The sequence below is a fragment of the Mustelus asterias genome, unplaced genomic scaffold (assembly GCF_964213995.1).
Source record: "Mustelus asterias unplaced genomic scaffold, sMusAst1.hap1.1 HAP1_SCAFFOLD_214, whole genome shotgun sequence".
Taxonomy (NCBI): domain Eukaryota; kingdom Metazoa; phylum Chordata; class Chondrichthyes; order Carcharhiniformes; family Triakidae; genus Mustelus; species Mustelus asterias.
This window is the reverse complement of record NW_027590200.1, coordinates 27,130-171,308: the sequence shown is the minus strand read 5'-3', so window position 1 is coordinate 171,308 and position 144,179 is coordinate 27,130. Positions and strand designations below refer to the sequence as shown.

Below are 144,179 nucleotides of genomic sequence, written 5' to 3'. Positions count from 1 at the left end.
TTGGTTGCAAAATGGTGGCAGAGTCTGACATGTGATAGGTGAACAGTGAATGGGCTGTATCCCGGAAGTCAGTGCATTATCCATTCTTCTCTCTTTTATGTATTGATTTATACATGGGCATTGGAAGCACATCGTAAAGGTGCCTGTTCGGATACACTGAGGGGCAATGGAGTATGGACAATGCACCTAACCAGCACGTCTTTCAGACTGTGGGGGGAAACTGGAGCACCCGGAGAAAACCCATGCAGGCATGGGGAGAACGTGTAGACTCCACACAGACAGTGACCCAAGCCAGGAATCGATCCCGGGTCCCTGGCGCGATGAGGCAGCAGTGCCATCAAATGGGACATTGTTTCTTCTCCAGAAATGTATAATCGTTGGAAATTGGCAGAGACACGAAAACATTTGTGGTCAAGTAAGTATTTTTATGACAGCTGGACTTCTTTAAATATAGATGATACTTTCACGAAAGATTTTAACAGAATTAAAACCTCCCACTTTGGAAAAACGTGCATTTCCTGCTGTACACACACAGGCAGCACTTGCACCAAACCATTCAGAAGGAATAATTAACCTTGGCATGAGAGATAGCCAATGACAATGAACGTTGAGGGGAGATAGTTAGATCCTGGAGATTGTTGTCTGGAACTTGTTTGACAGGAATGTTGCTTGCTGCTTATCAGCCCTGAATTTGGTCCAAATGCTGGCACAGTCTGTGTCAGGATCTGAAGACTCACAAATTGCTGAACATTGTGCAGACCAACACAAAATCTTTACAGTGCAGAAGGCGGCCATTCAGCCCATCCAGTCTGCACTGGCTCACTGAAAGTGCATTCTACCCAGTCGCACTCCCCCTGCCTTATCCCTGGAACCTTGCACATTCTCACTTTTCAGACAGCAATCCATATTCCTTTTCAATACCTCGATTGAATCGGCCTCCATCACCCTCTCAGGAAGTTCATTTCCGGTTCCAACCAGCCTCTGGGTGAAAACGTTTTCCTCACATCACTTCTACTCCTTTTTCTATTCCACTTCTACTTATTTTGAAACTGTGCCCTCTAGTTCTTGCTGCTTTCTTGAGAAGGAAACAGTTTCTCACTATTTACTCTGTCCAGATCCCTCAGGAACTTTAACACCTCCATCAAGCCTCCTCTCAGCTTTTTCTCCAGGGAAACCAGTCCCAACCTCTCCAATCTATCCACAATATCAACAGCAATCTCTTCTCTCCTGACCTTAAGATAGAGGGAAACAGCTGAATATGGTTGGGCTACACCAAGGAACTCCTGCAGTGATGTCCTGGGACTGAGATGATTGGCCTCCAACAACCACAACCATCTTCCTTTGCAATAGGGATTAATGCCAACCAGTGGAGAATTTTCCCCGATTCCCACTCATTTCCGGTTTTATGAATATACATGCATGCAAACTTACAAATTAGGAGCAGGAGTTGGCCATTCGGTCCTACCTCATGAGGTAGGTTCTTTACTCAGAGAGTGGTTGGGGTGTGGAATGGACTGCCTGCTGTGATAGTGGAGTCGGACACTTAGGAACTTTCAAGCGGTTATTGGATAGGCACATGGAGCACACCAGGATGATAGGGAGTGGGATAGCTTGATCTTGGTTTCGGAAAAGGTTCGGCACAACATCGTGGGCCGAAGGGCCTGTGCTGTACTGTTCTATGTTCTATTAAGCTGCATTTTTCCAAATGGTCATAAATCCTACCCCTCAGGACCTTTTCCATTAACTTACCGACCACCGAAGTAAGACTAACCGGCCTATAATTGCCAGGGTCATTCCTATTTCCTTTCTTGAACAGAGGAACAACATTCGCCACTCTCCAGTCCTCTGGCACTATCCCCGTGGACAGTGAGGATGCAAAGATCAAAGCCAAAGGTTCTGCAATCTCATCCCTTGCCTCCCAAAGAATCCTAGGATATATCTCATCCGGCCCAAGGGACTTATCGACCTTCAGGTTTTTCAAAATTGTTAATACATCTTCCCTCAGAACATCTACCTCCTCCAGCCTATCAGCCTGTATCCCACTCTCATCCTCAAAAACATGGCCCCTCTCCTTGGTGAACACTGAAGAAAAGTATTCATTCATCGCCCCTCCTATCTCTTCTGACTCCATGCACAAGTTCCCACTACTATCCTTGACCGGACCTAACCTCACCCTGGTCATTCTTTTATTTCTCACATAAGAGTAAAAAGCCTTGGGGTTTTCCTTGATCCGACCCGCCAAGGACTTCTCATGCCCCCTCCGAGCTCTCCTAAGCCCTTTTTTCAGCTCATTCCTTGCTATCTTGTAACACTCAATGGACCCAACTGAACCTTGTTTTCTCATCCTTACATATGCTTCCTTTTTCCTCTTGACAAGACATTCAACCTCTTTTGTGAACCATGGTTCCCTCACTCGGCCATTTCCTCCCTGCCTGACAGGGACATACCTATCAAGGACACGCAGTATTTGTTCCTTGAACAAGCTCCACTTTTCATTTGTGCCTTTCCCTGACAGTTTCTGTTCCCATCTTATGCTCCCTAATTCTTGCCTAATCGCATCATAATTACCCCTCCCCCAATTCTAAACCTTGCCCTGCCGTAAGGCCCTATCCCTCTCCATTGCAATAATGAAAGACACCGAATTGTGGTCACTATCTCCAAAGTGCTCTCCCACAAACAAATCTAACACTTGGCCCGGTTCATTTCCCAGTACCAAATTCAATGTGGCCCCACCTCTTGTCGGCCTATCCACATATTGTGTCAGGAAACCCTCCTGCACACACTGTACAAAAACTGCCCCATCCGAACTATTCGACCTATAAAGGTTCCAATCGATATTTGGAAAGTTAAAGTTAGCCATGACAACTACCCTGTGACCTCCACACCTATCCATAATCTGCTTTGCAATTTCTTCCTCCACATCTCTATTCCTATTTGGGGGCCTGTAAAAAACTCCTAACAACGTGACCGCTCCTTTCCTATTTCTAACTTCAGCCCATATTACATCAGTAGGCAGATCACCCTCAAACTGTCTTTCTGCAGCCGTTAAACTATCCTTGATTAACAATGCTACTCCTCAACCTCTTTTACCAGCTTCCCTACACTTACTGAAACATCTATACCCCGTAACCTCCAACAACCATTCCTGTCCCTGTTCTAACCATGTCTCCGTAATGGCCACAACATTGTAGTCCCAAGTACCAATCCACGCTCCAAGTTCACCTACCTTGTTCCGGATGATCCTTGCATTGAAGTAGACTGGTGTCGTCTTTGTTGAGTTTGCCTTACTTGATTCATATCTACTTGTCTGTCTAGGCTCCAAGCATCCATTGAAGCAAGCAGGTCATGGAAGTACAGCACCTAATTAATTGGGGGGTGGCCAGCTTGAGGTGGGCAGTCGCTATCCAATGAGATTCAATGGCCTCTATCACCACCTGAAATAATCCCTGCTGCTCAAGCTCTATAACCAATCGAACGAGATCTTCTAACCAGTAACTGTTTCTACCAATCAGGACATCTGAAATCACACCACTGGCACCAGCTAGTTGTTGGAGCGGATGAGGGGCGGACCATGGAAAGGTCCATTGACCTCGGGCAGGATTTTACGGTTTCAGGACAAGCAAGGCCCTAAAGCCCACCCTCAGTCTGGAGTTTAATATCTTTTGTCCTGAAGTTAGCCATATTTCCCATCAGGCCATAGTTGTGTTCTTTACTTTGCTTGGCCATTTTTGTATTAGACAATAACTCACTGGCTACAATGTGCTTACTGCGGAAGAGACTGTCACCCACAAATGGATAGCCACAACAGATAATGTCCAGATAATGTCCACAACAGATAATGTCCAGATAATGTCCAGTGTAGAAATGACAAACACTCAACGTGTAGTCCATCCATAATGGACAGGTGTCAATAAAGAGTAGATTAATGGGACTGTAATTGGCCAAATTGGATCTGTTCTACTTTATGTAGTCAGGACATAGATGGGCAATTTTCCACAAGTGTTGTAGCTTTATTGGAACAGCTTGGCTGGTGGAATGGTGAGTTCTGGAGTGTAGATCTTCAGTACTATTGACCAGAATATTGTCAAGGTTCATAGTCTTTGCTGCATCCAGTGCCTTCAGTCGTTTCTTAATATCACGCCAAGTGAATCAGATTGGATTACCGGGGGTGGGGGGGGGGGGGGGGGGAGATTTCAATAGGTCAGGCACTGCATTAAGTTGGTACGCCCCTCCCCCCACCAATCTTGCCCACAATCAGTCCATGCATTAAAAGCTGCCCCATTGAATGCTGAATGTGATCTTTCCTGCCACTGGTTAAAACCCAGCAGTGGAAAGGTGAGGCCCCTACAGTGGCAATACATTGGTAAAATTGAGGCTGGAGCAGGCAGGTAGCAGGTACAATGTCCACGGCGGGTCAATCAATTTAATAGGCTCTCCAACCTGCCCCTCCCCAGTGGCACCATAAAATCTAGCCCCCAGGGAATGACTTCCAGGTTTCACTGGAATACCCTAGATACAGACATCAGCATTACACTGGGTGTCGAGAAAAAGAGACTGACAGCAAGTATAAAGGTGAGTCACAAGCAAGAGACAGGAGCATTACGTTAGAGGAGACAGTAGTGTAGTGGTATTGTCACTGGACTAGTAATCCAGAGACCCAGGGAAATTTCCTGGGGACCCGGGTTTGAATCCTGCCATCTGCTGCCATGGCAGTTGATGAAATTTGAATTCAGTAAAAATCTGGAATTAAAAGTCCAGTTTAACGGTTGTTGATTGTTGTAAAAACCCAATTGGTTCACTAATTTGATTTGATTTATTATTGTCACATGTATTAACATACAGTGAAAAGTATTGTTTCTTGCGCGCTATACAGACAAAACATACCATTATAGAGAAGGAAATGAGAGAGTGCAGAATGTAGTGTTACAGTCAGCTAGGGTGTAGAGAAAGATCAACTTAATGCAAGGTAGGTCCATTCAAAAGTCTGACAGCAGCAGGGAAGAAGCTGTTCTTGAATCGGTTGGTACGTGACCTCAGACTTTTGTATCTTTTTCCCGAAGGAAGAAGGTGGAAGAGAGAATGTCCGGGGTGCGTGGGGTCCTTAATTATGCTGCTGCTTTGCCGAGGCAGCGGGAAGTGTAGACAGAATCAATGGATGGGAGGCTGGTTTGTGTGATGGATTGGGCTACATTCATGACCTTTCGTAGTTCCTTGCGGTCTTGTGCAGAGCAGGAGCCATACCAAGCTGTGATACAACCAGAAAGAATGCTTTCTATGGTGCATTTGTAAAAATTGGTGAGAGTCGTAGCTGACAATTTGAATTCAATTAACAAGAAGAAACGTGGAATTAAGAATCTACTGATGACCATGAAACCATTGTAGATTGTCGGAAAAACCCATCTGGTTGACTAATGTCCTTTAGGGAAGGAAATCTGCCATTCTTATCTGGTCTGGTCTACATGTGACCATGATGTGGAGATGCCAGCGTTGGACTGGGGTAAACACAGTAAGAAGTCTCACAACACCAGGTTAAAGTCCAACAGGTTTATTTGGTAGCACAAGCCACTCACTTGTGCTACCACAAGGAGCAGCGCTCTGAAAGCTTGTGACTTGTGCTACCAAAAAAACCTGTTGGACTTTAACCTGGTGTTGTGAGACTTCTTACTGTGCCTACATGTGACACCATGTGGTTGACTCTCAACTGACCTCTAGCCGAGCCAGTCACTCAGTTCAAAGGCAACTAGGGATGGGCAACAAATGCTGGCTGAGCCAGTGAAGATCATGTCCCATGAATGAATTAAAAAAAATACCACACTTGGTCAAATGCTGCCTTAATGTTAAGGGCTGTCACTCTCACCTCACCTCTGGAATTCAGCTCTTTTGTCCATATTTTGTCCAGGTTAAGAGCCGAGTGACCCTGGTGAAACCCAAACAGAGCATCACTGAGCAGGTTATTGCTGAGCAGCTGCTGCTTGATAGCGCTGTCGATGACCCCTTCCATCACTTTACTGATGATCGACAGTGGACTGATTGGGTGATAGTTGGCTGGGTTGGATTTGTCCTGCTTTTTGTGGACAGGACATATCTGGGCAATTTTCCACATTGCTGGGTGGATGCCAGTGTTAAAGCTGTACTGGGACAGTTTGGCTACGGACGCGACAGATTGTGGAGCACAAGCTGGTACCACAGCTGGTATCTTTTCAGGCTCCAGGCCCAATTGCTGTATCACATAGAACAAATTGAATTGGCCAAAGACTGGCATTTCTGCAGGAGGCTGAAATTGACCAGCCAGTCAGCACTTCTGGCTGAAGATTGTTGTAAATGCTTCAAATTTGTCTCTTACTCTGGGCTCCATAATCACCAAGGATGAGAGGGTGAGAATGAGGAAGGAAGGGGTTATGTGGGGACAGATTTCTTTGTGAACCGAGTGCTAAGTTGGAAATTTGGGGCAGAGAGAAAATAAGCTAGTTTTCATACCTTTTTTGATTGTTCTTTTGTCTGAAAGAAAGGAGACTATAACTTACTGTAACTTTAGCTAACTCAATTAATAACTAATTGACTAATTAAATAAAGTTGGAGAGTCATAGTGGTGTGTCATAGAATCCCTACAGTGCAGAAGGAGGCCTTTTGGCCCATCAAGTCTGCACCAACTCTGCAGCAGAGCATCTTATCCAGGCCCTATCCCCGTAACCCCATATACTTACCCCACTAGTCTACACATCTTGGGACACTAAGGGGCAATTTAGCATGGCCAATCCATCTAACCTGCACTTCTATGCACGGGCATTCGGCCTCTGATATTCGGGTAAGCGTTCTCCAAGGCGGCCTTCACGACACACGACGGCGCAGAGTTGCTGAGCAGAAACTGATAGCCAAGTCCCGCACATGAGGACGGCCTCAACCGGGATATTGGGTTCATGTCACACTATTTGTAACCCCCACAGTTGCCTGGACCTACAGAGTTTCACTGGCTGTCCTGTCTGGAGAAAATACACATCTTTTTAGCCTGTCTTGATGCTCTGTCCACTCATGTTGTTTGTATCTTAAAGACTTGATTAGCTGTAAGTATTCACATTCCAACCATTATTCATGTAAATTGAGTTTGTGTCTTTATATGCCCTGTTTGTGAACAGAATTCCCACTCACCTGAAGAAGGGGCTTGGAGCTCCGAAAGCCTGTGTGGCTTTTGCTACCAAATAAACCTGTTGGACTTTAACCTGGTGTTGTTAAACTTCTTACTGTGTTTACCCCAGTCCAATGCCGGCATCTCCACATCATATCTCATAGAAGACAGAGGGAGGTGGTGGATGGAAAATTTTCAGACTGGAGACCAGTTACCAGTGGTGTACCACAGGGATCAGAGCTGGGTCCTCTGCTATTTGTGATTTTTATCAATGACTTGGAGGAGGGGGCTGAAGGGTGGGTCAGTAAATTTGAAGATGACACCAAGATTGGTGGAATAGTGGATGAGGTGGAGGGCTGTTGTAGGCTGCAAAGAGACATTGATAGGATGCAGAGCTGGGCCGAAAAATGGCAGATGGAGTTTAACCCTGATAAGTGCGAGGTGATTCATTTTGGGAGGACAAATTTAAATGCGGATTACAGGGTCAACGGCAGGGTTCTGAGGAATGTGGAGGAACAGAGAGATCTTGGGGTTCATATCCACAGATCTCTGAAGGTTGCCACTCAAGTGGATAGAGCCGTGAAGAAGGCCTGTAGTGTGTTACCGTTTATTAACGGGGTTTGAATTTAAGAGCCATGGGGTTATGCTGCAACTGTACAGGACCTTGGTGAGACCACATTTGGAATATTGTGTGCAGTTCTGGTCACCTCACTATAAGAAGGATGTGGAAGCATTGGAAAGAGCGCAAAGGAGAATTACCAGGGTGCTGCCTGGTTCGGAGGGTACGTCTTATGAGGAAAGGTTGAGGGAGCTAGGGCTTTTCTCTTTAGAGCGGAGGAGGATGAGAGGCGACTTAATAGAGGTTTATAAGATGATGAGGGGGATAGATAGAGTGGACGTTCAGAGACTATTTCCTCGGGTGAATGTAGCTGTTACTATGGAGCATAACTATAAGGTTCATGGTGGGAGATATCGGAGGGATGTCCGAGGTAGGTTCTTTACTCAGAGAGTGGTTGGGGTGTGGAATGGACTGCCTGCTGTGATAGTGGAGTCGGACACTTTAGGAACTTTCAAGCGGTTATTGGATAGGCACATGGAGCACACCAGAATGATAGGGAGTGGGATAGCTTGATCTTGGTTTCGGACAAAGCTCAGCACAACATCGAGGGCCGAAGGGCCTGTACTGTGCTGTACTGTTCTATGTTCAGTCTTTTGCATTGCAAGCTGGAACATAAGGAACATGCATACTGGCCTTACTGATCACCTTCTGCAGGTTGAGATGCACACAAGATTGCTATGATTGGCATAGAACTTACAAAGTGGACATCACTATGGAGATCGCTGTACTGTAAGTAACTAGGCTCATTCAAAATGGGTCCCTTGAAGAGAAACAATATATATTCTTCTGGAAAATGAAAACCCTAGAGCAACATGTCAACATGGAATTGGTTTCACAAGAACAAACCCTCTTCCCCTTCCATTGAAGCCCACAGAATGCTCAGAGAGACCTCTTACTCTCCCTTTACCAACAAGCAGAGGCCCAGTTAGCTTCAAGTGTGTCAATGGCCCAACACTCATCCCATCCCAGATGTCAATGATTATTCCATGAGGCACTTGACGTTGTCTTTTGCAGAATTCCCAGCACTGAGGGACTGCACCTACCAGGGATCTTTAACACCAGGTTGGGTACTGACCACAGCTTGGCCAAAGTGAATAAGGCACCAGGAAATCAGCAGAAAGCTCAAAAATTGATGGAGGTTGCTGCAGATATGCTGTTACCGTGGTGCTGTTATCACGGTACTTTTACCATGGTGTCATAGAGTCATAGAGGTTTACAGCATGGAAATAGGCCCTTCGGCCCAACTTGCCCATCATGCCCTCTGTTTTTAAACCCCTAAACTAGTCCTAATTGTCTGCATTTGGCCCATATCCCTCTATACCCATCTTATCCATGTAACTGTCTAAACGCTTGTTAAAAGATAAAATTGTACCCGCCTCTACAACTACCTCTGGCAGCTCGTTCCAGAGACTCACCACCCTCTGTGTGAAACAATTGCCCCTCTGGACACTTTTGTATCTCTCCCCTCTCACCTTAAACCTATGCCCTCTAGTTTTAGACTCCCCTACCTTTGGGAAAAGATATTGACTATCTCGCTGATCTATGCCCCTCATTATTTTATAAACCTCTTTAAGATAGGTCGAATAGGTCGAATAGTTCGGATGGGGCAGTTTTTGTGCAGTGTGTGCAGGAGGGGTTCCTGACACAATATGTGGATAAGCCGACAAGAGGTGGGGCCACATTGGATTTGGTAATGAGAAATGAACCGGGCCAAGTGTTAGATTTGGTTGTGGGAGAGCACTTTGGAGATAGTGACCACAATTCGGTGTCTTTTGTTATTGCAATGGAGAGGGAGAGGGCCATACGGCAGGGCATAGTTTACAATTGGGGGAGAGGTAATTATGATGCAATCAGGCGGGAATTAGGAAGCATAGGATGGGAACAAAAATTGTCAGGGAAAGGCACTAATGAAAAGTGGAACTTTTTCAAGGAACAAATACTGCGTGTCCTTGATAGGTATGTCCCTGTCAGGCAGAGAGGAAATGGCCGAGTGAGGGAACCATGGTTCACAAAAGAGGTGGAATGTCTTGTCAAGAGGAAGAAGGAAGCATATGTAAGGTTGAGAAAACAAGGTTCAGTTGGCTCGATGGAGGGTTACAAGTTAGCAAGAAATGAGCTGAAAAAGGGGCTTAGGAAAGCTAGGAGGGGGCATGAGAAGTCCTTGGCGGGTCGGATCAAGGAAAACCCCAAGGCTTTTTACTCTTATGTGAGGAATAAAAGAATGACCAGGGTGAGGTTGGGGCCGGTCAAGGACGGCAGTGGGAATTTGTGCATGGAGTCAGAAGAGATAGGAGAGGTGATGAATGAATACTTTTCTTCGGTGTTCACCAAGGAGACGGGCCATGTTTTTGAGGAAGAGAGGGTGTCACAGGCTGATAGGCTGGAGGAAGTAGATCTTCGGAGGGAAGATGTGCTAGCAATTTTGAATAAACTGAAAGTTGATAAGTCCCCTGGGCCTGATGAAATATATCCTAGGAGTCTTTGGGAGGCAAGGGATGAGATAGCAGAGCCTTTGGCATTGATCTTTGCGTCCTCACTGTCCACGGGGGTGGTGCCAGAGGACTGGAGAGTGGCGAATGTGGTTCCTCTGTTTAAGAAAGGGAATAGAAATGACCCTGGTAATTATAGGCCGGTTAGTCTTACTTCGGTGGTCGGTAAGTTGATGAAAAGGTCCTCAGGGATAGGATTTATGACCATTTAGAAAGATGCAGCTTAATCCGGGAGAGTCAGCATGGATTTGTGAAGGGCAAGTCTTGTCTCACAAATTTGATAGAATTTTTTGAGGAGGTAACTAAGTGTGTAGATGAAGGTAGTGCAGTTGATGTCATATACATGGATTTTAGTAAGGCGTTTGATAAAGTCCCCCATGGTCGGCTTATGAAGAAAGTAAGGATGTGTGGGATAGAAGGAAGTTTGGCCGATTGGATAGGTAACTGGCTATCTAACAGAAGACGGAGGGTGGTGGTGGATGGAAAATTTTCGGACTGGAAACCGGTTACCAGTGGAGTGCCACAGGGATCAGTGCTTGGTCCTCTGCTATTTGTCATTTTTATAAATGACTTGGAGGAGGGGGCTGAAGGGTGGATCAGTAAATTTGCTGATGACACCAAGATTGGTGGAGTAGTGGATTTTACGTTTTTAGTAGAGGAGGTTGAGAGGAGACTTGATAGAAGTTTATAAGATGATGAGGGGGATAGATAGAGTGAACGTTCAAAGACTATTTCCTCGGGTGAATGGAGTGGTAACTAGGGGGCATAACTATAGGGTTCATGGTGGGAGATATAGGAAGGATGTCCGAGGTAGGTTTTTTACTCAGAGAGTGGTTGGGGTGTGGAATGGACTGCCTGCAGTGATAGTGGAGTCAGAAACTTTAGGAACATTTAAGAAGCTATTGGATAGGCACATGGAGTACTTCGGGATGATAGGGAGGAAATAGCTTGATCTGGATTTCAGACAAAGCTCGGCACAACGTGGGCCGAAGGGCCTGTTCTGTGCTGTACTGTTCTATGTTCTATGTTCTAAGATCACCCCTCAGCCTTCTACGCTCCAGAGAAAAAAGTCCCAGTCTATCCAGCCTCTCCTTATAACTCAAACTATCAAGTCCCGGTAGCATCCTGGTAAATCTTTTCTGCACTCTTTCTGGTTTAAAAATATCCTTTCTATAATAGGGGTGACCAGAGCTGCACTCAGTATTCCAAGTGTGGCCGTACCAATGTCTTGTACAACTTCAACAAGACGTCCCAACTCCTGTTTTCAATGTTCTGACCAATGAAACCAAGCATGCTGAATGCCTTCTTCACCACTCTGTCCACCTGTGACTCCACTTTCAAGGAGCTATGAACATGTACCCCTAGATCTCTTTGTTCTGTAACTCTCCCCAACGTCCTACCATTAACTGAGTAAGTCCTGCCCTGGTTCGATCTACCAAAATGCATCACCTCGCATTTATCTAAATTAAACTCCATCTGCCATTCGTCAGCCCACTGGCCCAATTGATCAAGATCCCGTTGCAATTCGAGATAACCTTCTTCACTGTCCATTATGCCACCAATCTTGGTGTCATCTGCAAACTTACTAACCATGCCTCCTATATTCTCATCCAAATCATTAATATAAATGACAAATAACAGTGGACCCAGCACCAATCCCTGAGGCACACCACTGATCACAGGCCTCCAGCTTGCAAAACAACTCTCTACAACCACCCTCTGGCTTCTGTCAAGAAGTGGAGATGCCGGCGCTGGACAGGGGTAAACACAGTAAGAAGTTTAACAACACCAGGTTAAAGTCCAACAGGTTTATTTGGTAGCAAAAGCCACACAAGCTTTCGGAGCCTTAAGCTCCTTCTTCGGGTGAGTGGGAATTCTGTTCACAAACAGGGCATATAAAGACACAAACTCAATTTACAGAATAATGGTTGGAATGCGGATACTTACAACTAATCAAGTCTTTAAGATACAAACAATGTGAGTGGAGAGAGCATTAAGACAGGTTAAAGAGATGTGTATTGTCTCCAGACAGGACAGCCAGTGAGACTCTGCAGTGGGACCCTGTGCGAGAACCTCTCTGGCTATGTCGAGGGCATCCTGAAACCCATTGTACAAAGAACCCCCAGCTTTTGTCGCGACAGCTACGGACTTCCTACAGAAACTCGGCACTCATGGAGCAGTTGAACCAGGAGCGCTCCTCGTCACAATGGATGTCTCGACACTCTACACCAGCATCCCCCACGATGATGGTATTGCTGCAACGGCCTCAGTGCTCAGCGCCGACAACTGCCAGTTTCCAGATGCAATTTTACAACTCATCTGCTTCATCCTGGACCACGATGTCTTCACCTTCAACAACCAGTTCTTCATCCAGCCATGGGGACCAAATTCGCACCTCAATATGCCAACATCTTCATGCACAGGTTCGAACAAGACTTCTTCACCGCACAGGACCTTCAACCGATGCTATACACTAGATACATCGATGACATTTTCTTCCTTTGGACTCATGGTGAACAATCACTGAAACAACTATATGATGACATCAACAAGTTCCATCCCACCATCAGACTCACCATGGACTACTCTCCGGAATCAGTTGCATTCTTGGACACACGCACCTCCATTAAGGACAGTCACCTCAGCACCTCACTGTACCGCAAGCCCACGGATAACCTCATGATGCTCCACTTCTCCAGCTTCCACCCTAAACACGTTAAAGAAGCCATCCCCTACGGACAAGCCCTCCGTATACACAGGATCTGCTCAGATGAGGAGGATCGCAACAGACACCTCCAGACGCTGAAAGATGCCCTCATAAGAACAGGATATGGCGCTTGACTCATCGATCAACAGTTCCGACGCGCCACAGCGAAAAACCGCACCGACCTCCTCAGAAGACAAACACGGGACACGGTGGACAGAGTACCCTTCGTCGTCCAGTACTTCCCCGGAGTGGAGAAGCTACGGCATCTCCTCCGGAGCCTTCAACATGTCATTGATGAAGACGAACATCTCACCAAGGCCATCCCCACACCCCTACTTCTTGCCTTCAAACAACCGCACAACCTCAAACAGACCATTGTCCGCAGCAAACTACCCAGCCTTCAGGAGAACAGTGACCACGACACCACACAACCCTGCCACAGCAACCTCTGCAAGACGTGCCGGATCATCGACACAGATGCCATCATCTCACGTGAGAACACCATCCATCAGGTACACGGTACATACTCTTGCAACTCGGCCAATGTTGTCTACCTGATACGCTGCAGGAAAGGATGTCCTGAGGCATGGTACATTGGGGAAACCATGCAGACGCTGCGACAACAGATGAATGAACACCGCTCGACAATCACCAGGCAAGACTGTTCTCTTCCTGTTGGGGAGCACTTCAGCAGTCACGGGCATTCTGCCTCTGATCTTCGGGTAAGCGTTCGCCAAGGCGGCCTTCACGACACACGATGGCGCAGAGTCGCTGAGCAGAGACTGATAGCCAGGTTCTGCACACATGAGAACGGCCTCAACCGGGACATTGCGTTCATGTCACACTATCTGTAATCCCCACAGATTGCCTGGACCTGCAGCGTCTCACTGGCTGTCCTGTCTGGAGACAATACACATCTCTTTAACCTGTCTTAATGCTCTCTCCCCTCACATTGTTTGTATCTTAAAGACTTGATTAGCTGTAAGTATTCGCATTCCAACAATTATTCTGTAAATTGAGTTTGTGTCTTTATATGCCCTGTTTGTGAACAGAATTCCCACTCACCTGAAGAAGGAGCTTAAGGCTTCGAAAGCTTGTGTGGCTTTTGCTACCAAATAAACCTGTTGGACTTTAACCTGGTGTTGTTAAACTTCTTATTCTGTCAAGAAGCCAATTTTGCATCCATTTAGCTACCTCACACTGGATCCCGTGAGATTTAATCGTATGCAACAATCTACCACACGGTACCTTGTCAAAGGCCTTGCTAAAGTCCATGTAGACAACATCAACTACACTGCCCACATCTACCTTCTTGGTTACCCCTTCAAAAAACCCAATCAAATTTGTGAGACATGATTTTCCACTCACAAAGCCATGCTGACTGTCCCTAATCAGTCCTTGCGTCTCTAAATGCCTGTAGATCCTGTCTCTCAAAAAACCTTCCAACAACTTACTCACCACAGATGTGAGGCTCACTGGCCTGTTCCCAGGCTTTTCCCTGCAGCCCTTTTTAAATAAAGGCATAACATTTGCCACTCTCCAATCTTCAGGCACCTCACCTGTGACTATCGATGATTCAAATATCTCTGCTAGGGGACCCGCAATTTCCTCCCTCGCCTCCCATAATATCCTGGGATACACCTCATCAGGTCCTGGGGATTTATCTAACTTGGTGCGCTTTAAGACTTTCAGCACCTCCTTCCCTGTAGTATGTACATTCCTCAAGACATCACTATTCATTTCCCCAAGTTCCCTAACACCCATGCTTTTCTCAACAGTAAATACTGATGAGAAATATTAATTTAGGATCTCACCCATCTCTTGTGGATCCACACATAGATGACCTTGTTGATCCTTAAGAGGCCCTACTCTCTCCCTAGTTACTCTTTTGCCCTTTATGTATTTGTGGAAGCTCTTTGGATTCACCTTTGCCTTATCTGCCAAAACAATCTTGTGCCCCCTTTTTGCCCTCCTGATTTCTCTCTTAACTCTACTCCAACATCTATACTCTTCAAGGGATTCACCTGATCCCAGCTCCCTATGCATGTCATGTGCCTCCTTCTTCTTCTTGACCGGGGCCTCAATATCCCGAGTCATCCAGGGTTCCCTACTTCTACCAGCCTTCCCTTCACTCTAAAAGCAATGTGCTTATCCTGAATCCTGGTTAACACACTTTTGAAAGCTTCCCACTTACTAGACGTCCCTTTGCCTTCCCATAGATTCCCCCAATTAACTTTTGAAAGTTCCTGCCTGATCCCATCAAAATTGGCCTTGCCCCAATTTAGAATTTTAACTTTTAGGCTAGACCTATCATTCTCCATAGCTCTCTTAAAATTAAGATCGACTAAGTCCCAAAGTGATCCCTCACTAACACTTCTGTCACCTGCCCTTCCTTATTTCCCAAAAGGAGGTGAAGTTTTGCTCCCTCTCTAGTCGGGCCATCCACATACTGAATGAGAAATTCCTCCTGAATACACTCAACAAATTTCTCTCCATCCAACTCTCTAATACTATGGCTGTCCCAGTCAATGTTGGGAAAGTTAAAATCCCCAACTATCACCACCCTATTTTTCTTGGAGCTATCTTTAATCTCCTTACATATCTGCTCCTCAATTTCCCGCTGACTATTTGGGGGCCTATCGTACAACCCTACCAAAGTGATCTCCCCTTCTTATTTCTCAGTTCTACCCATATAGACTCAGTGGCCGAACCTTCGGATATATCCCTTCTCAGTCCTGCCGTGATGTTTTCCCTAATCAAAAGTGTAACTCCCCTCCTCTCTTACCTCCTGTTCTATCTTTCCTATAGCATCTGTACCCTAGAACATTGAGCTGCCAATCTTGTCCTCCCTTAGCCATGTTTCAGTAATTGCTATAATATCCCAATTCCACGTATCCATCCATGCCCTGAGTCCATCTGCCTTGCCCGTCAGGCCTCTTGCATTGAAATAAATGCAGTTTAATCTGGACATCCCTTGCTCTCTGCTCTGCTTTTACCTGATCTGTCTGGTATTAGGATTACTGACACTGCCTTTGCTACTTAATGTGCTCTCTTTGACTTCTGTGCTGTCCTCAATCTTCTCTTCTATCTCCCAAATGCTTTGGGTCCCACCCCCTTGCCAAACTAGTTTAAACCCTCCTGAGTGGCTCTAGCAAATCTCCCCACCAGGATATTAGTCCCCATCCAGTTCAGCTGTAACCTGTCCCACTTGAACAGGTCAGCCCTTCCCCAGAAGAGATCCCAATGATCCAAAAATTTAAATCCCTGCCCCAGCTCTCAAACCAGGCATTCATCTGCCTAATCTTCCTATTCTCACTAGCACATGGCACCAATCGTGAACCAGAAATTTCTACCTTCGGGGTCCTGCACTTTAGCCTTCTGCCTAACTCTCTATATTCACACTTCAGGACTTCAGCCCTTTTCCTACCGATGTCGTTGGTACCAATATGTACAACGACCTCTGGCTGCTCACCCTCCCCCTTAAGAATGTCCTGCAACCGCTCAGAGATGTCCTTGACCCTGGCACCAGGGAGGCAACACACCATCCTGGAGTCTCGATCGCGGCCACAAAAATGCCTGTCTGTGCCTCTAACTAGTGAGTGCCCTAATCCTACTGCTCACTTGCTCTTTGCCCGACCCTGTTCCACAGCAGAACCAGCTGTGGTGCCACAGGCCTGGCTGCTGCTGGTATCTCCCCCTGACAGGCTATCCCCGTCAACAGCATCCAAAACGGTATACCTGTTGGAAAGGGGAATAGCCACAGGAGACTCTGTTTGAACAGAGGGAAGTACGATAGGATGAGGGCTGAATTGGCTAAGGTGGACTGGGAGAGCAGACTGGTAGGTAGGACAGCTGAGGAACAGTGGAGGATTTTTAAGGAGATCCTTTTCAGTACTCAGCAACAATATATTCCGGTGATAAAGAAGGACTGTAAGAAAAGGGATAACCAGCTGTGGATAACGAAGGAAATTAAGGAGAGTATTAAATTAAAGACCGATGCGTACAGAGTGGCCAAAAATAGTGGAGAATTGGAAGATTGGGAAAACTTTAAGAAACAACAAAGAACGACTAAGAAAGCGATAAAGAAAGGAAAGATAGGTTATGAAGCTAGGCTAGCTCTAAATATAAAAAATGATAGCAAAAGCTTTTACAAATATATAAAAAGGAATAGAGTGGCAAGAGTGAATGTTGGACCCTTGGAGGACGAGAGGGGGGATTTAATAGTGGGAAATGAGGAAATGGCTGAAACTTTAAATAAGTTTTTTGTGTCGGTCTTCACGGTGGAAGACACAAATAGTTTACCGAATATTAACGATAGAGGGTTGGTAGGAGGAGAGGTACTCAATACAATTAATGTTACCAGGGAGGCAGTGCTTGGTAGACTAACGGGACTGAAGGTGGACAAGTCCCCGGGCCCGGATGGAATGCATCCCAGGGTACTGAAAGAAATGTCAGAGGTAATAGCGGATGCGTTAGTGGTTATTTATCAAAATTCGTTGGATTCTGGGGTAGTGCCGGCAGATTGGAAAACGGCTAATGTTACACCGCTATTTAAAAAAGGAAATAGACAAAAGGCGGGTAACTACAGGCCGGTTAGCTTAACGTCTGTAGTTGGGAAAATGCTGGAATCCATCATTAAAGAAGAAATAGCAGGCTATCTGGATAAGAATGGTTCCATTAAGCAGACACAGCATGGATCCATGAGGGGAAAGTCGTGTTTGACAAACTTGTTGGATTTTTATGAAGATGCGACTAGTGCGGTTGACGGAGGGGAACCGGTCGATGCGGTGTTTTTGGATTTCCAAAAGGCGTTTGATAAGGTGCCTCACAAAAGGTTGCTGAAGAAGATTGGGTCACATGGAGTTGGGGGTAGGGTGTTAGCGTGGATTGCGGATTGGCTATCCGACAGGAAGCAGAGAGTCGGAATAAATGGGTGCTTTTCTGGTTGGCAGATGGTAACTAGTGGCGTGCCGCAGGGATCGGTACTGGGGCCTCAACTATTTACCATTTATATAGACGATCTGGAGGAGGGGACTGAGTGTAGGGTAACAAAGTTTGCAGACGACACAAAGATAAGTGGAAAAGTGAATTGTGTGGAGGGCGTAGAAGGTCTGCAGAGAGATTTGGGCAGGCTGAGTGAGTGGGTGAGGATCTGGCAGATGGAGTATAACGTTGACAAATGCGAGGTTATTCACTTTGGAGGAAATAATAGCAAATTGGATTATCTAAATGGAAAAAAATTACAACATTCTACTGTGCAAAGGGACCTGGGGGTCCTTGTGCAAAAATCCAGTCTGCAGGTGCAACAGGTGATCAAGAAGGCAAATGGGATGTCGGCCTATATCGCAAGGGGGATAGAATATAAAAGCAGAGATGTCTTGCTGCATCTGTACAGGGCATTGGTGAGGCTGCAGCTGGAATACTGTGTGCAGTATTGGTCCCCTTATTTGCGGAAGGATATATTGGCCTTGGAGGGAGTGCAGAGAAGGTTCACCAGGTTGATACTGGAGATGTGGGGTGTTGATTATGAGGAGAGACTGAGCAGATTGGGTTTGTACTCGTTGGAATTTAGCAGGCTGAGGGGGGATCTTATAGAGACCTATAAGATAATGAAGGGGCTGGATAGGGTAGAGGTGGAGAGATTCTTTCCACTTAGAAAGGAAACTAGAACTAGAGGGCACAGCCTCAAAATAAAGGGGGGTCAGTTTCGGACAGAGTTGAGGAGGAACTTCTTCTCTCAGAGGGTGGTGAATCTCTGGAATTCTCTGCCCACTGAAGTGGTGGAGGCTACCTCGCTGAATATGTTTAAATCACGGATAGATGGATTCCTGATCGGTAAGGGAATTAGGGGTTATAGGGATCAGGTGGGTAAGTGGAACTGATCCACTTCAGATCAGCCAAGATCTTATTGAATGGCGGGGCAGGCTCGAGGGGCTAGATGGCCTACTCCTGCTCCTATTTCTTATGTTCTTATGTTCTTATGAGACTCCTGCACTATCTGCCTGCCTCCCCGGCGGTCACCCATCTACCTGACTGAACCTGTGGTGTGACAACCTCCCTATAACTAGTGTCTATTACACTCTCTGCTTCCTGTGCTTTTACCATGGTGTTTGTGTGACAGACAGTTACTTCCAAACTAAGCATACCCTCAACCATCTGCACGTGTCATCAACAGAGCTATCAGCGGCACTTACACAGAAACAGCCTGCTTGCTAGTACTCAGTTTGGGTTTTGCCAGGGCCACCCAGTTCCTGACCTGATTACAGTCATGTTCCAAACATAGATAAAAGAGCTGATCTGATGTAAGACATTAAGGCAGCGTTAACCTTGGCATCAAGAGGCCCTTGAAAAATCGAGATGAATTGGAATCAGGGCACAAACTCTCCACTGGTTGGAGTCACACCTGGCACAAAGGAAGATGGTTGTGGTGATTGGAGGTCAATCATCTCAGTCCCGGGACATTACTGCAGGAGTTCCTCAGGATAGTGTCCTAGGCCCAACACCTTCAGCTGCTTCATCAATGACATTCCTTCCATAAGGTCAAAATTAGGAATGGCATTACTATCACTGAATCCCCCATAATCAACATTCTGGGGATTGCATACGTTTGACCATAAACTGAGTTGGACTCGCCATATAAATAACATGGCTGCAAGTGCAGGTCAGGGGCTGGTATTTCTGTGGTGAGTAACTCACCTTCCCTCCCCAAGCCTGTCCACCATCCACTAGGCACAAGTCAGGAATGTGATGGAACACTGCACTTGCCTGGGTGAGTGCCACTCCAGCAACACTCAAGCAACTCAGCACCAATCAGGACAAAGCAGCCTGCTTGATTCATCCACCATCTTAAACATTCAATCTCTCCATCATTGACGCACATTGGCAGCGGGGTGTACCATCTGCAATGTGCACAGCAGCAACTAATCAAGGCTCCTTTGACAGTACCTTTTAACCCATGACTTTTGCCACCTAGGGCTGCAGGCCCATGATCGTTGTTCCTTCACTGTCACTGGATCAAAATCCTGGAACTCCCTAACAGCACCACGTATACCTACACTACATGGATTGCAGCAGGTTCAAGAAGGCAGATCCTCACTAACTTAGGGCAATGAGTAACAGCGACAAATGCTGGCCTAGCCATATCCCATGAAAGAATCAAACAAAAAAAATACAGCCCACATGCCAGCCCAGAGGGAGACTCCACTCCTCACACTACACCTCTCACAAGAGCTTTTCCTTCATGCTGTATCAGGTTTGCCGAGATTCTACATCCCCATGATGATGTTTCATTTAATGAGATTTTCATGTTGAATCTTCCCATAGCTTTTTGAAACTCAGAGTAGGCTGTATATTTGGAGTTTAACTAGTCTCAAGCAGTCGGTAGATCCACTCTGGCAGTTAGTGTATAGGAGTTCTGTACAGTAGGTTAATCATTCTAACTTGTCTTTACTGCTACCTGATGGCCTATAGCCACCTCACTCAGACAAGTCTCCCTCATTTAAATGCAAGTATTAAGTTCATTCACTTTTGATTTGTTAGAACATTACCTAATGACATCACTAACCTCCACACTGTGGCCCTGTTCTCCTTTGAATCCTGCTTGCTGTTCTACCCACAGATTGTTAGCTGGATCCAAAAAGAACTCTGTGCAGTCTGTCCTGATGCATCTGTGTCCCTCTAAAATAATTTAAATGTGTGTACTTACCTGTACTGTGCCGGGTGGAGCTTTATTCAGGTACTGAGTCAGACCAGGAAGTGGCAGCTTCCAGCTTTCCCAATTCTCAGAATGATTAAGTTCCAAAAAGGTTAACTGTTTCACTGCCTCACTGTGTGGAGGAGGAACTATTAAGTGTTTGAAACATGAAAACATAGAAGATAGGAGCAGGAGGAGGCTATTTGGCCCTTCGAGCCATTCATTACGATCATGGCTGATTATCCAACTCAATAGCCTAATCTTGTTTTTTCCCCATAACTTGATCTTTGAAAAGCATTTTCAGTCCATCGTTCACCTGCTGATCCCTCGCTCCCATTAACATGCCTCTTAAGGAAACTAGCAGCTTTGATTTTCCAGCAGATTCCTGCCATTCCAATGGCTCATTTACAATGTAGGGATCATCATTCCCTCCAAACTGTAATTGAAGCATTGACCACAAAGCAATTGGGAATGTGCCACACAGAGAGTAAAGAGGCACAAGGATAGTGTTCCATATTGGCTACAGAGGGCTACATTTTTTTATTCGTTCGTGGGACACAGCGTCGCTGGCTGTCCAACCCTGGTTGCCCGAGGGCAGTTGTGAGTTAACCAAATTGTTGTGGCTCTGGAGTCACATGAAGGCCAGACCAGGTAAGGACGGCAGATTTCCTTCCCTAAAGGACATTAGTGAACCAGATGGGTTTTTCCGACAATCGACAATGGTTTCATGGTCATCAGTAGATTCTTAATTCCAGATTTTTTTATTGAATTCAAATTGCAGCATCTGCCGTGGTGGGATTCGAACCCGGGTCCCCAGAACGTTAGCTGAGTATCTAGATTGATAATCTAGTGATAATACCACTAGGCCATTGCCTTCCATAAAATGACATCAGTGGTCAAGAGTATGACAAGTCACAGAGTACAAAGTCCAAGTGTCCTACTTTTCACAGACATTTATTAAAGTGGTGTGCCCCATCATTTCAGTTACTTGACATACTAACCAATAAAGAAAATAATCACACATGAACAAAAAAACTTTAGTTTTTTTCCAGTTTGTCCTGATTTTGTTTGTCCCGACATGCGCATTGCACAATCGTTGAAGTGTTTAGGTCTTTGAATGGTATGTGGGTGAGTTGTTGTTGGCTGTTCATCTGGTGCCTATTGGTTCCTGGAGTGATGCTGCCTCCCCAGGGAAAGACATTGTGTGGCGAGTGTTGTCTGGGACTGAAAGTCATTTGGTTCCTTGCTCACTTAGTGTAACCAGATCTACCTCCCCAGCTGCCTGGGATTAGTGGGTAAATATGTAGGGATATGGGGGTAGGGCCTGGGTGGGATTGTGGTCGGTGCAGACTCGATGGGCCGAATGGCCTCTTTCTGTGCTGTAGGATTTCTATGTTTCTATGAGGGAGCAGCTTCTCTGGTTGTGCCTATATGTTTAAGGTCTGCTCATTCCCGATCATAGAATCCCTACAGTGCAGAAGGAGGCCATTCGGCCCATCAAGTCTGCACCGACCACAATCCCACCCAGGCCCTACCCCCACATATTTTACCCGCTAATCCCTCTAACCTACGCATCTCAGGAGTCTAAGGGGCAATTTTTAACCTGGCCAATCAACCTAACCCGCACATCTTTGGACTTTGATCAAGATAACAACATCCCAAGTTGACTTTTGCTGCATGTGTTAAATGTTTGTACTCTAACCTGCTCTCCCACTCAGCTCTGGTAATGATTTGGCAGCTTTATCAAGTAATATTTGGGTTTCTGTCATTTCCCTTTGTTGCTTATTCCTGTCACAACTTTAGTAGCTTTTTTAGCTTTCATTTCAGAGCGCATTTGAGCGCATTGCTGTGGATCTGGAGTCACATGTAGGCCAGACCAGGTTAGGATGATAGATTTCCATCCCTAACAGACATTAGTGAACCAGATGGGTTTTTATAACAATCGACAATGGTTACATGGTCATCCTGGAATTTTAATTCCAGTTTTTTTTATTGAATTCAAATTTCACCATCTGCCATGGTGAGATTTGAACCAGCATCCCCAGATCTTGCCCTGGGTCTCTGGATTACTAGTCCAGTGACAATATCACTACACCACTGCCTCCCCTGTTCAAGTTAAATGGTGGAACTGGCTAGCTCAAGGGGCTGACTGGGCTACTCTTGCTCCTATGTTATTAAAAGTGAGTCTCAGTAATGGTGACCGTAAAACCATGACTGTTTGTTGTAAAATTGGAAGGCAGAAAATGTATTTAAGAAAGGAGGGAGAGAGAAAGCAGGGAACCTGTTAGCCTAACATCAGTAACAGGAAAAATGCTGGAATTTATTATAAACAATTTGATAACTGGACTCTTCGAAAATAGTGGTAGGATTATAGAATCATAGAATCCCTACAGTGCAGGAGGCGGCCATTTGGTCATCGAGCCTGCACCAACAACAATCCCACCCTAGCCCTATTCCCATAATCCCATGTATTTACCCTGCTAATCTCCGACACCAAGAGGCAATTTAGCATGGCCAATCCATCTAATCCTCAAATCTTTGGACTATGGGAGGAATCTGGAGCACCCGGAGAAAACCTACACAAACATGGGGAGAACATGGAAACTCCACACAGAGGTCTCTGGCGCTGTGAAGCAGCAGTGATAACCACTGTGCCACCGTGCTGCCAATTGAGCACAGTGAAGATGGATTTATGACAAGGAAATCATGTTTTACAAACCTGTTGGAGATTTTTGATGATCTTATTAACAGAATAGTTAATGGTGTGCCAGTGGATGTGATGTATTATTTTCAGAAGGCTTTCAATGAGGTCACATACAAGAGGTTAGTAAACAAAATTAGAACACATAGGGTTGAGGGTAATAAACCGGTATGGATTGAGAATGGATTAACAGACAGAAAAACGAGCTGGGATAAATGGGTCATTCTCATGGCAGGCTGTGATTAGTGGGGTCCCGCAAGGATAAGTACTTGGGCCCCAGATATTCACAATCCATGTCAATGATTTGGATGTGAGGACCAAATGTAATAATCCTAAGTTTGCTGATAACACAAAAGTAAAGTTTATTTATTAATCACAAGTAAGGGTTACATTAACACTGCAATGAAGTTGTGAAAATCCCCCAGTTGCCACACTCCAGTGCCTGTTCAGGTCAATGCATCTAACCAGCACGTCTTTCAGACTGTGGGAGGAAACCAGAGCACCCAGAGGAAACACACACAGACACGGAGAGAACATGCATACTCCACTCAGTGACCCGAGCCGGGATTTGAACCCTGGTCCCTGGCGCTGTGAGGCAGCAGCCCTGGCCATTGTGCCGCTGTGCCACCAAGGTAGAAACTAGGTGGAAATGTGGGTTGTGAGGAGGATGCAAAGAGACTTGAGGGGATTCAGACAGAGAAGGCAAGAGCATAGCTGATGGATTATAATGCATAAAAATATGAAGTTATCCATGTTGGTAGCAAGGAAAGGAATTTTTAAATGGTGAGGTTAGAAAGAGTTGCATGTTCTTCTTCACAAGTCACTGAAAGCTAACATGCAGCTGCAGTATGCAAGTAGGAATGTAAATAATATGTTGGCCTTTTATTGGAGGAGGATTTGAGTACAGGAGTGTACAAGATGTCTTATTGCAGCTATACAGGGCCTTGATGAGACCACACCTAGAGTATTGTGTACAGTTTTGATCTCCTTATCTAAGGAAAGATATACTTGACATAGAGGGAGACCCAACAAAGGTTCACCAGACTGATTCCTGGGAAGGCTGGATTGTTTTACGTGGAGAAGTTGAGGAGACTGGGCCAGTATCCTCTAGAGGTTAGAAGAATTAGAGATGTTCGCATTGAAGCATACACATTCTTAGATCTCTCGACAGGGTAGGTGCAGGAATGATGTTTCCCCAGGCAGGGGAGTCTACAGCCAAGGGACACAGTTTCAGAATAAAAGGTAAGCCATTTAGACATTCACGGGCGGCACGGTAGCACAGTGGTTAGCACTACTGCTTCACAGCTCCAGGGACCTGGGTTCGATTCTCGGCTTGGGTCACTGTCTGTGTGGAGTTTGCACATTCTCCTCATGTCTGTGTGGGTTTCCTCCGGGTGCTCCGGTTTCTTCCCACAGTCCAAAGATGTGCTGGTTAGGTTGATTGGCCATGCTAAAATTGCCCCTTAGTGTCCTGAGATGCGTAGGTTAGAGGGATTAGTGGGTAAAATATGTAGGGATATGGGGGTAGGGCCTGGGTGGGATTGTGGTCGGTGCAGACTCAATGGGCCAAATGGCCTCTTTCTGTACTGTAGGGTTTCTATGATTTAGGACGCAGATGAGGGCAAACTTCTTCACTCAGAGGGTGGCGAATCTTTGGAATTCTCTACCCCATAGGAAGTGGAGGCTCAGACATCATGTTCAAGACAGAGATTGGTAGATATTAACGATAGCAAGATAGAGCAGGCTTGAGGGGCCGAATAGCCTATTGTTGACTTCTATCTCCTATGTTTTCATCTGGTTCCAATAGCTATTTGTAGCATTAAGCTTGCTTCTGCCCCTGCTGGTGCTTGAAGATGATCTTTAGGATCCAGGTAAATTCTTAATTGTTTAGTTGGATCCTCTCTTACCACAATAGAATTTACCCAGTCTACAGACTTTGACAATCACTTTCTTTTCTTCCATCTCTGGGATCTTTCATAAGTTCATAAGATATAGGAGCAGAATTAGTCCATTCAGCCCATCGAGTCCACTCCTCCATTCGATCATGGCTGATATGCTCCTCATCCCCATTTTCCTGCCTTCTCCCCATAACCCTTCACCCCATTACCAATTAAAAATCTGTCTAACTCCTCCTTAAATTTACCCACTGTCCCAGCACCCACCGCACTTTGGGGTAGCGAATTCCACAGATCCACAACCCTTTGGTAGAAGTAGTTGCTCTACTGCTTTGAATTTGCTATCCCTTATCCTAAGACTATGACCTCTCACCCTAGAATGCCCCATCAGCGGTAGCATCTGCTCCACGTCAACTTTATCCATACCTTTTATCATCTTGTATACCTCAATTTGATCTCCCCTCATTCTTCTAAATTCCAGAGAGTATAGATCTAAACTGTTCAATCTCTCTTCATACGACAAACCCCTCATCTCTGGAATTGTGCTTTCCTTTTAGCTCTGTTGGTACTTTATTTGGGGACTGAATCACTGGTTTCATCACTGGATCAACAGTAATGTAATTCTCAAGTTTCAAAACATCCAACCATCTCAACAAACCACTCAGTACATGTGTACCAGATCTTTCTTTTTTTCTGGTCAGAGAGCTCTTTTCAATGGGCTATTTTTTATTCATTCTTTCATGGGCTGGTTGGCCAGCATTTATTGCCCATCCCAAATTCAACACTCAGGCACTTCCTTCAGCTTTACTGAGATAAACTGCAGTTCTTTCCAACTGTTCAACCCCAGGATAGCAAGACCATCTCTTTCAGTGACGTAGAAAACAGGTTAGTGCATTTTCCTTTGTGTCCCTCTGATTCGGATTGCTCCTAGCTGTTCCTCTGGGTACCCTTAGTGTGACTCAGTTTCAGAGCAGCTGCAGATGTGAATTCAGATGGCATGTTGCCGCCCTGGTGCCAGGGTCAAGGATGCCAGTGATTGGCTGCAGAGCACCGAGGGGGGCTGGGGAAGGATGAACAGCCAACAGCCCTGGTTGACATCAGCACCAGTGACAGTTAGAAAGAGGGATTTGGTCCGACAGACATAATATAGGGAGCTAGATAGAAAAATCAGCCAGTAGGACCTCAGAACCTCCACTTTACTCCCAACGTAATGTGTAAGTATATGTAGAAAAAAGATAAAAATCAATGAATGCATGGCTGGATAGTTGGTGCTGGAGGGCTTTAGATTCTTGCAATCCTGGGACTGGCTCTGGGGGAGATGGGACCTGTACAGACTGGACAGGTTGCACCTGAGCACAGCTGAACTGAGTTGCTTAGGGGACGTTTTGCTAGTGCCATTAGAGAGGATTTAAAGTAAATGGACAGGAGCATGGTAACCAGAAGATATCAGAGAGTAATACCAAGGTGCACAAAATACTGGGAAAGGTGGATAGCACGAAAGTAGGGAATAGTAAGTTAATTAAAAACAGAAAATGCTGGAAAAACTCAGGTGTCAAAAACTACAGTCAGGAACCAGGTTAAATATAGAAGGCTCAGAGGTACAAAGAACAATACAGCACAGGAACAGGCCCTTCGGCCCTCCAGGCCCGCGCCGCTCCCCGGTCCAGGATTGAATCCTGAATCCAGGATCCCCGCCCAATTTTCCAGCCTATCTACATACTAATATCCTATCCCCGAGCTGTCCCTCACAGCTATGATGCTTTGTTCATCACAACCTATTAACTCACCCCTACCCCCCCATTCCAGACCATGTGATCTCCAGAGAGAGGCGAAAACCCAGAGTGAAAAACCCCAAGGCCAATATGGGGAAAAAAAATCTGGGAAATTCCTCTCCGACCCCCTGAGGCGATCGAAACGAGTCCAGGAGATCACACTGGCCCTGATCGGAAAATGCTTCCCAACCCTATTCATTTCCACTTCCACGAACACCATATGAATTCCCTGCCCCCGAGACAGGTTCCCAACTATCCGCAGTCTCGCTCTGTACTGGCACCAGCAAGATGATCATAGAATGAAGCCTTGAGACGAGAAACAAAGAACAATTAGCCCGTGCCGCTCCCTGGTCCAAACTAGACCACTCTTTTGTATCCCTCCATTCCCACTCCGTTCATATAGCTGTCTAGATAATTCTTAAACGTTCCCAGTGTGTCCGCCTCCACCACCTTGCCCGGCAACCCATTCCAGGCCCCCACGACCCTCTGTGTAAAATATGTCCTTCTGATATCTGTGTTAAACCTCCCCCCCTTCACCTTGAACCTATGACCCCTCGTGAACGTCACCACCGACCCGGGGAAAAGCTTCCCACCGTTCACCCTATCTATGCCTTTCATAATTTTATACACCTCTATTAAGTCTCCCCTCATCCTCCGTCTTTCCAAGGAGAACAACCCCAGTTTCCCCAATCTCTCCTCATAACCAAGCCCCTCCATACCAGGCAACATCCTGGTAAACCTCCTCTGTACTCTCTCCAAAGCCTCCACGTCCTTCTGGTAGTGTGGCGACCAGAACTGGACGCAGTATTCCAAATGCGGCCGAACCAACGTTCTATACATCTGCAACATCAGACCCCAACTTTTATACTCTATGCCCCGTCCTATAAAGGCAAGCATGCCATATGCCTTCTTCACCACCTTCTCCACCTGTGACGTCACCTTCAAAGATCTGTGGACTTGCACACCCAGGTCCCTCTGCGTCTCCACACCCTTTATGGTTCTTCCATTTATCGTGTAGCTCCTCCCTACATTATTCCCACCAAAATGCATCACTTCGCATTTATCAGGATTGAACTCCATCTGCCATTTCTTTGCCCAAATTTCCAGCCTATCTATATCCTTCTGTAGCCTCTGACAATGTTCCTCACTATCTGCAAGTCCTGCCAGTAAGGTGAAGAAGCAAAGAGGGAGCATGAAAAGACAGGCAGCTAACATAAAAGGGAATCCCAGCGTCTTCTATAGGCACATAAATAGTGAATGGGTGATTAAAGGGGAAGTAGGGTCGAAAGGAAATTTACGTAGAGGCAGAGGCGAGATATTAAATGCATGTCTTTATCAAGGAAGAAGATTCGACCCAGGCAATGATAAAGGGGAAGTAATTCAGACCACTACAGCAATAACAGAAAGAGATTGTCAGATCATAACCCCATTTACCATTAAAACTGTCAAGAAGGGAAGCTATCTGTATTTAAAAGCACTGGGATCAGATAAAATACTGCAACAAGTGAGTGTGGAAATTGTGGAGGCATGGACCATAATTTTTCAGATTCCTTTCGACTCAGGGTGGTGCGAGAGGACAAGAGAACTGCAAATGTTACATCCTTGTTCAAAAAAAGGTGAAACATAAACACAGCAACTACAGGCCAATCAGTTCAACTTTGGTGGTGAGGAAACTTGTAGAAATAATTTGGGACGCTGAGTCACACGGACAAATGCAGGTTAAGGAAAGCCAGCATGGATTTCTTAAGGGAAATTCAGGTTTAACTAACTTGCTGGAGTTTTTTGGAACTGACATTACATAAACAGATTGCCTGGTTATAATCTCACTTAGTTTGTGACAGCATGCTGTGTATCCTATGTGACATTAATGACTACACGTCAACAAAAAACCTTCATTGACTGTAACTTGCTTAGGGACATCCTGGGGTCAAAGCAGGTTTTATAGAAATCCAAGTCCCCCCCCCCCCCCCCCCGATAAAAACCAAGTAGGCCCCAGATCATGAAGGAAAAACACAAGATTTATTAGGTGAGGCAGTTAAGAGGTCTCAAGAGGGCAGGAGCTTCGGTTTCTGCAATTGTTTAACAGGTTTGAGGTTCTTTCAGCTTGTTTGGGTGACGGGGGGGGAGAAGAGAGAGAGAGAGCTGCAGGGGTGGATGAGCTGACTGACCATGGCACTGTGATACAGGAAACCATTCAAGTGGGGGAAGAATACAAGAATGTAGTGGCAGTAGAGTACAATGTAATGAGGGAGATGGATACTGTTCTCTGTAAAGAGCAAGAGTCCTGAGGGCTGTGTTGCCTGTCAAGTGCCAGAGTTTGGGACATCTGCTCAGTGCTAGAGAAGGGGGGGGGGAGGCAAGGGATCAAATTTGGGAAGATGTGGTCAGAGTATGGGAAATGATAAACAGAGCGTGACAAGAGCGATGGGGTTTATAAATCCAAGAGTAAATCATCAGATAAAGCTAGAAATTTCAAAAATAATAAAATGACAAAAAAAGGCTGTGTCTGAATGCATGTCACATTTGAAAAGAAACAGGTGAAATGATAGCTCAGATAGAAATAAATAAGTATGAACTGATAGTTAAGAGATATATGGCTTCAGGAGGACATGGATTGGGACCTGAATTTTAAAGGGTACGGGATATGTAGGAAGAACAGAAAGTGAGGAATGCTGAAAGGGTGGCTCTGTTAATTAATAATGGTATTACCATAATGGAGAGGGATGACCAGTTATTTATTTTGAATAATTAGATCAGGTGAATTGGCAATGTTCAAATTTAACTGCTCCGATTCTGAAGTTGATAAACAATGACTTTACTGTGACAGAAACATACTCTGCTGAAATACTTACAAAGTTACTCGAGAGTAATCGCGATCCAATCAATCAGGATTCGGTCGAACCAATATGTAGGCATATTGAGTTTAAATAGGAATTTAAGTTAGGATAGTTGTCATCATACAGCAAAAAAATGAGGAGCACTGGTCCAGATCGGACAGGCCCCCTGGCATACAAACATCTTTTCTCAGCGCTTAGGTCTTCTAGACTTCTGGAACCCCTCAGGAGTGTTGGACTGGAGTCTTCCTTCAGAGTCTTTATCCACCGCAGACTGCAATGAACCCTCCAAAGTTTCTATAACTTTTTCAGAAGTGGATGCTGGATAAATTATTGACAATGCTTAGTCCTATAAAGATTTACTTAATTTTAAAGTACTCCATTAGACAGAAACGTTTGGTTAAACACCCTTCCATTAACCCCATAGGTCTTCACGCATGTTCTGATCACATCAATTATTCTCACCTAAAAGCTGTCTTTCCTAGATTTATTTGATCCTCCCATAACATTCCAACTCTGGAACCACCCCAACGCCCCAAAAGGTTTCATTCGCTCTGCTATCGGTTAGACAGAGATATTCAGAATGGTCAGTGCTGCTGCTCTGATCCTGATCAGCTTAGTGAACTGTGCTTTTGTTCACCGCAATCAGCTCTGGTGTTCTCACATACTGTTGGATATACGTACTCCAGCAAGCACAATGTGATCTAACAAGCCAACCTTAGCTAAGAATAAGAATTTCTCTAGTCTCGTTTCCATGACATTGAAACTTCAAACTAATTTTACCTGTACATTCTAACCTAATTCCTAATTTCTAACATATTATCTTGTTAGCTGGCAAAGTGTTAATGAAGCTGTACAGATCCCAGTGGGAGGTTGGTAAGTGTGATTCCTGGTATAATCTGAATTGGCTAATGTGAGTAAGAGTTCAACCTGCCAGATTTAGGCACCACGAGTCCTCAGAGGCTGGGTGGTAAATGCCAGAGATTCTTCATGACAAGTTCTGGATCTCTATTCAGCATTTGTTCCGTCAACTTGAAAATCACGTACCAAAAAATGCAGACACATTTGCAAAGAGCAGAGAATCTACTTTTTAAAGACTCACATTTTAATCTCATTAAAACGCCACTTGTATCTATAAGTTCAGTAACTTCAGGAAGTGCAGAAGAACTATAAAGTAGCTAATTCTTTTTTAAAGTAAAGCTATTTACATGGTCACCTGAAACAATGCAGCCTCCGATCCCTTCAAACCAAATGAATCCTGGAGACTATTGTAACACAAGGAATGTTTGAAGAATGTATAGGGACAATGATTCTGAAACAGACAGCAAACAACAATATTTTCCACCTAAACCATCTGCGTTCTTCCTAAATACTGTTTAAATAGCAATGGTTCAAACTGACAGTGGGGTGGGGGAGCACTGCAGGCCACAGACTGTTTCTAACTGTAACTACATTCCAAAGCTGGGGGCAGTGACATCACCAACAACATGCCAGAATCCACATCAGCTTTTCCGTAATGTCAATACAGAAGCTGGAATAGGATGCAGAATACTGGAAAGAGATCCCCACATCTGCCACGAGTGAAGCTGCAGCTCAAGTGGCCACATAGTCCCAATTAAACAGGACCATGCTTTCAGATATTCGCCAATTATAACCACAGCAACACAAGCTGCCCATCTCCCTGGGCGTGGGCGTCAATTGTTGTAATTTGACTGTACAGTAAAACTGGCATTAACAGTAGCATCTGGCATGGGTTAGACCACTGAGGAAAGAACATAAATCAGTCCAACTGCATCCCCTCTCATCCCATTCCCCTAGAATATCAATTTAACACTGGTAATAAAATGTATCTTGCTATCATTGGCAGATTCATTTTGGTCTGTACATCACAAAGAGCACTTCAGTTCAGCCTTATGGCTTTCAAAAGGGGAAAGCAAATTGCTAAAGTTACTGCCAAAATGTGGTCCCACCCCCACCACTGGACCAGGATGCCAGCCAATGCCACCTAACCTGACTGCCAGCAACATTTTCTGCTGAATAATGATCAGGGCCTGGCACCACTGTGGAAAATCAATCTGTTCAGGTATTCCTTGTTTGGAGAATCACCCCTGCAAAATCTCCCTTCAGTATCACACTGGTTTTGAAATGTTATAGCGTGAAGCTGGGCAGTATTTGAGCCTTTGCTGGCACAGGTTACAGACCTACACACAAATTCCAAATGGTTGCCCATAAAACAAGCTCTGCTTCTCAGCAGCACTGTTTAACCCCAGCTGAGTCTGAGGCAGACTGACCTTGGACAGTGCATGCTATCCCAGGTCCTGTTGATGGGAAGGGACATCCTGGCAATATAAGCTAGTTGTATTTTCACTGGGCTGGGAGAGTGGTTAATTCTGTAACTGTTTCAACACCACAGTCATCCTGGACAATCAAAGCAAAAAAAGCTGTGAGCAACTAGTAAGTTAGCACAAAACTAAAACTTTTCTTAATTTAAAACAAATTAAAATAAACTCTTTACTTTGTGAATTGAAGACAGTGCTAAATGATGAGATGGATGCTGTCTGAAGGCTGCTCAGGAACATTTTCTGAGGTCAGCACCAGTGCATTTCTGAAGACTTGTGATCACATTCAATTTGAAAATAGAGCTTCACATCTGTGAAGCAAATAAGTCATCCTTTTCTTCCAACTGACATCCAATACCCATGAATCACCTGCCATCACACAGTCAGGAAGTTATTAAAGCAATCTCCAAAAAGATGTTAAAAGTGGAAAGGACGCGTCACAAGTTGTTGGACAGCACAGCTCCCAGCGTCAGCGAGGGATTTCTCATTCTCTTTCTCCACTCCACAATGGTATACACAGTGTGTCCAGTCAGATCAGAAGGATCTTGGGCATGGGACAGCTACACGCATACAGCACAGTGGCAGTGCTGCTACATTGACTGCAGTATTGTAGGTTAAGGAAAAGGAAAAGTGAGAAGTGCATCTGTTAACATCAGTGCTGAGGGTTGGCTTAGATAGGGAGGCCCATGTAGTCAAAAACACTTGATGGGAAGGACTGGCTGGAGACTGGACAGCAGGAGATTCTGGTGAAGTAATCAAACTGGGTATTTAAACATGATTTGCACATTGGTCAACATATTTCAATATTCTGTTAGAATTAAAGGGGTGCGTTCCCACCCCTTCACCAACTGGACACAAAGTGCTTACTAAAAATTCACAAGGAACAACATTCAGGTCTGCCTGAGCTCAGCAACTGTTGAACTGGCCTGCTATGGATACTGATAAAGTGCAGTTAACACACAGGCGTTTACACACAGCGATGTCAATGGCTGGCTACATTTGTCCCATCCTCCTTCACTGTTGTCTGTGCACCACCCACACAAGAACATCTTCCAGAGTAATGATGATGTTGAATTTTAACCTCTAGGATTAGAGAAGTCCAAGTACTTTGTTCAAAAGGCTCTGAAAATCCATCAATTGCCTCCTTTCCTGGTTTTCCCTTCTGATTTGGAAGCAGTATTTGTGACACATTCCTCCTCGATCTGTTTTGGGGCGGGGGGGGGGGGGGGGGGGGGGGGGGGGTCGAAAGAGAATCCGTTTCCTTTCATTGCTTCTTTACAAATACAGTATTCTAAGGATTAAAGACAAATTCAAAACCTCGCTCTTTTTGTCCGTCATCAGCATCACAGCTTCACTCTGGTCTGAAGGGAACTTCAAAATGAATCATTCCACCTCACAGGGCTAATAACAATGGCTTTATCAGCAAAATTCTGGTACAATTTAATGCCCAGTGCTTAAGTTTATACAGTGATAGTCACAATAGGGACTGGCTCAGGATCTGATAGTGCAAGAGGCAAACTTGCTGGCACACACCAATCCTCAAATCATTTGACTGTTTTACAATCAAACACAAGAGATGACAGCTGTCAATCATTACCCATCAACTAAAAGTGCATTCCACCTCTCCGAGGGAATTTTACCATTTCGGTACTCAAGTCTGAAAATTGTGCATAAACTGAATTAATAGGACCTGCTTATTGTGCTTTTAAGCCCCTAATCCACTAAATTGCCAACTCCAGCAGCCAGCAAATTAAACATTACTCTGCTTGGTGAACAATGGAGGAATCCTTTCGACAGCATGGGCTCCCATCACTGTAAGCACCAACGTTCAAATACTAGTCACTATATTGTTTTGTAGGGACTCCCAATGGTCAAGTGTTGTGAGAAAACAATAATGATAAGGCGATGTCAATAATTTCATGCACATCAGCAAGTGAAAGCTTCCAATTAGGGAGGGTCTCACCGCATCTTGCCCCCCTCCCTCTCCCGTATTTCCACATTCCTCACCCTCCCCACCTCACATGACAAAATAGGAGCTCCAGTTATTGGTGAAGTCCTTTCAGACAGCATCAGTAAACCAGGCAGATACCATCAGTAATTATCTGGAATCCTCAGTTTTGTATTCTGATTTTTGACCATTTCTATCTAATCTAGTAAAGAGAAATCTGGTTTGGGCTTGTAGCATTACCACAGGAACTGTCACAACAAAGCGATAAGCTGGAGTCTACCCAAGATCTATTGACAAAGTCTAGTCTGCTGCTCATACAGTGATACAGAGGAAATGCCACCAGTAATGCTCCGTTAAACCTGACTGAGATACTAACTACATCCATGACTATAATATATCTGCTTTAACATAGATTTCCTGGATTGTATGCAAATTGTATTAAATTTCAAAAAAGCAAGAGTACCGTGAATGGAAAGCGGGAGCGAGCCACAGTCTTCCATATATACTACCTCACCACCAGAGAGGGATGAGAGGATCTGCATAGGCACACCTAGGTTTGACAACTGACTTTTGGGCTGCTCACAATCATCACGATCACCAAGATCCACACATGATAAACAGATTCAACCACAGGCAGAACACAGAGTGCAATCAGCAGGATGCTGCCCTACCAGGCCAGGGGATGTACACAGAGCGTCGCATGTGAAGCCATGACAGAAGGAACTGCAGCACACTGCACAGTGAGATCAAAGGGTCACAAAAAACAGGGGGATACTTCAATGCCAGGAGCTTCACCAAAACAGAAGATATGTGCGGAAAAACAACAAAAAAGGGGAACACAGGAAATGGGAACACTAGGATTCCAAACAATTACACCCAAAACAGGTTGGAAATTACTAAAATGGAGGGATTCCAATCAGAAGATTCTGACTTGCACATTTCCACTCCTGAGGTAATCATCATCAGACAGGTCCTAAAAGCTAAAAACCTCAGCTGCTTGAACTCTCCAGGCCTTCGGCAACACGACAGGGCTTGTCCAGAGGAAGTGTCCATCTGTAGGAAAAGCTCAGGACGTGCACACTCCACTTCAAGTCACTGAGAGTTTAGGCTTTTTTTTTTAAAGGCAGCATTCATCACAGGAGAAGACAACGAAAGAAGTTGCTCTTTTTCTGCTGGTCAGAGGTGATTCGCACGCCTTGGTTACTGCCTTGTGGACTATTGCCTTCCTGCACACAGGAAAAGGAGGGGTTAGCAAATTATAGTCACACTGTATTCCATCAAACCTCAGCCCAACAAATTCACACTATTACAGCAATCATTTCAACAACTTTCATTTGTGCAGGTCATATCCTAACCTGCACCCAGTCCTGTCCTTCCTCGGTCTCCATATCACTGAGCCACATAGGCCTCTCATCCGTCAAAACCCTGATTTTAAAATTCTCACTTGTGTTCAAATCAGCCATAGCTTCTCCCCTTGCTAACTCCTCCAACCCTACAATCCTCTGAGATCTCTGCACTCTCCAATTTTGCTCTTTTGTCCACCCCCCACCATTAGTTTTCAGAACAGAAAAGTTCAAGGGGAGATTTACTATTAATCAATAAGATTTTCACATGAGCAGTTGAGAGAGCGTACCTTGAGTGAGACACAGTAGTGAGCATATCGGGAATTTGGAACGAGTGGGAATTTAAGTAGCCTAGTTAAAGGGTAGCTCACTTAGCTGACTGATAGTTAACTGTCAATCATCCAAAGCCTGAATAGCGTCTCAACAGAAGTTAATTACAGTAAAAGCTAAACCAATGAGTGATTCATCTCAGCTCTAGTTAAGAAAGACTGTTTCAAGCACATGATCAGTAAGATTCATGTTTGAACAGTTGAGGGAGCACACCCTGAGTGAGACACAGTCACAGTGAGGACATCTGGGGCCAAGTGGGAATACACTGCAGAGGGGAAGAGGTCCTCTTTTGCTTTCTAACTTTTTCATCTTCAGAAAGTGGGCTTGCCCTGCTGCAGAAGGTTTCGAGGGAAAGAGCTGACTGGTAGGCAGTGGGTACATTGTTTGAGCCACTTTAAAGCTACATCAAGGAAAGGTAAGAGTTCTGGCTTTTTTAAAAAAAACAATCTACTTGGGCAAATTTAAGGGCAAGAGTCCTTTTAACCAAAAATCTGACTGGGGAGCTCAGGCCCATGTTCTGCATGTCCTGCAGTATGTGGGAATTCTTAGAACTACTGTGCAGCCTGGTTGACCAGGATGTGCCACCAGCTTGAGAGTCAGGTTTTGGAGGTTGAGAGCCAGCTGGAGGCACAGCAGAGCATCTGTGAGGCAGAGGTTTGTGAATGGCACCCTTTCAAGCTGTGGTCACCCCACACCTTAAGGAAATGCAGTCAGAGAGAGGGAACGGGTGACCACCAGTCAGAAGGGGGGGGGGGGGGGGGGTGGTGGAGGAAAGAGAGAGAGGAGAGAGAGAGGAACATCTCACTCAAGAACTGTTTTACTGCTTTCGAAATGGGGAGATGGCGCCTCTGGGGAGTGCAGCCAGAACCACATTCCCAGCGCTGTGGGTGGCTCAGCTTCACAATGGGAGAGGAGTAAGAGTGGAAGAGCAATGATGGTAGAAGACTAAATAGTGAGGGGTGCAGACCAAGTGTTTCTGCGGCCACACAATTTGTATTGCCTCCCTGGCACCAGGGTCAAGGATATCACTGAATGGCTGCAGGGGATTCTGAAGGGGGAGGGCGAACAGTCAGAGGCCGTGGTTCACATAGATACCAACGATATAGATTGAAAGAGGGATACAGTCCTGCAATAAGAATTTAGGGAGCTGACTGTAAAGCAGGACCTCAAAGCTTGTAATCTCTGGGTTACTCCCAGTCATGATGTAGAGATGCTGGCGTTGGACTGGGGTAAGCACAGTAAGAAGTTTAACAACACCAGGTTAAAGTCCAACAGGTTTATTTAGTAGCAAAAGCCACACAAGCCTTCTTGGAGCTCCGAAGGCTTGTGTGGCTTTTGTTACCAAATAAACCTGTTGGACTTTAACCTGGTGTTATTAAACTTCTTACTCCCAGTGCCATGTGTCAGTATAGGAATAGGGGAATAGAGCAGATGAATGCATGACTGAAGAGATGGTGCAGGAGGGAGAGCTTTCGATTCCTGGATCACGGGACCATTTCTGGGGAAGGTAGGACCTGTACACTTTGGATGGGTTGCACCTGAATTGAAAAGGGACCAACATTCTTGTTGAGAGATTTGCTACTGCTGTTGGGGATGGGGGTTTAAACTCATTTGGCAGGGGTTGGGATACAAAGTGGAGGTACAGTAGAGGGTGAACAAAGCCAACTATAGAAGAAAAATCGAGTCAGTCTGGAAAGCAGAGCAAAGATAGACATGTTAAGGTGCAATGGAATATGGCAAGACTGATGGCATTTATCTTAATGCAAGAAGTCTTACGGCTAAGGCAGATGAATTGAGTGCGCTGATTAACACATGGGAGTATATTATTGCTATCACAGAGACATGGTTGAGGGAGGGGCAGGATTGACAGCTCAATATCCCAGAGTATAGAATCTTCAGGCAAGTTGGTGGGGGTGAGAAGAGTAAAAGGAGGTGCTGTCACAATATCGATCAAGCAGTCAATTACTGCAATGAAGAGAGATGATATTTTAGCAGGCCATATGGCAGAACTTAAAAACAAAGGGCATAATGTTGTTGCTGGGAGTGTACTCCCAAACAGTCGGGTAGAGATAGAAGAATCTATCTCCACTTGGAGAGTCAAGGTTTCTGCAGGGATAGTCAGCATGGCTTTGTCAGGGAGAGACCATGTCTAACAGATTTGATTCAATTTTTCAAGGAGGTGACTAGGTGTGTAGATGAGGGCAGTGCAGTTGATGTAGTCTACATGGACTTCAAGTAAGGCTTCTGACAAGGTCCCGCATGAGAGACTGATCAAGAAAGTAAGAGCCCCTGGGATCCAGAGCAATTTGCTAAATTGGATCCAAAATTGGCTTAGTTGCAGGAGGCAGAGGGTAATGGTCGAAGGTTGTTTTTGTGACTGGAAGCCTGTGTTCAGTGGTGTTCCACAGGGACTGGTGCTGGGTCCCTTGCTGTTTGTAGTGTACATTAATGATCTAGGTGTGAATGTGGGAGATATGATCAGTAAGTTTGTAGATGACATGGAAATTGGTGGGGTGGTCAAAATAACGAGGAGTAAAGTCTTAGATTACAGGAGGATACAAATGGGCTAGTCAGATGAGCAGAACAGTGGCAAATGGAATTTAACCCTGGAAAGAGTGAGTGGTGCAGTTGGGGGGGGGGGCAGGACGGGGACAAAGGAAGGGAATACACAAGAAATGGCAGGATGCTAGGACATACGGCTCTAGGGGTGCCTGTCCAAAGATAGGACAGGTAGATAAGGTGGTTCAGCTGTATGGGATACTTGTCTTTATTAATGAAGCATAGAATATAAGAGCAGGGAGGTTTTGATGGGAGCTGTATAAAACACTTGTTAGGCCACAGCACTGTGCGCAGTTCTGATCATTACACTGTAGGTAGGATGTGATTTTACTAGAGGGGGGTGCAGAGGAGTTTCACCAGGATGTTGCCTGGGCTGGACTGTTTCAGCTATGAAACGAATCTGGTTGGAAACATAGAACTATAGAATCCCAGTGCAGAAAGAGGCCATTCAGCTCACTGAGTCTACACTGACTCTCCGAAAGAACATCACACCCAGGCCCCTCATCTTTGCCGTATCCCCATAACCCCATGCATTTATCATGGTTAATCCATCTTACCTATAAATCTTTCGACACTAAGGGGCAACTTAGCATGGTCAATCCACCTAACTGGGGTTGTTTTCCTTCGAGCAGAGAAGACTGAGCAGTGTACAAAATTATCAAACATTTCCTTTTAGTAAAGGGGTCAATAACCAGGGGGTAGAGATTTAAGGTCACGGGCAGCAGATTAGGAGGGGATTTGAGGAAAAGCTTTTTCACTCAGAGGGTGGTGAGAATCTGAAACTCACTGCCTGAAAGGGTGGTAGAGGTGGGAGCCCTCAACATTTAAATGAGCACTTAAAATGCCACAGCGTACAAGGCTACGGGCCAGATATTGGGAAATGGGATCAGAATAGATAGGTGTTCGATGGCTGGCACAGACATGATGGGCTAAAGGGCCTCTTTGTGTTGTAAAACTCAATGACTCTGTAAATATCTTCCAGTGTCTGGGCCCAAAGTTCTGGAGACACTTCCTTAAACCTCTCGACTCTTAAAATATTTTTCTTCTCAAATGCTGTGCTGTGGATCAAGCCTTTATTGTGTTCTTATAGCTCCTTCTTTAACTGGTCAACAATTTTTGTCTAGTTTGTTTCTGTGAAGTGTCAAGTTCTTAGAAGCACAATATAAATGGAGGCAGACTGATCAGTGTAACTGATAGGATTTCTTAGACTCCCAGCCAGCAGGGTTCACTGTTCTACCCACACAACCACAAGCAGCTGCCTGGCTTTGATTACACACTGCTCATATCATTCTCAATTGCTTTCCAAGAAGTGAAACACTGACAGACACAGGAAGCAAGACACACTCACCAGTTTCTTGTCCATTTTTGTTTTAATGTCTCTGGCGAGTGTGAAAAATGCCTGAAACAGTAAACATTGGAATTGTCAACACTCTACCCAGAAAAAAAAGCAAGTCAAGGAGACAATTACATGACAGTTAATAGTCTTCTGGTAGGCAAATCCTTCCAACTTGTATTGCATGCTCCAACAAATTGCCCCTCTACGGTTACCTGGACATCTCCCCACCCACTCCACAACACCCAACACCTCTCACCACACCGCTGGCTCCCCCCCACCCTGACATGTCCGCCCCCTAACCCGCACATGCTCTTCCCCCACAACCGCCCCTCCCCCCGGACCGGGCCACCCACACCGAGGGCACACCCCTCTCCACCCTGCCAACCCACACTCGCATGCACAACAGCCCCACCCCCACAGTCACACACCCAACGTACTTCCAACACCCCCACCCACATTCCCTCCATTCCAGTAACTATACCTGTCACTTCTGTGATATGGGATCCGAGGACTGGAAGCAAGACGTAGGCTGAAGTCCAGATCAGAGGAGAACCTCAGGGAATCACCAGTTCCACCTCAACAAGCTCCTCTGAGCTTTCTCCCTCAATTGTCATCTCTAACTTCAGGCGGAAAATTCATGCCTGCACCGTTCTACAACGGCTGGCAGCTCCTTCCCCAGTCCACTTCAGTCTTTTTTCTGGAAATTTCATTCCCCTCTCCTTGACCTTTTGCTGTGTAATGCGAAAATTGGTCCAATCGACCGAATGGGTTCGTGCAAAGTTTCACCAGAGGGTGCAAAGTACACTCACTCATCATTCTAACGCAGCAGTCACATCCAAACCAGAAAGCTTTCATTCAAATCAAAATTGGAAATTAATTATTAAAAGTCAACCCTCGGGACTTCAGAATGTCCTTTGTCCAATGCAACACAAATCTCTCTTTGGCAGGGGCATGGAGGAGACAGGAAGAGGAGGTCTCAGCAAATCTATTCAATCACAGAATCATGGAAAGAGTACAGGAGGTGGCCTTTGACCTATCACGTGTTTAACAAATCCTTGCTAGCTCACCTTGCCGAACCCATGACTTTCCAAAGGTTTATTTTGTCTCTGATAATGGTTTCCAAGAACTTGCCCAACACTGATGTTAGGCTAACTGCTCTGCAGTTTCCTGGTTTATCCCATTCCCCTTTCTTGACGTACTGTGTAACATTAGTAGCCCTCTAGTCCTCTGCTACTACCACTGTATCCAATAATGAATAAAGGATTGTGACTATTCCTACCTTTGCTTCTTTCAACAACCTATTCCATCTGGACCAGATTACTTACCAACTTTCGTGATCAGTGTGTCTCCAGACCAGGATCTGGTTCTGAGAAAGAGTTACTACCAAGTCCTCTCTATTACTGAAATATGAAACTTTCCCTTTGGCTCCTTAAGAGGCTGAAGGTTTTTCCTAACTAACTGCCTACATGTGTTTACATCGTCTCTACAGTAACACATTCCACTTGCCCTATTTTATCTCCCAGAAACAGATACAACACTGCTCCTTTGCTTCTGGACTGGAGACGTATAGATTGAAAGTTCTCCAGTACATATCAAAAATTCCTCTAACTCCCTATCCATATCACCATGTTTTTCCCTATCTATATTAAGGTAACTAAAATCTCTTCAGATCACAATTTCACTTTTTGATACACATCATGAAATTTTCCAAAATATCTGCTCATCTACCCGTTTGGTGATCTGTAGAAAAAACTCTCCAATGTAGCAATGCAACTCAAGCCAAATATGAAAGCACTGGAATTATCGAGTAAATCCTATATAGAACTGCACCATCCTTAATATCGTCACGTCCCCCCTTTCTTCTTCTCCTTCAGAGAACCAGGAATATCAATAATTATCCTTGGTTATTTTTGAGCTATGTCTTTATCAATGCAACAATGGCATAATCCCATACAGCAATTTATGCTTACAGCTCACACCTTATTGCAACACTGACATAAGATACACGGTTTGGGCAGATTGCTGAAAGTCAGTTGATGATATTAAACATTTTGCAGTGAACAACAACAGATACCGATTCCATCAGAGAACTGATCAGATTGGTCAGTAAGCCCGTGGCAAGTTGCCTTGCTGTGGAGGGTATCAGGCAAGGTCCCATACTGCTCTGGCTATGAGTCAGCAGTTCAGGTTCAGAGGCAAGAAAGAAAGAGTGATGAGGAGACTGGGGTCTGAAGGTCAGAGTGGCAGGCAGCACAAACCAGGTGTTGGGCAATCATTGTTTTTATCAATAGCAAACACCAAGCGCATTGGGTGATCAAGTGACTATTGATACTTACATTCTCCACGTTTATATTTGCTTTTGCGCTGGTCTCCATGAATTTGATTCCGTAGTCACTGGCTAACTGAAAGAGAAAACCAAAGGTCCAACAAAATGGGGAATAAAACAGAAAGGAGAATGAGGGGATGGACAAAGGAGTGGTTTTTGACAATGATTTTTGTTGTCACGGTAATTACTGATGACCCAGTCATTTGGGTTACGCTGTACTCCAAAGTTGGTTCAGAAATTGTTCCAGGAACTTCGCCTCCACTGTTCCATCCAGGATCAACTCAGAGTAGTGTGTGCACGAGGAAAAACTTCCTGCTCTAAAGTTTATCCTTTCTTAGTTTGAACCCGTTCCTCCACTCCACCCACCCCCAAACCAGTTCTGCTATTGCTAATTACTTTTAAACAGTATCTGATTGACCTTTTCCAAACCATCTTCATTTTGTGTGTCTTCCCTGATGGCAGGTCCTTGGCTCAGTTTGCTCATGCTGCATCCTGGCAGATTTTGGCAGTGGTGATTTTCCATTGCTTTCCACTGTCAGGGACAGGGATTGAACCTCTGCTGCTGGCATTATTCTGAGCCACGTTAGCCACCTAGCCAAAGGAGCTAACCACGACCGCCTCCAAATCATCGACGTCACTTCTCAGATGCTTCCTTGGGATACTGAAAGTGCATGATCAGCCATGATCATATTGAATGCTGGTGCAGGGTTGAAGGGCCAAATGGCCTACTCCTGCACCTATTTTCTATCCTTTTTACCATCTGAAAGCCCCAGTATCTCCCTTCATAGAATCATGCAATGCAGAAAATGCCCTTTGGCCCATCGAGTCTGCACTGACACGTGTGAAACACCAGACCTCATTTTCCAGCACTTGGCCAATAGCCTTGAATATTATGAAGTGGCAAATGCTCATCCAGGTACTTTTTAAAGTATGTGAGGCATCCCGTCTCTACCACCCTCCCAGGCAATGCATTCCAGACCGTCACCACCCTCTGGGTAAAAACATTTTTCCTCACACACCCCCCTCGCAAACCTCCTGCTCCTCACCTTGAACCTATGTCCCCTCGTGAGTGACAGCTGCTCCTTGCCACTCTGTCCATGCCCCTCACAATCTTGTACACCTCAATCAGGTCACCCCTCAGGCTTCTCTGCTCCAGTGAAAACAACCCAAGCCTACCTAACTTCTCTTCATAACTTAAATGCTCCATCCCAGGCAGCTTCCTAGTGAATTTCCTCTGCACCCCCTCCAGTGTAATCACATCCTTCCGATAACGTGGCGACCAGAACTGTACACAGTACTCTAACCTGGCATCACCAAAATTCTATACAAGTCTAACATATAGAACATAGAACAGTACAGCACAGTACAGGCCCTTCGGCCCTCGATGTTGTGCCGAGCTTTGTCCTAAACCAAGATCAAGCTATCCCACTCCCTATCATCCTGGTGTGCTCCATGTGCCTATCCAATAACCGCTTGAAAGTTCCTAAAGTGTCCGACTCCACTATCACAGCAGGCAGTCCATTCCACACCCCAACCACTCTCTGAGTAAAGAACCTACCTCGGACATCCCTCCGATATCTCCCACCATGAACCTTATAGTTATGCCCTCTAGAAACAGCTACATCCACCCGAGGAAATAGTCTCTGAACGTCCACTCCATCTATCCCCCTTATCTTATAAACCTCTATTAAGCCGCCCCTCATCCTCCTCCGCTCTAAAGAGAAAAGCCCTAGCTCCCTCAACCTTTCCTCATAAGACCTACCCTCCAAACCAGGCAGCACCCTGGTAAATCTCCTCTGCACTCTCTCCAATGCTTCCACATCCTTCTTATAGTGAGGTGACCAGAACTGCACACAATATTCCAAATGTGGTCTCACCAAGGTCCTGTACAGTTGCAGCATAACCCCACGGCTCTTAAACTCCAACCCCCTGTTAATAAAAGCTAACACACTATAGGCTTTCTTCACGGCTCTATCCACTTGAGTGGCAACCTTCAGAGATCTGTGGATATGAACTCCAAGATCTCTCTGTTCCTCCACATTCCTCAGAACCCTGCCGTTGACCCTGTAATTCGCATTTAAATTTGTCCTACCAAAATGAATCACCTCGCACTTATCAGGGTTAAACTCCATCTGCCATTTTTTGGCCCAGCTCTGCATCCTATCAATGTCTCTTTGCAGCCTACAACAGCCCTCCACCTCATCCACTACTCCACCAATCTTGGTGTCATCTTCAAATTTACTGACCCACCCTTCAGCCCCCTCCTCCAAGTCATTGATAAAAATCACAAATAGCAGAGGACCGAGCACTGATCCCTGTGGTACACCGCTGGTAACTGGTCTCCAGTCTGAAAATTTTCCATCCACCACCACCCTCTGTCTTCTATGAGATAGCCAGTTACTGATCCAATCGGCCAACAACATGACCTCCTTGTTTTTGTAATCTATGCCTTGACTGATAAAGACAAGTGCTCCATGTGCCTTTTTCACCATCCCACTAACATGCCCTTTTGCCTTCAGAGATCTGCGGACAAACACGCCGAGGTCCCTTTGTTCCAATGTGTCATACTGTTCATTGAATACTTCCTTGTAAAATTACTCCTTCCAAAGTGTATCACCTCACATTTTTAGGGGTTGAATTCCATCTGCCACTTATCTGCCCATTTGACCATTCCGTCTATGTTTTCTTGTAGCCCAGGACACTCACCCTCACTGTTAACCACCTGGCCAATCAGTGCCATCCGCAAATTTACAAATCCTACCCCCCACATAGTCATCTATGTTGTTTATATAAAAGAAGATCTCTGTGGTACGCCACTGGGCATTGACTTCCAGTCACTTAAGCAGCCTTCTGTCATCATCCTGTCTCGCACAACTGAGCTAATTTTGAATCCACTTTATCAAATTGCCCTATATCCCATGTGCATTTACAAGTCTTTACAAGTCTCCCATGTGGGGCCTCGTCAAAGGCTTTGCTGAAATCCACATAAACAACATCAACTACACTACCGTCACCTGGTCACCTCCTCAAATAATTCAATCACATTTTTTAGGCATGATCTCCCTCTGATGAAGCCATGCTGACTATCCCTGATCAAGCTTTGCCTCTCCAAGTAGAGATAGATTCTCTTCTTCCGAATTTTCTCCAATAGTTTCCCTATCACTGACATGAGACTCACTGGTCTGTAGTTTATTGGCTCATCTCCACAACCCTTCTGAAATAGCGGAACCACATTAGCTGTTCTCTTGTCCTCTGGCACCTCCCCTGTGGCCAGAGGGGAATTAAAAATTTGGGTCAGAGCTCCTGTAATTTCATCCCTTGCCTCCCAGTAGCAGCCTAGGGCACAATTCAGCTGAACCTGGAGATTTGTCCACTTTTAAGGCTGCCAACACCTCCAATACCATGTCCTTCCCATGTCAATTTGCTCAAGAACCTCACAGTCTCTCTACCCGAATTCCATACCTTCATCCTCATTCTCTTGGGTGAAGACGGATGTGAAGTTTTTCTTTGTCTTTCCTTTAAACTTTATAATTAAACAGCTGCAAAGCCTAAAAGAATTGGAGGCTCTTGGCTTAGATGATGAGGTCAAAGCCGTCAGCCAGTGATCCAGTAAATAGGAACAAGCAAATCCTTGTCAGAATTGTAGGGAGAAGTGCTGGAGTTGTGCTGTGGCAGTGTATCAGGACAGAACCAGATCTATATTGACAGCAGCGACTTCAGAGATTGCCGTTTCGATCAGATTTTCTCAATCCCTGGAATATTTGTTCTACAAAACTAAGGTTCCATCCGTGACACTGATTCACTTGTGCCACCAATTGGGAGAATACTCAATGTCTCCACGTCATGTAAACAAGAAGCTGTAGCTGTCAATGAATCCCCTCTCTCCCCAAACCCAGCCCTATCCCATGCCACCTCGCTCCTTGAGCGGCCGTCATCCATCAGGACCACAGCCTGACCTCCCTCCAAAACCTTCACCATTCCACTCTGCCTCTGCCTTATGCTCTTCACCTTATTCTAGTGGAGTTCAGTCATGCTGGGGTGTCACTTAGTCACAAATCTTTGAAAACTGGCAATTGTTTCCACAATGTTTGAGGGACTAGGGAAGGGAAGAGGTGGTGTAGCTGTAATGTTACCCAACTGTTAATATTCAGTTGCTACAAAGATACAGGAATGTCTTATTTTACCGCTAAGAATTGCCAACAGCCCCCAGTGACAGTTTGGCAAAGTGAAAGTGAAATGCCAAAAGCTGGGTCTGGCACTGTGATCACGTTTCTGGATGGAAAGGACTGGGGCAGATGGAGGAGTTTCTTTTTTAAGCTAAAAAGTGAAAAAAGTGAGAAGTAAACTTCAATGCTGTTTACCCATAGAAAATAAATATTCAGCCATTTATGAGCCTGTCTCAACAATCGATTCCCACTGTGTTGGGAAGTCACTGCTTCTTTCCACATATGAACAAAAGGATATTAAATGAAACAGAATTGACATGGACAGTCAGGTCCAACTACTCTGAAAAGTCAGCCAATAGAAGGAAGGTGGTTTGGAATTATTTTAAGTCTTGCAAGACAACCCACAATGTGGATAATTGCAAAACGTACATTATTTTAACATTTGGTGAAGACAAATTGCCCTGATTGAATCTGTTCATGATTGTTGTTCTGGAGTTACTTTCTCATTTTCACAGAAATAAAACAATTAATGATTTGCTTCTGCTCTCATCTTACCTCAGGACATTTTTGAAGGTTACACCGAGAGACGTGGAGACATTATCTAAATAACATTAATATTTGATGCAGCTCACAATATCGGGGACCTTCTCGATTACACCAGACTAGCGTAGTCAGATATTTCTCAACCTGGGTACAACCCTAAACGAGACACTCAAGCTTTGCTTGATTGAACTCTCGTCAGCTGCAGTTAAGTGTTCTGAAGCTCGTACCTTTTCTCCACGTTCTTTGCTGACTTGCCTTTTCTCATTTACATCACACTTGTTCCCAAGGATCATTTTCTCCACATCTGCTGAGGCATGCTAACATAGAAGACAGAAAAACAACTAAAGTGAAAAGGTAACAATTGAATTTGATGTAAACCTGGCCATCACACAGCCCCAATTACCCCATAGAAATATAGAAAATCGGAGAATGAGCAGGCCATTTGGCCCTTTGAGCTTGATCCGCCCGTTCAACAGCATTATGGCTGATCCTCTCTTTCAACACCATACTCCTATGCTCTCCTCAGACTCCTTGACACCTTCAGAGATTAGAGTCTATGACTCTCATCATTCCACAATTTACATGCTCAAATCCTCTGACTCACACAAGGTAACAATGGCAAAAATATTGGGTCCAAGTGAAGTATAAATTGATGCCCTGATGAGACTTTCAACAAGCCAAAATACTTAAAATGATTTGTCACAGGTACAGGTTGCGAGACGGTAGATTTAAAACTGAGATGAAGGAGAACTACTTCTCACAGATGGTGGTGAAACTGTGGAACTCACTGCTCCATAGAGCGGTGGAGTATGAATCATTGAATGGTTTCAAGGAGATAGACATATTTTAATTAAAAAAGAGATAAAGGGATATAGGGAACAGGTAGGGAGGTGGATCTGAAATCAGCGAGAGATCAGCCATGATCTGACTGAATGGCAGTGCAGGCTTGAAGGGCTGCTCCTGATTCTTATGTACCACATCTGGAGTATTGCTTGCAGTTTTGGTGTCCTCATCTGAGGAAGGATGTTCTTGCTGCAGAGGGAGTGCAGCGAAGATTTACCAGGTTGATTCCTGGGATGGCAGGACTGTCATATGAAAGATGGTTTGGATTATATTCATTGGAGTTTAGATGAGGAGGGATCTCATAGAAATTTATAAAATTCTAACATGATTAGACTCAGGGTAGATTCAGAAAGAATGTTTCCAATGGTGGGAGAGTCCTGGGGTCAAAGTTTGAGGCTATGGGGTAAACCTTTTAGGACCGAGGTGAGGAGAAATTTCTTCACCTGGAGAGTGGTGAATGTGTGGAATTCACTACCACAGAAAGTAGTTGAGGCCAAAATGTTGTGTGATTTCGAGAAGAAATTAGATATAGCTCTTGGGGTGAAAGGGATCAAGGGATATGGGGGAGTTTGAGATCAGGGTATTGAATTTGATGATCAACAATAATGAATCGTGGGAACAGGCTTGAAGGGCCGAATGACCTACTCCTGCTTCTATTTTCGATAAACTAGAGGATCTTGATGAATATTTTGTCACAAAAAAACCAACCCGATTCTGAGCATGTAATACTGGTCAGATCATTGTGGAAATGGACAAAAAACACAGCCAAACTCTTCACGCTAATCACTCCAATCTCCTTCCTCAGTGACAAGAATGTCTCAAAAGCCCTTTCATGCGCATGTTCCCATGGTAAACTGGTGCTCGAGCTCTTCAGTGAGGCCTCTATTTTCTGTAAGGAGCAGGACATTAAATCAACAGACATTTCAAAAGAATGATCTGTGGATCCTTCAAGTGGAAAGAGTTGGGGGGGATGGGGGTAGATCTTACAAAATCAATCATTTGCATGAACTCTCAATAAAAGTGACATCTTTTGCAAACCCCATTAGTCTTAGATTACTGTTACAGTACTGGAATCACCAAAAGCCTTGTTCTCATTTCTTAAAACTCAAAGAACAGAAAGAATGCAAGATTATACAGTGCCTTTCACATTGTCAGGCCGTCTGTCCCAGAGTGCTTTACAACCAATTAGGTACTTTTAAATTGCAGTGTCTGTTGTAATGTTAGTAATCACATCATCCAATTTGTATAAAACAAGGAAAATGTTTCTGCTCTTTTTCAAATCACAACACATGCATTTCTACATCCATTACTGGGCAGACCTCAGTTTAAATGTCTAATCTGAGAGGTGACTCCTCCAGTACAAAGAACAAAGAACAATACAGCACAGGAACAGGCCCTTCGGCCCTCCAAGCCCGCGCCGCTCCCCGGTCCAGGATTGAATCCTGAATCCAGGATCCCCGCCCAATTTTCCAGCCTATCTACATACCAATATCCTATCCACCGAGCTGTCCCTCACAGCTACGATGCTTTGTTCATTACAACCTATTAACTGACCCCCACCCCCCCATTCCAGACCATGTGATCTCCAGGGAGAGGCGAAAACCCAGAGTGAAAAACCCCAGGGCCAATATGGGGAAAAAAAAAATCTGGGAAATTCCTCTCCGACCCCCTGAGGCGATCGAAACCAGTACTAAGAGAACAGCGCTCCTGCAATACTGCACTTATATGCCAGCCTAGATCACATGCTCAAAATGGGGAGTTTGTCAGAGGTAAGTGTGCAACCAGACCTAAGTGTGACATAGCAGACTTGCAGGTCTTCCTGGAAAGCCCAATAGGTTTGTAAAACCTACCTCTTCGATATTCCGGATCCAATTCTTGATGTTATCAAAGGACTTCTCATTTGTGATATCGTACACCAACATGATTCCCTGCCAAAGCAGAAGTGTTAAACTCAGCTTTCATTAACTAAAACAGCTCTTCAGTAATGAGCAGCGTGTGACTGACACTTGCACAGCTCAAACAGCAATAATTTACAGAAAAGCATTATTGGCTGAGATCTAAAGACACAAATGTTTTCTCATACCTCATCCCTTATGCACAAAATTCCCAGCTTAAATTACTGACTATTTGGGACAAAATGTTAAATAAGTGAAGGCTTTATTATAATATTTTAAAATCCTTAGGTGCAGGAGGCTGCCATTTGGCCCATCGAGCCTGCACCGGCAACAATCACACCCACGCTCTAACCCCGTAACCCCATTGGTAACCCCCCTGAAACTAAGGGGCAATTTAGTATGGCCAGTCAACCTAACTTGCACATCTTTGGACTGTGGGAGGAAATAGGAGAACCCAGAGGAAACCCACGCAGACACAGAGAGAACGTGCAAACTCTATACAGTCGGTCACCCAAGGCCGTAATAGAACCCGGGTTCCTGGTGATCTGAGGCAACAGTGCTAACCCACTGTGCTACCGTGCCGCTTTAGACTTGGAAAAGTACCCTGTCCTTCACTGCAACTGGATAAACACATCATCCAGCCTTCCCATCATTTGTCACATTAATAACCCTGATTAGCAGGCACTGCATGAAGTTGATGTACCAGTGACACCTTACCATGGCCCCTCGATAGTACGCAGTGGTGATTGTTCGAAAGCGTTCCTGCCCAGCAGTATCCCTAGGAGATTTGAACAGATTTAGTTACATTAGAATCATAGAGGTTTACAGCATGGAAACAGGCCCTTCGGCCCACTTGTCCTTGCCGCCCTTTTTTTTTTAAAACCCCTAAGCTAATCTTGTGATGTTAAGTCAATTTTTCCATTAACTTATTTATTTCACCTTCCTTTGTCTTGTGCAAACCAACATCTCTAAAGCTCATAAAATATTGTCCTATGAGATTTTCAAACACCTCACTGATTAATCTGCCATTACTCCACAGTCACACAAGGGGATTAAGTAGTGTTGGAGTGCACTTGCACTGCCTTCTCACTCGAGTGGGGATTGAATTAAGACTGCTTAGCTGGATTTTTCCTCCTCTAGTTTGCTGAAAGGTAGTATGTCAGAGCAATGTCAAACACAGTTCCTACTTACTGCAACTACTTAGAATCAGCCAGTGAGATGATACGGGGTTGTCAAATGCCACCAATCTAGTCACATTAAATCTATCATCTCAGTTAGCAGTTAGTGGGATGACCTGCGCTCCATTAGACTCCTGGTCACTGAATAAGTCTCTTGCATCTAAACTGGCGGGTAGTGTTAATGGCTTTCTTCCCCTCGAGCCACTGGCTTCTTTCTCAAGGCACTGGCTCAGTCCCTTTCAAAACCCAGTCAACACCTCCTCTTCCAAGAAAAATGACCCTTGACCCATCAGGCTGTATTGATCCCTGCCCCATCTCCAGGATGTCATCCCTTTTGAATGGATTTCTTCCTCCGTGCTCATGATTCCCAAAGTCGAGTTTGACTAACTCATGCAGCATCCACACTGCTCACAGTTGAAACAGTCTAATTAAGTGTGAGGTGGACAATCTCCTTGCAGAATCATACACTGCAGAAGACCCTTCGAGTCTATGCTAGTTCTATCCAATCAGTCACTGCCCTTCTTTCCTCATTAGCCTGCAAGTATTTAACCGCTTCTCTTTTGAAAGTTCCCAGTGAACCTACTTCCAACAACCTTTCAGATAATGCATTTCAGTTCACAGCAACTTGGAGTAGAATTCCAATTGCATGCCTGTCCCACAGATGAAGCATTTCTAGCAATGGGTTATCTTCCCACATCCAACATATCTCAAGACTACTCATTTCCACATGACCTATCCCCACCTCAAACATCCAATCACATTTCTGCCCTCTTCACCTTCAATTCCACTAATATTCCCAAAACCATCTTCCCTCCCCTTTCACAAACTGCAACTAGCCCAAAGGCAGCCACCATATTATCCTACACCAGGCCCTGCTCACTGATCACACAGATTCCCAGTGGCTCCTACTCCCTGAAAACATTCTGTTTAAAGTTTTCATTCTTTGTCCCTCCATGGCCACATCCCAGCCAATCATCCAGCCTTATACTGCCAGCATACCCTTTGCAACTGCCCAGTCACTGGTCTTTTGGACAATTAGTTTGGTCACATACTCAAACTCCCTCCTTAAACCCTATCACTTCAGCCACAAAGAAAGACTTACATTTACAGCCCATTATAAAGCAGTGTGCTAGCAAGGGTTTTATTAGGCTTTATTACAATGTAAAGGGCAAGTGTATAAGGCCTCAATGAGGCCTGACCTGGGGTATCGTTTTGGTCCCAAGGACGGTTATAGTTGTCTTAGAGGGGAATACCTCTAAGAAACGGGAGGAGAGGGCCATACAGCCGTTCGAACCTGCTCCAATATTCAGTGAGATCATGGTTGTTCTATTTAACACTATTTTCTTGTACTATCTCTTGATGTTTTTCACATGCAGAAATTTATCAATCTCACTTTTGAGTATACTGAATGCCTGAGCCTCCACAACCCTTTGGGATGGAGAATTCCAAAGATTTAGCACCCTCAATGAAGAAATTCCTCCTTGTCTCAGTCCTGAATGGTCTACCCTTCATTTTGAGACCATGTTCCCTTGTTCTGGGACCCCACATTCGCAGCCACATCTATTCTACTAGTAACATCTTCAAAATACTCCCAACAGGCTTGTTACGTATGATTTCCCTTTTATAAATCCATGTTGACTCTGCCTAATACCACCATTATTTTCTAAGTGTGCTTTGTTATAGATATCATTTTCCCTACTACTGATGTCAAGCTAACAAGTCTATAGATCCCTGCTTTCTCCGTCCCTCCTTTCTTAAACAGTGGGGCTACATTTTCCATCCTCCAGTGTGCAGGGTCTATGAAATTTGGATTTTGACAGCCACCTTTCAACGCTCTGAGCTGAGGAGTTTAGAACTAGGGGTCACAGTCTCAGAACAAAGGGACAGTCACTTCAGCTGAAATGGGAAGATATCTATTTTCCCAAAGGCAATGTTGCCTCCAAACTGTGCAATAGCACAGTAACCTGGAAGTTCCCACACACAAGAAATTAAAGTGTTTTGGCACTTAAACAAATCGGCCACAGACCAAAATAAAATTAAAGGATACATTCCTCAAATGCCTGCAAATCTTTGGAATTCTCTGCCCAAGAGAGGTGTGGATGCCCAGTCATTGAGATATTTAAGACAAATAAACTTTTGGATTCTAAGGGAAATACAGGGGACTGGGGTAATGCAGGAAGACACAGCCAATGTAGATCAGCCACGGTCTCACTGAAGGCCAGAGTAAGCTTGAAGGGCCAATAAGCCCACCTCATTCTTATTTCTTTCACAACCTCAGGACATCCCAAAGCACTTAAAAATCAATGAAGCACTTCTGAATTATCCAAGGTCCTGTTGTAATGTAGGAAATAAGTCAAATGTTTTCTTTTACACCAAACCTTTGGTGATCCGCCCAAAATTCTTTGATGAAACAGCGCCAGTCCCTTATTTATTTATTTTTCCTTTTGCCACTATGAAGAATATTGGGAGATTTTTTGCATTAAAGCAGATATATAAATGTGAGCTGCTTTTAGAGAATTTACAGTGGGGCAATGGCTCAAGACCATCTCTTAAGCTGTAACACCTGCAGTTCCAAATTCGATTCTGCAGAACCATCAATTATAATATTCCTTTGGTAACAAACTGCTGTGACTCTGATTGATTAACTGACGGACAAACAGGCATTTCAACTGAGCTGTATGCAGCGATGTCACTAATAGAGCTAGAAGTCTTCATGATATGAGTCAGATTTCAAGACAGATGCACTCAGCGTGATAAAGGGAGAGCAGTTCTACAATCCTCACCATATTTGTAGTTTGATTTTCTTTCCATCCAATTCAATTGTTCGGATTTTAAAATCAATACCTGAAAAGCAGAGGAAACAAAAAGCTAAGAGATTCAGAGACTTTTACAGAACAGGAAGTCATTCAGTCCATCGTCTCAATGCTGGTCAATAAAGATCTGGCTACGCTAATCCCATTTTCCAGCACTTGGCCCACAGCCCAAGGTTACGGCAGAACAAGCAAATATCAAAATACTTCTTAAATGTTACGAGGGTTTCTGACTCAACCATCCTTTCAGGCAGCGAGTTCCAAACTCCCACCACCCTCTAGATGAGAATGTTTCTCAACTCCCCTCTTAGCCTTCTACTTCTTACTTAAATCTATGCCCCCTAGTTATTAACCACTCTGCTAATGTTAAAGGTACCTTCCTATCCAGCCTATCTATGTGTTGCCGGGCAAGGTGGTGGAGGCGGACACACTGGGAACGTTTAAGACTTATCTAGACAGCTATATGAACGGAGTGGGAATGGAGGGATACAAAAGAGTGGTCTAGTTTGGACCAGGGAGCGGAGCGGGCTAATTGTTCCTGGTTTCTCGTTTCAAGGCTTCATTCTACGATCATCTTGCTGGTGCCAGTACAGAGTGAGACTGCGGATAGTTGGGAACCTGTCTCGGGGGCAGGGAATTCATATGGTGTTCGTGGAAGTGGAAATGACTAGGGTTGGGAAGCATTTTCCGATCGGGGCCATTGTGATCTCCTGGACTCGTTTCGATCGCCTCAGGGGGTCGGAGAGGAATTTCCCAGATTTTTTTTTCCCCATATTGGCCCTGGGGTTTTTCACTCTGGGTTTTCGCCTCTCCCTGGAGATCACATGGTCTGGAATGGGGGGGTGGGGGTAAGTTAATAGGTTGTAATGAACAAAGCATCATAGCTGTGAGGGACAGCTCGGTGGATAGGATATTGGTATGTAGATAGGCTGGAAAATTGGGCGGGGATCCTGGATTCAGGATTCAATCCTGGACCGGGGAGCGGCGCGGGCTTGGAGGGCCGAAGGGCCTGTTCCTGTGTTGTATTGTTCTTTGTTCTTTGCTGCTCATGATCTTATACGCCTCTATCAGGTCCCCTCTCAGCCTTAACTGCTCCAAGGAAAATAGCCCCAGTCCATCCAGTCTCTCTTAGCTCAAACTTTCAGCTCGGCAGCATCCTGGTAAATCTCCTCTGCAACTTCTCCAGTGCAATCACATCTTTCCTATAAGGTGGTGAATAGAACTGCACACAGTACTCTAGCTGTGGCCTATCAGTGTTTTATATATATTATATATGTATATAGCTCCATCAAAACCTCCCTGCTCTTGTATTTTATGCCTCAGGCAATGAAAGCAAGTATCCCATATGTCTTCTTAGTCTCCTTATCTACCTGCCCTGCCATCTTCAGGGATCTGTGGAGTCACACTCCAAGGTCCTCTGATGTTCAGAATAATCCAAGGTCCTACCATTCATAGCCTTATTCATTAGCTTGTTAGCCCTCTCCAAGTGCATTACCTCACACTTTTCCAGGTTGAATTCCATTTAGCACTGCTCTGCCCACCTGACCAATCTATTGATATCGTCCTAGTGTGTGGCTATCCTCTCACTATTTATCACCCTAACAATTTTTATTATACAGGGCCCTGATGAGGCCACACCTGTAATATTGTGCGCCGTTTTGGTCTCCTTATCTGAGGAAGGGTGTTCTTGCTAGAGAGAGTGCAGAGAAGGTTTACCAGACTGGTTCTTGGGATGGTGGGACTTGAGTCGGTTTGGATTGTATTCGCTGGAGTTAAGAATGAGGGGAAATCTCATAGAAAACTATAAAATTCTAACAAGACTACACGGTAGATTCAGGAAGTGTGTTCCTGATGCGGGTGTGTCCAGAACCAGAGGTGATAGGAATATAGGAACAGAACTAGGCCATTCAACTCCTTGAGCCTGTTCTGCCATTCTATGAGATCATGGCTGATCTGTGGCCTAACTCCATATACCCGCCTTTCATACCTTTGCTTAACAAAACTTTATCTCAGATTTAAAATTAGCAACTGATCCAGCATCAACTGCCATTTGTGGCGGAGAGTTCCAAACCTCTACCACCCTGTGTGTGTAGAAGTGTTTCCTAACATCTCTCCTGAACAGTCTGGCCCTAATTTTTAGATCAGTGCTAGAATCTCCAACCAGTGGAAATAGTTTACCTTTATCTACCCTGTCTTTTCCTGTTAATACTTGAAGACTTTGATCAGATCTCCCCTCAACCTTTTAAATTCTGGAGAAAACAGGCCTAATTTGTATAATCTCTCCTCATAATTAAATCTCTGAAGTCCAGGTATCATTCTTGTGAACCTCCGCTGCATTCCCTCCAAGGCCAATATAATCTTCCTAAGGTGTAGTGCCCAGATCTGCTCACAGTTGTCCAAGTGGGGTTTAACCAGGGTTCTGTATAGCTGCAGAATAACTTCTGCATCCTTATTCTCCAGTCCTCTAGATCTAAAGGCCAGCATTCCATTAGCCTTCTTGATTATTTTCTGCACCGCCTTGTGACATTTTAAAGATCTATGCACCTGAACTCCCCCGCCCCCATCTCTTTGGACATCCACTGTATATAAACTTCATACCACCTAGAAAATACCCTGATCTATTCGTTTTCAGTCCAAAATGAAAGACCTCATACATTTAGATTGAAATCCACCTGCCAGTTTTGCCCATTCACCTAGTCTTATCAATATCCCTTCATAATTTTATGTTAACATCTACAGTGTCTACAATGCTGCCTAACTTAAGTGTCACCAGCAAATTTGGATCATAGAATTCCTACAGTACAGAAGAAGCCATTCAACCCATCAAGTCTGCACAGACTCTTTGACAAAGTACCTTTTCCAGGCCCTCTCTCCATGCTTTGATTCTGAACTCACGTGAAACAATTCTTATTTTGGCTGTGGTCTTTGCCCTGTACCTCTTTCTTTCCCTTATCCCCCTTTTATTGTGTAACTCCACTGTGGACCCCTTTCCCAAGTTCTGATTTCATGTAAAATAAACGAATCCTCTAATTTTACCCAATCGCAAGTTTGCTGTGGGGTTATTAATAGAGGGTTGGATCACTTCAAGACTGAAGGGTTGGGGAAAATGCTTCACCACTTAAAAAGGGGAAATCATTTTTTTTTAAAAACCACCACTTTGCTGTTTCTGGACAGGTGGCAAGAAGAGAAATCAGAGCTATTTTAAATTAAACACCCTCCTGTTCATAACATAATGAAAACATTGAACAGAAACTGAGTGGAGAATGCAGGAGCAAGGAACTCCTTCATAACAACAGGAAAATAATGCAGATACCGAAAATAGACTTCTTTGGACTCAAAATGTTAACACTATTTCTCTGCCAGGCCTGATTAGGGAACACCCCGCTTATCCCCGCTTCCCATGTTTTGCAATAATTCTCAATAGGATTTGTATCTACCCTGCCCACACAGGATCTCACAAAGACAATGTTCATAGAAACCCTACAGTGCAGAAGGAGGCCATTCGGCCCATCGAGTCTGCACCGACCACAATCCCACCCAGGCCCTACCCCCACATATTTACCCGCTAATCCCTCTAACCTACACATCCCAGGACTCTAAGGGGCAATTTTTAACCTGGCCAATCAACCTAACCCGCACATCTTTGGACTGTGGGAGGAAACCGGAGCACCCAGAGGAAACCCACGCAGACACGGGGAGAATGTGCAAACTCCACACAGACATTGACCCGAGCCGGGAATCGAACCCGGGACCCTGGAGCTGTGAAGCAGCAGTGCTAACCACTGTGCTACCGTGTTTCTGGGGAATTCAGTTCCTCTTTAACAAATGGAATATGTGAGAATGGCAGGAACCAGGCTTGCAGACACCACTAATAATTTCCATGTGCATTAACTACTAAAAGTAACAACGCTCAATGTGTTGGGAATCCAGGCTCAGTAAAAGTCTACATTTTGTTCTCTTATTAAAATAGACTCAGCACCCAAACTCCAGGGAGATCCCCGTGTTGTTTAGCTCCCAGGCTCCTGGCCCAGTGCAGCAAGACAACCGTGTGCGCGAACTGCTCAATGGCTCTTGGCCAGGAGCTGCACTCAGCGAATCCCCATCCGTATCAAGCGAGCGGGCAGAGACAAGACAAACAGCCGCCCAGAACCGCAGCCGGAGGCTGGGCTCGGGGCCTGGCAGATGAGAAAACCGCAGCCGGGAGAACTGGCGGCACCCTGGCTGTCCCTTTCTGGGAGAGCCCGCGGCCTCGGCCCAGCCCGGAAGAAGCAGCAGCCGTCGCCACCTAGCTCCGTACCGATGGTGGAGATGAAGGTGGTGTTGAAAGCATCCTCGGAGAAGCGGAACAACACGCAGGTCTTTCCCACACCGCTGTCGCCGATCAGCAGCAGCTTGAAGAGATAATCGTAGGTCTTCGCCATGGCCGCCTCCCGCGCCCAGCTCCGCCGGAAGTCCCGCCTCCCCGCCTCTCATTGGTCCGTACCGCGGAAACTCCCCCGCGGATTGGTCAGCGGACTGTACACCCGCCCCAGACTCGCAGCCGGTTGGTCAGTTCCCCTGTCAATTATTGACGTCACCGTGCCCCCTCTCGCACCCTTTCGATTTTGACAACTGTTTCCGCCGCGGGAAGTGTCGGTGCTGAGAGCGGCTGAAGCTGGACACCCGGGCCGGGACCCCGCAGGCTGCTCGCTGCTGCTCACAGTGACCGCTCCGCTCGCTGGAGAGGGCCTGGAGGACCAGGCCTCGACTCCCGGAGCGGAGCCTCTTGACTCCCAGAACGTTCTTTGTTATTCCGGAAGTGAGGTCACGGGGAGGTGAGGTTCCGGCTTGGAGCCCGGCGAGAGTTACCACAGGCCGGGGCTTGGGCCTGGAGCCCGGGGAGAGTCACCACAGGCCGGGGCTTGGGCCTGGAGCTCGGGGAGAGCCACCACAGGCCGGGGCTTGGGCCTGGAACTCGGGGAGAGTCACCACAGGCCGGGGCTTGGGCCTGGAGCCCGGGGAGAGTCACCACAGGCAGGGGCTTGGGCCTGGGGCCCGGGGAGAGTCACCACAGGCCGGGGCTTGGGCCTGGAACTCGGGGAGAGTCACCACAGGCCGGGGCTTGGGCCTGGGGCCCGGGGAGAGTCACCACAGGCCGGGGCTTGGGCCTGGGGCCCGGGGAGAGTCACCACAGGCTTGGGCCTGGGGCCATTTACTCGCAGTCTCAGTGCCAGAGGGGTCAGAGATCTCCCCTCCCCCCAGAGTGAGGGGTCAGTAGATTGAGTTACTGAGGACTGTCCAGAGTGAGTCCCCCCCTCCACAAGAGTGAGGGGTCAGTGATGATTGCCGTCCCCAGAGTGTTCCTTTGTAATTGTCCAGTATCATTGGGACTTCAGCAGACGGGGCTGACCAGTTAGTTTAACATCTATCATTGGGAAACTGTTAGAATCCATTGTTAACAAAATCATAACAGGTCATTTGGAAAATCAAAAAGCAGTCCATCAGAGTCAGCATGGTTTTATGAAGGGTAAATCGTGTTTGGCTAATTTGCTAGAGTTCTTTGAAGATGTAACAAACAAGGTGGATAATGGGGATCCTGTAGTATTTGATAAGGTCCTGCATAAAAGATTAATACACAAGGTAAGATCACATGGAGTTGGGGATAATTTATTAGCCTGGGTAGAGGATTGACTAACCAATGCAAAACAGAGTTGTGATAAATTTGTCTTTTTCTGGTTGACGAGATATAACTAGTCGGGTGTCACGGTCCTCAGGCCCCAACTATTTGTAATCTATCTGCAATGACTTGGCTGCAGGGATAGAATGTACTGTAGTCAAATTTACAGATGCCATAAAAAACAGTATAATGAGAAAATAAGAAATTTACTAACTGATATGGATAGGTTCGGTAAATGGGCCAAAATTTGGCAGCTGGAATTTAATGTGGATAAGTGTGAGATTATCCATTTTGGGAAAAAGAGAAAGGAAACATATTATCTAAATGGAGAGAAACTTCAGTGTGCTTAGGTGCAGAGGGATCTGGATATCCTTGTGCATGAAGTGCAAAAAACAAGTATGCAGGTACAGCAGGTAACGAGGAAGGCAGATGAAATTTTGGCAAAGGAATACAATATAAAAGTAGGAAAGTGTTGCTACAGCTGTACAGGGCATTACTGAGACCATTCCTGGAGCACTGTACAGTTTTGGCCCCCTTACATAAGGAGGGATGTAGCTGCATTGGAGTTGGTTCAGAGGAGGTTCACTAGATTGATTCCAGAGATGAGGGTTTGTCTTGTGAAGAGAGATTGAGCGATTTAGGCCTCTTGAGTTACAAGAATGAGAGGAGATCTAATTGAGGTATATTAGATGATGAGGGGGATTAACAAAGTAGATGGAGAGAGGATGTTGCCTCTTGAGGCAATCTAGAACAAGAACTCATTGTTTCAGGATAAGGGGTGGTAGCTTTAAAACAGAAATGAGGAGAAACTACTACTACTCATGGGGTGGGGAGTCTGTGGAATTCACTACTCCAGGTGGATGCTGGACATTGAGTAAATTTGAGGAGATAGACAGATTTTAAATTAGTAATGAGGTTGAAGGGTTATGGTGAATGGGCAGGAAAGTGGAGTTGAGGCCGAGATGAGATCAGCCATGATCGTGTTGAATGGCAGAGCAGGTTCGAGGGGCTGCATTGCCTCATCCTGCTTCTAGTTCTTATCATGGTATGTGAAATATTCCCATCATGAACACTTGAACATGGTTAAAAGACCCAGCAATGCAATTGTTTGAGATTCTGTTGCCCAGACATGCATTATGCCTGAAAAGTTCCAACAGTCCAGTCTTCAATTGTAACTGCCGATAATGATGGGAAATCATTCAAGTGAACTCCTCCTTTTGCCCCACTGTTGGCAAGCATTCTGTTAACCATTTCTTGTCCTCTAAGACCCTTTTTATATCCACTTTTCAAAAAGCCCTTTAGTCATCCTTCCTAATATCCCTTTCCTTGGCATCAGATGCATTTCCCGATGACACTTTTGAGATGTCAATGTTTTGTTTAAATTTAAAGGTGATGTGTAGATGCAAGTTAATTTTGTATAGATAACCTGGCTTATACGTAAGTGTTAAAGTTTGTACAACATATTCATATGTTTGTAAAGCTGACAATTAGAAACTCCAGGGCAGACAGTGCTGAACAAACCAAAAACAGAAACCATCACCGCTTCCTATTAAGGTTTGGCTATCTTGCGTTGCAGGGCCAAGTTAAATTTTTTGGTGCTCTGATGACAATGGAACCAGAAGCAGAATTACCAGAGATCCCAATTGTTTCCAGTGTAAAGCAAGAGCCCACAGGAAAGGCACCAGCGGCCAGCTTGGACAGTTCATGTCCCACAGCATTCAATGGCAATTTGCAGGAAAACAGCAGGGTGCCTTCGACTCCAGAGGTGAAAGGGCCTGAGGCTGCCCAGTGGACAGAGTGTCTGAATGCTGAACATTCCTGCTTTTCAGAGGAGCTCAAGCTGGCTTTGCAAAGTGACCGGAATCTCGTGCGGAGCTACACTTACACGAGTGATGACTCTTCAAGCGCCGGTGATTCATCTCCATCTTCCAGCACTAACCTTGCTGAATCTGATGAACTATCATCAGAGAAGAATGAAGGAAGGATGACACTGTGGACAGGAACCTACAGGTAGGAACTAGAGTTCAGTCGGCATGACAAAAGAGTTATTCTTTGTCTGTATCCCAAGGGGTGGGGGGGGGGGGGGGGGGTGAAATGCATCAGAGCTTTGAATTGTAGAAACATAAAATGTTTGTGGTACAGAAGGATGCTAGTTTTTAAAAATTCATTCAGGGGAACTGGGCATTGCTGGCTCGGCCAGCATTTACTGCCCATCCTTAGTTGCCCTTGAGAAGGTGGTGGTGAGCTTCCTCCTTGAATCGCTGCAGTCTGTGTGCTGTAGGTTGACCCACAATGCCATTAGGGAGCGAATTCCAGGATTTTGACCCAGCGACTGTGAAGGAACAGCGATATATTTTCAAGTCAGGATGGTGTGTGGCTTGGAGGGGAACTTGCAGGTGATGGTGGTGTCCCCATGTATCTGCTGCATTTGTCCTTCTAGATGGAAGTGGTCGTGGGTTTGGAAGGTGCTGTCTAAGGATCTTTGGTGAATTGCTGCAGTGCATCTTGTAGATAGTACACACTGCTGCTACTGAGCATCGGTGGTGGAGGGAGTGGATGTTTGTGGATGTGGTGCCAATCAGGAGGGCTGTTTTGTCCTGGATGGTGTCAAGCTTCTTGCACGTTGTTGGAGCTGCACCCATCCAGGCAAGTGGGGAGTATTCCATCGCACTCCTGACTTGTGCCTTGTAGATGATGGACAGGCTTTGGGGAGTCAGGAGGTGAGTTACTTGCTGCATTGTTCCTAGCCTCTGACCTGATCTTGGAGCCACTGTGTTTATGTGGTGAGTCCAGTTGAGTTTCTGGTCAATGGTAACCCCAAGGGTGTTGACAGTGGGGGATTCAGTGATGGTAAAGTGTCAAGGGTCGGTGGTTAGTGTCTCTCGTTGGTGATGGTCATTGCTTGGCAGTTGTGTCGTGCGAATGTTATTTGCCACTTGTCAGCCCAAGCCTGGATATTGTCCAGATCTTGCTGCATTTGAACATGGACTGCTTCAGTATCTGAGGAGTCGCGAATGGTGCTGAACATTGCAATCATTGGCCAACATCCCCACTTCTGACCTTGTGACGGAGGGAAGGTCATTGATGAAGCAGCTGAAGATGGTTGGGCCGAGGACACTCCCCTGAGGGACTCCTGCAGAGATGTCCTGGAGCTGGGATGGCTGACCCTCCATCACAACCATCTTCCTATGTACCAGGTATGACTCTAACCGGCGGAGTGTTTGCCTCCTGATACCCATTGATTCCAGGTTTGCTAGGGCTCCTTGATGCCACACTTGATGTCAAGGGCTGTCTCTCTCACCTCACCTCTGGAACTCAGCTCTTTTATCCATATTTGAACCAAGGCTGTAATGGGGTCAGGATCTGAGTGACCCTGGCGAAACCCAAACTGGGCGTCACTGAGCAGGTTATTGCTGAGCAGGTGCTGCTTGATAGCACTGTCGATGACCCCTTCCATCACTTTACTGATGATCAAGAGTAGACTGATTGGGCGGTAATTGGCTGGGTTGGATTTGTCCTGCTTTTTGTGAACAGGATATAGAAACATGGAAAAACTACAGCACAAACAGGCCCTTTGGCCCCACAAGTTGTGCCGAACACATCCCTACCTTCTAGACCTACCTATAACCGTCCATCCTATTAAGCTCCATGTACTCATCCAGGAGTCTCATAAAAGACCCTATTGAGTTCGCCTCCACCACCACTGACGGCAGCCGATTCCACTCACTCACCACCCTCTGTGTGAAAAACTTACCCCTAACATCTCCCCTGTACCTACCCCCCCAGCACCCTAAACCTGTGTCCTCTCGTAGCAGACATTTCCACCCTGGGAAAAAGCCTCTGAGAGTCCACCCGATCTATGCCTCTCAACATCTTATACACCTCTATTAGGTCTCCTCTCATCCTTCGTCTCTCCAAGGAGAAAAGACCGAGCTCCCTCAGCCTATCCTCATAAGGCATGCCACTCAATCCAGGCAACATCCTTGTAAATCTCCTCTGCACCCTTTCAATCTTTTCCACATACTTCCTATAGTGAGGCGACCAGAACTGAGCACAGTACTCCAAGTGGGGTCTGACGAGGGTATTATATAGCTGCATCATTATCCCCGGACTCCTAAACTCAATCCCTCGATTAGAACCATAGAAAATTACAGCTCAGAAACAGGCCTTTTGGCCCTTCTTGTCTGTGCCGAACCATTTTATGCCTAGTCCCACTGACCTGCACTTGGACCATATCCCTCCACACCCCTCTCATCCATGAACCCGTCCAAGTTTTTCTTAAATGTTAAAAGTGACCCCGCATTTACCACTTTATCCGGCAGCTCATTCCATACTCCCACCACTCTCTGCGTGAAGAAGCCCCCCCTAATATTCCCTTTAAACTTTTCTCCTTTCACCCTTAACCCATGCCCTCTGGTTTTTTTCTCCCCTAGCCTCAGCGGAAAAAGTCTGCTTGCATTCACTCTATACCCATCAAAATCTTGATAATCTTTATAAAGGCCAGCACACCATACGCCTTCTTAACCACCACCTCCACCTGCGGGGCCGATTTTAGAGTCCTATGGACCCGGACCCCAAGGTCCTTCTGATCCTCTACAGTACTAAGAGTCTTTCCCTTAATATTGTACTCCTTCATCCCATTTGACCTGCCAAAATGGACCACTATGCATTTATCTGGGCTGAAGTCCATCTGCCACTTGTCTGCCCAGTCTTGTATCCTATCTATGTCCCTCTGTAACTTCTGACATCCCTCCAGACTATCCACAACCCCACCAACTTTCGTGTCGTCGGCAAACTTACCAACCCATCCCTCCGCTTCCTCATCCAGGTCATTTATGAAAGTGACAAACAGGGCAATATACCTGGGCAATTTTCCACACTGTTGAGTAGATACCGGTGTTGTGACTGTACTGGAAGAGGTTGGCTAGGGGAGCGGCAAGTTTTGGAGCACAAGCCTTTAGTACTGTTGCCAGAATGTTATCAGGGCCCATTGCCTTTGCAGTATCCAGTGCCTCCAACTGTTACTTGATATCACATGGAGTGAATCGAATTGGCTGGAGACTGGCATCTGAGATGCTGGGGACCACTGGAGGAGGCTGAGATGGATCATTCACTCGGCACTTCTGGCTGAAGATTGCTGCGAATATTTCAGCCTTATCTTTTGCACTGATGTGCTGGGCTCCTCCATCATTGAGGATGGGGATATTTGTGGAGCCGCCTCCTCCAGTGAGTTGTTTAATTGTCCACCACCATTCTCGACTGGATGTGGAAGGACTGCAGAGCTTAGATCTGATCCGTTGGTTGTTGGTTCGCTTAGCTCTGTCTATCACTTGCTGTTTATGCCATTTGGCATGTAAGTAGTTCTGTGTTGTAGCTTCACCAGGTTGACACCTCATTGGTAGGTATGCCTGGTGCTGCCCCTGGCACGCCTTCCTGCATTCTCCATTGAACCAGGGTTGATCCCGAGGCTTGATGGTAATGGTTGAATGGGGGATATGCTGCGCCATAAGGTTGCAGATTGTGCTGGAGTACAGTCCCGCTGCTGTTGGCCCACAGTGCTTCATGGATGTCCAGTCTTGAGTTGCTAGATCGGTTCAAACTCTGTCCCATTTGGCACGGTAAACCACTTGCAGGTGGTTGTGTTCCCATGTGTTTGCTGCCCTTGTCCTTCTAGATGGTAGTGGTTGAGGGTTTGGAAGGTGCTGTCTAAGGAACCTTGATTGGAGTTCCTGCAGTGCATCTTGTAGATAGTACACACTGCTGCTTCTGAGCGTCGCTAGTGGAGGGAGTGAATGTTTGTGGATGTGGTGCCAATCAAGTGGGCTGCTTTGTCCTGGATGGTAGCAAGCTTGTTGAATGTTGTTGGAGCTGCACCCATCCAGGCAAGTGGAGAGCATTCCACCACACTTCTGACTTGTGCCTTATAAATGGTGGACAGACTTTGGGGAGTCAGGAGATGAGTTACTCACTGCAGTATTCCCAGCTCTGACCTGCTCTTGCACAGTATTTATATGGTTGGTTCACTTCCTTTCTGGTGAATGGAAACTCTCAGGATGTTGATAATGATACATATGAACTTGTGAAATAGGAGCAGGAATAGGCCATTTGGCCCCTTGAGCCTGCTTCACCATTCAATAAGATCATGATGCCTGATATTGTGTTGAGTTCCACATTCCCATTGACTCCCAGTAACTTTATATTCATGTTAGGCGCAAGAATCAATCTTCCTCTGCCTTAAAAATATTCAATGACCCTGTCCCTACCATCTGAGGCAGAGTTCCAAAATCACACAACCCTTAGAGAAAACATTTCTCTTTATCAAGCAGTGCTCCCCAGTCCTGGACTCACCTGTAAGAGAAACTTCCTTTCCATGTTCATCTTGTCGACATCTTTCAGGATCTTTTATACTTCAATCGAGTCACTCTCCTGAAATCCAGTGGAAACATGCCTAGTCTGTCGAATCTTTCCACACAAGAATGCCTGCTTATTCCAGGCGTGCGGCACGCTGGCACAGTGGTGAGCACTGCTGCCCGGGACCCGGGTTCAACTCCAGCCTTGGGTGACTGTCTGTGTGGAGTTTGCACATTCTCCCAGTGTCTGTGTAGGTCTCCTCCGGCGGGCCGAATGTAGGATTTTATGATTCCATCAATCTCGTAAACCACCTCTGAACAACCTTCAATGTATTTGCATCCAGTGAGATCAAAACTGCACACAATATTCGAAATGCGGTCTTACCAATGCCCTGTGGAACTGAAAAGTAATCTTAGAACATAAGAACTAGGAGCAGGAGTAGGCCATCTGGCCCCTCGAGCCTGCTCTGCCATTCAGTAAGATCATGGCTGATTTTTTTTTTGTGGACTCAGCTCCACTTACCCACCTGCTCACCAAAACCCTTAATTCCTTTACTGTTCAAAAATTTATCCATCCTTGCCTTAAAAACATTCAATGAGGTAGCCTCAACTGCTTCACTGGACAGGGAATTCCACAGATTCACAACCCTTTGTATGAAGAAGTCCCTCCTCAACTCAGTCCTAAATCTGCTCCCCCTTATTTTGAGGCCATGCCCCCAAGGTCTAGTTTCACCCGCCAGTGGAAACAACTTCCCTGCTTCTATTTTATCTATTCCCTTCATAATCTTTTATGTTTCTATAAGATCTCCCCTCATTCTTCTAAATTCCAATGAGTATAGCCCCAGTCTACTCAGTCTCTCCTCATAAGCCAACCCTCTCAACTCCGGAATCAACCTAGTGAATCTCCTCTGCATCCCTTCCAGCGCCAGTATATCCTTTCTCAAGTAAGGAGACCAAAACTGTACACAGTTATGTTCAATTCCTCTAGTAATAAATCATAGGATTCCATTAACCTTCTTGATTATATGCTGCACCATACTAACTTTTTGTGATTCATGCACAAGAGCAGCCAGATCCCTCTGCACCTCGGCATTCTGCACTTGTTCTCCATTTAAGTTGATCCCTGGTTTGGTGATAATAGTAGAGTGGGGGTATATGCCGGGCCACGAGGTTGCAGATTGTGGTTGAGTATAATTCTGCTGCTGCTGATGGCCCACAGCACCCTGCGGTTGCCTGATTTTAAGCTTGATCTGCTTTAAGTCTATTCCACCCCTCGCGCATTCACTCTCCAGTGAAGTGAACCAGCCATATAAATACTGTGGCTCTTGGAGAGAGATGGGGGATGGGCGGTGGGGGGGGGGGGGGGGGGGGGGTGGAGGAGAGGGATGGGGCGGGGAGGAGGAGGCATGGGGGCATGGAGGAGGGGGTTTGTAGGGGGGGGGTAGGGGAAGGGGGATGGGGGGGAGGGGAGATGGAGGAGGGGGTGGAGGATTAAGGAGGGGTAGGTGATGGGCGGGTGAAGGAGTGGGGCTGAGGGGAAGGATCGGGTAGGGGGGGGTGGTGAAGTGGGGGGAGATGGGGTAGAGGAGGACAATTGAGTATGGTATTGCTGGGGAAAATAGAGAAAACATGATTTTCTGCAATACCCAAAGGTATTTTCCATTGGGAAAGGACAAGCAGAAGAAACTTGAGGGCAATGTCAAGTTGAAAGAAATGCGTGCAATATTGTGAAGGTTAGGGATAGGGTGGAAGATTGGGAACTTCTTAGCAGAAAGGGATAACTTAAAATAGAGCGAGAAAATAAGTTACAAGAAAAAACAACCAAGACACACACAGATGGAAAGTAAGAGCTTCTACAAGTTTATTGAAAGATGAGAATAGCTGAGGTAAATATTGATTCCTTGGAGGATGAAGTTAGGGAATTAATAGTAGAAAAGCAGGAGATGGCAGTGACTTTGAGCGAATATTTTAGACCGTAAGACATAGGAGCAGAATTAGGCCACTCGGCCCATCGAGTCTGCTCCGCCATTCAATCATGGCTGATATTTTTCTCATTCCCATTCTCCTGCTTTTTTTCCCATAACCCCTGATCCCTTTATTAATCAAGAATCTATCTATCCCTGTGTTATGTTCGTTTTTCACAAGACTCTTCCGTCCTTGATACAAAGGCAAACACCAACCGTTGTCAGAATCAAAGTTCTTTATTTGTCCTACATATGTAGGCTGGCTAACCTTTGCTACTCAACTTCCACTCAGTGCTGGAAGCCAGTAAGCAAAAAGTGTCCGGAGTAACAAGGCTGACCCCTTTTATACAGTTTTACTATTGCATCAGGTAGATGTGATTTCAAACGAGACTTCAGCATACATCACCCGATTTAATCAAAAACGAGTAGTTATAGGAATTGCTGCATAAGAAACAACATTCTATTCAAATACACATTTACTGGTAACAACCCCCCACCCATCAGAACATCAGCATAATGTCTTTAAGATACACTATCTGTTAGCGCAAAAGAGAACATTGTCACGTACTGAGCTAAACTCGCACCCCAGCCGTGCCCAGCAAGCTGGAGCCTGTGGTTATCTTGTTTTCATGATGTGGAGATGCCGGCGTTGGACTGGGGTGAACACAGTAAGAGTTTTAACAACACCAGGTTAAAGTCCAACAGGTTTATTTGGTAGCAAATACCATTAGCTTTCGTCAGAAGGAGCAGCGCTCCGAAAGCTAATGGTATTTGCTACCAAATAAACCTTGTTGGACTTTAACCTGGTGTTGTTAAAACTCTTACTGTTATCTTGTTTTGTCAGTTCGCTCCCATGAGCTGTTTCTCTGCCATTCTTGCAAGCCCAATAGTTCACCCTGCCCTCTACAGTGGACATTAACTCTTTAATATCTCACCTGTCTTAAAGACACTCAATGACCCGGCCTCCACAGCCTTCTGTGGCAAAGAGTTCCACAGATTCACCACTCTCTGGCTGATGAAATTCCTCCTCATCTCTGTTTTAAAAGATCGTCCCTTTAGCCTGAGGTTGTGCCCTCTGGTTCTAGTTTTTCCTACTAGTGAGAACATCCTCTCCACGCCTACCCCTAAACTATCCAAGCCTCGCAGTATCTTGTAAGTTTCAATAAGATCCTCCCTCATCCTTCTAAACGAATGCAGACCCAGAGTCCTCAACCGTTCCTCATATGACAAGCTCTTCATTCCAGGGATCATTCTTGTGAACCTCCTCTAGACCCTTTCCAAGGCCAGCACATCCTTAGATATGGGACCCAAAACTGCTCACAATATTCCAAATGGGGTCTGTCCAGAGCCTCTGTTCAGAAGTCCATCCCTGCTCTTGTACTCTAACCCTCTCGACATGACTGCTAATTTTGTATCTGTTCATGGTGGAATACACAGAGCATCTCAATAATAGCAGAAAACCAAGGGAAAGGATGTCTACAATGTAAGCAATGGAACGGTAGATTAAAGAGAGTTTTTATCTTCAGCAGGGCTGCCCTCCTCTTGAGTTTGATTTGTAGATTGTGTTCCAGGGCTGAAGGATTTATTTTTGTGCTATTCTGGGAAGTTAAGCCTTGTTAAGGTGGCTATGTGTGATTTGACCTTTGTCCCCTTTGTCCCCAGGTCCCCTGATGTCAGTCCCTCAGCGAGAGATGGAGAGGAGCAGCAGCAATACACCAGGGCTGGACTTGCCTCATCCTCCAGGAGCCGGGTGGCTAAGACCATCCAGTCCAGCTCCAACGTCAAGTGGGTGAATTCATCCTCTCGAAAGCTGCCGAGGATGAAGAAGTGTCAGCGCACCCAGAAACAGAAGGAGCAGATTCAGAGGGTGCGCAGAGCGAGGGAGGCTGTGATTCGCAGGAAGTGCGCTCCACAGTGGATTGGCAGCTCCAGTGACGGGGGATCCAGCAGCAACTCTGAACTCGATGAGGTCATCACCTGTGACAATGGCCAGGCCAGCCACCAGGATCCTTTAGGTGCATTACCTTCATCTATCTTTAGTCAAATACACAGCGATTGTTTCATGACCTAATCATATAGGGAATTAAAGAGGGAAAGGTGGCATCAAACTCATAGGAACAGGGTAGGGTAGGATATAGTTCACAGCTCTGCATCTTTGTATTTATTGAATATAGATTTAATTTTATTTCAAAAGATGCAGCAGTCTCTTCCCCAAACACACTGTTTCGAAGGTTACTGAAACCAGCCTCTGCGCAAAGATATGTCACTTCTACAGTCACTGATAATTTAATTCTAATTTTATTAAAGCTCCACTGGAATCAAAACTCTCCTCGTATTGAGAAGTTCCCTTTCCTGACATCACCCTGGTGAATTTCCACTCCTGCTGTCCATTTGACTTTAACGTCCTTTCAATAATCGGCTGTTCAAACAGCGCCCGCTCCCCCCGCTGAGACTCGGCAGGCGCCCGCTCCCCCCGCTGAGACTCGGCAGGCGCCCGCTCCCCCCGCTGAGACTCGGCAGGCGCCCGCTCCCCCCGCTGAGACTCGGCAGGCGCCCGCTCCCCCCGCTGAGACTCGGCAGGCGCCCGCTCCCCCCGCTGAGACTCGGCAGGCGCCCGCTCCCCCCGCTGAGACTCGGCAGGCGCCCGCTCCCCCCGCTGAGACTCGGCAGGCGCCCGCTCCCCCCGCTGAGACTCGGCAGGTGCCCGCTCCCCCCGCTGAGACTCGGCAGGCGCCCGCTCCCCCCGCTGAGACTCGGCAGGCGCCCGCTCCCCCCGCTGAGACTCGGCAGGCGCCCGCTCCCCCCGCTGAGACTCGGCAGGCGCCCGCTCCCCCCGCTGAGACTCGGCAGGCGCCCGCCCCCCCCGCTGAGACTCGGCAGGCGCCCGCTCCCCCCGCTGAGACTCGGCAGGCGCCCGCTCCCCCCGCTGAGACTCGGCAGGCGCCCGCTCCCCCCGCTGAGACTCGGCAGGCGCCCGCTCCCCCCGCTGAGACTCGGCAGGCGCCCGCTCCCCCCGCTGAGACTCGGCAGGCGCCCGCTCCCCCCCGCTGAGACTCGGCAGGCGCCCGCTCCCCCCCGCTGAGACTCGGCAGGCGCCCGCTCCCCCCCGCTGAGACTCGGCAGGCGCCCGCTCCCCCCAGCTGAGACTCGGCAGGCGCCCGCTCCCCCCGCTGAGACTCGGCAGGCGCCCGCTCCCCCCGCTGAGACTCGGCAGGCGCCCGCTCCCCCAAATTAGGCTGATCAATTGAAACTGGGTTCATGAAGGGCAGGTCATGTTTGACTAATTTGGTGGAATTCTTTGAGAACATTACATGTGCAGTGGACAATGGGGAACCTGTGGATGTGGTGTATCTGGATTTCCAGAAGGCATTTGACAAGGTGCCGCACCAAAGACTGCTGCATAAGATAAAGGTGCAGTGTTACGGGTAATGTATTAGCATGGATAGAGGATTGGTTAACTAACAGAATGCAAAGAGTGGGGGTAAATGGGTGTTTTTCTGGTTGGCGATCAGTGACTAGTGGTGTGCCTCAGGGATCAGTGTTGGGGCCGCAATTGTTTACGATTTACATAGATGATTTGGAGTTGGGGACCAAGTGTAGTGTGTCAAAATTCGCAGATGACACTAAGATGGGTGAAAGAGCAAAGTGTGCAGAGGATGCTGAAAGTCTGCAAAGGGATATAGATAGTCTAAGTGAGTGGGCGAGGGTCTGGCAGATGGAGTACAATGTTGGTAAATGTGAGGTCATCCATTTTGGTAGGAATAACAGCAAAATGGACTATTATTTAAATGATAAAAAATTGCAGCATGCTGCTGTGCAGAGGGACCTGGGTGTCCTTGTGCAAGAATCACAAGGAGTTGGTTTACAGGTGCAGCAGGTAATTAAGAAGGCAAATGGAATTTTGTCCTTCATTGCTAGAGGGATGGAGTTTAAAAACAGCGAGGTTATGTTGCAGCTGTATAAGGTGCTGGTGAGGCCACACCTGGAGTACTGTGTACAGTTTTGGTCTCCTTACTTGGGAAAGGATATACTGGCACTGGAGGGGGTGGAGGGAAGATTCACTAGGTTGATTCTGGAGTTGAGAGGATTGGTTTATGAGGAGAGACTGAGTAGACTGGGGCTATACTCATTGGAATTTAGAAGAATGAGGGGAGATCGTATAGAAACATATAAGATTATGATGGGAATAGATAAGATAGAAGCAGGGAAGTTGTTTCCACTGGCAGGTGAAACTAGAACTAGGGGGGGGCATAGCCTCAAAATAAGGGGGAACAGATTTAGGACTGAGTTGAGGAGGAACTTCTTCACACAAAGGGTTGTGAATCTGTGGAATTCCCTGCCCAGTGAAGCAGTTGAGGCTAGCTCATTGAACGTTTTTAAGGCAAGAATAGATAAATTTTTGAACAGTAAAGGAATTAAGGGCCATGGTGAGTCTTAACCCTTAAGGTACGTGGAGCTGAGTCCACATAAAGATGAGCCATGACCTTATTGAATGGCGGAGCAGGCTCAAGGGGCCAGATGGCCTAGTCCTGCTCTCAGTTCTTATGATCCTTATGAACTGCTTAAATGATGTTTGACATGATTGTATTTTTTTTTCGTTTTGTTCTCTGTCCTGATTTATAAGTGAACTCTTTGGGTGAAGAAATTGCTTATTTCAGTCCTTTTTGGCAGACCTCAAATTCTAATACTGTGTCTCAGGTTCCCTTGGGGGGGGGGAAACATTTTCTCATCATCGATTGAGTTTCAGTTCAGCCGTTATGAATTTGATTGTTTAATTAGATTCCCTGTCATTCTTCTGAACTTTTGGGAAAATAGACTTGTCCTACTGAGCCTCTCCCCGGGACAATCCAGTCCTAGAACATAGAACAGTACAACACAGTACAGGCCCTTCGGCCCTCGATGTTGTGCCGAGCTTTGTCCGAAACCAAGATCAAGCTATCCCACTCCCTATCATTCTGGTGTGCTGCATGTGCCCATCTAATAACCGCTTGAAAGGTCCTAAAGTGTCCAATTCCACTATCACAGCAGGCAGTCCATTCCACACCCCAACCACTCTGAGTAAAGAACCTACCTCGGACATCCCTCCTATATCTCCCACCATGAACCTTATAGTTATGTCCCCTAATAACAGCTACATTCACCCGAGGAAATAGTCTCTGAGCGTTCACTCTATCTATCCCCCTCATCATCTTATAAACCTCTATTAAGTCGCCTCTCAACCTCCTCCGCTCTAAAGAGAAAAGCCCTAGCTCCCTCAACCTTTCCTCATAAGACCTACCCTCCAAACCAGGCAGCATCCTGGTAAATCTCCTCTGCACTCTCTCCAATACTTCCACATCCTCCTTATAGTGAGGTGACCAGAACTGCACACAATATTCCAAATGTGGTCTCACCAAGGTCCTGTACAGTTGCAGCATAACCCCACGGCTCTTAAACTCCAACCCCCTGTTAATAAAAGCTAACACACTGTAGGCCTCCTTCACGGCTCTATCCACTTGAGTGGCAACCTTCAGAGATCTCTGGATATGAACCCCAAGATCTCTCTTGCTCCACATTCCTCAGAACCCTGCCGTTGACCCTGTAATCCGCATTTAAATCTGTCCTCCCAAAATGAATCACCTCGCACTTATTAGGGTTAAACTCCATCTGCCATTTTCCGGCCCAGCTCTGCATCCTATCAATGTCTCTTTGCAGCCTACAATAGCCCTCCATCTCATCCACTACTCCACCAATCTTGGTGTCATCAGCAAATTTACTGATCCACCCTTCAGCCCCCCCCTCTAAGTCATTAATAAAAATCACAAATAACTGATCCCCGTGGTACACCACTGGCAACTGGTCTCCAGTCTGAAAATTTTCCATCCACCACCACCCTCTGTCTTCTATGAGATAGCCAGTTACTTATCCAATCGGCCAAATTTCCCTCTATCCCACACCTCCTTACTTTCTTCATGAGCCTACCATGGGGAACCTTATCAAACGCCTTACTAAAATCCATGTATACGACATCAACTGCTCTACCTTCATCCACACACTTAGTTACCTCCTCAAAGAATTCAATCAAATTTGAGGCAAGACTTCCCCTTCACGAATCCATGCTGACTATCCCGGATTAAGCTGCATTTTTCCAAATGGTCAAAATCCTATCCCTCAGGACCTTTTCCATTAACTTACCGACCACCGAAGTAAGACTAACCGGCCTATAATTACCAGGGTCATTCCTATTTCCTTTCTTGAACAGAGGAACAACATTCGCCACTCTCCAGTCCTCTGGCACTATCCCCGTGGAAAGTGAGGACCCAAAGATCAAAGCCAAAGGCTCTGCAATCTCATCCCTTGCCTCCCAAAGAATCCTAGGATATATCCCATCTGGCCCAGGGGACTTATCGACCCTCAGGTTTTTCAAAATTGCTAATACACCTTCCCTCAGAACATCTACCTCCTCCAGCCTATCAGCCTGTACACTCATCCTCAAAAGCATGGTCCCTCTCCTTGGTGAACACTGAAGAAAAGTATTCATTCATCGCCTGTCCTATCTCTTCTGACTCCATGAACAAGTTCCCACTACTATCCTTGACTGACTCTAACCTCACCCTGGTCATTCTTTTATTTCTCACATAAGAGTAAAAAGCCTTGGGGTTTTCCTTGATCTGACTCGCCAAGGACTTCTCATGCCCCCTCCTAGCTCTCCTAAGCCCTTTTTTCAGCTCATTCCTTGCTACCTTGTAACCCTCAAGCGACCCAACTGAACCTTGCTTTCTCATCCTTAGATATGCTTCCTTTTTCCTCTTGACAAGACATTCAACCTCTTTTGTGAACCATGGTTCCCTCACTCGGCCATTTCCTCCCTGCCTGCCAGGGACATACCTATCAAGGGCACGTCGTATTTGTTCCTTGAACAAGCTCCACTTTTCATTTGTGCCTTTCCCTGACAGTTTCTGTTCCCATCTTATGCTCCCTAATTCTTGCTTAATCGCATCATAATTACCCCTCCCCCAATTATAAACCTTGCCCTGCCGTATGGCCCTATCCCTCTCCATTGCAATAATGAAAGACACCGAATTGTGGTCGCTATCTCCAAAGTGCTCTCCCACAACCAAATCTAACACTTGGCCTGGTTCATTTCCCATTACCAAGTCCAATGTGGCCCCACCTCTTGTCGGCCTATCCACATATTGTGTCAGGAAACCCTCCTGCACACACTACAAAAACTGCCCCATCCGAACTATTCGACCTATAAAGGTTCCAATCAATGTTTGGAAAGTTAAAGTCACCCATGACAACTACCCTGTGACCTCCACACCTATCCATATTCTGCTTTGCAATTTCCTCCTCCACATCTCTATTACTATTTGGGGGCCTATAGAAAACCCCCAACAACATGACCGCTCCTTTCCTATTTCTAACTTCAGCCCACATTACCTCAGTGGGCAGATCCCTCTCGAACTGCCTTTCAGCAGCCGTTAAACTATCCTTGATTAACAATGCTACTCCTCCACCTCTTTTACCAGCTTCCCTACTCTTACTGAAACATCTATACCCCGCAATTTCCAACAACCATTCCTGTCCCTGTTCTAACCATGTCTCCGTAATGGCCCAAGTACCAATCTACGCTCCAAGTTCACCTACCTATTCCGGATGCTCCTTGCATTGAAGTAGACACACTTCTACCCACCTTCCTGTCTGCTGGTACACTCCTGCGACCTTGATACCCTCCTCAGTACCTCACTACACTCAACACTGGCTTCTGGACTACAGCTCGTTTTCCCATCCCCCTGACAAATTAGTTTAAACCCCCCCCTGAAGAGCCGCAGCAAATTTCCCTCCCAGGATATTGGTGCCCCTCTGGTTCAGGCGCAAACCGTCCTGTTTGTACAGGTCCCACCTCCCCCAGAATGTGCTCCATTTATCCATGAAACTGAAACCCTCCCTCCTACACCATCCCTGCAGCCACGTGTATATCTGCACTCTCTCCCTGTTCCTCAACTCGCTAGCACGTGGCACCGGCAAACCAGAGATGACAACATGGTTTGTCCTGGCTCTCAGCTTCCACCCTATCTCCCTAAATTCCTGTTTTAAATCTCCATCCCTTCTCTTACCTATGTCGTTGGTACCGATGTGTACCACGACTTGTGACTGTTTCCCCCCTCCCCCTTATGGATCCTGAAAACACGGTCCGAGACGCCACGGACCCTGGCACCCGGGAGGCAACATACCATCCGTGAGTCTCTTTCGCTGCCACAGAACCTCCTATCTGTCCCTCTAACTGTCGAGTCCCCAATAACTATTGCAAATATAACTAGTCCTCCCAGGAGCCTGCGCAATGAAGCTGTGTTGCATTCGGGAACTGGAGTGGACCAAGTGATATTCAGTCAACATGATGATGGCAGATTTTTGGTTTCAGTTCCACTTATCCAATCGGCCCATTCCCTGAAGTTGACAGACCAAAACATCTGTCTTATCTGCCTTAAATGTGATCGAGCGTCCACAATCTTCTGTGCTAGCAGAAGCTTTGATGAACCTTTATGCAACACTGGTTCAGCATCAGCATCAACTGGATTATTGTGCCTAGTTCTGGGCACCACACTTTAGGAAGTGTGTGTGGTTTTAAAAAGGGCGCAGAAAAGAGAGCTAGTTTCGGTTAGAAGGATAGATTTGCAAAGCTTTGTCTTAAGTGAAGAAAAGATCGAAAGAAGTTCGATGGCGGTGTTTGAAATCATCTGGGACATGGATGCAGTAGTTAGAACATAGAACAGTACAGCACAGTATAGGCCCTTCGGCCCTCGATGTTGTGCCGAGCTTTGTCTGAAACCAAGATCAAGCTATCCCACTCCCTATTATTCTGGTGTGCTCCATGTGCCTATCCAATAATCGCTTGAAAGTTCCTAAGGTGTCCGACTCCACTATCACAGCAGGCAGTCCATTCCACACCCCAATCACTCTGAGTAAGAAATCTACCTCGGACATCCCTCCTATATCTCCCACCATGAACCTTATAGTTATGCCCCCTTGTAACAGCTACATCCACCCGAGGTAATAGTCTCTGAACGTCCACTCCATCTATCCCCCTTATCTTATAAACCTCTATTAAGTCGCCTCTCAACCTCCTCCGCTCTAAAGAGAAAAGCCCAAGCTCCCTCAACCTTTCCTCATAAGACCTACCCTCCAAACCAGGCAGCACCCTGGTAAATCTCCTCTGCACTTTCTCCAGTGCTTCCACATCCTCCTTCTAGTGAGGTGACCAGAACTGCACACAATATTCCAAACGTGGTCTCTCCAAGGTCCTGTACAGTTGCAGCATAACCCTACGGCTCTTAAACTCAAACCCCCTGTTAATAACCGCTAACACACTATAGGCCGCCTTCACGGCTCTATCCACGTGAGTGGCAACCTTCAGAGATCTGTGGATATGAACCCCAAGACCTCTCTGTTCCTCCACATTCCTCAGAACCCTGCCCTTGACCCTGTAATCCGCATTTAAATTTGTCCTCCCAAAATGAATCACCTCGCACTTATTAGGGTTAAACTCCATCTGCCATTTTTCGGCCCAGCTCTGCATCCTATCAATGTCTCTTTGCAGCCTACAACAGCCCTCCACCTCATCCACTACTCCATCAACCTTGGTGTCATCAGCAAATTTACTGACCCATCCTTCAGTCCCCTCGTCCAAGTCATTGATAAAAATCACAAATAGCAGAGGACCCAGCACTGATCCCCGTGGTACGCCGCTGGTAACTGGTCTCCAGTCTGAAAATTTTCCATCCCTCTGTCTTCTCTGAGATAGTAAGAGTTTTAACAACACCAGGTTAAAGTCCAACAGGTTTATTTGGATTTGCTACCAAGTAAACCTGTTGGACTTTAACCTGATGTTGTTAAAACTCTTACTGTGTTTACCCCAGTCCAACGCCGGCATCTCCACATCATGACTACCGTTCTATGAGATAGCCAGTTACTTATCCAATCGGCCAAATTTTCCTCTATCCCACAACTCCTTACTTTCTTCATGAGCTGACCACGGGGAACCTTATCAAACGCCTTACTAAAATCCATCAACTGCTCTACCTTCATCTACACACTTAGTTACCTCCTCAAAGAATTCAATCAAATTTGAGGCAAGACTTCTCCTTCACGAATCCGTGTTGACTATCCCGGATTAAGCTGCATTTTTCCAAATGGTCATAAATCCTATCCCTCAGGACCTTTTCCATTCACTTACCGACCACCGAAGTAAGACTAACCGGCCTATAATTGCCAGGGCCATTCCTATTTCCTTTCTTGAACAGAGGAACAACATTTGCCACTCTCTACTCCTCTGGCACTATCATGTATATCAATCAATTATCATCAATAATAATCTCCACATCATGACTATCCCCATGGACAGTGACGACCCAAAGATCAAAGCCAAAGGCTCTGCAATCTCATCCCTTGCCTCCCAAAGAATCCTAGGATATATCCCATCTGGCCCAGGTGACTTATCGACCCTCAGGTTTTTCAAAATTGCTAATACACCTTCCCTCAGAACATCTACCTCCTCCAGCCTATCAGCCTGTACCTCACAATCATCCTTAAAATCATGGTCCCTCTCCTTGGTGAACACTGAAGAAAAATATTAATTCATCGCCTCTCCTATCTCTTCTGACTCCATGCACAACTACTGTCCTTAACCAGCCCTAACCTCACCCTGGGGGGAGGGTGCAGAGGTAAGAGGAATTACGAAATCAATGGTAGAGGAGAGGGAGCGAGTGCAAGTGAATGAGGGCATTCCAGTAGTTAAAGGAGTAGAGGGCGAGCTTGATAGCGTTTCATCAAATCGGGTCCAGATAAAAGCTGGAATAAAGACACTTTGCCTGAATGCACGAAGCATTCGGAACAAAGTTAATGAGTTGATGGTGCAAATCAGCACAAATGGGTATGATCTAGTGGCCATTACAGAAACGTGGCTGCAGGGAGACCAGGACTGGGAGATGAATATCCAGAGGTATCAGGCATTCAGGAAGGAAAAGGTGGTGGGGTAGCTCTGTTAATAAAAGATATCAGGGTAGTAGTGAGGGATGACATAGGCTCTAAGGAACAAAACGTGGAATCGTTATGGGTAGAGATAAGGAATAGTAGGGAGAGAAAGACACTAGTAGGCATGGTCTATAGGCCCCCAAATAATAATGTTGAGGTGGGGAGGGCTATAAACAAGCAAATAATGGAAGCGTGCAAAAACGGAACGGCAATAATCATGGGGGACTTCAACCTGCATATTGATTGGCTGACTCAAGTTGGAAGGGGTGGGATGGAGGAAGAGTTCTTAGAATGCTGTCGGGATAGTTACCTTGAACAGTATGTTACAGAACCGACGAGGGAACGAGTTATCTTAGATCTGGTAATGTGTAACGAGGTAGGTAGAATTAAGGATGTTCTTGTGAAGGACCCTCTTGGGTCAAGTGATCACAATATGGACGAATTTCTGGTACAAATGGAAGAGGAGAAAGTAGGGTCCCATACCACTGTCCTCTGCTTGAACAGAGGGAAGTACGATAGGATGAGGGCTGAATTGGCTAAGGTGGACTGGGAGAGCAGACTGGTAGGTAGGACAGCTGAGGAACAGTGGAGGATTTTTAAGGAGATCCTTTTCAGTACTCAGCAACAATATATTCCGGTGATAAAGAAGGACTGTAAGAAAAGGGATAACCAGCCGTGGATAACAAAGGAAATTAAGAAGAGTATTAAATTAAAGACCGATGCGTACAGAGTGGCCAAAAATAGTGGAGAATCGGAAGATTGGGAAAACCTTAAGAAACAACAAAGAACGACTAAGAAAGCGATAAAGAAAGGAAAGATAGGTTATGAAGCTAGGCTAGCTCTAAATATAAAAAATGATAGTAAAAGCTTTTGCAAATATATAAAAAGGAATAGAGTGGCAAGAGTGAATGTTGGACCCTTGGAGGACGAGAGGGGGGATTTAATAGTGGAAAATGAGGAAATGGCTGAAACTTTAAATAAGTTTTTTGTGTCGGTCTTCACGGTGGAAGACACAAATAGTTTACCGAATATTAACGATAGAGGGTTGGTAGGAGGAGAGGTACTCAATACAATTAATGTTACCAGGGAGGCAGTGCTTGGTAGACTAACGGGACTGAAGGTGGACAAGTCCCCGGGCCCGGATGGAATGCATCCCAGGGTACTGAAAGAAATGTCAGAGGTAATAGCGGATGCGTTAGTGGTTATTTATCAAAATTCATTGGATTCTGGGGTAGTGCCGGTGGATTGGAAAACAGCTAATGTTACGCCGCTGTTTATAAAAGGAAATAGACAAAAGGCGGGTAACTACAGGCCGGTTAGCTTAACGTCTGTAGCTGGGAAAATGCTGGAATCCATCATTAAAGAAGAAATAGCAGGCTATCTGGATAAAAATGGTTCAATTAAGCAGACACAGCATGGATTCATGAGGGGAAAGTCGTGCTTGACGAACTTGTTGGATTTTTATGAAGTTGCGACTAGTGCGGTTGACAGAAGGGAACCGGTGGATGCGGTGTTTTTGGATTTCCAAAAGTCGTTTGATAAGGTGCTTCACAAAAGGTTGCTGAAGAAGATTGGGTCACACGGAGTTGGGGGTAGGGTGTTAGCGTGGATTGCGGATTGGCTATCCGACAGGAAGCAGAGAGTCGGAATAAATGGGTGCTTTTCTGGTTGGCAGATGGTAACTAGTGGCGTGCCGCAGGGATCGGTACTGGGGCCTCAACTATTTACCATTTATACAGACGATCTGGAGGAGGGAACTGAGTGTAGGGTAACAAAGTTTGCAGACGACACAAAGATAAGTGGAAAAGTGAATTGTGTGGAGGGCGTAGAAGGTCTGCAGAGAGATTTGGGCAGGCTGAGTGAGTGGGCGAGGATCTGGCAGATGGAGTATAACGTTGACAAATGCGAGGTTATTCACTTTGGAGGAAATAATAGCAAATTGGATTATTATCTAAATGGAAAAAAATTACAACATGCTACTGTGCAAAGGGACCTGGGGGTCCTTGTGCATGAGACGCAAAAACCCAGTCTGCAGGTGCAGCAGGTGATCAAGAAGGCAAATGGGATGTTGGCCTATATCGCAAGGGGGATAGAATATAAAAGCAGAGATGTCTTGCTGCATTTGTACAGGGCATTGGTGAGGCCGCAGCTGGAATACTGTGTGCAGTATTGGTCCCCTTATTTGCGGAAGGATATATTGGCCTGGGAGGGAGTGCAGAGAAAGTTCACAAGGTTGATACCAGAGATGAGGGGTGTTGATTATGAGGAGAGACTGAGCAGATTGGGTTTGTACTCGTTGGAATTTAGCAGGCTGAGGGGGGATCTCATAGAGACCTATAAGATAATGAAGGGGCTGAATAGAGTAGAGGTGGAGAGATTCTTTCCACTTAGAAAGGAAGCTAGAACTAGAGGGCACAGCCTCAAAATAAAGGGGGGTCAGTTTAGGACAGAGTTGAAGAGGAACAACTTCTCTCAGAGGGTGGTGAATCTCTGGAATTCTCTGCCCACTGAAGTGGTGGAGGCTACCTCGTTGAATATGTTTAAATCACGGATAGATGGATTCCTGATCGGTAAGGGAATTAGGGGTTATAGGGGTCAGGCGGGTAAGTGGAACTGATCCACTTCAGATCAGCCAAGATCTTATTGAATGGCGGGGCAGGCTCGAGGGGCTAGATGGCCTATTTCTCCTATTTCTCCTGTTCTCACAAGAGTAAAAAGCCTTGGGTTTTCCTTGATCCGACCCTCCTAGCTCTCCTAAGCCCTTTTTTTAGCTCATTAAGGAGCTCATTAGGAGAAATCTTTGCCATTGGCGGAAGGGTCAAGACTCAGCAGATACTGATTTAAAGTGATTCACAAAAAAAAAGCAATGGTGACATGAGCAAAATGTTTTTCATGCTGAGAGTGTTTATGGAACGGATAGTCTGCCAGGGTTAAGGAATCATTCCGCTTTCAAAAGGGAATTGGTTAAGCAGCTGATGGGGAAGAGATTGCAGGGAGTGGGACTGGCTCCATGTAACCATTCTCTGATGTAACAGGCAGGTTCTGGATGGGAGACAGACACTGCTGGAGTAAAGGTTCTGTCACTGAGTCATAAATAAAACCATTACAGCCAAACTAGCATTGTGGAAACTCGTGTTCACAAGATCAATGATTAGAAATGCTCCTCTCCATAGATTATTGCCAATGAGCACAGCTGAGCTGTCAGAATTGCCAAATTGCTAAGTTTGTGGCTTCAGTTAAGAAGTAAAAAGAATTTCTAATTACTTCACAAAAAATGTTCTCACCCATACTTCCTCATGCAGTTGAATGTGCCCATTTTGAAGAGCTGAATTATTTTAAGTTCTGTCCCACTGGAATTTGTTCATTCTTTGTTACCGAGTTGATCTGCCTGAATGCAAGATGTCCTGTGTGGTGTCGATGTTCCATGGACTTCATTCAGCAGATCGAACTCTCAGGATGTCCACTGAAATTACTTGAGCTGCATATATCACTGTGAATTAAACTGCATCAGTAACTGGAAATAGACCCTTAATGTAACTGGTTTAGGAACCTCAGCTCCAGTGTGTTCCAGCTACGTAAGACTTCAATGCTAAGCAATCCCATTCACAGCCTAGAAAATATTGTTTACAGCGATACCGCTCTCCAACCAACAGTTTTGTCATTCATTCCATTTTCTAAGGTGTGCTTGGAGCCACTAAGGTAACCCAGCCATTACCTTTGCATCTCTTCTGCTGAAGTGCCAGTAAGATTATGCAGTTTGTATCAAAGATTTCATAAATGGAAACATCTTTCTATTCTCCAATTCCCTTTGATGTCTCTTGTGAAGTTAGATTGTTAATGGAATGTTTGAGATGAGAGGGGTTCTGGCTGTAAATGATCTTGAAGGAAAAATGTTCTCTAAGTTGAACTTAAAGAAAGAGATTCTTCCTGAGAGGTGTGAGGTGTAGTTTTTGGCATTTCTGTGTCGTTGCCTTGCCTTTGCCCCTTTCTCATTTCAGCAAGACCAAAGCTCAGCCAGAATAAAAACAAATCACAACGAATCACATACTGGACCTGGTATTGGGGAATGAGCCCGACCAGGTGGTCGATGTTTCAGTAGGGGAGCAGTTCGGGAACAGTGACCACAGTTCAGTAAGCTTTGAGGTACTGATGGATAAAGATAAGTGTAGTCCTCAAGTTAAGGTGCTAAATTGGGGGAAGACTAATTACAACAATATTAGGCAGGAACTGAAGAATGTAGATTGGGGGCAGATGTTTGAGGGCAAATCAACATCTGGCATGTGGGAGGCTTTCAAGTTTAAGTTGATGGGGATTCAGGACCGGCACATTCCTGTAAGGATGAAGGATAAGTATGGCAAGTTTTGGGAACCTTGGATAACGAGAGATATTGTGAGCCTAGTCAAAGAGAAAAAGGAAGCATTTGTCAAAGCTAGGAGGCTGGGAACACACAAAGCAAGTGTGGAATACAAGGAAAGTAGAAAGAAACTTAAGCAAGGAGTAAGAAGGGCTAAAAGGGGTCATGAAAAAGCATTGGCCAGCAGGATTAAGGAAAATCCCAAGGCTTTTTATACATATATAAAGAGCAAGAGGGTAGCCAGGGAGAGGGTTGGCCCACTCAAGGACAAAGGAGGGAATCTATCCGTGGAGCCAGAGGAAATGGGCGAGATATTAAATGAGTACTTTGCGTCAGTATTCACCAAAGAGAAGGACTTGGTGGATGATGAGTCTGGGAAAGGATGTGTAGATAGTTTGAGTCATGTTGAGATCAAAAAGGGGGGAGGTATTGGGGTTCTTGAGAAACATTAAGGTAGACAAGTCCCCAGGGCCTGATGGGATATACCCCAGAATACTGAGAGGGGCAAGGGAGGAAATTGCTGGGGCCTTGAGAGAAATCTTTGTATCCTCACTGGCTACAGGGAAGGTCCCAGAAGATTGGAGAATAGCCAATGTTGTTCCTTTGTTTAAGAAGGGTGGCAAGAATAATCCAGGTGAGTTTTTCGAGGAAGTGACAAAGATGATTGATGAGGGTAGGGCAGTAGATGTTCTCTACATGGACTTCAGTAAGGCCTTTGACAAGGTCCCTCATGGCAGACTGGTGCAGAAGGTGAAGTTGCATGGGATCAGAGGTGAGCTGGCAAGGTGGATACAAAACTGGCTCGGTCGAAGAAGACAGAGGGTAGCAGTGGAAGGGTGCGTTTCTGAATCGAGGGCGAATCAAGTGGTGTTCCTCAGGGATAAGTGCTGGGGCACCAGTCTGCCATGAGGGACCTTGTCAAAGGCCTTACTGAAGTCCATGTAGACAACATCTACTGCCCTACCCTCATCAATCATCATCGTCACTTCCTCGAAAAACTCGATCAAGTTCGTGAGACACGACCTCCCCTTCACAAAACCATGTTGCCTCTCACTAATACGTCCACTTATTTCCAAGTGGGAATGAATCCTGTCGTGAAGAATCCTGTCCGATAATTTCCTTACCACTGATGTAAAGCTCACCGGCCTGTAAATTACCTGGATTATTCTTGTTGCCCTTCTTAAACAAAGGAACAACATTGGCTTTGCTGTTTGTAATATATATAAATGATTTGGAGGAAAATGTAACTGGATTGATTAGTAAGTTTGCGGACAACACAAAGTTTGGTCGATTTGCGGAAAGCGATGAGGACCATCAGAGGATACAGCAAGATATAGATCAGTTGGAGACTTGGGCGGAGAGATGGCAGATGGAGTTTAATCCAGACAAATGTGAGGTAATGCATTTTGGAAGGTCTAATACAGAAAGGAATATACAGTAAATGGCAGAACCCTTAAGTGTATTGATAGGCAGAGGGATCTGGGTGTACAAGTACACAGGTCACTGAAAGTGGCAATGCAGGTGGAGAAGGTAGTCAAGAAGGCATACGGCATGCTTGCCTTCATCGGCTGGGGTATTGAGTTTAATAATTGGCAAGTCATGTTGCAGCTTTTCTTGAACCTTAGTTAGGCCACACTTGGAATATAGTGTTCAATTCTGGCCGCCACACTACCAGAAGGATGTGGTGGCTTTGGAGAGGGTACAGAAAAGATTGACCAGGATGTTGCCTGGTATGAAGGGCATTAGCTATGAGGAGAGGTTGGAGAAACTTGGTTTGTTCTCACTGGAGCGACGGAGGTTGAGGGGAGTCCTGATAGAAGTCTACAAGATTGAGAGACATGGACAGAGTGGATAGTCAGAAGCTTTTTCCCAGGGTGGAAGAGTCAATTACTAGGGGGCATAGGTTTAAGGTGCGAGGGGCAAGGTTTAAAGGAGATGTACGAGGCAGATTTTTTACACAGAGGGTGGTGGGTGCCTGGAACTCGTTGCCGGGGGAGGTAGTGGAAGCGGATACGGTAATGACTTTTAAGGGGCGTCTTGACAAGTACATGAATAGGATGGTAATGGAGGGATGTGGTCCCCGGAAGAGTCGGGGGTTTTAGTTCAGTCGGACAGCATGTTCGGTGCAGGCTTGGAGGGCCGAAGTGCCTGTTCCTGTGCTGTAATTTTCTTTGTTCTTTGTAAATCTAATAGTGAATTCAGAGGAAATGCTGTAGTGTGCAGAATTCCTAACAAAACTCCAGTTGCGGCTGAACTTGTGTTTTGTAGGAATTGCAGGATGTGCTGATGGGTCAAATGAGGTTTAAGTGGAGCATGAATAGTGGCGTGAACCTGTTGGGCTGTAAAGACTTTGTAATTACTATAATTACTTGTATATGATCAGCATTGCATAAGTGATGTCCCAGAGGCATACACATTGCAATGACTACTGTTAGGGTTAGTGTGGCGCAATGGTTCGCACTGCTGCCTCGCAGCACCAGGGACCCGGGTTCAATTCCGGCTTCAGTTCACTGTCTGTGTGGAGTTTGCACGTTCTCCCCTTGTCTGCGTGGATTTCCTCTGGGTGCTCCGGTTTCCTCCCACACTCCAAAGATGTGCAGGTTAGGCGGATTGGCCATGCTAGATTGCCACTGCTTGTCCACAGATGTGAGAGTTAGGTGGATTAGCCCTGATAAATGTTTGGGGGTAGGGCAGAGGGGCGAATGCTCTTTCGACAAGTTGGTGCAGACGCGATGGGCTGAACAGCCTCCTGCGGCACTGTGGGGATTTTATGTTTCTGTGATTATGGAGGGCAGTGTAGAAATTTGAAACCATCAGGAGATTGTAGATCTTTTGGAGTTCTCTGCCTGAAGGCAGAATCAGTTATTTGCTGAACCACGGCAAAGTGCCGTGATTGTTTTCACTCTAGGCAGGATCAGGAGCCAGGCCCGAGGCTGCCTCAGCCAGAACACAGATCGAACCCTGTGCTGTTGGCATGAATATGACCCACGAGCTAGCAAGCGAGGCTAACCAGCCCCAAAGTTGTAGTTAACCTTTGGAAATAATTAAACTGAAATGATCTCTCTCCGCAGACCCAATGGATGAAGATGATGTTTTAGTCGTTGAGCCACTGACCAGCTCCACTTTGCCAGTTAGTGAGGAAGTGAACATTACATCAAGTGACAGCGAAGTGGAGATCATCAATGTTGTAGATGATGAAAGGTAAGAGAATCGCCCAAATCCCTTCCTATTTAGAATACTGCAGGTTAAATGCAGACAATCCCTACCACCAGTTGTTTAAGCGAATTGGATTGGAGATAGTGTTGTGTTGTGGCAGTAGTTGGGGTAGAGTGCAGTTATTAGCACCTTGCACTCTGTCACGTTGTCGATTGGTTGTACGTTAGAGACAGTACCACAGCTTTTTTCGTTTCAGCATGTGATTCATTGTTAAAATGAGTGAGATGTGCAAGAAGAACTGTAAGATTCTCATTCCTGCATCATTGCTCTAATTCTATTGCATCTGTATAGGCCCTCGGTATCGGGAACATGGATTGGCCACACTGTGAAGAAACCAACAAGTTCTAGGCACCAGGCTCCACCTGGACACCAAACCACCTCTGCAGAAGTTGTCGACCTGACACTCGATGATAATGGTAAAGATGTTTTCTGCATCACTCCCACATACTTGTCCCACTGTGGCCTCAGCCGCATAGTGACTAAGACAGCTACTTCAAACTCTTTCCCAACTCTGACTGCCCATTTGTGTTGTTAATTATACTAGTATCCCAGTGAGGAGCCCATGTTGCCATCAACTGTTTTCGTCATTTGATTTTGTCTCAGAGAGATGTGTAGACCCGTTAGAACAAATCGCAATTACAAAGGAGGAAATGTTAGGTGTTTTAGGAAGCATTAAGGTAGACAAATCCCCAGGGCCAGATGGCATCTGTCCTAGATTACTGAGTCACAAGAGATGAAATTGCTGGGCCTGTAACAGTAATCTTTGTTTCTTCATTGGACACAGGTGAGGTCCCAGAGGATTGGAGGATAGCAAATGTGGTCCCGTTATTTAAGAAGGGTAGCAAAGATAACCCGGGTAATTATAGGCCAGTGAGCTTGACATCCATGGTAGGGAAATTGTTGGAGAAGATTCTTAGAGATAGGATCTATACACATTTAGAACTGAATAGTCTCATTAGTGATGGACAACATGGTTTTGTACGAGGGAGGTCACGCCTCTCAAATTTGGTTGAGTTTTTTGAGGTGACAAAAATGATTGACGAGGGAAAGGCCGTGGATGCCATCTACATGGATTTTAGTAAAGCATTTGACAAGGTCCCTCATGGCAGGCTGGTGCAAAAGGTTAAATCTCACGGGATCAAAGGTGAATTAGCTAGATGGGTACAGAACTGGCTTGGCCATAGAAGACAGAGGGTAGCAGTGGAGGGGTCTTTTTCTGATTGGAGGTCTGTGACTAGTGGTGTTCCGCAGGGCTCTGTACTGGGACTTCTGCTGTTTGTGATATATATAAATGATTTGGAAGAAGATGTAGCTGGTCTGATTAGTAAGTTTGCGGACGACACAGATTGCTGGAGTTGCGGATAGTGATGAACATTGTCAGAGAATATAGCCGGATATAGGCTGGAAAATTGGGTGGAGAAATGGCAGATGGAATTTAATCCAGATAAATGTGAAGTGATGCATTTTGGTAGATCTAATGCAGGGGGGAGCTATACAATAAATGGCAGAACCATCAGGAGTATAGACACACAGAGGGATCTGGGTGTGCAAGTCCACAGATCCTTAAAGGTGGCAGCACAGGTGGAAAAGGTGGTGAAGAAGGCATATGGCATGCTTGCCTTTATTGGACGGGGCATAGAGTATAAAAGTTGGCATATGATGTTGCAGTTATATAGAACGTTGGTTAGGCCACATCTGGAATACTGCATCCAGTTCTGGTCGCCGCACTACCAGAAGGACGTTGAGGCTTTGGAGAGAGTGCAGAAAAGGTTTACCAGGATGTTGCCTGGTATGGAGGGTATTAGCTATGAGGTGAGATTGAGTAAACTAGGGTTGTTCTCCCTGGAAAGACGGAGATTGAGGGGCGACCTAATAGAAGTTTATAAAATTATGAAGGGCATAGATAGGGTGAACAGTTGGAAGCTTTTTCCCAGGTCAGAAATGACAAACACAAGGGGTCACAAGTTCAAGGTAAGGGGGGCAAGGTTCAATACAGGTATGCAGGGGACGTATTTTACACAGAGGGTGGTGGGGGCCTGGAATGCACTACCAAGCAAGGTGGTTGAGGCAGACACGCTGGGATCATTTAAGACTTATCTAGATAGAAACATGAACAGCCTGGGAATAGAGGGATACAAACGGATGGTCTAGTTAGGAACACATGATCGGTGCAGGCTTGGAGGGCCCAAAGGGCCTGTTCCTGTGCTGTATTAAGAACAAAAAGAACAAAGAACAGTACATATATCTATTGTTATATTGTTCTTTGGTAAAGGTGGTGCACATTAGGTGGTGGCTGCTCCTGCAGACTGATGTATCTCTTTGCTATGAGCTGGTTAGAGTTATTCATTTTGTACTGTAGCCTGCATTGTCGGAACTATTTGGAGTGATTTGTCTTTGAGTCACACTATTTCCTCTGTTTTTAGCTTAGAAAGAATTTGCATTTACATAACACATTTAACAATCTCTGCTGGTCACAAATTGCTTTTCAGCCAATTAACAGCTTTTTCAAGTGTAATCACTATGTAGAAAATGTGGCAGTCAATTTATGAACAAGATCTCGCAAATAGCAATGAGATCTGTCCAGATTGTTTTAGCTGCATGGGTTCAGTGATAAATATTGCTCAGGACACCAGGGAGCAGGGAACACCCGCTGTTCTCCTTTAAAGTAGTATCTCTTCTGTCCACCTAACAGGACAAACAGGGTCTCAGTTTGACATCCCATTCAAAAGACTACACTTCTGATAGTTCAGTGTTCCCTCACTCAGTGGCAAGCACTGTAGCACCAGGGACCTGGGTTCAATTCCCGGCTTAGGTCACTTGCTATGTGGAGTTTGTACATTCTCCCCGTGTCTGCGTGGAATTCCTTCGGGTTCTCCGGTTTCCTCGCACAGTCCAAAGGTGTCCGAGTTAGGTCGATTGGCCATGCTAAAAATTGCCCCTTAGTGTCAGGGGGACTAGCTAGGGCAAATGCATGGGGTTATGGGGATAGAGCCTGGGTGGGACTGTGGTCGGTGCAGACTCAATGGGTCGAATGGCAGCCTCTTACACTAAAGGATTCTATGATACTGCTCTGAAGTGCCAGCCTAGATTGTGTGCTGAAGTCTCTGCCATCGGATTTGAATTTACAGCCCATTGACTCAGGCCAAATTGCTGCCCAATAAGTACATATCAGCTATGTCACTGGCCATCAGGCTGGATCCCCATTAATCCATTCAATAATTTCCTTGTGTTTCCCACTGTGATATGAATGAAGCACGTGAGGGGCGGCACGGTGGCACAGTGGTTAGCACTGCTGCCTCACAGCGCCAGGGACCCGGTTTGATTCCAGCCTTGGGTGACTTTATGTGAAGTTTGCACGTTCTCCCCCTGTCTACATGGGTTTCCTCCGGATGCTCCAGTTTCCTCCCGCAGTCCAAAGACATGTGGGTTAGGTGGATTGGCCATGTTAAATTGCCTCTTAGTGTCAGGGGGATTAGCAGGGTAAATATGTGGGGCTATTGTTGGTGCAGGCTTGGTGGGCCAAATGGCTGCCTCCTGCACTGTAGGGATTCTATGATTCTACGTAGATCTGTTTGGTGTGGTGTTAATCCAGACAGGGCCACTTGTTCAGAGCAGTTTCAAAATGACAATGTTATTTAATTCTGGCTCCATTATTTAAAATCTGTCAGCTTGTGGTTGGATGATATTCCCCCCTCCATTTGAGATCCTGTGGGTGCAAAAGTGATTCTCGCCAAGGAAGTGGAGTTTGTTTGCTCAGTGACTGAATTCAATTCTAACAATTATATTTTGGAGCAGGTGAATCAAGCATTTGGATGTGCTGCTTCACAGTTCATTCTGTCTTTTATTGTACCAGATACACTCACTATGTTGGGTGATCTCCCTCCTGATGACTCCCTGAGTAGTCCTGAAATTGTGCAGTCAGATTTGGTGAAAGGTTCACCCTCTGGAGTCTCGCTGTCTGTCGGCATCACTGCAACAAACGTACCGTGTGCATCCTTCAGTGCCACTGCTGCTTGTACATCTACAGTCACCTTAGCAGCTTCCCACATGGTGTCAGGTATTGTATTGAATTTCGAACTACCTATCTTGCCCATAGAATTCTACCCTACCGGAAGCGGCACCTATCCAGCCATGGTATTGTATGTACCCTGTAACCACACAGTACCTACCCAGTCCTGTTGTAGTATTTGATTACTGTTGACTTCTTCTTGCTCTATTTTAAGCTTCCCTGTCTGAAGATTTTTGCATTATTCCTAATTAGTCTGCAACTGCCAGTGCTGCTCCTGACTAACTATTCACAGGTCCTTAGGTTCTCCCACTTCCAAAACTTGGCAGTGGTGGGTTTAGGAATGGAGATGGCAACATGCAGAACACTGAAAACTGCAACCAAGCACTTGGTCAAAGTTCCCTCAGAAATTCCCATTAGAAAATCCCATCGGAGTCATTACAATGTAAATGCTGATAGCTGGCAGTTTATCTTTTAAAGGAGGAGGAGAGAATATGAGGGTTCTCAAATGGCTTGTGGAACAGGGCATGGACAATTCTTAATCCTGCTCCAATAATGCAGGTTTGTGCTTGGAATCAAGTTTGTGAAAACTAGCTATGAAAATACAGTGCTGCTTTGCATAGTTTGCAGTAACTGCGCTGTTTAATCTCTCCATATACAGTCCACCTCCAGATTCAGCAACAAATAACCTTAAGTGGCATTTTTTGTTTGAACTTGTCCGCTGCTTAATATATTTCAGTGATTTTATTCCCTTGCTGCCCATCAGTATGACCCTGTCGAAAGCTCTGAGATGCCGTTAGGTGGGCACTTGTTGGACTTTTGAAAATTGTGTGTTGATCTTTGGGAAAGAGTTACATTTAAGGGGAAGCTGGATAAACACGTGAGGGAGAAAGGAATAGGAGGCTACACTGATGGGTTTAGATGAAGATGATTGGGAAGAGACTTGTGCAGATTGACTGATCTATTTCTGTACATTCTAAAACCTCCAATGTCTTGTTTTTACACCAGATAGGTTTACTATCAGTTACAGTACAAAGAGTCATGCTGCCAAGAGTAAAGCAATACATTGGAAATAACACTAAGCCAGGAGAATGGTTGGTTTGGGATCAAAAATGTTGCAGTGGTACATCAGATATTCTGTTGGGCACTGCAGGAATGACTTTTACTCTGATCGCTTCAGTATGTGAGCAAGAAATGTTTGGAGCAGTGGAGAGGAAGTAGCTACCATGGGAGAGCTTCTTCCCAGTGCTGGTAATCTTTGATTTAACCACTTTAAGATTTTCGCAGCCAGCAGAGAGAGAACTTTGTTCCTATCATTTTACTTTGGAATAAAACAAGAAACAAATGTCAAAAGCTGTTGCATAGCATCTCATCTGGATGAAATCAAATTTCCACTCTGTGATGCCACTGACTGTTCATTACAAAAAATACTGTCATGATTCTGGTTATTGCTGCATCTGGAGGCTAATGGAATGTTGATCTTTATCTCGTAGGGGCTGCAATACAAAGGAAGAAGAGTTGATGCTTGTTAGGGAGAGTCTCGATCAGACCATTTTCGGAGTACTGTGTTCCGTTCTGGTTACTGTACCTTGAGGAATAAATTGATGTTGGAGGGAATGCAGACCATCAAAATGATACCGAGGGTTCAATGATGAGATTGGGGTCCAATAAAAGAGACGTGCATTTCCCTTAAGTTTAAAACATTACGGGAGGATCTAATTGATTTGTTTTGAAATGATAATGGGACTCAATTGGGTCGGTACAGAGAAACTTTAAAAATTAATTAGACTATTTAGTAGTGAAATCAAGAAGTACCCTTTCACAGAAAGGTATGTAGAAATCTAGAACTCTCTCCTCCAAAAGGGTACTGACCAATTGGAGTTGAGACTGAGCTTGATGGGTAAGGTGTCAAGGCATAAGGATCAAAGGTAAAGAATATGGTGCAGTACAGATCAGCCATGATCTAAGTAAATAGCACAACATGCTTGAGGGGCTGGATGGCCTCCTCCTGGTCCTGTTTCTGCACCTATCTAGGTTTAGCATTGCAGATCACTGGACTGGATTACAATGTTAGCCTTAGGGACAGAAGGACCCTGGCAGCAAACACGGGCCCTGTTCACGGGTCCATATCCCATGTTGCTAGCTAAACCTTGTTTAGAAGCTTCAATTTTTGAAAGTGGACAGGTTGATTTTTCTGATAGTTTAAAGCTTTGTGAGCCACTCTGCTTTTAATTGTCCCTTGACAGTGAGATTGTCTTCTTCCTTTCCCCACGTACTGTATTAATTAGTGTTTGTTTTACAGGAGAGATGGCAATGACCTCAGGTAGTGCAATGTCACCATCCTGTCAACATCAGAGGGCATCGAAATATGCTGCCTGCTGCTCCCAGCGTTGCCGGTGCAGTTCCACCGGACTAGGGTCTCAGCGGCCCTGCCCTGCTCACTCATACTTCCAGCAGTATCACATGGAGCAAGTCCAGGGCCAGACTTACCCAGTTGAGTATTCACAACCTCACCACCTCCATTCCCAAACACAATTTCTCAATCAGAGCCACCTAGCCTGGACCCACCAATCTCACCCGCACTTCCCACCATCAGAGTTTCAGCATGTTCAGCAGGGAAGGCCACAGTCTGTGCTCAGCAATGTCAGCTTGCGAGTAGGGGAGACCTCAGCCAGCCAGGAGAATCAGGTAAGCAGATCTCTAGCCAATGTCAGAGAGAGTGGAGAGCCAATCGTCTAGTAGTGGTATGAGTGATTTCACAGTCTGACCTGAGACCAATGATGAGTTGGGTCCAATGGAAATTTTTCTCTCTTCCTCCGTTAAAAAGTTATCTCAAAACAAAGTTTGTTTATTTATTAGTCACAAGTAGGCTTGGGTTAACACTGCAATGAAGTTACTGTGAAAATACTCTGGCGCCTGTTCGTGTTCGGGGAGAATTTAACGTGATCAATGCACCTGACCAGCACCTCTTTCGGACTGTGGGAGGAAACCCACGCAGACACGGGGAGAACATGCAGAATCCGCGCACACTCCCCAGCCGCGAATGAAACCCGGGTCCCTGGCGCTGTGATGCAGTAGTGCTAACTACTGTGCCACCGTGCTGCCCTAACTTAATTAAAACGGACCTTCCAATTGTACCTAAAATTTTAGAAAGACTTCAATTTTGAAGGCTGCTGTTTAATGCATTGGTTATCCCAGTAGCTGGAACTGATGGATAGGATGCCCAATCCTCCTAAATCATGCTTTAACTGCAAGCATTTATTGTATCCAGTCCCTTATATGGAGAAGCCTTGTTGAGAAAATTCAGCTGTGATTTGTGACATCCTGAAATCACAGTCTCCGATTGCAGTGCAAGGATCTACCAGAACATCACCATTTATTTTAAATCCTGCTCATGGGTCATTTATTGATTTATGGGAGGATATGCGCCTTTGCCCAAGGATTATCTGTGTGCACACGTATAGTCCAAAAGTGATGGGTATGAGAGTTTGTGTGCGGCATTCCGCCCCGTCTGGGTGAGGGACTTTTGTTTTGAATTTCTTGTAATGCTCTTCATGTGGATGTTGATATTAATGCAATGTTGTTATAAAGCTGGTACCTTTACCCTGTTGTGCCTCTACTGATTGTTTTCATTGCGGTAACTTCAGGCCTCTTCGTGTGACCTCACTAACCTGTCGGAGGATGTTAATGGGGTTGAAGCTGTCCAAAAGAGCAGTACCCAGGCAGCACCTTGGCATGCCCACAATTCTGAGGAAATGGAAGTGAATGGAAGCCGATCCGCTCTCGCCCAGCCCAGGGCTACACAGACGCCGAGTGTTCTGTCACCAACCCTTTGGCACTCTCCCCAAAATGATGGTAATAGCAGCCAATCTGGCTCCGAACAGCTCAGCACTGTTCATTCACCCACCTTTGTCGCTTCAGCATCTTGGCAACAGTCCACCGTCCAACTGAGTGAGATTCGGAGCAACCAGGCAGCAATTGAAACCCAGGGTCATGAAGGACATAGTGCACCTCACCAGTCCCCCAGTGACCCATCTGTTTCCCAAGGGTGTATGTATAATAATCCTCTTTGTGTTTCTCACACGTATATTCAATTAGGACTGTTAAAAGTTTCAGGGTTTTTCTTCAGTTAGAACTCAAACAGGCCAATTTACCATTCAGTCTTCTCTGGAAAGTCAATTAATCTAATTCCACTCTCAACCTATTCCTCCTATCCTTTAATATCCAGAATCTCCCACTCTCCACTCACTCCTTATGCCTTTCACTATCCCACCTTATCTCCCACATTTGTTCACTATACTCTTCAACATTCCTTTTTTTTCAAGGAATAATCTAATTCCTTTTTAAAGGAATTGGTCAACTCTAGTGGAGTCGGACACTTTAGGAACTTTCAAGCGGTTATTGGATAGGCACATGAAGCATACCAGAATCATAGGGAGTGGGATAGCTTGATCTTGGTTTCGGAAAAGGTTCGGCACAACATCGTGGGCCGAAGGGCCTGTACTGTGCTGTACTGTTCTATGTTCTACATCAATAAGAGTATCTGAGATAATTTCACTTTCTAACCACTCGAGACATTTTTCTAGTCAAACCTTGTAATTTTTACAGTTCTCTTTGATGTCCCTCCCCTCCCTTGCATTCTCATTAATCAGTGGAAACATTCTATTACTATTTGTCTTTCATAAACTTGAAAAGATTTGATCAGGTCACCTCATTGCCAACACCAATGACACCAAAGATGTGTGGGTTAGGTTGATTGGCCATGCTAAATTGACCCTGGTGGCAGGGGATTAGGAGGATAAATAAGTGGGGTTGTGGGAATAGGGCCTGGGTGGGATTGTGGTCGGTGCAGACTCGATGCGCTGGGTGGCCTCCTGCACTGTAGGAATTCTATGATCTAAGCTCTGATTTTTCCCAGTCCCTCGCTATAGCTGTGAACCCTCATACCTTTTAATGGCCCAATACTTTGATTTGTCTGAGTAACCCTTTTAAAATCCTACCATTTTCAGTTCTCCATTCTCACTTCCAAGAAGCATTACATCTCGTTTTACTACATGTTAGTGGTTTATCCATTTTAGTAGTTTAAATCTTTTAGTTCACAATTCTTACAATTTACCATGCCAGTTGGATAAGGTTTATATAGATTAAGTATTTGATGAGGTATATTTGGTGTAATCAGTAAATTCTCACATTGTTCCCACAATTACAAAGTCCAGATTGTTCCCGTATATCTGAAAAACATTGACCTCTTTTGAACACGGCTCATCACATCTTTCTATCCAACACTCCTGGTACCCAGATCTTTTGTCTCCTTGTCCTTATAACCACATCCTCAATTCCACATGATTTTGTTTTAGCAGCAAGTCTTTTATATGTAAAGTAAAAGCCCATGGAATACAGGGTAATGTGGCAAACTGGATCCAAAATTAGCTTAGTAACCGGAGACAATGGGTTCTGATCGATGGATGCCCCTGCGAATGGAAAGTTGTTTCAAGTGGTGTTCCACAGGGTTCAGTGTTGGGACCCCTGCTGTTTGTGTTATATACTAATGATTTGGGCTTGAACGTGGGGGGCAGGATTGGAAAATTTGCAGACGACACAAAGATTGGCCGAGTAGTGGATGGTGTAGAGGATAGCTATAATCTATAAAACAATATCGATTGGTTGGTGGAGTGGCATATGAATTTTAACACTAAGAAGTGTGAGGTCATGCATTTAGGGAGGTCAAACAGTTACAGGAAACACACAATAAATAGGAATATACTAAGAAGGGTAAATGAAGTGAGAGATCTTGGCGTATAAGTGCACAGATCGCTAAAGGCAGCAGTTCAAATAGACAAGGTGGGAATGCTCTCCATTGGCAGAGGTGAAGGATATAATATTGGAATTGTATAAAACGCTGATGAGGCTACAACTGGAATATTGTATGCAGTTCTAGTTACCACATTACAGGAAGGGTGTAATTTCTCTGGAGAGAGTGCAGAGGAGGTTTACAAAAATGGTGCCAAGCTAGAAAAGTGTAGCTGTGAGGAGAGATTGGATAGGTTGGGTTATTTTCCTTGGAATAAAGAAGGCTGAGGGATGACTTGTTAGAGATGTACAAATTATGAGGGGGAGAGATAGAGTGGACAGGATAAAATTGTTTCCCTTGGTGGAGAATTTTAGTCATGATGTGGAGATGCCGGCGTTGGACTGGGGTAAACACAGTAAGAAGTTTAACAACACCAGGTTAGCCTCGAAAGCTTGTGTGGCTTTTGCTACCAAATAAACCTGTTGGACTTTAACCTGGTGTTGTTAAACTTCTTAGAGAATTTTAGAACCAGGGGACATAGATTCAAGATAAGTGGCAGAAGGGGATATGAACATAGAACATAGAACATAGAACATTACAGCGCAGAACAGGCCCTTCGGCCCACGATGTTGCACCGACCAGTTAAAAAAAAAAAACTGTGACCCTCCAACCTAAACCAATTTCTTTTCGTCCATGAACCTATCTACGGATCTCTTAAACGCCCCCAAACTAGGCGCATTTACTACTGATGCTGGCAGGGCATTCCAATCCCTCACCACCCTCTGGGTAAAGAACCTACCCCTGACATCGGTTCTATAACTACCCCCCCTCAATTTAAAGCCATGCCCCCTCGTGCTGGATTTCTCCATCAGAGGAAAAAGGCTATCACTATCCACCCTATCTAAACCTCTAATCATCTTATATGTTTCAATAAGATCCCCTCTTAGCCGCCGCCTTTCCAGCGAAAACAATCCCAAATCCCTCAGCCTCTCCTCATAGGATCTCCCCTCCATACCAGGCAACATCCTGGTAAACCTCCTCTGCACCCTCTCCAAAGCCTCCACATCCTTCCTGTAATGTGGGGACCAGAACTGCACACAGTACTCCAAGTGCGGCCGCACCAGAGTTGTGTACAGTTGCAACATAACGCTACGACTCCTAAATTCAATCCCCCTACCAATAAACGCCAAGACACCATATGCCTTCTTAACAACCTTATCTACTTGATTCCCAACTTTCAGGGATCTATGCACACATATACCTAGATCCCTCTGCTCCTCCACACTATTCAAAGTCCTCCCGTTAGCCCTATACTCAACACATCTGTTATTCCTACCAAAGTGAATTACCTCACACTTCTCCGCATTAAACTCCATCCGCCACCTCTCGGCCCAACTTTGCAACCTGTCTAAGTCTTCCTGCAAACTACGACACCCTTCCTCACTGTCTACCACACCACCGACTTTGGTGTCATCAGCAAATTTGCTAATCCACCCAACTATACCCTCATCCAGATCATTAATAAATATTACAAACAGCAGTGGCCCCAAAACAGATCCCTGAGGTACACCACTTGTAACCGCACTCCATGATGAATATTTACTATCAACCACCACCCTCTGTTTCCTATCCGCTAGCCAATTCCTGATCCAATTTCCTAGATCACCCCCAATCCCATACATCTGCATTTTCTGCAGAAGCCTACCATGGTGAACCTTATCAAACGCCTTACTAAAATCCATATATACCACGTCCACTGCCCTGCCCCCATCCACCTCCTTGGTCACTTTCTCAAAAAACTCAATAAGGTTAGTAAGGCACGACCGACCTGCCACAAAACCATGCTGACTATCACCTATCAATTCATTACTCTCCAAATAACTATAAATCCTATCCCTTATAATTTTTTCCAACATCTTGCCGACAACAGAAGTGAGACTCACCGGTCTATAATTCCCGGGGAAGTCTCTGTTCCCCTTCTTAAACAATGGGACAACATTCGCTAACCTCCAATCTTCTGGTACTATACCAGAGGCCAACGACGACCTGAAGATCAGAGCCAGAGGCTCTGCAATCACTTCTCTTGCCTCCCAGAGAATCCTTGGATAAATCCCATCCGGACCAGGGGATTTATCTATTTTCAGACCCTCCAGAATATCCTGCACATCCTCCTTATCAACTGTAATACTGTCTATTCTACTCCCTTGCAACCCAGTGTCCTCCTCAGCTATATTCATGTCCCCTTGCGTGAACACCGAAGAGAAATATTGGTTCAATGCTTCACCAATCTCCTCCGGTTCCACACATAACTTCCCTCTGCCATCTATAACTGGCCCTAAACTTGCCCTAACCAACCTTCTGTTCTTGACATACCTATAGAACGCCTTAGGATTCTCTTTAACCCTATCCGCCAAAGTCTTCTCATGTCCCCTTTTAGCCCTTCTAAGCTCGCTCTTCAACTCCCTCTTAGCCAATCTAAAGCTTTCTAGTGCACTACCCGAGTGCTCACGTCTCATCCGAACATAAGCCTCCTTTTTCTTTTTAACCAACAAAGAAACTTTTTTGGTGCACCACGGTTCCCTAGCCCTACCAATTCCTCCTTGCCTGACAGGGACATACCTATCACAGACTCGCAGTAGCTGCTCCTTGAAAAAACTCCACATGTCGGACGTTCCCAGTCCCTGTAATCTCCTAGTCCAACCTATGTTTCCTAATTCTCTCCTAATAGCCTCATAATTACCCTTCCCCCAGCTAAAACCATTGGCCCGAGGTTCATGCCTATCCCTTTCCATCACTAAGGTGAACGTAACCGAATTGTGGTCACTATCACCAAAATGCACACCAACTTCCAAGTCTAGCACCTGGTCTGGCTCATTTCCCAGCACCAGATCCAATATAGCCTCACCTCTAGTTGGCCTGTCTACATACTGAGTCAAAAAACCTTCCTGCACGCTTTGAACAAAAACTGACCCCACTAACGAGCTAGAGCTATAACAATTCCAGTCAATATTAGTCAAGTTAAAATCCCCCATAACAATTGCCCTATTACTTTCACTCCTAAGCAGGATTGACTCCGCAATCCTTTCCTCAACCTCTCTAGAACTTTTAGGAGGTCTATAAAAGACTCCCAACAGGGTGACCTCTCCTCTCCTATTTCTAATCTCCGCCCATACTACCTCAACAGATAAGTCCTCATCAAACCTCCTCTCTGACACTGTGATACAATCTCTGACCAATAATGCTACCCCTCCCCCTCTTCTACCTCCTTCCCTACTTCGACTAAAACATTTGAACCCCGGGACCTGCAGCATCCATTCCTGCCCCTGCTCTATCCATGTCTCTGAAATAGCCACAACATCGAAGTCCCAGGTACTGATCCACGCTGCAAGTTCACCCACTTTATTGCGAATACTCCTGGCATTGAAGTATACACATTTCAAACCCTGCTCCACCCCACCTCTGCAATGCCGTGCATTGCAGTCCCCATCCATGCATCCCTCACTTTCAGCCCCACTACTCAGGATCCCTCCCCCCCCCCGAATCAGTTTAAACCTCCCTGCATGGCCTTAGCAAATTTACCCCCCAGGATATTGGTCCCCTTCTGATTAAGGTGTAGACCATCCTTCTCATAGAGGTCACACCTTCCCCAGTACGAGCCCCAATTGCTTAAGTACCTGAACCCCTCCCTCCTGCACCATCCCCTCAGCCATGAATTCAAACCTTCCCTCTCCCTATTCCTCTCTAAACTATCCCGTGGTACAGGCAAGAGTCCAGAGATAACCACTCTGTCAGTCTTGGCCTTTAGTTTCCACCCCAACTCCATAAATCCCTGCCTAATATCCCCTTCCCCTATCCTCCCTATGTCGTGTGTCCCCACATGTACAATAACTTGTGGTTTATCTCCCTCCCCCCTAAGAGTCCTGAATACCCTGTCAGACACATCCCGGACCCCAGCCCCTGGTAGGCAACACACCAACCCTGAGTCCCTACCTTTAGTTCCGACCCTCCTATCTGTCCCCTTAATTGTGGAGTCCCCAATCACAAGGCCCAGTCTTTTACAGCCCCTAACCACCTGAGCTTTCTCACTCGGCTCACCCCCAGAGATCTGCTCTCTATGCTCAGTTGATTCCTCCTCAACTGTAGCCTCCAGCACCGAAAACCTATTATGGAGGGGAACCGCCCCAGGGGATTGTCTTCCCGATTGCTTCTTACCCCTCCTCCTGGCATTGACCCAAGCCTCATTTCTAGGAGTTACTATTTCTCTATAACTCCTATCAACTTCCACCTCCGCCTCCCGAATTATGCGGAGTTCCTCTACCTCCCCCTCCAGCTCCTTTACACGCTCCTCCAGAAGCTGCAATCTAATGCACTTCTTACAACTAAAATCTCCTGAAACACTACTGGATTTCCTCACCACATACATCCCACAGGAGATGCAGCATACTGCCTGAACTGCCATCCCTGAAGCCATTACCAGCAAGAAAAAAAGAAAACAAAAAACTTCCCCACACTTATAATTAGGTTAGAGGAGGATGGAAGGGTGGGATCCTCTACCAGTGTAGAGGATCGGGTATCTCCTCTGCACCAATTTATAGGGCTAGGGGCCCGAGAGAAAAAAAAACTACTACTGAGGGGGAACCACCCAGGTAACTGACTTTTAAAGTTAAAATAAAAACCCTTCCCAGACTCCTTTGCTGCCCACTTCTAGTTTTCACTTTAAACTTGAAAAACTGCTGTTAAAGTAAAGGCCAAAAAAATACACACACTAGCTGACTAATTAAATAAATAAACAATTCAATTAATCCAATTAATCTCTTACCAGCACTGCTGCTTTTCAATCACCCCTCTCAGCTTGCTCCAGTGGATCAATGAGGGGGAACCTGAGGGGGAACCAATGAGGAAGAACTTTTTCACGCAGAGGGTGGTGGATGTCTGGAATTTGTTGTCCGAGTTGGTGGTGGAGGCAGGGATTCTTAAAAACTCTTAAAAGTACCTAGATCTTCACCTTAAGGTCTGTAAGCTATGTGCCGGTTGCAAGCAAGTTTAAGTTAATTTATTAGTGTCGCAAGTAGGCTTCCATTAACACTGCAATTAAGTTAATGTGAAGATCCCCTAGTTGCCACACTCCAGCGGCTGTTCGGGTACATTGACGGAGAATTTAGCATGGCCAATGCACCTAACTAGCACGTCTTTCGGACTGTAGGAAGAAACCAGAGCATCCGGAGGAAACCCACGCAGACACAGGGAGAACGTGCAGACTCCGCACAGACAGTGACCCAAGCCGAGAATTGAACCTGGGTCCCTGGCGCTGAGAGGCAGCAGTGCTAACCACTGTGCCACCGTGCCGTCCACTTAAACTTAAACTTGATTGGCCGAATGGCCTCCCTTTGCACTGTTGGGTTTCTATGATTTCTGAAACATTGCTTGGTGCAGTCTAGAGACCACCAACTAGTGGGAAAGATGTGGAGGAACAAATTTGTAAGGAAATGGCAGAGAGGTCCAATAATTATAAGAGTTATAATGGGAACTTTAATTGTCCAACTGTGGTCTGGGATTGTAGTAGTGTAAAGAGCAGAGCGGGGCAAGCATTCCTAAAGTATATTCACAAAACCTACAGAAATATGTTTCCGGTCAGTAAGAAAGGAGACACTGCTTGCATTTATTTGAGAGGAATTGAATCCAAAAGTAAGGAGGTTGCACTTCAGTTGTATCAGGCTCTGTTGAGAACTTGTTTTGCTGACAGTGAGGGAGAGATTATTGTTGCCGCACCAGTTCACCAGATTCTCTATCTCTTTCCTGTACTCTGTCTCATCATTGTTTGAGAGCCGACCCACTACAGTGGTGTCGTCAGCAAACTTGAAAATCGAGTTGGAGGGGAATTTGGCCACATAGTCAGAGGTGTATGAGAAGTACAGTAGGGGGCTGAGAGCACAGCCTTGTGGGGCACCGATGTTGAGGACTTTGACTTCAATCTTACATTCAACTGTCTGACACTTTGTAATAGAGCCCCACTAATGTCACCAATCCAATGCTACTTTTCAGCTCAAATTTTTGGGATTCTACTTCACTTGCTTTTCTGTTTAAATCCTTAATACTTCAATGCTGCCTCCAGCTAATAGCAGCACTCTCTCCTATAGTTGGGTGGATTAGCAAATTTGCTGATGACACCAAAGTCGGTGGTGTGGTAGACAGTGAGGAAGGGTGTCGTAGTTTGCAGGAAGACTTAGACAGGTTGCAAAGTTGGGCCGAGAGGTGGCGGATGGAGTTTAATGCGGAGAAGTGTGAGGTAATTCACTTTGGTAGGAATAACAGATGTGTTGAGTATAGGGCTAACGGGAGGACTTTGAATAGTGTGGAGGAGCAGAGGGATCTAGGTGTATGTGTGCATAGATCCCTGAAAGTTGGGAATCAAGTAGATAAGGTTGTTAAGAAGGCATATGGTGTCTTGGCGTTTATTGGTAGGGGGATTGAATTTAGGAGTCGTAGCGTTATGTTGCAACTGTACACAACTCTGGTGCGGCCGCACTTGGAGTACTGTGTGCAGTTCTGGTCCCCACATTACAGGAAGGATGTGGAGGCTTTGGAGAGGGTGCAGAGGAGGTTTACCAGGATGTTGCCTGGTATGGAGGGGAGATCCTATGAGGAGAGGCTGAGGGATTTGGGATTGTTTTCGCTGGAAAGGCGGCGGCTAAGAGGGGATCTTATTGAAACATATAAGATGATTAGAGGTTTAGATAGGGTGGATAGTGATAGCCTTTTTCCTCTGATGGAGAAATCCAGCACGAGGGGGCATGGCTTTAAATTGAGGGGGGGTAGTTATAGAACCGATGTCAGGGGTAGGTTCTTTACCCAGAGGGTGGTGAGGGATTGGAATGCCCTGCCAGCATCAGTAGTAAATGCGCCTAGTTTGGGGGCGTTTAAGAGATCCGTAGATAGGTTCATGGACGAAAAGAAATTGGTTTAGGTTGGAGGGTCACAGTTTTTTTTTTAACTGGTCGGTGCAACATCGTGGGCCGAAGGGCCTGTTCTGCGCTGTAATGTTCTATGTTCTATGTTCCACTTTTCTTCATGTTCCTGAAAGTTTATATCCAGGCATGTTTCAATGCCAATGCTCACTCAGTTGACGCCAGGCTTCAGTTAGTGTAGTTATACCATGATCGATTTTGATCATTGATTCTAATGCTGTTCTGCTGTACTCTACCTGTATGCTGCAGGATTCAAGCTTGATTCATGGTAGCTGTCATTGCATCTGCTTTTGTGGTAAATTGTCTGGTTAACTCAGGATAAAATACAATCGAAACTGGTTTGCAGCAAATTTTATCCTGCAGTGATCACTCGCAAGTTCTTTTCATTTCTGGAGGAGCAGTGAGGCTTATGTTTGTGAGTAGGCAAGGAAAATATGAGGTAATTGACAAAAGAAACAATGGTGACATCTGGGATGTACTGCCCAGGAGTATGGTGGAGGCAGGTTCATTTGAGGCACTTCCTCAATTAAATCACCCACTAACCTTCCTCATTCAAAAGAGCTTGCATTTACATAATGCCTTTCACCAACACTTCCCAAAGCACTTCACAGATAATGAGATACTTTTGAAGTGCAGTCACTTTGAAACATGGCGGCCAATTTGTTCAAAGCAAGTTACCATGAGCAGCAATATAATGACATCCAAATAATCTGTTAGTGATATTGATTGACAGGTAAATATTGGCAAGGACACTGGGGATAACTCCCCGCTCCTCTTCACGTTCTGCATGTTTAACTTTTAACACCTGTAAATATTGAAATATAATTTTCTATTTCTTCTTCCAAGTTCTTCATAAAAATAGTGAAAATCTCATCCATGTGGAATGCCACTTGTCAAATTTGCCAATCAGAATCTATTTCCTCAAACTCTGTCTCCTACCTCCAACAGCTTTCCAGTTGATGTCAATAGGTTGCCTTCAATTATGTGCTTACATCTTTGCTAATATATATATAGAGAATAGCTGAGGTCCTAGCATTGATCCTTGTGGCACCCTACTAGTCATAGAAATCATAGAAACCCTACAGTACAGAAAGAGGCCATTCGGCCCATCGAGTCTGCACCGACCACAATCCCACCCAGGCCCTACCCCCATTTCCCTACATATTTTACCCACTAATCCCTCTAACCTACGCATCTCGGGACACTAAGGGCAATTTTTAGCATGGCCAATCAACCTAACCCGCACATCTTTGGACTGTGGGAGGAAACCGGAGCACCCGGAGGAAACCCACGCAGACACGAGGAGAATGCAAACTCCACACAGACAGTGACCCAAGCAGGGAATCGAACCCGGGTCCCTGGAACTGTGAAGCAGCAGTGCTAACCACTGTGCTACCGTGCCGCCGTGCAGTCATTGCCTGCTACTTGGAAAAAGATCTGATCATTCCTTCTCTTTATTTCCTGTCTGCTAATCCATTTTCTATCCACCTCAGTGTACTACCCCCAATCACATGAACCTTAATTTGACATGCCTGTGGTCATCTGATTTCTCTTTCCTACTTTTCTTAAACAGTGGAATAATGTTAACAAGTTTCCAACACAATGACACAATTCTTGAATCAAGAGGTTTGGGAGAATTGGCAGAATGGTTACGTAAATGAAGAATTAATTTCACCTCGTGCAAGTTTGGGTGGTGCATTTTGCTAAGAGAAATAGAGGCCATCACTTCTCAGAAAATAAGAGTTTAAAGGGGTAATTGTGCACAAGATTGAGGGGTACAGATACACTAATACAGTAAAAAAGTAGCTTAATGCTGTAAATTCACAAAGCACTGGGGTTCACTTTAAAGGAATAGAAAGCAGATGCAGAGATGAATACTCTGATGGTACAGAATCTTGGTCTCATCACACCTGGGGCACACAGTTATGGTCTCCATATTACACCAGATAAAGTGTAAGTTTCAGAGTGTGATACCAAAACTGAGAGGTGACAACTATCAGAATAAACTGATTGGGTAGCAGCTCTCTCCTTGAGAAAGCAGATTGATGGAGGTATTTAAGTTGTGAAAGGGTTCAAGATTTGGGGAAGATGGTAACACTTTTCGGTGCCTTCAGGATGAAAATATAATAGTCACCAATAAATCCAATAAGGAATTCAAGGGTAACATCTAAAAGCTCTGAAAACCACATGGTGTAGTGGTTGATTATATTTATATTAATGATATGAGAGAAAGAAATAGAATAATATCTTGATTGGGGAGATGACACAGGTTGAGAGGGGTATACATATGGAAGGTGTTTCCACTTGAGGGGGTGGGGGTTTTAAATTTAGGGACCGTAAATATAAGACACATAATAATTTAGATAATGTAGAAAAGTTTTTGAATGTAGAATTGGTTGAGATGAATAGTAGAGTTGTTATTTGAATGGAAGCTAGATAAGTCTATTGGAGAAAGAAATAGAAGAGCCTCATGGGGCATTAATGCTGGGACAGAGCAGTTGCACTCTTTCTGTGCTAGAACTCTCTTATTTCAGTGATGCCTGCACTCTTGTCATGAGTGACTTTGCTGAATTGCAATGTTTGACCTGATTATTCATGCAGGTGGTGTGTGAGCTCACAGAAGGCTGTGATTAAAACACAGCTATGTTTTCTTGCCGGTCCAGCTTTCTGCCAGGTCTGGTTGGAATTTCTATGCCAGGACAGGGTTGGTATATTTGATTGGTCTTTGCAGAGATGCATTGTATTTTGGAGATAGTGGAGCTTTTTCCAGTAACCAGATCACTTGCTATTTGAACTTTCTGGAGCTTATTGCTTATACCGCGATACTGTGAAACAGATTTAGCAGCTTTTTTATATTTCAAGAATCAACATTTATTTTAATAAATCTGACTAACTTTTTTTTACTGTCTCATAGACTCTGCATTCTCGAGGGCTTTAACTCGTCCCACACCCACTACTCAGACAACAAGCCTTTCATGTCAGCCTCCCACAACAACCAGTTATCCCATCGCCCGGCCAGTGCCATCTTATCATGCTCGCATCCAACCTGGACACTCAACAGCATACAGGCCTACGACTTCCCAGCCGCTTCCAGCTGTGCCATCCTCTCAACAGCCAGTGCCACCACTACATATAGCACCGTATCAGCAGCCGCCTCTAGCAGCCCCTTCTGTGCTAATGAACACTCCATTAGCGCCAGCCAGTACCCCACAGCAGCAACAGCAACAATGTTCTGTGTATCAGCAACAACAGCAGTGTTCTGTGTATCAGCAGCAACAACAGTGTTCTGTGTATCAGCAGCAACAACAGTGTTCTGTTTACCAGCAACAACAGCAATGCTCTGTGTACCAATACCAGCAACAGCAACAGTGTTCCGTGTACCAGCAGCAGCAGCAATGTTCTGTGTACCAGCAGCAACAACAATGTTCTGTGTACCAACAGAGAGGCCCTGAGATCCAAAGAAACCATTGGATGGAGACAGTCAGGTAAGATGTATTCAATGTTAGGCGAAACTATCAGTCCTCTCCAATGATACTGCAGAGTAGCAATAGTCCTTCTGTTACTGGGACCGGCTTGAGAGGTGCAACTCATTTGAGAGGAGAAACCACTTGTTCTGTGAACCCAAATAAAGATCCTGTCAGTCCATTGAGCATTATGAGATGAATCAATTGCTTGTGGTACTTCCCCTTGTGATAAATCTCAGACCAATCCAGTTCTTGGATTTGGAAAGCTGATTCCAGTTTGTTTATCTGTTGGAAATGATTAGACTCTGAGAACTTGCTTTATCCCAAGTGGCAGATTAAAAGTGTGACATTTGCTTTCTGTCCATTGCATCATATTATTCATGACTACATTTATAAAGTTCTAGAATGACAACTGTACATAATTCTTCAACTTGGCTCACGTGATTTGAGTCTCGCTGTTCCAAGCTGTTTCCTTGTTGCAAGTCTGGCCTCCCAGCAGCAGGAGGCAGTGTGCTATTGGCCAGCGGCGGGATTTCCCATTGAATCTGCCCCACGCAACTGGGAAACCCGTGGCAGGGGTATGCCCTTGGTGTTGGTGGGGGGGGGGGTTGGTGTCAGAAAATGGTAAAATAACGGATGACGGCCTATCTTAAGCACCCCTACCTCAATGCTGCACATTCCAATTTTCCATCAGAAAGGAGATCTTCGCCCTTTCTGATTTTTGACCTTGCTTCTGGAGTCAGTCAGATATTTAGACATGCTGAATAATTTGGCGATGCATGTTGGTTTGAGTCTTTGACAGCCCCTTAATGATTGCTGCCTGGAAGGGTAATTGCATGTTGCTAATCAAGTTTTGTGGAAAGCTAAACCTCACTGGAGAATCGACCTATGATGTGAGCTGGATCTGTTGGTGCAATTACTAATCTTTGTGTATGGGTTCACAGGGAAGAAAGGGTGACGTCAAATTTCCCACAGTACCATTCCGGACATGTCCACCTGCACCGATACCAGTTGGTGCCACCCAGGCTACACCTGGTTTCCATGGCAACGCCCTCCATTCCTGTGGTAAGAAATAAACAAACTCTGATGGAGTGAATTCATCTTTATATTTCATCAATTTGAATTGTACTTTTGCAACTGCCCATACCCATCAAAAGGTGAATACGCACTCCAGATAAAATCAAAATTCTGCGGATGCTGGAATCTGAAACAAAAAGAGAAAATGCTGGGAAGTCTCAGCAGGTTTGACAGCATCTGTGGAGAGAGAATAGAGCCTGCTCTGACAATTGGTCATCCAGACTCGACACGTTGGCTCTATTCTCCCCCCACAGCTGCTGTCAGACCTGCTGAGATTTTCCAACACTTTCTGTTTTTGAATACCCACTCAAAGTGGCTTGATGTGTAAATCATATGTGTCATGACCTTGTCAGCCACCGTAGACAAGCTGTGGCATATTTTCACGATTCACTGCATTCCAAGAAGTAATTGCTTCCAACAATGACCCTTCTTTTACAGCAGAAGAGTTTCACAACTTTGTCAGAACAAACATCCAACACATGCGCATGACCCCATATCACCCTGCTTCCAATGGTTTGGCAGAAACGGCAGTGCAGACTTTCAAAGCATTAATCAGGAAACAGTCCAACAGGCCCCTGCCGGCCATTGCTCCTGCTGGCAGGGGCAGCAATTTCCCACTCTCCCCATGCTTTCTTAAAATGCACATTCTATGGTGTCACCAGAGCCAGTTTCAGAATGATGTTCTCCATGCAAACACTCAAATGACTTATCCAAATAGTTCATCATTCTGTTTCCTTTTTTGGTCAATTCTTTGCAGTAATGGACATGTACTTGATAAATGATGCCAAAATAGGCAGGACAATGAGGATCAGTATAATTAGATTCAGAAAGATTTGCATGGTATGACAGCCAAGGCACAGAATGCTGAGACAGTTGACCGCAGATCAATATAAATGATTCGTGTGTAAGCAAGGGAACTAAGTAAAGAAATTTGAAATCTATGGATCAGTGATCTAAAGTTTATTTATTAGTGTCAGAAGTACATTACATTAATACAGATGTGGAGATGCCAGCGTGGACTGGGGTGGGCACAGTAAGAAGTCTCAACACCAGGGTAAAGTCCAACAGGTTTATTTGGAATCATGAGCTTTCGGAGTGCTGCTCCTTCATTAGGCGAGTAGAGAGGTAGGTTTCACATGCATGGCATATATAGGCAAAGACACAATTGCAAGATGATGGTTGGAATGCGAGTCTTTACAGGTAATCAAGTCTTTACAGGTACAGACAGTGCGAGTGTAGAGGGGGATAATCACAAGTTAAATAGGTGTGAATTGTCTCAAGCCAGGACAGTTAGTGGGATTTTGCAAGCCTAGGTCAAATGTTGGGAATTAAATGTAGTGTGACATGAATCCAAGATCTCGGTTGAGGCCATCCTCATACGTGCGGAACGTGGCTATCAGGTTCTGCTCGGCGATTTTGCATTGTCGTGTGATTGAAGGCTGCTTTGGAGAACGCTTATCCAAAGATCGGAGGCTGAATAAGACCATAAGACATAGGAGCAGAATTAGGCCACTCGGCCAATCGAGTGCTCTGCCATTCTTCTCCTGCTTTTCCCCCACAACCCCTGATCCCCTGGTCTGTTTGAGGTTGCGCGGTTGTTGCAAGGCACATAGTGGGAGTGTGGGAATGGCCTTTGTGAGATGTTTGTCTTCATCAGTGACGTGTTGAAGGCTCTGAAGAAGGTGTCATAGCTTCTCCACTCCACTTGACGACTTGTGTCCCATGTTTGTCTTCTGAGGAGGTTGGTGCGATTTTTTGCTGTGGCGCGTCGGAACTGTCGATCAATGAGTTGAGCGCCATATCCTGTTCTTTACACTCATTCCAACCATTATCTTGCAATTGTGTCTTCGTCTATATATGCTTTGTTCGTGAATCTACCTCTCCACTCACCTGATGAAGGAGCAGCGCTCCAAAAGCTCATGACTCCAAATAAACCTGCTGGACTTTAACCTGGTGTTGTGAGACACTTCTTACTTCAGGAAGCGTAAAGGAGAACATGCCCCTGTCTATGTCAACAGGGACGAAGTAGAAAGGGTCAAGAGCTTCAGGTTTTTAGATGTTCAGATCACCAACAACCTGTCCTGGTCCCCCCATGCCGACACTAGTTAAGAAAGTCCACCAATGCCTCTACTTTCTCAGAAGACTAAGGAAATTTGGCATGTCAGCTATGACTCTCTCCAACTTTTACAGATGCACCACAGTAAGCATTCTTTCTGGTTGTATCACAGCTTGGTATGGCTCCTGCTCTGTCCAAGACCGCAAGAAACTACAAAAGACTGTGAATGTAGCCCAATCCATCACTCAAACCAGCCTCCCATCCATTGACTCTGTCTACACTTCCTGCAGCCTCGGCAAAGCAGCCAGCATAATTAAGGACCCCACGCACCCTGGACATTCTCTCTTCCACCTTCTTCCGTCGGGCAAAAGATGCAAAAGTCTGAGGTCACGTACCAACTGACTCAAGAACAGCTTCTTCCCTGCTGCCATCAGACTTTTGAATGGACCTACCTTGCATTAAGTTGATCTTTCTCTACACCCTAGCTGTGACTGTAACACTACACTCTGCGCACTCTCATTTCCTTCTCTATGAACGGTATGCTTAATCTGTATAGCACGCAAGAAACAATACTTTTCACTACGTTAATAACGTGACCCAGGAAATTATAGGCCGGTGAGCTTGATGTCCGTGGTAGGGAAGTTATTGGAGAGGATTCTTAGCGACAGGATGTATGTGCATTTAGAACAGAACAATCTCATTAGTGACAGACAGCATGGTTTTGTAAGAGGGAGGTCGTGCCTTACAAATTTGGTGGAGTTTTTTGAGGAAGTGACAAAAATGGTTGATGAAGGAAGGGCCGTGGATGTCGTCTATATGGATTTCAGTAAGGCATTTGACAAAGTCCCACATGGCAGGTTGGTTAAGAAGGTTAAGGCTCATGGGATACAAGGAGAAGTGGCTAGATGGGTGGAGAACTGGCTTGGCCATAGGAGACAGAGGGTAGTGGTCGAAGGGTCTTTTTCCGGCTGGAGGTCTGTGACCAGTGGTGTTCCGCAGGGCTTTGTACTGGGACCTCTGCTATTTGTGATATATATAAATGATTTGGAAGAAGGTGTAACTGGTGTAATCAGCAAGTTTGCAGATGACACGAAGATGGCTGGACTTGCGGATAGCGAAGAGCATTGTCGGGCAATACAGCAGGATAGGCTGGAAAATTGGGCGGAGAGGTGGCAGATGGAGTTTAATCCGGATAAATGCGAAGTGATGCATTTTGGAAGAAATAATGTAGGGAGGAGTTATACAATAAATGGCAGAGTCATCAGGAGTATAGAAACACAGAGGGACCTAGGTGTGCAAGTCCACAAATCCTTGAAGGTGGCAACACAGGTGGAGAAGGTGGTGAAGAAGGCATATGGTATGCTTGCCTTTATAGGACAGGGTATAGAGTATAAAAGCTGGAGTCTGATGATGCAGCTGTATAGAACGCTGGTTAGGCCACATTTGGAGTACTGCGTCCAGTTCTGGTCGCCGCACTACCAGAAGGACGTGGAGGCGTTAGAGAGAGTGCAGAGAAGGTTTACCAGGATGTTGCCTGGTATGGAGGGTCTTAGCTATGAGGAGAGATTGGGTAAACTGGGGTTGTTCTCCCTGGAAAGATGGAGAATGAGGGGAGATCTAATAGAGGTGTACAAGATTATGAAGGGGATAGATAGGGTGAACGGTGGGAAGCTTTTTCCCAGATCAGAAGTGACGTTCACGAGGGGTCACGGGCTCAAGGTGAGAGGGGCGAAGTATAACTCAGATATTAGAGGGATGTTTTTTACACAGAGGGTGATGGGGGCCTGGAATGCGCTGCCAAGTAGGGTGGTGGAGGCAGACACGCTGACATCGTTTAAGACTTACCTGGATAGTCACATGAGCAGCCTGGGAATGGAGGGATACAAATGATTGGTCTAGTTGGACCAAGGAGCGGCACAGGCTTGGAGGGCCGAAGGGCCTGTTTCCTGTGCTGTACTGTTCTTTGACAATAAATTAAATCTTACTGTATATTAACACTACAATGAGGTTACTTGAAAATCCCCTAGTCATCACACTCCGGCGCCTGTCCGGGTACACTGAAGGAGAATTTAGCATGGCCAATGCACCTAACCCACACATCTTTCAGACTGTGGGAGGAAACTCCTGCAGAACCAGAGAGAATGAGCAGACTCCGCACAGACAGTGACCCAAGCCAGGAATCAAACCCACGTCCCTGGAGCTGTGAGGCAACAGTCCTTGCCACTGTGCCGCCCAATTAAAACATTACCACTCTCTGCATAAAAAGTTCTTCCTTGCGTTGTCCTGTGTCACTTGCCCAAAACCACCTTTCTGTGACCCCGAGTCTTTCTACCATCGGCTAACAGGAGCAGATTTTCCTTGTCTACCAAAGCCAAACCTCTCATAACTTCTACACCTTGTGTACTCAGTGAATGTGCCTGACACATGGGAGCGAGCTTCCTCTGTGTGGTCACTGATCTCTTACTCAATTCCTTATTTTTTTGAAAGGGACTAGGATTTCCAGAGGTAATATCATAACACAGCATTGAAAGGCTGATTCTCAAAATAATTCTCACAATTTGACAATTGGCAGCATTACTTCAAATTTCAAATTCTCACCCCAATGTCTCACATCCACCAGCCTCTTCAACTTTGACCTCTTCAGTGCCCACACCAACTTTGGCCCATCAGCGCTGGCCTTGCCTTCAACTGCCTAAGCTCTGGAATTTCCTGCTCACATCTGGGATGTTTTGTGAAGTTAAAGGCAAGTTGTTATCAAGTGGCAATTAAGATTTCACCAACTGATTTAGGGGAGAAATTAGTGACAAGCTGAGCGTGGACACCGATGCGAATTGGGGTTAACTGCCTTCCTATCGGCCTATCAGTTTAGTGAACAGTTCTCATCTTCCTGTATCTCTTCAGTTAACAGTCTGGGGAAGCACTTATAAAGTTCTTGCAGACTTTCCTTAAACAAATGTTATTTTACAGGTAATCCAAAAGCAAAATCTCAAATAAAAACCAAGTTCTGGAATTCCCCGCAAGTCGAGAGAAACAGAGTTAATGTTTTGGGTCGATAGCATTAACTCTGTTTCTCTCTTCACAGATTCAGCTTGAACGGCTGAGGATTTCCTGCATTTTCTGTTTTTATTTACTGTTTAGGTATGTTTGACCCTATTCTCCTGCCTGCTGTTTTCAAACACTTACGATTAATCCTATATCTATGAACTGTACTGTCTATGAAGTCTTTCTCAGGTTTTAGCTGAATGTTTAGCTGTGAGGCTGTGGAAATTTACTGTGGCTCTTCCTTTATCTCATTGCACCAGGTGATGCCTGAGATCTTCATGCATCCACACTTGCAAGTCTTTCCCCATCATGGACTGCGGGGTATGCAAAGCCACGTCACGATGCACAGGGGTTACCAGGTAAGTTTTAAAGTTTATTTATTAGTGTCGCAAGTAGGCTTATATTAACACTGCAATGAAGTTACTGTGAAAATCCCCTAGTCGCCACGCTCTGGCGCCTGTTCGGGTAACACTGAGGGAGAATTTAGCATGACCAATGCACCCTAACCAGCACGTCTTTCAGACTGTAGGAGGAAACCCACGCAAACATGGGGAAAATGTGCAGACTCCGCACAGACAGTGACCCAAGCTGGGAATCGAACCCGGGTCCCTGGCGCTGTGAGGCAGCAGTGCTATGGTGCCACCACACGGTAAAGACATTGAGTTGGAGATGCATTTAATAGCAACTAGCAAGAGATGTGCAAAGGATTTGCTGTCAAAGTAATATCTTCATTGCAATAATACAGGATTTCTAATACTTTCACTATTGACCTCTACAAAATCTAACTCTGGACACAGCTCCATAAAACTGTCCCTGTGTAAAATTGGGATAGAAATACAAATTCTGTTAAGAGTTTGTCCGTGAGACTTCTTTATAGTTATTGAATATGAAAGTCTGTTTTCTCCTGAGTTGAAATGGTAGGTTTAAATCTGATGGGTGCAATATTACTCGAGGAATAAGCTCTTTCCTTGGAATGTACATGTTATAATTTCTATCATTGAAAATAGATCGGTAACTATCAATCCTGTTCCATGACAAAGTGCTTGTGTAAGATTCACATGGCAAAATTAGAATTGCTGCTTTCCTTGAGTCTACATCGAAGTGGTGGTATGCTGATTGGAACTACACCGCAGGATGCAGAAAGCTAACATCTTCACCTTGGAATCAATGCTAATCTATTCTTTTCACTCACTTGGCAGTTTTATAAAACATCTTCATTCAAAATTTGTGATTTTTAGCACAAAGAGCAGCCTTTGAATAATCATTGGTTTCCCTTCATCGCCGGAGATGGCTGGTTTATTGTGTGTGTAGGATCACCTGTTGTGTGTTCCAGTTTGGCTGTGGAGATCAATTGTAGACCTGCATGGCTTTCCACAGTGCAAGCGATGATAAACTCTAATTTTTTTTGGGACTACTGGCTCTTTCCAGCTGCCTGTATTCTTTCTTATGCATTTTCTCCCAGTCTGTGGTGGACCTATTATTGCCTGTCGGGAGAGATCCCCCATCAACAGTGAGAATAGATGTGAAGCTGCATAAGGGAGGACCAGAGCAGTCTGCAGGACTTTAGCATGACTCGAGGAATTCCAATAATCAGCATCAGCTTGAAATTCTGTGGCTTTCTTGGCCCTCCCTGCATTCTACACAGTCTCTGTTGCGGGTTCTTTTTGCACTTATGGAGTGATTTTTAGCAGCCAATGTGCCTGTTTCCCAGCCTTTGTTGCTTATCCTGCATCTTTCGACTGTAGCAGTAATTTAATTTGATCATCGTTTTCATCGAGCCCATCTCTGTGGTTTCTTTCCTTTGTTCCCAGGACGACAATGACAGCTCCTGGGGATGTTGATTTGATAGTTGACCAATGCCACTTCAACATCATCACTTCTCTTTTCTTTGGAGGACACTTCTCCTCAAATCTGAGCCTGAATTGTCCACAGCAGTCAGGGTAATGCTGGTTTCTGCACATTCCTTTTATTCTCTCAGGATGTGGGCTTCACTGGCTAGACCAGCATTTATTGCCCATCCCTAATTTCCCTTGAGAAGGTGGTGGTGAGCTGCCACCTTGAACCGCTGCAGTCCATGTGTTGTAGGTACACACACAGTGCTGTTACGAAGGGAGGATTTTGACCCAGTGACAGTGAAAGAACAACAATATAGTTCCAAGTCAGCTTTGTGTGTGGCTTGGAGGGAAAGTGCAGCTGGTGGTGTTCCCATGCATTTACTGTTCTTGTTGTTCTAGATGGTAGAGGTCACAGGTTTGGGAGGTGCCGTCGAGGGAGGTTTGGTGAGACTCTGCAGTGCATTAGCACAAAGGAAAATGGTTGTGGTTGTTGGATGTCAATCATTTCAGCAGGAGTTCCTTGGGTGTCCTGGACCCAACCATCTTCAGCTGCTTCATCAATGACCTTCCTCCATCATAAGGTCGGAAGTGCGATATGTTCTTTGTTTATGTGTTCAGCACAATTTGTGACTCAGATACTGAAGCAGTCCATGTCCAAGCACCTGAACAATGTCCAGGCTACTGCTGCTACTGTGCGTCAGTGGTAAAGGGAGTGAGTGGTGAAGATTAGTGGGTATGGTACCAATCTGCTTTGTCCTGGATGGTATCGAGCTTCTTGGGTTTTGTTGGCGCTGCACCCATCGCGACAAGTGGAGTGTATCCCATCACACTCCTGACTTGTGCCTTGTGGATAGGCTTTAGAGAGTCAGGAGATGAGTTACTCGCAAGAGCATTCCTAGCTTCTGATCTGTTCTTGTAGCCGCAATGTTTATATGGCTAGTCCTTTTCAGCTTTTGGTCAATGCCCAGGATCTAATAGAGTGATTCAGTAATGATAATGCCATTGAATGTCAATGGGAGATGATTGGGTTCTTTCTTTGTGATCATTGCTAGCGCTTGCGTAAGTTACTTAGCACTTGTCAGGCCAGGTCTGTACGTTTTCCAGGTTTTGTCAGGCCTGGGGTATGGACTGCCTTAGCATCTGAGTCATTGCGAATGATGCTGAACGTTGTTTAATCATCAACGAATATCCATTTTGTGTTGGAAGATCATTGATAAAACAGCTGAAGGTGGTTGCGTCTAGATCACTACCCTCAGCATTGTTCTGGAATTGAGATTGATCTTCAATGAATACAACCAACTCACGTTCTCGCGCGCACCCACGCGTGCCCCTACTCTCCCACTCCAGGTGTGCTAGGGCTACTTGATTCCACACAGTCGGCTGCTGCTTTGATGTCGAGGGCAGTCGCACTCTCCTCCTTGAAGATCAGCTCTTTTGTCCATGTTTGAACGAAGGCTCTAATGAGGTCAGGAGATACATGACACCCTGTAAGCCACAGCTAACATGTAAATTGGAGTGGGCAATGACAGTTTAAAGTTTATTTATTAGTGTCACAAGCAGGCTTACATTAACACTGCATTGAAGTTACTGTGAAAATCCCCTCGTTGCCACACTCTGGCGCCTGTTCCGAGACACAGGGAGAATTTGGCATGGCCAATGCACCGGGAATCGAACTCAGGTTCCTAACGCTGTGAGGCAGCAGTGCTAACCACTATCCGGCCCCACCTGAACCCAATGTGAACGGGTAAATGCCGAATTGGATGTTCCTGCTGTCTCATTTCATTGTTGCAATAACTTGAAGAATGCCATTGATACAAATGGGTGAGTAGTGATACACTATGTACAGATAGACAAACTAGTTTATCCTCACTGGATACTACAGCTTCGAGTTGCTTTGTGATCTGTTCTTTTATTTTATTTGGAGGACCTGCTGCACTTCGAGGATCAGTTTAGTGATTTAAACCATGGAGCATCGCAAAGCACCATTGAGAGATACACCTTCCTGCACAAGTATGAAAAGGTGAGATCTTTTTGCATCTAGCTTTTGCCCACGGCAATCTTTTTTATTGTGTTGGTGTTTTAAGCAATGTTGATTGAAAGCTGGTGGTTGTGTGAGTTACTGATTGCGAGACAGGTTGTTAGCAGATGGAGGCTGTGCATGACTGTGTTGAGCAATTGCCTACCCCAAGCCATGATTTGTAAACTCTTCTACATGTGGCATTGTTGAGATTAATACTTCATCTGCCCATTCACCCATTTCATTTTTTAGAGGACACTGGAGACTTGTACGGAGGGGAAGGAGGCGTCTGAGGTGGAGGAGAAATGCACCATCTGTTTATCACCGTTAGAGGAAGGAGAAGATGTTAGGTGAGAAATTCCAGCAGAGCTCCAGGTTGTCACTGCATCCTCCCCGCATCGCGCTTGTCAAGCCCCTTAAGAACTTTATGTGTCAACGAGATCGCCCCTCATTCTGCCAAGCTCTATAGAATGTACGCATTTTTGTCACCTTCCCAGCATTTAAAAGAAAATCTTTTCCATTTTTACTTCCAAAGGGAATAACTTCACACTTCTGCCCATTATATTCCATCTGCTAATGTCTTAACCTGGCTTTATCCTTTTACAGGCTTGTCCTTTTTTTATTCATGGGGTGTGGGTGTCGCTGGCAAGGCCAGCATTTGTTGCCCATCCCTAATTGCGCTTGAACTGAGTGGCTTGCTAACTATTTCTGAGGGCCAACCTTCCTCGGCTAACTTTGCATCATCAGTAAACCTGGATAAATTACACAGTATTGCCTCATCTAAGTCACTAATGCAAATTGTAAATAGCTGAGTAATAAGAACTGATCCTTGCAGTAGGCTCAGTAGTACAGCCTACCAACCTAAAACTGGCACCTTTATTCCTACTGTTTTGTGTCTTAGAACATAGAACATAGAAAGTCACAGCACAAACAGGCCCTTCGGCCCACAAGTTGCGCCGATCACATCCCCACCTCTAGGCCTATCTATAGCCCTCAATCCCATTAAATCCCATGTACTCATCCAGAAGTCTCTTAAAAGACCCCAACGAGTTTGCCTCCACCACCACCGACGTCAGCCGATTCCACTCACCCACCACCCTCTGAGTGAAAAACTTACCCCTGACATCCCCCCCTGTACCTACCCCCCAGCACCTTAAACCTGTGTCCTCTCGTAGCAACCATTTCAGCCCTTGGAAATAGCCTCTGAGAGTCCACCCTATCCAGACCCCTCAACATCTTGTAAACCTCTATCAGGTCACCTCTCATCCTTCGTCTCTCCAGGGAGAAGAGACCAAGCTCCCTCAACCTATCCTCATAAGGCATGCCCCCCAATCCAGGCAACATCCTTGTAAATCTCCTCTGCACCCTTTCAATGGCTTCAACATCTTTCCTGTAATGAGGTGACCAGAACTGCGCGCAGTACTCCAAGTGGGGTCTAACCAGGGTCCTATAAAGCTGCAGCATTATCTCCCGACTCCTAAACTCAATCCCTCGATTAATGAAGGCTAGTACGCCATACGCCTTCTTGACCGCATCCTCCACCTGCGAGGCCGATTTAAGAGTCCTATGGACCCGGACCCCAAGGTCCTTCTGATCCTCTACACTGCTAAGAATGGTACCCTTCATTTTATACTGCTGCTCCATCCCATTGGATCTGCCAAAATGGATCACTACACACTTATCCGGGTTGAAGTCCATCTGCCACTTCTCCGCCCAGTCTTGCATTCTATCTATGTCTCGCTGCAACTTCTGACATCCCTCCAAACTATCCACAACACCACCTACCTTGGTGTCGTCAGCAAACTTACCAACCCATCCCTCCACTTCCTCATCCAGGTCATTTATGAAAATGACAAACAGCAAGGGTCCCAGAACAGATCCCTGGGGCACTCCACTGGTCACTGACCTCCATGCAGAGAAAGACCCCTCCACAGCCACTCTCTGCCTTCTGCAGGCAAGCCAGTTCTGGATCCACAAGGCAACAGCCCCTTGGATCCCATGCCCTCTCACTTTCTCAAGAAGTCTTGCATGGGGAACCTTATCGAACGCTTTGCTGAAGTCCATATAGACCACATCCACCGCTCTTCCTTCGTCAATGTGCTTGGTCACATTTTCAAAGAACTCAACCAGGCTCGTAAGGCACGACCTGCCCCTGACAAAGCCGTGCTGACTACTTTTGATCATACTAAACTTCTCTAGATGATCATAAATCCTGTCTCTCAGGATCCTCTCCATCAACTTACCAACCACTGAGGTTAGACTCACCGGTCGGTAATTTCCCGGGCTGTCCCTGTTCCCTTTCTTGAATATAGGGACCACATCCGCAATCCTCCAATCCTCCGGAACCTCTCCCGTCTCCATCGACGATGCAAAGATCATCGCCAAAGGCTCCGCAATCTCCTCCCTCGCCTCCCACAGTAACCTGGGGTACATCCCATCCGGTCCCGGCGACTTACCAACCTTGATGCCATTCAATAGTTCCAACACATCCTCTTTCTTTATGTCCACATGCTCGATCCTTTCTGTCCTCCGCAATCCAGCAGTACAACCACCCAGATCCCTTTCCACCGTGAATACCGAGGTAAAGTATTCATTAAGCACCTCCGCCATTTCTAACGGTTCCGCACAAACTTTTCCCCCTTCACCTTTTAAGGGTCCTATGCCTTCACATCTCATCCTTTTACTCTTGACATATTTGTAGAAAGCCTTGGGATTCTCCTTAATCTTACCCGCCAAGGTCTTCTCATGACCCCTTCTCGCTCTCCTAATTTCCTTCTTAAGCTCCTTCCTACATCGCGTATACTCCTCTAAATCCTTAACACCTCCTAGCTCTCTGAACCTTCTGTACGCCTCTCTTTTCTTATTTACCAGGTTCATCACAACCTTCGTGCACCACGGTTCCCGTACCCTACCAACACCCCCCTGTCTCATCGGAACGTTGTCATGCAGAGCTCCAGACAAACATTCCTTGAAAATCCTCCACTTTCCTTCGGTACTTTTCCCCAAGAATGCCTCCTTCCAATTTACCCGTCTAATTTCCTCCCTGATGACACTGTATTTCCCTTTACTCCAGAGAAACACTTTCCTAGCCTGCCTGACCCTATCTCTTTCCAATGCTATCGTGAAGGAGATAGAATTATGATCGCTATCCCCAAGATGTTCACCCACCGAGAGATCCTCCACCTGTCCAGGTTCATTAGCCAGCACCAGATCAAGAACAGCCTCTCCTCTAGTAGGCTTATCCACATACTGTGTCAGGAAACTCTCCTGGACACACCTAACAAACTCCTCTCCATCCAAACCCCTAGCCCTAGGGATATTCCAATCTATGTTTGGGAAATTAAAATCTCCCATCACGACAACTCTGTTATTCCTACATCTCTCCAGGATCTGTTTCCCCATCTGCTCCTCAACATCTCTGTTACTATTGGGCGGCCTATAGAAAACACCCAGCAAAGTTACCGACCCCTTCCTATTCCTAACCTCCACCCACAGAGATTCCGTAGTCAGTCCCTCCACGGCGTCCACCTTCTCTACAGCCGTGACACTATCCCTGATCAACAGTGCCACTCCCCCCCCTCTCTTGCCTCCCTCCCTGTCCTTCCTGAAACATCTAAAACCTGGCACCTGAAGCACCCAGTCCTGTCCCTGAGACATCCAAGTCTCCGTAATGGCCACCACATCACAATTCGAAGCAGCAATCCACGCTCCAAGCTCATCCACTTTATTCACTACACTCCTGGCATTAAAATAGACACATCTCAGACCTTCAGCCTGAGCACTTCCCTTCTCCCTCACTCGTCTAACCTCCCTCTTACCCTGTCTACATTCCTTATCTATTTGCGAGCTAACCTCCTCGCTCTCAGTCCCCTCATTTCGATTCCCTCCCCCCAACCTTTCTAGTTTAAAGTCTCACCAGTAGCCTTAGCCAACCTTCCCGCCAGGATATTGGTCCCCCTGGGATTCAAGTGCCACCCGTCTTTTTTAAACAGGTCACACCTGCCCCTAAAGAGGTCCCAATGATCCAAGTACCCAAATCCTTGTCCCTTGCTCCAGTCCCTCAGCCACGCATTAATTCTCCACCGATTCCTGTTCTCACTCTCCCGCGGCAAAGGCAGCAATCCCGAGATTACTACCTTTGCATTCCTCTTTCTCAGCTGTCTACCCAACTCCCTATATTCTCTTTTCATGACCCCTTCCCTCTTCCTACCGATGTCAGCAGTACCTATATGCATCACGACCTTGGGCTCCTCTCCCTCCCCCTTCAGGATTTCTGGGACTCGACCAGAGACATCCCGGACCCCTGCACCAGGGAGGCAAACCACCATCCGAGAGTCCCGTCTGTGTCCGCAAAAACGCCTATCTGACCCTCTCACCGTAGAGTCCCCAATTAGCACTACCCTCCTTTCCTTACCCCTTTGCACTACTGGGCCAGGCTCAGCTCCAGAGACACTGCCACCGCTGCTTCCCCCAGGTGGGCTGTCCACCCCAGTAGTACTCAGACAGGAGTACTTATTATTAAGGGGCACATCCACCGGGGTGCTCACCATCACCCGAGCTTTCTCCTTCCTCACTGTTACCCAGTTACCCTCCTCCCGTGGTCCCGGTGTGACCACCTGCCGATAGCTCCTGTCAATGACCTCCTCACTATCCCTAACCCGGCGAAGGTCCTCGAGCTGCAATTCCAGTTCCCTAACATGGTCCCTTAGGAACCGCAGCTCAACACACCCAGCACAGATATGGTCGTCCGGGAGGCTAGGAGCCTCCAGGACCTCCCACATCCTACATTGGGAACAACATACTGGCCTGACAGTCATAATTGCCCTTTTAAACACAGGGAAAAAAGTGAATGAAGATTATTCCTCTCTGTTCCAAATTATTTCTACCAAGGTACCCGGAGAAAAGTAACTTATAAATAAAATTTTTTTAAAATAAGAAACTCACCCCTGCTCGCCCTTTCTGCCTAAGCCCGATGAGCCAAAGCCCCTCAGTTCTCACTCAGCTCCGTCTCACTCCGCTGCCCGCTCCCAACGCTGCCCGCTAGATGGTGGGACCTGCCTTTTAAACCTCCTGTGCACTAAAAAAAAAACTCAAGAGACCCTTCCCAGTAAACCCCGCGGCCACTGCCGGTTGCGCGCCAAAATTTAAAACTAAATTAAATAAATAAATAACACCCGCGGAAAAGTACTTAAAACTAATTCTTACCCCAAAAATCCTGTCACCAGTCACAGCTCTGCCTTTCTCCACAGCAACAAGTCTTAACCAACCTTAATCTGTGTTAATATATGAACCCAATCCCATGATCCCTAATCTCTTATCAAATGATCAAAAAGCTCTTCTCAGATTAGAGAAACATGATTTTCTGTTCCTGTGTAGATGCAGCTCAATTATGTTAGAATTTTCCAGGGCCCCTGTCCCAAATAATGGATTCTTGCATTGTCTCTCAGACTGGCATCAAGCTAATGGGCCTACATCCCTGTTTTCTCTTTTCCCCCTCTCTTGAATAGTGGGTTGTTGTTTGCTACCTTCCAATCCATGGGGATCACTCTAGAATTTTGTCAGATCAAAATCAGTGCGCTTCAGCTAACTCTGAAATCTCAAGGTTGAGGATCGTCAGGTCCAGGGGATTTGTTGATTTTTAGTGCCAATAATTTATCCAGTACTATTTCTTTAATAATTTATTTAAGTTCTTTATTCTTGTTAGACACTTTGTACATTCTGAAAAAAATGGTGAAAAAATATTTGATTAATCTCTCTGCCGTTCCTTTATTCCCCAATATTATAATTTGTCTGCTTCTAAGGAATCCACCTTTATTTCATCTAGTATCTTCCTTTTTATGCATACCCTTTTTAGTCTCTTACACTCATTCCCTTTTCTATTTCTTTCTCGATTTCTTTGTCTCCTTTGCTGAATGTTAAATATTCTCTCAATCCTCAGGTAACATTGTGAGGCTCCCTGTTTAATATTACCTTTCACTTCTTTTATCAGCCACAGGTGGACCACTTATCTCGTGGGATTTTAATTCCTTAAGAAATTGCATATTCGTTGCAAATTCTGAATTAGTTTGGAGCTTTTTTAATTCTTTGGGATGTGGCTGTGCCTGACCCCTGAGAAGACCAGCATTTATTGCCCATTCCTAACAAGGTGGTGATGAACCGCTGCAATCCATGTCGTGTAGGTACAAAGTGCTGATAGGGAGGGAATTCCAGGATTTTGACCCAGTGACATTGAAGCAACAGCGATATATTTCCAAATCAGGATGGTGCGTGACTTGGAGAGGAACTCCCAGATGGTGGGTGTTCCCATGTATCTGCTGCCTTTGTCCTCGGTGGTAGAGGTCGCACTTTTAGCAAGTGTTGCCTAAGGAGCCTTGGTGATTTGTTGCACTGCATCTTGTAGATGGTACACAGCTGTGCATCAGTGGTTTAGAGAGTAAATGTTTAGGGCCATACTATTGTCATATCTTTTAATCTGATGTCCCAGTCTACCTTAGCCAACTCACTTCTGCGAACATAAGAAATAGGAGCAGGAGTAGGCCATCTAGCCCCTCGAGCCTGCCCCGCCATTCAATAAGATCATAGCTGATCTGAAGTGAATCAGTCCCACTTACCCGCCTGCTCCCCATAACCCTTAATTCCCTTACCGATCAGAAATCCATCTATCCGTGACTTAAACATATTCAACGAGCTAGCCTCCACCACTTCAGTGGGCAGAGAATTCCAGAGATTCGCCACCATCTGAGAGAAGAAGTTCCTCCTTAACTCTGTCCTAAACTGACCCCCCTTTATTTTGAGGCTGTATCCTCTAGTTCTGGTTTCCTTTCTAAGTGGAAAGAATCTCTCCACTTCTACCCTATCCAGCCCCTTCATTATCTTATATGCCTCTATAAGATCACCCCTCAGCCTTCTGAACTCCAACGAGTACAAACCTAATCTGCTCAGTCTCTCCTCATAATCTACACCCCTCATCTCCGGTATCAACCTGGTGAACCTTCTCTGCACTCCCTCCAAGGCCAATATATCCTTTCGCAAGTAAGGGGACCAAAACTGCACCCAGTATTCCAGCTGCGGCCTCACCAATGCCTTGTACAGATGCAGCAAGACTTCTCTGCTTTTATATTCTATCCCCCTCGCGATAAAGGCCAACATTCCATTTGCTGTCTTGATCACCTGCTGCACCTGCAGACTGAGTTTTTGCGATTCATGCACAAGGACCCTCAGGTCCCTTTGCACAGTAGCATATTGTAATTTTTTTCCATTTAAATAATCAAATTTGCTATTATTTCTTCCAAAGTGAATAACCTCGCATTTGCCAACGTTATACTCCATCTGCCAGATCCTCGCCCACTCACTCAGCCTATCCAAATCTCTCTGCAGACCTTCCGCTTCCTCCACGCAATTCACTGAATTTAATAGCTGTTAGATCAAACCAACTAATTTTTATCTGTGCTATTAATTAATCAATCTTGCTGTGCGTGCTTTTCATGTTTAGATTTATAGTAACTGTAGCTTTAATTTTTTTCTAATTGTACCTGATGTCCTGTGACCTTAGACATTCTCACTGCACCTTTCTGACCCACTCTACTTATTTGTAACAAAATCATTTCTCTGTTTAACAGGTTTACTATTTCTCTTGTTTATAAATTTAACCCCCTCCTTTTCATTAGCTATGTAACAGAGTTGTCGTGATGGGAGATTTTAATTTCCCAAATATTGATTGGAATCTCCCTAGAGTATGGGGTGTAGATGGGGAGGAGTTTGTTAGGTGTGTTCAGGAGGGTTTCTTGACACAGTATGTAGATAAGCCTACAAGAGGAGAGGCTGTTCTTGATTTGGTATTGGGAAATGAACCTGGTCAGGTGACAGATCTCTCAGTGGGAGAGCATTTTGGAGATAGTGATCATAATTCTATCTCCTTTACAATAGCATTGGAGAGAGATAGGATGAGACAAATTAGAAAAGTGTTTAATGAGAGTAAGGGGAATTATGAGGCTATCAGGCAGGAAATTGGAGGCTTAAATTGGAAAGTGGTTTTCTCAGGGAAATGTGCGGAAGAAATGTGGCAAATTTTCAGGGAATATTTGTCTGGAGTTCTGCATAGCAACGTTCCAATGAGACAGGGAAGTAATGGTAGGTTACAGGAACCGTGGTGTACAAAGGCTGTAATGAATCTAGTCAAGAAGAAAAGAAAAGCTTACAAAAGGTTCAGGGAGCTAGGTAATGTTAGAGATCTAGAAGAGTATACAGATAATAGGAAGGATTTTAAGAAGGAAATTAGGAGTGCCAGAAGGGGTCATGAGAAGGCCTTGGCAGGCAGGATTAAGGAAAACCCCAAGGCATTCTACAAGTATGTGAAGAGCAAGAGGATAAGACGTGAAAGAATAGGACCTATCAAGTGTGACGGTGGGAAAGTTTGTATGGAACCGGAAGAAATAGCAGAGGTACTTAATGAATACTTTACTTCAGTATTCACTATGGAAAAGGAGCTTGGTGGTTGTAGTGCAGACTTGCAGCGGACTGAAAAGCTTGAGCATGTAGATATTAAGAAAGAGGATGTGTTGGAGCTTTTGGAAAGCATCAAGTTAGATAAGTCGGCAGGACTGGATGAGATATACCCCAGGCTACTGTGGGAGGCGAGGTAGGAGATTGCTGAGCCTCTGGCGATGATCTTTGCATCATCAATGGAGACAGGAGAGGTTCCGGAGGATTGCGGATGTTGTTCCTTTATTCAAGAAAGGGAGTAGAGATAGCCCTGGAAATTATAGACCAGTGAGTCTAACCTCAGTGGATGGAGAAGATCCTGAGAGGCAGGATTTATGAACATTTGGAGAGGTATAATATGATTAAGAATAGTTAGCATGGCTTTGTCGAAGGCAGATCATGCCTTACGAGCCTGGTTGAATTTTTTGAGGATGTGACTAAACACATTGATGAAGGAAGAGCAGTAGATATAGTATATGTGGACTTCAGCAAGGCATTTGATAAGGTGCCCCATGCAAGGCTTATTGAGAAAGTGAGGGGGCATGGGATCCAAGGGGACATTGCTTTGTGGATCCAGAATTGGCTTGCCCACAGAAGGCAGAGAGTGGTTATAGATGGGTCATATTCTGCATTGAGGTCGGTCACCAGTGGAGTGCCCCAGGGATCTGCTCTGGGACCCTTACTCTTTGTGATTTTTATAAATGACCTGGACGAGGAAGTGGAGAGATGGGTTGGTAAGTTTGCTGATGACACAGAGGTTGGAGGCGTTGTGGATAGTGTGGAGGGATGTCAGAAGTTGCAGCGAGACATTGATAGGATGCAAGACTGGGCGGAGAAGTGGCAGATGGAGTTTAACCCAAGTGTGAGATGGAGTTTAACCCACGTGTTAACCCAAGATAAGTGTGAGGTGGTTCATTTTGGCAGGTCAAATAGGATGGCGGAATATAATATTAATGGTAGGACTCTTGGCAGTGTGGAAGATCCGAAGGATCTTGGGGGTCCAAATTCATAGGATGCTCAAAGCAGCTGTGCAGGTTGAGGCTGTGGTTAAGAAGGCGTATGGTGTACTGGCCTTCATCAATCGAGGAATTGAGTTTAGGAGTCGTGAGATAATGCTGCAGCTATATAGGACCCTGGTCAGACCCCACTTGGAGTACTGTGCTCAGTTCTGGTCGCCTCATTACAGGAAGGATGTGGAAGCCATAGAAAGGGTGCAGAGGAGATTTACAAGGATGTTGCCTGGGTTGGGGGGCATGCCTTATGAGGATAGGTTGAGTGAGCTTGGCTTTTTCTCCTTGGAGAGACGAAGGATGAGGGGTGACCCGATAGAGGTGTACAAGATGTTGAGAGGTATTGATCGAGTGGACAGTCAGAGGCTTTTTCCTAGGGCTGAAATGGTTGCTACAAGAGGACACAGGTTTAAGGTGCTGGGGAGTAGGTGCAGAGGAGATGTCGGGGTAAGTTTTTCACTGAGGGTGGTGGGCACGAGGAATGGGCTGCCAGCAACGGTGGTGGAGGTGGATTCTATACGGTCTTTTAAGAGAGTTTTAGATAAGTACATTGAACACAATATTCCAAATGTGAATTTGCGCTCAAATTCAAAAGCAGCCAATTATGGTGTGAAACTTCCTTTTCGGGACGTAGAATTTGCACCCGGTATTGAATCTGTATGTTTGGAGATCTTGACTAAAATTGATCAAAATCTGCCAACTTATCAGTGGGGAATGAAATGTGTGAATTGTTTCAATGATTACTCAGCTCCTCAGCCAGGTGTAACACTCTTTACTCTTCATTGCAGGCGCCTCCCATGTATGCATCTCTTCCACCAGATTTGTGTGGACCAGTGGTTGGCTACCAGTAAGAAGTGTCCAATTTGCCGAGTTGACATTGAAGCCCAGCTTCCTGTTGACACCTAACTGTCTGGAGAGGACAAGAGGTAAAATTGTGCAATTGTTTGGTTTGAAATGTCCAATTAACAGGAGCAGAAACACAACAGAGAAAGTAAAAAGGAGGGACCTTGTAATGCATGTCAGATGCCTGAAGGAAGCAGATGGTCAAGAAGGCTTATGGGATATTTGCCTTTATTAGCTGAAGCATTGAATATAAGAGCAGAGGGGTTTTGATGGATATGTTTACAACACTAGTTAGGCTGTAGCTAGAGTACTGTGTGCAGTTTTGGTTGCCACGCTATAGGAAGGATTTGATTCTACTGGAGAAGGTGTAGAGGACATTCACCAGGATGTTGCCTGGGCTGGAGTGTTTCAGCTATGAAGAGAGGCTGGTTAGGCTGGGGTTGTTCTCCTTAAGCAGAGAAAGCTGAGGGGGGACCTGATTGAGGTGTATAAGATTATGAGGGATATAGATATGGTAGATAGGAAGGAACCTTCCCCCTTACTAGAGGGGTCAATAACCAGGGGGTGGAGATTTAAGATAAGGGACAGGAGGTTTAGAGGGGATTTGAGGAAAGCTTTTTCACCCAGAGGGTGGTGGGAATCTGGAACTTGCTGCCTGAAAGGGTGGTAAAGGCAGGAACTGTCACAATATTTAAGAAGCATTTAGATGAGCACTTGAAATGCCACAGCATACAATGCTATGGACCAAGTGCTGGAAAATGGGATTAGAATAGATAGGTGCTTGTTGGCCAGTGCAGACATGATGGTCTGAAGGGCGTCTTTCTGTGTTGTAGAACTAGACTCAAGCCAGCAAGGCCAGGAGGCAAGCTGTGGGGGTTACTGATAATGTGTGCGGAACTTGGCTATCAGTTTACTGATAGCCAAGTTCTGCACACATGAGGATGGCCTAAACCGGGATGTTGGATTTATGTCACATTATCAGTAACCCCTTGCAGGCTGTCCTGTCTGGAGACAATACACATCTCTTTAACCTGTGCTTAATGCTCCCTCCACTCACATTGTCTGTACCTTTAAGATCTGGTTGGCTGTAGGGATTCGCATTCTAATCAGTATTCTGTAACTTGATTTTGTGTCTCTGTACCCTGTTTGAGAGCAGATTTCCACTCCATCTGACGAAGGAGCAGCGCTCCGAAAGCTAATGGTATTTGCTACCAAATAAACCTGTTGGACTTTAACCTGGTGTTGTTAAAACTCTTACTGTGTTCACCCCAGTCCAATGCCGGCATCTCCACATCTTGATTGATAAAGGCAAGTTTCCCATATGCCTTTTTCACCACCCTATTAACATGCCCCTTCTGCCTTCAGAGACCTATGGAAAAACATGCCACAGTTCCTTTGTTTCACAGAAATTCCCAGTGTCCTACCATTCATTGAATATTTGTCAAATTACTCCTTCCAAAGTGTATCACCTCACACTTTTCAGGGTTGAATTCCACCTGCCACTTATCTGCCCATTTGATCATTCTGTCTAAGCCCAAGACACTCAACCTCTCTGTTAATCACCTGGCCAATCTTTGTGTCAACCGCAAACTTACTAACTCTACCTCCCATATGACATCTATGTTGTTTATGTAAATTATGAATAATCGGGGACCCAACACTAATCCCTGTGATATGCCACTGGTCACTGGCTTCCTAATGGACCTTACTCTTTCCCTGGGATTTTCCCTACTTTTACCAGCCGAAGCTTTCTCATATCCACACTTTGATTTTCTAATTTCCCTGCACTTTTTGTACTTCACTAATAGGGGAGAGTTTGCGCAGTAATTGTATATGTGAGGGGGTGTTAGTTTCCGGTTGTGCCCTTCCATGTTAAGGGGTTGAACAATGTCTTGTCAGATGAAACTGGTTGTGTGGTTACAAATTTTAGGTACCCTTAGATATTGGGTGCGGCTCTCCTGTATTTGCTCTAAGTGCTCCCGTCAGCAGAAAAACGGGATTGAAGGCACCTTTGCAATGCAGATGTATTCCAAACATAAAACACATCATCAGCCTGGCTTCACAGAGATCGGGGCAAAAGATCTCAGCATTCAGAGACGAGCCCCATCCCCCCACTAGGGACATGATGACACCCTCCACTGACAAGGGGAGCAGCCCCAACTCCTCAGCATCCTACACTCCCACCTCCCACCGCAACTTGTCAGCATGGGTTGCCAGGCCTGTTATAGGGGAAGTGGGGCTTGTTTTTCAGGACAGAGATCAGGGCACCCTTTAAAAAAGGCACCATTCCGTGAGATCACCCCTCATTCTTCCCAGCTCCAAAGGAAACGCACATTTTACTCAGCCTCTCATCATAAGACAACCCCCTCTTCCCAAGGGCCAATCTGGTGAACCTTCGCTCAACTGCCTCCAATGCAAGTATAACCTTGCTTAAATGTGGAGACCAAAGCTGCAAACACTACTCCAGCTTTAATCTCAGCAAAATCCCATACAACTTGAGCAAGACTTCTTTACTCCTATACCCCAATCGCCTTGAAATAAGGCCAAAATGCCATTTGCTTACTTTACCTGCATGTTAACTTTTTGCATTCCTTGTGCGTGCACACCCAAGCCTCTTTGAACATCCACACTTACAAGTTTCTCTGCCTTTAAAAAATATATAGTTAGCTCTCCTTGTCATTCGACTGAAGTGAATAACTTCACATTTCCTTATTTTATAATCCACCTGCCATCTTGTTACCCACGTATTTAACTGTCTGTAACTCTTTTGCAGCCTTTGTGTCCTCCCCACAATTTACCTTTCCACCTAGCTTTGTATCGTCTGTATCATCATTTGTATTGCTCTGTCTCTTCTAAGTCATGAATGTAGATTGTAAATAACTGAGGCTCCCGCACTGACCCTGATGATACTCCTGTAATCATTACCTGCCAACTTGGAAAAAGTCCCATTTGTGCTGACACTCTGCGCCCTATCTGTTAATCAGTCCTCTACCCATGCTGATGTATTACCTCTAACTCCATGCATACTATCTTGTTTATTAACCTTGTGTGTGGCATGTTGAAAGCCTTTTAGATATCCAGGTGCACGACATCTACTGGCTCCCCTTTATTTACCTTACTAATCACATCCTCAAAAAACTCCAATAAATTTGTTAAACTGGATTCCTTTTAGTAAAACCATGTTGTTTTATTCTAAGCGTACAATGCTTTTCTAAATGTATTGTTACCTCTTGCTTCCACCTTGGTTCCGTAACCCTAACCTCAACCAACAAAAATCCACCATTGGGTTGAGAGGTCATATTGGACTCAAAACATTGACTCTGTTCCTCTCTCCACTGATGCTGTCAGACCTGCTGCATTTTTCCAGCAATTTATCTTTTTATTTCAAAAGTCCATCAATCTGTTATCAAATATTCAATTAACTCTTGACCTCAGAAGTTTTTTTGCACAGAAAGTGCAGGTTTCCATTACATTGTGTGAAGAAGTGCTTTCTGACCCCACCATCAGCGGCCTCTAATTTTAATGTTACACCCTCTTGTTCTGGACATCCACAGCAAAGGAACCTACTCTTTTAATTCCTTCAATAGTTTAAACATTTCCATTAGATTACTCTTGTATTCTTTTGAGTAAAGAAGATTAAGCTTCATCTATACAATCTGTCCTCACAATTTAATCCTTTTAACCTGGTTTGGTTCTGGAGAGTCTGCATTGCAGCTCCAAAGCCAGTAAACTTCCTGAGGTGCAGTGCCCAGGACTGAGTGCAATGATCTAAATGGGGCTTAACTTAAGCCCCCTCTAAATAGGGCTTAACTTGCCCACCAATATCACCAGGATATTGATGATCCTGGTCATCAATATACGAGTCACTAATAAATCCAAATTCTTTTTACACTGGATAGAATGTGGAAGTCATTTTCGTATGAAGTGATTGAGCCAAATGACAGATGCTTTTAGGATTAAACGACTTGGATATCCAGTCGTGCACCTGGATATCTAAAAGGCTTTCGACATGCCACACACAAGGTTAATAGACAAGATAGTATGCATGGAGTTGGAGGTAATAAGAACAAAGAACAATACAGCACAGGAACAGGCCCTTCGGCTCTCCAAGCCCGTGCCGCTCCCTGGTCCAAACTAGACCATTCTTTTGTATCCCTCCATTCCCACTCCGTTCATATGGCTATCTATCCCAGTGTGTCCGCCTCCACCACCTTGCCTGGCAGCGCATTCCAGGCCCCCACCACCCTCTGTGTAAAATATGTCCTTCTGATATCTGTGTTAAACCTCCCCCCCCCCCCCCCCCCCCGAACCTATGACCCCTCGTGAACGTCACCACCGACCTGGGGAAAAGCTTCCCACCGTTCACCCTATCTATGCCTTTCATAATTTTATACACATCTATTAAGTCTCCCCTCATCCTCCGTCTTTCCAGGGAGAACAACCCCAGTTTACCCAATCTCTCCTCATAACTAAGCCCCTCCATACCAGGCAACATCCTGGTAAACCTCCTCTGTACTCTCTCCAAAGCCTCCACGTCCTTCTGGTAGTGTGGCGACCAGAACTGGACGCAGTATTCCAAATGCGGCCGAACCAACGTTCTATACATCTGCAACATCAGACCCCAACTTTTATACTCTATGCCCCGTCCTATAAAGGCAAGCATGCCATATGCCTTCTTCACCACCTTCTCCACCCGTGACGTCACCTTCAAGGATCTGTGGACTTGCACACCCAGGTCCCTCTACGTATCTACACCCTTTATGGTTCTGCCATTTATCGTATAGCTCCTCCCTACATTATTTCTACCAAAATGCATCACTTCGCATTTATCAGGATTGAACTCCATCTGCCATTTCTTTGCCCAAATTTCCAGTCTATCTATATCCTTCTGTAGCTTCTGACAATGGTCCTCACTATCTGCAAGTCCTGCCAATTTTGTGTCGTCCGCAAACTTACTGATCACCCCAGTTACACCTTCCAGATCGTTTATATAAATCACAAACAGCAGAGGTCCCAATACAGAGCTCTGCGGAACACCACTAGTCACAGGCATCCAGCCGGAAAAAGACCCTTCCACTACCACCCTCTGTCTTCTGTGACCAAGTAAGAAGTTTAACAACACCAGGTTAAAGTCCAACAGGTTTATTTGGTAGCAAAAGCCACACAAGCTTTCGGAGCTCTTCGAAAGCTTGTGTGGCTTTTGCTACCAAATAAACCTGTTGGACTTTAACCTGGTGTTGTTAAACTTCTTACTGTGTTTACCCCAGTCCAACGCCGGCATCTCCACATTCTGTGACCAAGCCAGTTCTCCACCCATCTAGGTGGATCATCTAGGTACATCAGCATGGGTAGAGGGTTGGTTAACATATGTAAAATATTATATAATTTTATATATAAAATTATATAAAAATATAATTTTTACATAGCTTTCATCCCTTTGTATTCCAGCCCTTTGAGATAAAGGCCCACATTCCATTAGCCATTATCATTGATTTTGTATCTGTTGAATGGTATAAATGAAGACTCTTCCAGAGAGCATTAGTGACGTGTCTGAGAGAGAAGTGTGCAGCACATTCCACTAAATCGTCCATCTAACTTTGCACAGATGGTTCATGAACCAGGAAATCATTGTTTGCCTTGGTGGCTGTAGTTTGACTTAATGGAATTTTAAATTTGTGTGAAGACACTTGGAGTTTTAGTTGAAGTTATAAAATGCAACAAGTCATTAATAAATTTGAAGAATAAGCCTATAAAATGATGAATGAATTTCAAAATGGAGAGCAGTAATATACAAATGTCTCAGCCAGGCCACATACTGCTTGAATAATGTATGTGTAAATGAGATAGAGGTAGAAAGGAACCTCCCAGGCAAATCCATAAATCATAAAAAGTAACAATCTAGGTAAACCAGCACTGGCATTCATTTCTAGAGGAATAGAATTCAAAAGCAGAGAGATTGTTAGACCACACCTAAAGTACTTGTGCACAGTTCTGGTATCTATATTAAAAAGAATATGGTGGCACTGGATAAAATAAATACAAGGATAATACCAGAACTGACAGGTTTTATCTATCGGGGAAGACTGAATAGAGTGGAACATCCCTCCCTTAAAAAGAGAGGACTGAGGAGTGACCTGGTGGAGGTCTTTGAAATTCTGAATGTGTTAGAAGGGGATTGGCAAGATGTAGCTAGATGATATTTGTGGAAGAGGTCATCAATATACGTGAAACTAATAAATACCAGGGCAGCACAGTGGTTAGCACTGCTGCTTCACAGCTCCAGGGACCTGGGTTCGATTCCCGGCTTGGGTCACTGTCTGTGTGGAGTTTGCACATTCTCCTCGTGTCTGTGTGGGTTTCCTCCGGGTGCTCCTGTTTCCTCCCACAGTCCAAAGATGTGCGGGTTAGGTTGATTGGCTATGCTAAAATTGCCCCTTAGTGTCCTGGGATGCGTAGGTTAGAGGGATTAGTGGGTAAATGTGTAGGGATATGGGGGTAGGGCCTGGGTGGGATTGTGGTCGGTGCAGACTCGATGGGCTAAATGGCCTCTTTCTGCACTGTAGGGTTTCTACAATTCTATGAAATCCAGCTGGAAATTCTTTTTACACTGGTGGAAGTAATTTTCGTATGAGGTGATTGAGCCGAATGACAGATGCTTTTAGGATTAAACACATGTTAGAGAAAGGAACAGATATGTTGACAGAGGCGAGGTGGAGTGAGGCGCTTGCATGGAACATAAACATCAGTGTGGACCAATTGTGTCCAATGGCCTGTTTTTATTTTGTAATTTTATATAAAAATCCTTCCCTCAGACAAATGATCAGCACGTTGGTGAAAGAAATAATTCTTGCTGTCGAGATCCCGAAGCTCGTTCAGCCTTGTGTGTACATTTGTGTTCTAGGGTTTGCTATCAAGTTCCCTGATTATTCCGGACTTTGTGAGATTGGATCTGGAATCTGAATGGAATCCTCAGCTTACACTGACTGGATTGGAAGAGATTGAACACTGTTTGGACCCAGGTCTTCTTTGCCAGTGTTAACCTTGACATAGTGTGCTACTGGAATACGAGCATCTCATCCACAATAGAAAGGGCCATTGCCTTAAAATGGATCTAAACACTGTTTCCACAAGATATGTCTCCAGATCAGCCTTGCATGGAAATGGAGAAATTCCAAACCGAGATCAGACCAAAGGCTTCCGAGATACTTCCTGTTTCCATTGCTCATTCATATTTCTTTTTCTGTTCATCAGTAGTTATCAGCCTGTGTGACTGCACAGACTGGAGTTTTAAATGTACCGCTGGGAATAAGCACCTGGTTGGAACGCAAGGAGTTAAATGAATTCAGGCCTTCTCTGTGGAGGAGTTATATTTTGTGTGATTGATACTGGATGTTTGACCAAGTGTTTGTCAGCCATCAGGTGTATTGCATAGACACAGACTGCCCCTCCCTCTGACAGGTACAAAGGAAGAGAATGCATCAGGAATTCAGAGTGAGAGGGGTTGGACTGGGCAATCCGGTCACGCTTGGACTGATATAACACGTCTGTTATTTGATGTGGCTGCTACACCCAACTGGAATCTGTTCGCCAATACCTGCACACCAGGGGCTGCAGAGGATCATGGAAATGTTGACAGACACAGAATCCTGTGTGAACTCTTCCTCCCAACCTGGAGCAGACCACTGATTCAGAACTCTGGAGATTGCTCTGCATGCAAGAATTTTGTCAGATTAATACTTTGCTTTCTTATTACAGATCTCTTCATTTACTAGTTTCCACCCTTGAAATCTGTAGCGTTTGTGATTCGGCAAGTTACATTGTTCTCAAAGATGGAAAGAAGCAGTGCCCTCCATACACACTGATACTGTCCACCACACTCTTTCTCTCCCCCCCCCCCCCCCCCCTCCCCAGGGCACTGGTTCTCCCCTATGGACCCCAGGGTTTGAGTGAATGTATAAAGTCTGTACTGCTTCTCTAGGAAATGGGAACTACTGACAGATCTTAAACTGCTCTGAACTGTGACCTCTGAGTCTGGCATCCCATGATGCTCCTGACAGCCAATCATAACCAGTCTCCAGGAGATGTTTCACTTCACCCTCGATCCAAGTATTAAAACAACGTGAATAAATCAGTGACAATTCCTGGAGGAATCCGGCAACTAAGTGATGCAGCAGTTCATGGGCCAGGCATTGGCACCAGTACAAAGGGTATTGATGGTCACATTAATCGCAGAATTGTCAATCACCTATAGATCCAGAAACGAACAGTGTCTGATGTCTTCCAGAGAGTTTGTTAAATTTTCAGAGACAACAATGAGCGGTCTTGGTCCATGTCGTCACCATACGTTATGTATGTTGTAATCAGCATTATGTTTTTGCCTAATATTTTAGAAAATGAGTGTTTCTTGTGAAATTCTTACTGAAATCTTTCTCCCCCTTATGGAATCTTACACTACAGGAGAACAACATCATCCAATTGCCAAAAGTTATTGAATTTGCTTCCAGTACCATTCCTGGCAGTGCACTCGTTATCATAACCCCCTGTATAAAAAGGATTCCTCCTAACTGCTCCTTTTGCTAGTTATCTTACATCTGTTGCTGCCTCTCCTTACCAAGCCCCTTGCTATTGGCGAGTAGTTTCTCTCCATCACACCCCTTTGCCATATCCCATGAGAGAATAAAGAAACAAGTTAGAAGAATGAGAGGTGATCTCATTGAAACATGTAAATTTCTTGAAGTTGATGTGAGAAGGATGTTTCTCCTGGTTGGGAAGCTCGCCAGTCGAGGAATACAAAGTTGGTCTTTCAGGACTAAAATCAGAAACACTGGCTGGAATTTTACTGCCACGCCCACCACAGGAATCTGAGTGGGTGAGGGACAGACAATGGGAAGGTCTGTTGACCTTGGGCGGGATTTTCCGGTCTCGGATCGAGTCATGCCGTTCTCTACCCGGAGAGCTGTGACGGTGCTCAGGGATCAACACAAATTAAGGGATATCAGATTGTGGTTGAACATGTTGGGATATTCGACCTCCTTGTAAAAATATTGACACACACTGTGGCATGAACTCAGAACTGGAGGCAGCGAGTTACACGACCATGGGGTAAAACTGGCCCCGTGAAAGCCCACACTACTGATGAAATCACTCATACATGCACATACCTGCTAAAGACATCAATATATGCATTCAAATAGGACGATGCTTGTTATTAAACCCACCTGCCCCTTAAAGAAAGAATTGTAATGAAATTTATGTGTCAACTATATCTCAGTCTGTCAGGAACTTTGCAGCAATGCAGTGTGACCTGCGCCGTAGCACTGGTGCCTCTGTAGAGACTGCTGAGGCTTGTTTCAGTGGAGCTGGACTTGTGGGGGCTGGAGTGAATGAATGTCCCTTGTCCTCTCGAGTAGAATCCACTGGAAATCCTTGTACATCAGGAACCACTCCCTGTCAAATGTCCACAGAAACATTTCCTCCTACCGTGTTATCTGGAACTCCTCTGAGAGTGGTGTAGACAAACATGATCCTGGTGTCTGTGAATGACTCTCCCATTGGTCAGTTTCGCTATTAAAGATACTGGACCATTTCATTAAGAATAACTCAAGGCAGCCATCGTTGGTTACTACCAAAATTACTTACATAGACACAATCATTCAGGTTGAAATGTCTCTCCTTAGCATAGAAGTTATGTCTCCTTTTCGTGTTTCTGCTATAGATATAACTCTGAGGGCTAAAGGGATCAAGGGGAAAGGTGGGGGATCAGGATATTGAATTCGATAATTAGCCATGATCAAAATGAATGGCGGAGCAAGCTGGAAGAGCTGAATGGCCTACTCCTGCTTCTAGTTTCTATGTTGCAGTTTCTAGGTTTTCTTTCCCACTCTCGCTTTGATAGCTGGATGTAGCAGAACCAGATGAGATTTTGGCTTCCTATCCATCAGTAATTCAGCTGCTGAGAGTCCTCATGTTGCTTGTGGCGTGATCCAATACTGGAACAAGAACCATGAGAGCTTGGTTCCTAGAGTTATCACCCGCCATTCTCCTCAATCGTTTCAGTGCCTGAAAAGCTTGCTCTGCGAAACCATTCGAATTTGGATGAAAAGGAGGAGTACACATATGGCATATTTCATTCCTTTGCATAAGCTCTTGGAACAAATCACTCATGAACATTGTACCACGGTGGCATTAGCTGCCTCACAGCGCCAGGGACCCAGGTTCAATTCCAGCCTTGGGCCACTGTCTGTGGAGTTTGCACATTCTCTTCGTGTCTGCGTGGGTTTCCACCGGGTGCTCCAGTTTCCTCCCACACTCCAAAGATGTGCGGGTTAGGTTGATTGGCCATGGTAAATTGGCCATGGTAAATTGCCCCTTAGTGTCAGGGGGTTAGCAGGGTGAATGTGCGAGGTTAAGGGGCTAGGACATGGGTGGGATTGTGGTCGGTACAGACTCGATGGGCCGAATGGCCTCCTTTTGTACTGTAGGGATTCTATGATTATCAGAAACAAGAGACTCTGCCCACACCGCCCCCCGCCGCCGCCAAAGTGCCATAAAAATGATTAAATTCATGTAATTAAACCAAAACTAACCCCTGGTTGGCGTCTCTAAAATCTGACAAATCTTGGGCCTCCCACGGGCTGGGAAGAGCTGCACATTGCTGGTTTAGATTTCTTATGTTGGTCAGGCTCATGTGCATGAACATCAGGACTTGGAGCTGAAGTCCCATGCGCAAAAACCCTGGAAAGGCAGGAGAGACAGGGAGAGGTTAAAAACAACGTTCCCAGTAAGGATAGGAGAGAGAGAACATGGGAAGTGTACAATGATGTATAAAAGGTTGGGAACCACTGATCTGGACCATGGAAGATCAAGTCATTCCCACAGTGGCGCCATCTCCCAGTTGACGTGACACACACAACAGGATTTCACCTTGTTCTCCAAGTCAAGAACAAAGAACAATACAGCACAGGAACAGGCCCTTCGACCCTCCAAGCCCCTGGTCCAAACTAGACCATTCTTTTGTATCCCTCCATTCCCACTCCGTTCATATGGCTATCTAGATAAGTCTTAAACGTTCCGTGTGTCCGCCTCCACCACCTTGCCCAGCAGCCCATTCCAGGCCCCCACCGCCCTCTGTGTAAAATACGTCCTTCTGATATCCGTGTTAAACCTCTTCCCTCACCTTGAACCTATGACCCGTCGTGAACGTAACCACCGACCTGGGAAAAAGCTTCCCACCGTTAACCCTATCTATGCCTTTCATAATTTTATACACCTCTATTAGGTCACCCCTCATCCTCCGTCTTTCCAGGGAGAACAACCCCAGTTTACCCAATCTCTCCTCATAACTAAGCCACTCCATACCAGGCAACATCCTGGTAAACCTTCTCTGCACTCTCTCTAAAGCCTCCACGTCCTTCTGGTAGTGCGGCGACCAGGACTGGACGCAGTATTCCATATGCGGCCGAACCAACGTTCTATACAACTGCAACATCAGACCCCAACTTTTATACTCTATGCCCCGTCTTATAAAGGCAAGCATGCCATATGCCTTATTCACTACCTTCTCCACCTGTGACGTCACCTTCAAGGATCTGTGGACTTGCACACCCAGGTCCCTCTGCGTATCTACACCCTTTATGGTTCTGCCATTTATCGTATAGCTCCCCCCTACGTTAGTTCTACCAAAATGCATCACTTCGCATTTATCTGGATTGAACTCCATCTGCCATTTCTTTGCCCAAATTTCCAGCCTATCTATATCCTTCTGTAGCCTCTGACAATGTTCCTCACTATCTGCAAGTCCAGCCATTTTCGTGTCATCCGCAAACTTACTGATCACCCCAGTTACACCTTCCAGATCGTTTATATAAATCACAAACAGCAGAGGTCCCAATACAGAGCCCTGCGGAACACCACGAGTCACAGGCATCCAGCCGGAAAAAGACCCTTCCACTACCACCCTTAAGCCAGTTCTCCACCCATCTAGCCACCTCCCCCTTTATCCCATGAGATCCAACCTTTTGCACCAACCCACCATGAGGTACTTTGTCAAACGCTTTACTAAAGTCCATATAGATGACATCCACGGCCCTTCCCTCGTCAACCATTCTAGTCACTTCTTCAAAAAACTCCACCAGGTTAGTGAGGCATAATCTCCCTCTCACAAAACCATGCTGACTATCATTAAATGAGTTTATTCCTTTCTAAATGCGCATGCATCCTATCTCTAAGAATCCTCTCCAACAACTTGCCTACCACGGACGTCAAGCTCACCGGCCTATAATTTCCCGGGTTATCCTTCCTACCCTTCTTAATTAACGGGACCACATTAGCTATCTTCCAATCCTCTGGGACCTCACCTGTGTCCATTGACGAGACAAAGGTTTGCATCAGAGGCCCAGTGATTTCATCTCTTGTCTCCCTGAGCAGCCTTTGATAGATTCCATCAGGCCCTGGGAATTTGTCAGTCTTTATATTCCCTAAAAAACATAACACTTCCTCCCTTGTAATGGAGAGTTTCTCTAACGGGTCAACACTCCCCTCCAAGACACTCCCAGTCAACACATCCATCTCCTTTGTGAATACCGACGCAAAGTATTCATTTAGGATCTCCCCTACTTCTTTGGGCTCTAAACATAATTCCCCACTTCTGTCCCAGAGAGGTCCGATTTTTTCCCTGACAACCCTTTTGTTCCTAACGTATGAATAAAATGCCTTCGGATTCTCCTTAATCCTGTCTGCCAAGGACATTTCGTGACCCCTTTTTGCCCTTCTAATTCCTCATTTGAGTTCTTTCCTAGTTTCTTTGTATTCCTCCAGAGCTCCCTCCGTTTTTAGCTGCCTGGACCTAACATACGCCTCTCTTTTCTTTTTGACCAATCCCTCAATTTCCCTGATTATCCACGGTTCTCGAATCCTACCCTTCCTATCCTTTTTTACAGGCACATGCCTATCCTGCAGGCCTAACAACTGTTCCTTAAAAGACTCCCACATGCTAGATGTGGATTTACCCTCAAACAGCCTCTCCCAATCAACAGCTGCCAATTTCTGCCTAATCCCACTAAAGTTAGCCTTCCCCCAATCCAACATCTTACCCTTGGGACACCACTCATCCTTTTCCATCACTATCCTAAAGCTAACAGAATTGTGGTCACTATTTGCCACATGTTCCCCTACCGAAACTTTGAAGACCTGACCGGGCTCATTCCCCAGTAAGTCCAGTATAGCCCCCTCTCTAGTCGGGCTATCTACATATTGTTCCAAAGAACCTTCCTGTACGCATTTTACAAATTCCTCCCCATTCAGACTCCCAGCCCGACACGATTTCCAGTCTATACCAGGGAAATTGAAGTCTCCCACTACAACAACCCTATTTTTCCTGCACCTATCCATTATCTCCTGACATATCCGTTCTTCCACTTCCCTTGGGCTGTTGGGGGGCCTGTAGTATACCCCCAACATAGTGACTGTGCCCTTCCTGTTTCTGAGCTCCACCCACAGTGACTCGTTACACGACCCCTCTGAATTGTCCTCCCTCTGCACCGCTGTAATATGCTCTCTAACTAATACTGCTACTCCCCCACCTCTTTTGGCCCCTCCTCTGTCTCACCTAAAACACTTGTACCCCGGAAATTTCAGCTGCCAGTCCTGTCCCTCTTTCAACCAAGTCTCTGTCACCGCAACCACATCCAAATTCCTCGTAAGCATTAAGGCCCTAAGTTCGTCTGTCTTACCTGCTACGCTCCTTGCATTGAAGTAGATGCACTCCAGACTTCCAGGCCCAGTGAGGTCATCCTCCCCCAGAGTGCTCTTCTTTTTTGCCAGTCTTGTCCTGGCCCCAAGCTCGTCCCCAGCCTCTACATTTGTAGACATAATTTTTTGATCCCCACCTTCCTGCCATATTAGTTTAAACCCACCCGAGCTGCACTAGCAAAACTCCCAGCCAGGATATTCGTGCTGTTCCAATTTAGTTGTGACCCGTCCTTCTTGTACAGGTGCCATCCTCTCTTGAAAACTTCCCAGTGATCCAGGAATATGAATCCCTCCCTCCTGGACCAGTCCTTTAGCCAAGCGTTCAATTGTACTATCTCCCTATTCCTAGCCTCACTGGCCCTAGGCATTGGGAGAAGTTTAACAACACCAGGTTAAAGTCCAACAGGTTTATTTGGTAGCAAAAGCCACACAAGCTTTCGAAGCTCTAAGCCCCTTCTTCAGGTGAGTGAGTGACCACTCACCTGAAGAAGGGGCTTAGAGCTTCGAAAGCTTGTGTGGCTTTTGCTACCAAATAAACCTGTTGGACTTTAACCTGGTGTTGTTAAACTTCTTACTGTGTTTACCCCAGTCCAACGCCGGCATCTCCACATCATGCCTAGGCATTGGGAGCAGCCCAGAGATTGCCATCCTGGAGGCCCTACTTTTTAGCCTATTTCCCAACTCCCTGAATTGCTCTCGTAGGATCCTCCTGCTCTTCCTATCTACGTCATTTGCACCAATGTGTACAATGACATCCATTTCTTTATCCTCCCCTTTTAACATGCCTCCTATCTGCTCGGAGACATCCAGTACCAGGTAGGCAGACTACCATCCTGGAGTCCTGTTCGCACCCACAGAATCGCCTATCCGTGCCTCTAACCGACGCGTCCCCCACCACTATTGCTCTCCTAACCCCTCTCTTTCCTTTCCGGGCCACAGAGCCTGACTCTGTGCCAGTGACCTGGTCACTGTGGCTTACCCCTGGAGAGTCATCCTCCCCCACACTATCCAAAACAATATACTTGTTTGGAGTGGGACAACCACAGGTGACCCCTCCACTAATTGCTCACTCCCCTCCCCTCTCACACCTGTCGCCGAGCCCTTCCTATTTTGAGAGACAGCCACTGGAATACTCTCTGGTACGTTACCCTTCTGACCTTTACTCCTCCTAACTGTGACCCATGTGTCTTCCCCCTGAGGCCCCGGTGTAACTACTTGCCTATAACTCATGTCTATTTGTCTCTCATTCTCCCTGACTAGACTAAGGTCATCAAGTCGCTGCTCCAGTTCCCAGACGCGGTCCCTCAGGAGTTGCAGTTCCACGCACCTGGTGCAAATGTGAACCTCCGGGCGGCTAGGTGTTTCCAGGAACTCCCACATCCCACACCGAAAGCAACAAACTGGCCTATCACTCATAGCTACTCTTTTCCTTTATAGGATTGTAAAAGAAAAAACCTACCCCGCTTCACCCTTTCCCCGAAGCCCTGTGAGCCAAAGCCCTTGCAGCTCTCACTCTGCTTCCCAATCACTCCACTGCCCGCTCCCGACGCTGCCCGCTGTATACTGCGGCCTCCCTTTTAAACATCCCGCGTGCTTTAAAAAAAAACAAATTTTCCTCCCACGTCACCCCGTGCCCGGCCTACTTCCGGTTTTCCGGTTAAAGTTACTAACAAGGAAACCCTGCGGAAAAGTAAGTATTAAAAGTCGATCTCTTACCCTTTTTAGTCTAGCCTCAACCTGCTCCTCACCACCTTGCTCTGGTTGAAAAGTCCTGATCCATATTACGCTATCAAGCATTCAACCTGGCTAAACATTTCATTTGGGAGGCACCTGGGTGAGCCTCATGAACTTCATCCAAATGACCGGGGCATGGGGTGACCACACTGACCCTGAAGGATACAGCCGTCCTCACGCTTAGCTCATTTGTCCACTTTGCATATGGTCTCAATTCATCATCCCTTATAACTATAGGCCAAACCTGCAAAAGGAATCTCTTTATCTGGGATAAAACATGGTTCCAGTCCGTCCACTGCTGTTTAGCATTCGCTGGAGAATGTGAAAGTCTCTCAAGTATGAAACTTGTCTCTGAAGGAAATAACGTCTCGGTCAGCATATCTGGTAAGGGGAGATGATTAAACTTGTCTGCATTTGCATTGTCCATTCATGCCCTGTATGCAATGTTATACTGGTTAGCTAACAGTGAGAAAGCCCAGCACTATATTCTCATCGAGGCCATGGGAGGAATGCACTTGCATTCATTGAAAAGACTCATCAGTGGCTTGTGGTCAGTACAGGTAGTGAATGAACAACCATAAAGATTCTGGTGAAACCATTTCACAGTGGAGATGTGTAAAAACAACATAGGGTTACTATATTTGGTGATTTCAACTTTCCCAACATTAACTGGGATATACATAGCTTTAAGCTACTTGGATAGAGCAGATTACTTGAAACGTGTACAGGAGAACTTTTTAGATCAAGATGTAGAGGGTCCAACAAGGGAGGGAGCTGTGCTGGACTTAATTCTGGGGAATGAAGCCAGACAGGTGGTTGAGCTGGTGGTGGGAGAGCATTTTAGTGATAGTGATCACAACATGGTACAATTTAAGCTCGTTATGGACAAGGAAATAGACAAGTTGCAAAAAACAAAAGTTTTGGATTGGGGGAGAACGGAGTTTAGTAAAATAAGGCAGGACCTGGGCAAGGTAGACTGGGAACAGCTGCTAATGGGGAAATCTACAGAAGAGCAGTGGGAGACATTCAAAAAGGAAATGGGGAGGATGCAAGCCCAGCATGTTCCCACTCGGGTGATGGGAAGGAGTAACAAGCCCAGAGAACCATGGATGACCAGAGGTATTCAGGATGCAATGAGAAGGAAAAGAAAGGCCTTTGAGCAGATTCAAGGGAAGCAAATCAGTGGAGGCATTAATGAAGTACAGGAAATGTAGGGTGGAGCTTAAGAAAGCAATTAGGAAAGCAAAGAGCTCTGGCTGGTAAAAGTAGGGAAAATCCCAAAATATTCCAATGGGAAGGGGGCAATCTGTGAGTGGAGCCAGAGGACATTGATAGAGTGTTGAATGAATACTTCGCATCTGTCTTCGCCCTGGAGAAAGAGGAAGGAGGTATGGAATTCAAGGAATTCAACCAGCAGCAACAAAAAGAACAGCAAGATCGATCGGTTGCATCGCAAAAGCCATCTTGTCAATCTGAATGGGGTGAGGGGATTTGGAGAAGGGCAGCAACACATGGAGAGATTAAGGAACTTTGCTTGTCCCGAGCCCAGCAAAACACACACCCCATACCACCTCACCCCCCCACCCCACAAGCAGCACACACTGCCCATACTGTCCATCCTCAACCCACAGCTCCCCAGCAACACAGCTCCCATCCTCTCCCCAGTAACACACACCCAGAACTCATGCAGTAGTGAGCACAGACAATGCTGCTTGAAAAGTTCTGAGGCTGCAGCACTGCCATTTCAAAGAGCTTCCAGCATTTTCCCCACCTGGAACAGTGCTGCGTGCACTAGGACCCAGCAACACCCCCAAGGCCAGTGCTGAGACCCGGGTCCGTGCTGAAAATCGGACAGCGTGATCAGCAACAGTCCTCCACCCACCCACACACTCGCAGAGTCCCCCCCCCCAACCCGAAATGCAGCATAGCTGCCACAAAACATGCCTGTGTGAGCAGCACAGAGCTGTCCGATGGTAGGCACTTACCTCCTGTGATAGATATAGGACAGATGTCAGAGGTAGGTTCTTTACTCAGAGAGTAGTAAGGGCGTGGAATGCCCTACCTGCAACAGTAGTGGACTCACCAACATTAAGGGCATTTAAATGGT

The 144,179-nt window shown here is 45.6% G+C and overlaps 2 protein-coding genes across 12 annotated transcripts; one reads left to right on the top strand and one right to left on the bottom strand.

Annotated features, from left to right (window-relative positions):
• Nucleotides 1–30,910: 30,910 nt before the first annotated feature.
• rab8a (RAB8A, member RAS oncogene family) lies at nt 30,911–58,064 on the bottom strand. Its single transcript, XM_078203834.1, has 8 exons — nt 57,747–58,064; nt 53,423–53,483; nt 50,179–50,239; nt 49,417–49,494; nt 46,951–47,040; nt 42,025–42,090; nt 39,701–39,751; nt 30,911–35,346 (listed from the first exon to the last, which is right to left on the bottom strand). The coding sequence occupies exons 1-8, from the start codon at nt 57,868–57,870 to the stop codon at nt 35,254–35,256; spliced, it is 624 nt and encodes a 207-aa protein (XP_078059960.1). The 5' UTR covers nt 57,871–58,064; the 3' UTR covers nt 30,911–35,253.
• Nucleotides 58,065–58,068: 4 nt separating this feature from the next.
• Nucleotides 58,069–135,682, top strand: LOC144485731 (uncharacterized). 11 transcript variants are annotated; one of them, XM_078203831.1, is made up of 15 exons: nt 58,069–58,263; nt 60,682–61,115; nt 69,082–69,434; nt 85,858–85,987; nt 86,294–86,418; nt 89,856–90,059; nt 92,311–92,501; nt 93,656–93,863; nt 105,679–106,249; nt 107,173–107,293; nt 112,664–112,762; nt 116,163–116,258; nt 116,508–116,605; nt 126,535–126,672; nt 133,491–134,363. In XM_078203831.1, the coding sequence occupies exons 2-14, from the start codon at nt 60,709–60,711 to the stop codon at nt 126,650–126,652; spliced, it is 2,721 nt and encodes a 906-aa protein (XP_078059957.1). In that variant the 5' UTR covers nt 58,069–58,263; nt 60,682–60,708; the 3' UTR covers nt 126,653–126,672; nt 133,491–134,363. The 11 variants fall into 11 exon arrangements, with proteins under 11 accessions (XP_078059957.1, XP_078059959.1, XP_078059951.1 ...); XM_078203833.1 differs by having other exon boundaries at nt 58,127–58,263; nt 60,935–61,115; nt 93,656–94,058; XM_078203825.1 differs by having other exon boundaries at nt 58,134–58,263; nt 92,311–92,696; nt 93,656–94,058.
• Nucleotides 135,683–144,179: the final 8,497 nt, after the last annotated feature.

What these genes read in the sequence shown, in the direction of transcription:
- rab8a (XM_078203834.1), bottom strand. Translation starts at nt 57,870, where the DNA reads ATGGCGAAGACCTACGATTATCTCTTCAAGCTGCTGCTGATCGGCGAC. An exon ending in CGTACTATCGAGGGGCCATG is followed by an intron (nt 49,495 to 50,178) that starts GTAAGGTGTCAC and finishes CTGCTTTGGCAG; the next exon opens with GGAATCATGTTGGTGTACGA. An exon ending in CAAAAATGGACAAGAAACTG is followed by an intron (nt 35,347 to 39,700) that starts GTGAGTGTGTCT and finishes TCCTGTGTGCAG; the next exon opens with GAAGGCAATAGTCCACAAGG.
- LOC144485731 (XM_078203823.1), top strand. Translation starts at nt 58,949, where the DNA reads ATGAAGGGTAAATCGTGTTTGGCTAATTTGCTAGAGTTCTTTGAAGAT. An exon ending in AGCTTCCCACATGGTGTCAG is followed by an intron (nt 90,060 to 92,310) that starts GTATTGTATTGA and finishes TTTGTTTTACAG; the next exon opens with GAGAGATGGCAATGACCTCA. An exon ending in TCCTGCACAAGTATGAAAAG is followed by an intron (nt 116,259 to 116,507) that starts GTGAGATCTTTT and finishes TTCATTTTTTAG; the next exon opens with AGGACACTGGAGACTTGTAC.